The 102,219-nt window shown below is 37.0% G+C and overlaps 9 protein-coding genes across 19 annotated transcripts; 5 read left to right on the top strand and 4 right to left on the bottom strand.

Moving 5' to 3' along the window:
- Positions 1 to 8,768: 8,768 nt before the first annotated feature.
- On the top strand, positions 8,769 to 9,658 carry LOC138138948 (UPF0193 protein EVG1 homolog). The gene is made up of 3 exons (XM_069059090.1): positions 8,769 to 8,939; positions 9,027 to 9,389; positions 9,436 to 9,658. The coding sequence occupies exons 1-3, from the start codon at positions 8,849 to 8,851 to the stop codon at positions 9,591 to 9,593; spliced, it is 612 nt and encodes a 203-aa protein (XP_068915191.1). The 5' UTR covers positions 8,769 to 8,848; the 3' UTR covers positions 9,594 to 9,658.
- Positions 9,659 to 10,458: 800 nt separating this feature from the next.
- Positions 10,459 to 13,839, top strand: LOC138138944 (sorting nexin-8-like). 5 transcript variants are annotated; one of them, XM_069059084.1, is made up of 8 exons: positions 10,459 to 10,580; positions 11,297 to 11,414; positions 11,468 to 11,725; positions 11,774 to 12,047; positions 12,498 to 12,977; positions 13,042 to 13,258; positions 13,310 to 13,498; positions 13,552 to 13,839. In XM_069059084.1, exons 2-8 carry the CDS (start codon positions 11,393 to 11,395, stop codon positions 13,657 to 13,659), a joined length of 1,548 nt encoding a protein of 515 aa, XP_068915185.1. In that variant the 5' UTR covers positions 10,459 to 10,580; positions 11,297 to 11,392; the 3' UTR covers positions 13,660 to 13,839. The 5 variants fall into 5 exon arrangements, with proteins under 5 accessions (XP_068915185.1, XP_068915183.1, XP_068915184.1 ...); XM_069059082.1 differs by lacking the exon at positions 10,459 to 10,580 and adding an exon at positions 10,745 to 10,904 and having other exon boundaries at positions 11,285 to 11,414; XM_069059083.1 differs by lacking the exon at positions 10,459 to 10,580 and adding an exon at positions 10,748 to 10,904.
- Positions 13,830 to 14,473, bottom strand: RpS20 (ribosomal protein S20). 2 transcript variants are annotated; one of them, XM_069059093.1, is made up of 2 exons: positions 14,377 to 14,473; positions 13,830 to 14,245 (listed from the first exon to the last, which is right to left on the bottom strand). In XM_069059093.1, exons 1-2 carry the CDS (start codon positions 14,377 to 14,379, stop codon positions 13,871 to 13,873), a joined length of 378 nt encoding a protein of 125 aa, XP_068915194.1. In that variant the 5' UTR covers positions 14,380 to 14,473; the 3' UTR covers positions 13,830 to 13,870. The 2 variants fall into 2 exon arrangements, with proteins under 2 accessions (XP_068915194.1, XP_068915195.1); XM_069059094.1 differs by having other exon boundaries at positions 13,830 to 14,236.
- A 94-nt stretch (positions 14,474 to 14,567) lies between these two features.
- Positions 14,568 to 20,382, bottom strand: TBC1D16 (TBC1 domain family member 16). 4 transcript variants are annotated; one of them, XM_069059078.1, is made up of 7 exons: positions 20,146 to 20,382; positions 16,885 to 17,311; positions 16,295 to 16,834; positions 15,952 to 16,241; positions 15,447 to 15,901; positions 15,213 to 15,394; positions 14,568 to 15,158 (listed from the first exon to the last, which is right to left on the bottom strand). In XM_069059078.1, the coding sequence occupies exons 2-7, from the start codon at positions 17,246 to 17,248 to the stop codon at positions 14,959 to 14,961; spliced, it is 2,031 nt and encodes a 676-aa protein (XP_068915179.1). In that variant the 5' UTR covers positions 17,249 to 17,311; positions 20,146 to 20,382; the 3' UTR covers positions 14,568 to 14,958. The 4 variants fall into 4 exon arrangements, with proteins under 4 accessions (XP_068915179.1, XP_068915180.1, XP_068915178.1 ...); XM_069059079.1 differs by having other exon boundaries at positions 16,885 to 17,256; XM_069059077.1 differs by lacking the exon at positions 20,146 to 20,382 and adding an exon at positions 19,249 to 20,105.
- A 401-nt stretch (positions 20,383 to 20,783) lies between these two features.
- Positions 20,784 to 69,414, bottom strand: LOC138138949 (uncharacterized). 2 transcript variants are annotated; one of them, XM_069059092.1, is made up of 5 exons: positions 69,242 to 69,414; positions 21,600 to 21,685; positions 21,386 to 21,547; positions 21,181 to 21,334; positions 20,784 to 21,128 (listed from the first exon to the last, which is right to left on the bottom strand). In XM_069059092.1, exons 2-5 carry the CDS (start codon positions 21,681 to 21,683, stop codon positions 21,022 to 21,024), a joined length of 507 nt encoding a protein of 168 aa, XP_068915193.1. In that variant the 5' UTR covers positions 21,684 to 21,685; positions 69,242 to 69,414; the 3' UTR covers positions 20,784 to 21,021. The 2 variants fall into 2 exon arrangements, with proteins under 2 accessions (XP_068915193.1, XP_068915192.1); XM_069059091.1 differs by lacking the exon at positions 69,242 to 69,414 and adding an exon at positions 29,545 to 29,771.
- Positions 59,120 to 62,555, top strand: Shmt (serine hydroxymethyl transferase). Of its 2 annotated transcripts, none has more exons than XM_069059086.1 (6): positions 59,120 to 59,287; positions 59,697 to 59,926; positions 59,981 to 60,126; positions 60,173 to 60,303; positions 61,211 to 61,898; positions 61,954 to 62,555. In XM_069059086.1, the coding sequence occupies exons 1-6, from the start codon at positions 59,240 to 59,242 to the stop codon at positions 62,190 to 62,192; spliced, it is 1,482 nt and encodes a 493-aa protein (XP_068915187.1). In that variant the 5' UTR covers positions 59,120 to 59,239; the 3' UTR covers positions 62,193 to 62,555. The 2 variants fall into 2 exon arrangements, with proteins under 2 accessions (XP_068915187.1, XP_068915188.1); XM_069059087.1 differs by lacking the exon at positions 59,120 to 59,287 and adding an exon at positions 59,438 to 59,594.
- A 138-nt stretch (positions 69,415 to 69,552) lies between the features above and the next one.
- Positions 69,553 to 71,210, bottom strand: LOC138138947 (Golgi to ER traffic protein 4 homolog). The gene is made up of 5 exons (XM_069059089.1): positions 71,048 to 71,210; positions 70,898 to 70,976; positions 70,643 to 70,846; positions 70,281 to 70,588; positions 69,553 to 70,226 (listed from the first exon to the last, which is right to left on the bottom strand). The coding sequence occupies exons 1-5, from the start codon at positions 71,158 to 71,160 to the stop codon at positions 69,971 to 69,973; spliced, it is 960 nt and encodes a 319-aa protein (XP_068915190.1). The 5' UTR covers positions 71,161 to 71,210; the 3' UTR covers positions 69,553 to 69,970.
- A 131-nt stretch (positions 71,211 to 71,341) lies between these two features.
- On the top strand, positions 71,342 to 75,760 carry LOC138138942 (uncharacterized protein CG5098). The gene is made up of 3 exons (XM_069059076.1): positions 71,342 to 72,059; positions 72,518 to 72,736; positions 72,786 to 75,760. Exons 2-3 carry the CDS (start codon positions 72,662 to 72,664, stop codon positions 75,051 to 75,053), a joined length of 2,343 nt encoding a protein of 780 aa, XP_068915177.1. The 5' UTR covers positions 71,342 to 72,059; positions 72,518 to 72,661; the 3' UTR covers positions 75,054 to 75,760.
- Positions 75,761 to 82,488: 6,728 nt separating this feature from the next.
- T48 (FU domain-containing protein T48) lies at positions 82,489 to 101,255 on the top strand. Its single transcript, XM_069058244.1, has 3 exons — positions 82,489 to 82,759; positions 99,916 to 100,369; positions 100,456 to 101,255. Exons 1-3 carry the CDS (start codon positions 82,690 to 82,692, stop codon positions 100,973 to 100,975), a joined length of 1,044 nt encoding a protein of 347 aa, XP_068914345.1. The 5' UTR covers positions 82,489 to 82,689; the 3' UTR covers positions 100,976 to 101,255.
- The last annotated feature ends 964 nt before the right edge of the window (positions 101,256 to 102,219 follow it).

Below are 102,219 nucleotides of genomic sequence, written 5' to 3'. Positions count from 1 at the left end.
GTAGTTCTTGCGTCGTTTTACTTCGAAATGTACAAGTTCCACGACGAAATTCAGATTCGCACTTAGTTTTTCGTGATCCTACACAGTTGCGAGCGAAAAAACGTATTTAGAGGAAAGTTAGCGTCTTGGAACCTGGAATTCTGTAGTTCTTGCGTCGTTTTACTTCGAAATGTACAAGTTCCACGACGAAATTCCGATTCGCACTTAGTTTTTCGTGATCCTACACAGTTGCGAGCGAAAAAACGTATTTAGAGGAAAGTTAGCGTCTTGGAACCTGGAATTCTGTAGTTCTTGCGTCGTTTTACTTCGAAATGTACAAGTTCCACCACGAAATTCCGATTCGCACTTAGTTTTTCGTGATCCTACACAGTTGCGAGCGAAAAAACGTATTTAGAAGAAAGTTAGCGTCTTGGAACCTGGAATTCTGTAGTTCTTGCGTCGTTTTACTTCGAAATGTACAAGTTCCACGACGAAATTCCGATTCGCACTTAGTTTTTCGTGATCCTACACAGTTACGAGCGAAAAAACGTATTTAGAGGAAAGTTAGCGTTAACTTGTACATTTCGAAGTAAAACGACGCAAGAACTACAGAATTCCAGGTTCCAAGACGCTAACTTTCCTCTAAATACGTTTTTTCGCTCGCAACTGTGTAGGATCACGAAAAACTAAGTGCGAATCGGAATTTCGTCGTGGAACTTGTAGATTTCGAAGTAAAACGACGCAAGAATTACAGAATTCCAGGTTCCAAGACGCTAACTTTCCTCTAAATACGTTTTTTCGCTCGCAACTGTGTAGGATCAAGAAAAACTAAGTGCGAATCGGAGTTTCGTCGTGGAACTTGTACTATTCGAAGTAAAACGACGCAAGAATTACAGAATTCCAGGTTCCAAGACGCTAACCTTCCTCTAAATACGTTTTTTCGCTCGCAACTGTGTAGGATCACGAAAAACTAAGTGCGAATCGGAATTTCGTCGTGGAAATTGTACATTTCGAAGTAAAACGACGCAAGAAACTTCGAAATGTACAAGTTCCACGACGAAATTCCGATTCGCACTTAGTTTTTTGTGATCCTACACAGTTGCGAGCGAAAAAACATATTTAGAGGAAATTTAGCGTCTTGGAACCTTGAATTCTGTAGTTCTCGCGTCGTTTTACTTCGAAATGTTCAAGTTCACGACGAAATTCCGATTCGCACTTAGTTTTTCGTGATCCTACAGAGTTGCGAGCGAAAAAACGTATTTAGAGTTAAGTTAGCGTCTTGGAACCTGGAATTCTGTAATTCTTGCGTCGTTTTACTTCGAAATGTACAAGTTCCACGACGAAAGTCCGATTCGCACTTAGTTCTTCGTGATCCTAAACAGTTGCGAGCGAAAAAACGTATTTAGAGGAAAGTTAGCGTCTTGGAACCTGTAATTCTGTAATTCTTGCGTCGTTTTACTTCGAAATGTACAAGTTCCACGACGAAATTCCGATTCACATTTAGTTTTTCGTGATCCTATACACTTGCGAGCGAAAAAACGTATTTAGAGGAAATTTAGCGTCTTGGAACCTGGAATTCTGTAATTTTTGCGTCGTTTTACTTCGAAATGTACAAGTTCCACGACGAAATTCCGATTCGCACTTAGTTTTTCGTGATCCTTCACACTTGCGCGCGAAAAAACGTATTTAGAGAAAAGTTAGAGTCTTGGAACCTGTAATTCTGTAATTCTTGCGTCGTTTTACTTCGAAATGTACAAGTTCCACGACGAAATTCCGATTCGCACTTAGTTTTTCGTGATCCTTCACACTTGCGAGCGAAAAACATATTTAGAGGAAAGTTAGAGTCTTGGAACCTTGAATTCTTTAATTCTTGCGTCGTTTTAATTCGAAATGTACAAGTTCCACAACGAAATTCCGATTCGCACTTAGTTTTTCGTGATCCTTCACACATGCCCGCGAAAAAACGTATTTAGAGGAAAGTTAGCGGCTTGGAACCTGGAATTCTGTAATTCCTCTGTCGTTTTACTTCGAAACGTACAAGTTCCACGACGAAATTTCGATTCGCACTTAGTTTTTCGTGATCCTTCACGCTTGCGAGCGAAAAAATGTATTTGGAGGAAAGTTAGCGTCTTGGAACCTGTAATTCTGTAATTCTTGCGTCGTTTTACTTCGAAACGTACAAGTTCCACTACGAAATTCCGATTCGCACTTAGTTTTTCGTGATCCTACACACTTGCGAGCGAAAAAACGTATTTAGAAGAAAGTTAGCGTCTTGGAACCTGTAATTCTGTAATTCTTGGGTCGTTTTACTTCGAAACGTACAAGTTCCACGACGAAATTCCGATTCACACTTAGTTTTTCGTGATCCTTCACACTTGCGAGCGAAAAAAACATATTTAGAGGAAAGTTAGTGTCTTGGAACCTTGAATTCTTTAATTCTTGCGTCGTTTTACTTCGAGATGTACAAATTCCACGACGAAATTCCGATTCGCACTTAGTTTTTCGTGATCCTTCACACATGCCAGCGAAAAAACGTATTTAGAGGAAAGTTAGCGGCTTGGAACCTGGAATTCTGTAATTCTTGCGTCGTTTTAATTCGAAATGTACAAGTTCCACGACGAAATTCCGATTCGCACTTAGTTTTTCGTGATCCTTCACACATGCCAGCGAAAAAACGTATTTAGAGGAAAGTTAGCGGCTTGGAATCTGGAATTCTGTAATTCCTCTGTCGTTTTACTTCGAAACGTACAAGTTCCACGACGAAATTTCGATTCGCACTTAGTTTTTCGTGATCCTTCACGCTTGCGAGCGAAAAAATGTATTTGGAGGAAAGTTAGCGTCTTGGAACCTGTAATTCTGTAATTCTTGCGTCGTTTTACTTCGAAACGTACAAGTTCCACGACGAAATTCCGATTCGCACTTAGTTTTTCGTGATCCTACACACTTGCGAGCGAAAAAACGTATTTAGAGAAAAGTTAGCGTCTTGGAACCTGTAATTCTGTAATTCTTGCGTCGTTTTACTTCGAAATGTACAAGTTCCACGACGATATTCCGATTCGCACTTAGTTTTTCGTGATCCTACACACTTGCGAGCGAAAAAACGTATTTAGAGGAAAGTTAGCGTCTTGGAACCTGGAATTCTGTAATTCTTGCGTCGTTTTACTTCGAAATGTACAAGTTCCACAACGAAATTCCGATTCGCACTTAGTTTTTCGTGATGCTTCACACTTGCGAGCGAAAAAAACGTATTTAGAGGAAAGTTAGCGGCTTGGAACCTGGAATTCTGTAATTCTTGCGTCGTTTTACTTCGAAATGTACAAGTTCCACGACGAAATTCGGATTCGCACTTAGTTTTTCGTGATCCTTCAACATTTCGAAGTAAAACGACGCAAAAATTACAGAATTCCAGGTTCCAAGACTCTAACTTTCCTCTAAATACGTTTTTTCGCTCGCAAGTGTGAGTCATAGCCTTTACATTTGTATTAATCATTGTCCGTTATTTTATTCAAAAGAATTTTCTGCAAGTAAGAGATTCAACCACTAAAGTGCACAGATAAATACGTCCAAACTACAAGAAATAAGGAAATCTAAAATTTGCCAACAAATTTGTTCACAATACGAAGATTTAATGCTCTTGTAAAATGCTAATTTTATGACTGACGGGTCTCGAAAGGGTACCTGCTGCAGTGTTAGATTGATCCAAGGATTCTGAATACCTACTTCTGCAACTTTAACTACACCTCGCCCAAAAGTTTTATTGCTATACAACAGCCTTAACATTTTAACTCGTCAATCACTTGTTTAACTGGTTGTCTAGCTACTAACGATATATCTACTATGGCGGACAAAAAATTTAAGCTGGCCTGTCATTCGCTTGACATCAAAATGTGAAGCTGGCCTTAGTCCAACTAACCCCATTTTAGATTTTTGTCATTGTTGTCATCGTGACAGCAATAATCAAAATTAAAACTGGGGAAAGAAGCGTGCACCAGAGAAAAGTGCGTACCACAAATCAGTTATGGTGGTGCGTCATGATCTGTAAGTTACGAAAAGCGCCAAGAAAACGCCAAACAGCTTGAAAACCTTCAGTTTGACCAACTAACCGATGCCTCTTTAATGCCATTAAAAAGATACTCATTGTAAACATTATATCTGGAAATTATTGAATGCTGTAGCCTTGCCTCAAAAGTGCCAAGCAGTTCCTGGAAATCTCTACAAGTGCTTTACAAGCATCACATGGATGTTTTGTATTGAACCAACGAGAAGTTTAAGTTTCTCTGATACTCTTCAGCAACAAAATGAAAAATGAGAATGTTTTGCCTTAACGTCAATAGTAATTACAACAAATAAATAATTATTATTGAACTTGTAATGTATCGCTATAGTTCAGCGCAAATGAACAAATGGCCAAATCGTGATCGTCGTAGAAACGGTAAAAACCCTAGGGAACCCTACGTTGTGTTTGATATAAAATGGCGGAAGTCTAGCTCGAGATGCAAATGGCGGACCTGCAGGGTGGACAAACTTCGAAATAAGAATACATAAATCGGTGGAAGAACGCCATTTAATTTGCAAATATACGAATAAATACGTACTCGTTTTCATTTACAGCGGTGTTTGATGTAAAACAGACAAACAAATACATAACAACTCAATTTATGGATCCTAGACTCCTAGACATGAGATTAAACAAAACACAACAAATACGACAAATAAATGAACAACACAACATCGCGAGACTAAAACATGAAAATAATAACAACCACTGTAAATGGGATGAGTAAAACCTCCAAAACTCATCCACAAACGATGGCACACCATAATCTTCTCTAATCTTTTCATTTTGATACAAACATGACATACGAATGAATAAACAAAACTCAAATTGACAATAATTAAGGCCCTAACTGAATACTACGCTCTCGCTCTCTCTCTCAGCCCTCGTCTTCCCCGGTAACACGCGGCACCTCCCCAGAACGTGATGTTATGCTAGTTGCCGCCCCCCGGTCTCTTACTTCTAAACTCCCGAGACATGCACCCCACATCCCTACGTCCCCCAGCCTAGCCCCCAAATTGGTTGAAAACGACACTTTTAAAAATGTAAATTAATAACGCAAAACAAAGTGGAAACGACTGTCATAGTATCGATGATAGTCGGGTTTTCTGTGGATTGGTGAGGTTTAATTCTGTGTATACCCTCCACGAGTACGAATCACTTCCTCACACCTGCGTGGCATGCTTCGCACTAGTCTGCGAAGAGAGTCTTGGGGTATGCTTTCCCATTCCTCAATCAGGTGTTGTGTCAGTTCCTGTATGGTTAGTGGTGGATTATGGCGCTTGCGAAGACGTCAGTCAAGCTCATCCCACATGTATTCAATAGGATTTAAGTCAGGACTTAACGCCGGCCATTCCATGACCTGAATTCCACGTTCTTGTAAAAAGTATCTGGTGATGCCGGCGGTATGTGGCTTTGCATTGTCCTGCATTGGGATGAAATTTTGGCCGACGCCATATGCAGCAGGCACCACATGGTCCTCCAAGATATTTTCGATGTAATTCATGGCATTTAGTCTACTAGGAACCACAACAAGATCAGTTCTGTTGTCTATACTGATTCCAGCCCAAACCATCACAGATCCACAACCAAATCTATCCACTTCCTATACAGTAGCGGCTGTGTAGCGTTCACCAGGACGTCTATATACACGTACTCGACCGTCGCAACGAGTTAAACGAAATCTGGGCTCGTCTGTAAAGAGTACAGGCGTCCAGTGACGAAGTTGCCAATCTCTGTGATCCAGAGCAAACCTCATTCGCGCTGCTTTGTGATGCTGCGTAAGGCGTGGTGCGCGGACAGGTCTTGTTGGTTTCAAATTCGCTTCTTTTAATCTGTTTCTAACAGTTTGATCAGAAATTTCTATTCCATGTGCTCGTCTTAGGTCCTTTAGGAGGTCTCGTGCTGTGGCAGTACGCTTACGTAGAGAGGAAAGGACAAGAAATCGGTCTTGATTTTGAGTAGTTTTTCGATTTCGATCTTGTCCAGCTCTTCTAACATATTGGCCAGTCTCCCCAAACCGATTCCATAAACGCTGAATAACAGAAAGGGAAACTCGAAGGTCCCTGCTAACATGTCGACTAGAGTGGCCACGCTGAATAAGGGCGACAGCAGGAGCAACTTGCACTTCACTAAGATACCTCATTTTACTTCTAATGAGTTAATCACGCTTCTAATCAACCTTTAGTAGGCTTTCATACGTAAATTCAAAGCATAATTGACATTTTTTTCATTTTGTTTTGTGTTATTAATTTACATTTTTAAGTGTAACTTAGAAGTAACTAAGAGTTGTAAAATTGTTTTTGAATTTTTTTTTAGTTAAATATATGCCCTTAAAGCATACCAAATTTGATTTGCCTAGAACTATTATTTAAAAAGTTACAGGTTTTGAAAAAAGTGTTCCCCTAATTTTTTTGAGCAGTGTATTATTATTTGCCCCGTGTCTACAACCTACTTCCGGCCAAACACGTGCACACGTTTTTCCTTATGCTTATGGCAAATGGATGGCCATTCGGAAATGGACCCCAGTTAATTTCGCCCCACACGGTCCCACGTGTTACCGGACGCACGAGTTTTTTTCGCTCCCCACAAATACCTTATCGTGCATGATCGAAATATATAAATAAACAGAACATACTCGTACCTGTGGACACGTACTGAAACTACAATTACACTACCGGAATTTGTCTTGACAAACCAACAAATTAACAACCCAAAGAATCGCAATAACAAACACTCTATAAACAAACGAAACAAGCTAGTAGCAGAGAGCGAGCAACCCCTTTTCAAAAAGCCACCCCCAATAAAATGACTCCCCGCGGTCGCATCTTCTCGGTCGTCTTCGGACGTCCCTCGACTTCTCCGGGTCTCCATTGGCGGCGGCAATTTAAATTCAAACTGGGATATTACAAACTATAATAAAAAAATAAGAAACAAAACAAAACAGAACTGGAAAAACTAGTATTTGGTCATTGCACCGTTAGATTGAATGACTTGGCCTATTCAGCTTGGCATGGAGAGGCATTGATTTCGGTGGTAGCTCGATGGTAATGCCTGCCATGCTTCGGTAATCGCAGTCAGAATTGCTTCCCTATTTCTAAATATTACCCGTCGATGTCTTATACGGGGTAATTATAAATGATTGTACCATCGTAGGTGGCTGTGCGCTATGCTTTAGGTGCGCCGCTACGCCCACTAATTGTTACAAACATTTATAATGACCTCGTATGTTTCACCAACCAACCCCACATGTTCTCTATCGGATTTAAATCCAGACTGCGACTGGGCCAATCAAGGACGTTTATATTATGATATTGAAACCAGGCTGCTCCCTGTGTGCTGTGTGAACCCGTAGAAGGATATGGAGGGAGCACTGCCTATGCTGGCAATGTAAAGGAAGCGGCACGTCGCGAGACCTGTGCGGAGACCTTTTATGACGCCTTTTAAAATGACCGCCTGTACTTCGTGAAATTTCGTGACGAGGGTCGTTGGGCATCAGATGCTTCGATTTTTTACACGTGAACCGGTTGGTGAATTGTCTTTGTATTTTTTCAGTTGTATAACTCTGATCTGTTTTTATTTTGAACTAAATATTTACGGTCATCTTCCTACAATTCCTACAAAAATTGTCCCCAGAAAAAAGTTAAAGGGACGCCACTGGAAAGATGAAATATCTGCGTTAACTTCAGTTTCGCTCGGCTCATCTGGAGACCTTTTATTAGGTCTACAGAAAAGCGCGGTCGTATCCACTTTTTTGAAGAGTGCTCCCTCCATATTCCTCTACGTGTGAACCGAACAATTATCTTGTTGAAAAATAAAATTATTATTTGGAGAATGTGGTTCCACAGAAGGGGTAGCATCACATTTTCAAGTATCCTAATATAAACGTCACTAGTTGGCCTCTCCTCTGCATATAGTATTACCCCAGGACTGTCTACCGAAATCCATGCCCATATGTTGACCGAAAAACGTCCACTACATTCAACCGAATCAACATATCTTTGATGATAACGGACCGTTGGGGCACGACTGGAAAGTCTTTTCATCGGAGAAGATTATACGACGCCAAAAGGCATCCTCTCACGCCAAGTGTAGTAATGCGAAACCAAACCTTGCTTCTCGGTGCAGAGGCGTTAATTTAATTTTTCTTGCTGCCACATGATTACGCAAGTCACTCGTCTTTATTCGTCCCCGAGCAGTTCTAACGGACCCTGGAAAATTTATAACGCCGACAGCTTCAACGGCAACAGTCAAAGGGCTATCCCGAACTACATTTATTACTGCTTCGTCCTGTTCATCGGAAGATATTCGGGGCCATCCAGAATATGGACGCCGATCCACAGTACCAAATTGCGTCCAATTGCGAAGAATTGCTTGTACGCCGGTTTTTGAAATACGCAAATGTGCTGCAATTTGTCTACCAGACATGCCACTGTGGGCAAGAGTTACAATTCTCACTCTCACTTTGTTAAAATAAGAAACGGCTCGCATTGTCAATAATAATGTGTCAAATTGAAAAAAAAATCAAATTTAATTGGCACAGCAGTCATAATGACAATAAATGGTCGCTTGCATTGACTTTTCTGAAATGTCAGAAATTTGCAGGCCTAAATTTATTATCCACCACTGTACCTTTTCAAAATACGACCGACGCATGCGATAATCCAGTTGGAATTCATCCTAGAGGATGCAGTTTAGTGCACACGAAGGGTTGTCATATTGTTACCAACACAACTGAAATCGATTCAGCACGCATCCAAGGCAACACTTGACGTTTACTTTTTACGGTGTCGTTTTAAATTCTGATTCTGTTAAATGGAATGGTCGAGCAAAAACGTGCCCCCGGGGGGCATCTTACACCCTGCCAAGGCGACGTACAGCCCCGAGACCCACCAATTTTTACGTGGTACGTGCAAGAAAAAAAAATCGTTGCAGTCGTTCATCTCGCTCTCTCCCAAGCATTATCTAATACTTTTTTTTATTTATTGTTCAGTTTTGATGAACGAAAGCAAACTAACCATGCTGCAGCGGAAGAAAGTCGACTATTGCCTCCGCAACGGAGAACCTTTGCCGTTGCCGACGTCCCGCAGTTGCAGCGAAATGAGCGCAAGAAAGAAACTTCCGAGAGTCGTGATCCGACCAGGCAGCTCCAAGAGGCGCACCAGAGAGACGATTCTTAATTCGGGGGCTTACGAAAGGGAGAGGTTCATTCCCCGCCAGCCTCGTCCTGACAGGGACAAAGAAAAGAATCGCCTACAGAATAGGATGGCATTTGGAAAGGACGTCGAACCTAAACCACCTAAATTTACGCCAAAAAAAAATGAAACGGAACAAGAAGTTAACAGATTCGATCAACGTAAGTGGGAATTTGTTATTTTTCGTTAGTGACAACATGATTTCAGTTGTGAGCGAAATTAAAGAGAGGGAAGAATGGTTCCATCAAATGGAGGAGTTGGGAGAAGGTGATAAATACAAGTTGGTGATACAACAACAGATCCAGGCCAGGGTGAGGGAAATGGAAAAGTTGAAACTCGAAGATTCGTACCGTGGAGGATCATAACTTTTACCAATTGTTTATTTTCTTACATTTATACTAATCGTCTACCAAATAATATTTTAAACGAATTTTGTATCCCTTTACTTTCACCTTTTTTTCTCTGCGTGTCCCATTCGTCCAGGAAGAATAGTAAACAAAATAAAGATATATTAAATCTACCACCATCTTTTATTAATTCAATTACGTAAATTAGATAATGGACTGTTACACTATAAACGGAAACTCAACGCTGTACCATCCAACAATGATGATTCAGATACTCCTACTCATCGTCACTGCAAGCGTCTCTTTTTCGTGCAAATCTCACAACTGGTAAACCATAAACCATTTCTTTTAGACATTGTCCCGTAATCCCCTTTACATTTGTAGGAGTCCTTCGAGTGGCAGACACGTAGCCGCTCTGATCCTGGCTCGAGGTGGTTCCAAAAGCATCCCGCTGAAAAATCTTGCGCTAGTTGGCGGCCGATCTCTTTTAACCAGCAGTTTGAGTGTCGTCCAGCGTGTGGATTTTTCGTCCGTGTGGGTGTCCACTGATCACGAACGCATATTAGAAGAAGCCGGCCCTGTCAACGTCCATTGGAGGTCGACAGAATCCGCCACTGACGACGCCTCTTCCGTTTTGGGAATTTTAGACTTCGTCGAGTCTCACCCCGAGGTTGACGTGATCGCCCTAGTGCAATGCACGTCGCCTTTCGTGCGATCCCGCTATCTGGAACAAGCTTTGGAATGGGTCAAACGTGGACGAGAGTGCGTCTTTTCTGCTAGCAGGCAAAATATTCGACTCTGTTTCAACGACATACATAGTTGCGTTTTGTACAGATCGCACAGCTTGAGGTGGTTCCAAGAAGCAGACGGACGGGTGCGCCCCATAAATTTTGACATTAAAAAACGACCCCGGAGACAAGACTGGAGTGGTGAATTCGTTGAAAATGGAATGTTTTATTTTGTCGAGAGGAAACTAGTGAAACGGGGATTTTTACAAAGTGCCAGGTACAGTGTACCATCTGTCAGTAACTAAATTCCCTATCGATTCACTCATTCAGATGATTACCAAACGAGAAAACGAGTTTTTCGCTTATTAACATTTAACATTACGTTTTAAATCCTTCAAAATATAGATATAAATAGAACGTGATGATAATGTGTCCGAGATTCGTTTAATGTTGTTTTATCAATAATTCATTAACGGGGTCAGCTCTTTCTGTTTATTTGTAATCAGAATAATCAGATACATCCAGATGCTCGCACACATTCAGTACATTATAGCAATAACATAAGTAGCAGTTTAATTCCAAGAGAATTGAGCAGTTCCGGGTAGGTACATTTGCAAGAAAAGGTAACAATGCACGGTGACCTTTTCATAACAAAGTGAAAGTGTGTGATTTTTCCCGACTTGAACTGCGACCAATTGAATTCCTTTCAGTACTGTGTAAATCACTTTCCGACCGGTTCACACATTTCTTCCTGAAGCAACTTTCTTCGCGATTTTTGTTTTGTTTACCATTGCGCAACCTGTCAAAATTGACGTGTGTCAAGCAAATGCCAAGTTGGCAACAATCGAGGTTATGTTTATTGTAAATGTTGACACATACATAGCCTGGTTCACGTTCCCATCGGGACAATTAATAAATTATATTTATCCGGTGCCGCGTCCACCCACAAATGACGCACAACTATAATCTCACAAGTGTCAGAGGTGATTTTAGGTGTGCAATCGTGGAAATCCCCCAAAGAGACAGCTTGGAGATTGACAGCGAGTCCGATTTGGATGTCGCACGAGCACTCGACAAATACTCGACGAAATGACGACGGATTTCAGCGCAGGTGAGTCGCCCCGAAACTTGACGCCCCCGACGACAGTCCCTCGTCAATTGCAGGAACAGTCCCGCCGCTATACAGGGAAGTGTTTGACGTGTGCTCCCACAACGGAGAGCCCGTTCACCGCGATGTCTACCAGTGTTTGTTGTCCCAATGCAACCTCAGTACTGGCCAGTTGAAAGTGATCTGGGATCTGGCAGGGCCCTCACAGGGACTCATCACTAGAACCAACCTGTACAAGACTCTGGCGTTGGTGGCGTGGGCTCAGCAAGGCAAGACTCTGTCGGAGAAGCTTTTCAACAGCTCGGCGGGAAAGGGTGAGTTTTTTTGCGAGTTTTGTCACAATCTGATTGGAGCTATTGTAGAATATCCGACGCCAAGTATTGGTGATTTAACTCCAGTCAAAAATCTAGTTTTGCAACTTAATTTGAAAGCAAATCCGGCCGTTTTGGGTCTTACTTACACAGAAATTACTCAGTTAGACACAATCAGTGTTGAACTAGTTCCGGAGAAGAAAGGACTGTTCCTGAAGCATTCAGAATATTTGGTGTCGTCGCGACGTTTTAATTCTAAAGTAACCAGGAGATATAACGATTTCTTAGCCTTGCAGGAGTTGCTCCTTAACCGCTTTCCTTACAGGTAAGGATAATTATGATCCCTCACTGTGATATGTAAGCATTTATAGTATGTAATAATAACACCAATTTTTTTAAATTATCTATTTAAATTGAAATCCGGTAGATTATCTAATTATTGAATTGAAACGATATTATTGAATTTTTTTTACAAACAATTGTGAAAACGTCATGTTAGTATGAGCCAAACAGTGATTTTCATGATAATACCAATACGATTGGTCACACTGAGTGTCAAAATTTTTTTTTATGTTATCCAGCCTGCGCCCTGACGAGTGAGTTTATTTCAAATTTGAAAAAGATTTCTCTTGATCCTGCATTAAATTTGTTTTAAAAATCAATTCACGGAAGAAAGGTACAGTAAGTTTAAAAAATTATCTCGTTCATGATGTGTCATATAAGACCTTTTCCGAAGATTTAAGGAGTCGAGTTTAGTCGCTTTATTTTTCGGAAGGGTGGTGCCACGCTTGCCGCCCAAGAAGATCGTTTCGGACGCCCACTTCCTCGAATCGAGGCGTCGCGGCCTCCACCGGTGGCTGACGCTGGTCTGCCGCCACCCCACGATATGCCACGACGCCCTCGTCGCTTTCTTCCTCACCGACCACGGCCCAGACATCCAGCACAGGATTCGCGACATCTTCAGGAGGGCCCCGGACGAGTTCATGACGTCAGATCTAGCGGCGACGGCCAAGAATCTGCTTCCTGCCGACCACGGCGAAATAGCGTCGAGCCGCGAACAAATCCGGTCGCTGGTGCAGGTCGTCGGGAAGCTGAAGCTGCTAGCCGAGGCGGCGATCGAGAGACAGAATTCATACGCCAGGGATTCAGAGGACTTTGCCGCACAGTTGAAAATCTTGAGCGCGGCGTCCAATATTGGGCAAGTGTTCGGAAGTCAGTGGGGGAGCATGCAGAAGGGGTTCACGGCACTGTCCAGGTAAAAATATAAAGAACGCCAGGAGTCCGCAGAGGTTCTATTATTTAATCTGTCACCTTTTAAGGGAACTCTACTCGCTTTCCAATAAATCGCAACAGAATGCCAACGTGGAGCAGATAACCGTTTGTGAACGTCTCGCTCTGCTCTTGGACGTTCTGATCTCTCACAAAGATTTATGCGAACGACTGGAGAAAGGGCTGGCTCATGACCACCAACAAGCTCTCTCAAAAATGCTTTCTTTGAAGAAGCGCAAAATCCAAGGGGTCATCAGAGGAACAGACGTGAGTTGACTCACTACAGCGCTGATTTTTTTTCATAAACTGTTGGTTTAGGCTGAAAGTGTGGAACAGCTTGAAGCGAAAATGTTAACCCAGGAGAGCGTCATTTCCAACATGGAGCTGAGATCAGATTTCAGTTTGTATTGTGTCCACATGGAGACGCAACTGGTTTACGCTTATCTTGAAACTTTGTCTTCCATTTTGAATAGTTTAGTCTCTCTAAGAATTAGATCGCATTCTGAAGTAAGTAAAAAAACTAGAGCCAAACTGGACGTGAATTTTTTTATAGTTGGCAGATATATGGAAACAGGTGCAACCAGTGGTCCAGGAGTATCTTCCAATCGATTACGGTATTGTTAACGGTAACGCCTAGTTTACACTTGTCTAGCAAGCTGCCTTATTAGTCTTAGGTATGGGTTAAAGGGGCCCAGTGCGCGATATAATAAATGTCAATTAATAGTCTGCAAGACTTCCTAAACAAAACATTCCACTTATACTAAAATTCCGTAATAAAATTGTGATAAAAATTGTAAATATTTTATATACTTTTACTCTGATAAATAAAGCAACTCTCAATCTTTCAATTTTTATTTTATAAAAGCGTATTTACACGACTTATGCGTCGGCGATGGTAACTTCAACCTCCACACCTGGTTCGATATTGATAGAAGTGATCTGTTTGACGATCTCAGATGGAGAGTGCAAGTCGATCACTCTCTTGTGGATTCTCATTTGAAACCTGTCCCACGTCTTTGACCCCTCACCGCACGGCGTCTTCCTTGTGGTTATTCGCAGAATTTTCGTGGGCATTCGCACTGGTCCCTTCACTCGCAACTTTTGTTTTTTTGCAGCATCGATCAAATCTGAACAGACTTTCTCCAAAGAGCGAACATTACGAGATGTCAGGGTTATTCTGATGTGGTGGACTGGAGGAGAATCTTGCCCCGGTTTCTCGGGGTTGCCTTCTTTCGTAATTAACGTCTGAAACAACTACTCGTTAGTGAATTTTTTCTTCAACCGAAAATTTAGTAGTCGTACGACCTAACCTAAAAAAACATGTAACACAAGTTGACATAACTTTAGGGCACCAGTCGCTGTTCAAACCCTAAAACAATTCTTACCATTGCGAGAACTTAAAGAATTATCACTCTCGTGGACTCAACAGTTCTGTTAATAAATAACCCTTTACCACAAATGCACTCCGCACTCCGGCACAACGTGATAAAAAATGAAACAGTAATTTTGGTTTTGCGTTTTAGACAATTTTAGGGAATTATGTTGGTATGACCGTGGTAAATTTAAAACTTCCTGGTTAAATGTTTCTTTTTTGGCGAATTTAATCAGCAGTCTTGTCAACAGTTCACATGCCAAGCTTTTATTTCTAATAAGTAAGTACAGTTCTGCAATTAGATTATAACAGTTTAATTATTATACAGTTCCACACAACCGTGTCATAATAATTTTGATATGACGATTATTATCAAATCAAAATGCTAAATGTATGTACAGTATTTATAAAATGATACATCTTATAACAATGACGATAAGAGAAAGAAAAAGGATAACCATAGTCTGAAAGATTATTTTGACACTGTACGATTATCTATCTGGTCTTGATTTGACTGTTCTTTGTGCCCCACACAAGGAAGAACCAAGTCGAGACGTAAAAATTGCAGTGCATTAAGGGCACGATAAAAACCGGATTAGTTGATACAGTTATTACAGTGTCCAGGTAGATCGTGTCCTGTACAGTAGATCCTGGGACTGTGCGAGCTATCCCAGATTCCAGGTCCGCACCTCGTACACAATCCCGAAAGGGAACAGGGAATTTCTCTCAATTGCCTAAACTGGTGCAGCAGACCTCTAGCTTTTCGCGCAATAACTTGACCATCCATGTACATGGCTGCAACAGAGTCAAGCTAAATTCAAGAAAGATTTCTTTTGTTTCGATCAGCACCTAACGAACTAAAATGCAGCAGCATTTCGTCGGCTCTCAAGTCTTGAGCAATGACGTCATCGGCATAAACGCAAATAATAGCAAGACACAGAAACAAATGGAAATAGTCCGTCAAGTAGTTCGCCCAGCAGGCCTCCCACATGCGTAAGGCCACAGCTTCAGTGAATTCCCGCTTGAAACATCTGGAAATTGTCATTATTAGCACCATCAACAATAACAAGCGGAGGCGCATACAGTAGAATCCACCGGTGACAGAAGAGTAGCTCAGTGGCGTCCTTGTGCTTCTCCAGGTGTTCGTAAAAACGAGGCACCATCAGCTTGACCAACTCGCGAAGATAACGCAGCGACCTGTCCATATCCCGATCCGTCGGCGTGGCCACGAAAACCGCTCTTTGCATCAGTCCGACGAAGCACCAGAACGCCGCCACCTCGTCTTTGAGTTCGCAAAGAACGGGTGCGAGAAGATCGCTCATCCCTTGTGTGTAGCCCAGACCGGAGTTGTAAACGGCGTAGTTCAGCAAAATGTTCTTCATTATGTCCAGATTAGGATTGTCATCGCCGGCGAAGAAAGGGTTGCCTCTGTCTGTTCTGACGACGTCTTTCTCGATCACGCTCTGAACTTTTCGCCGGAAGTGGTTGAGCTGGGTGCCGGTTAGGTCTAGTCGGCGCCTCGTGATTTCGTCGAACTCCTGCAAAGATATTTTTAAAAGTGAAAACGCAAAGAACGAGAGGATGGTACTTGGCGTCTAATTTCCGCGATCTGACTACGCTCTGCGTAGGTGCTCTGGTAGGGATACACGTGTAGGAGGAAAGGCCACACTTCTTTTCGAAGATTCCGTTCCATTCCTGAGAAGAATATAGATTTGCGCAAAGTTAAATCGTCTTCGAGTTGTCCGACTTCATTGAATAAACTCCTGAAAGTTTCTTCGGTGAGTTTGGGAACTTGGCCTTCTTCTGGGTGGAGTTCCAAGTCGGAGACTTCGGGTCGGCACACCATGAAGTGACGATAAGGGAGATTCTCTTCGTAACCTGAAAAAGTATCAACAAATTCGCAAGAAACTTCTTAAATTCCTTTAACTTACCTTTGGCGTGCTTGATGTTGTGCAGTAGCGAATGCCACTGATGCAAAACCTGAGCCAAATGGTCCAATCCGCCGTGATGAAAGTGTAAGATCTTGTACTGAGACTCTCTAGAGGCTACAACCAGTTGGCCACAAGTGCAACTGTTGTCGTTAAAGAATAATCTCAAAGACCGCATCTGACTGAGATCGACGCTGAACCTTCTACATTTGTGTGGTTGCTTGGTTGGCAGTACTGGCGAACAGTTGTTGCTGTCGGGAAACGTCAAATTATGCTTTTGAGCTAGAAATTCCGGTGTTGTGATCCAATTTAGCTGACTGTCGTTCGAAGTCACGCTTTCCGATCTGGAGAAATCAAATTTTTCAGTGGGGTCTTTAACACTGTCGGGTGTTGTGACGATCTCGATCTTGGGATTGGCGATGTCCACATTGATGTTGATAATTGTACCTTGTTTGTCGCTGTCTTCTGAGCTAAGGGAGTCAGCGGTGCTGTCGTAATTCAGGAAGGGGTTGGTGCTTTTCAGCTCGATGCTGGAGGGGCGCTCTGAAAAAATGGGTGTCTGGATTATACAGCCTCACATTACAAACTATTACCGGGGAAGCTTCCAGTGGAGTCGTTTGAATTCAAGCTTTCCATGCTAGTCTGCTTGTTGCAATTGTAGGAGTTTTGCAAGGCGCTGGGACACTTTGTCAGGGTCGTGTTAGGAATCCAGGTGAGGAACAGAGTGGGTCTTTTGCTGTCATTGTATTGGTCAATGAAGACTTTCGAGGTGATGGTGAGGTAGCCGGGGTGGTGGAGAATGTCGGTATCTTGACGAACCATCGCCGGTGGATGCACACACACGTTATTCTTGCAGAAGAGGACTTCGTTATCCTCGTACTGCGCCATTTTCGACAAGTCCTCGTCCGTCCCCAGGATGTACGTCGAAGCCCGGCGGATTATGTCTGCCAGAGACATTTTTTAATCTGCAAGAATTGGGCGAGGTTGATTAAGCCCGGCGCCTCCACCAAATATGCGAATCTAAACAAATTAACCGTTACAATACATTACATAACGAGCGTGTGGAAAGAATCAGTGCGTATGTTAATGCACGAACAACCAACCGAATGCAGAGATTACACAAATACATGAAAAATATTTTCCGGGGAGCTATGTACGTTATTTTTCCTGGGAGTATAAAAAGAAGCACTGATTTTAAGCATAATGATTCTTTTACTTCTATTGTTGTAACTAAATGTCAAAATTGACAGGTGGATGAAATTGACAAATTTTTTGTCTATTTCATTGTATGGACGGTGTCGTTTTCTTAAGGGGTTGTAGGGAAAGAATTTTTTTTTTCCAACCGTCTTAAAAATGGTCATTTTTAATACCGTTTTTGGTCACTAAAGTTGATGTTTTCGTAACTGTAGAAAAAAGTTATGTGTTACTAAGGCAACACTTTTGCCTCCTAGTAGTAATAGTATATTACACTATAAGTGATGAAAGTGCCTGATTTTTCAACGAGCAATAAATGATATACTCTTGAGCGCCAGCGAGTGAGGATAGTATTGTGAGTTGAAAAATCGCACTTTGATCACGAATTGTGTATACCTACTATTTTTTCCAACATCGCTTATGAAAATGAGTCTCAATTTTAAATTTCTTAATAATTATTTTACTCCCCTATTTTTTGAATTTTCCGGATCTGGAGTTTCAATTAATGCAAATAACAGTGTTTTAAATTTTTGTATTAATAAGCTGTTCCAAATTCACATAATATAACACAGACATATAACACAAAAATTAATAAATATTTAGAGCTGTCCGTTGCTATGAGAAATCTTTGGTGTTTAGAAAAAATTTCGATTTTACCACTTGTAATTTCAGCAACGGGAATAGTAACGCAATCTCTTTTTAAAAATTTAAAAATTCTGGATTTAGATAACACATTGGTAGTTGAAATTCAAAAAGGTATATTATTATACTCATGTCACATCGTGAGGAAGTTCCTTAACATTGACACAGAACATAATACACAACAAAGTCATAATGCGGAGGCGAGACGCCGGTAATTATATTGATAAGCACTGCACTATTACTTGATAGTAATATCCGTAATAGTGTATGTACTCCGGCAAAATTGCCGTGCCGCCGGGTGGAGGTGGGATAGTGCATAGTAGGTAGTAGATTGTTAATGTAGTACTTAGATTGTTAAATAAATTTTCCTCACTAGTGAGTTTACTTTCTCCATTTTCCTCACTAGTGATGCAAACGCCTATTTTCCTCACTAAATTGAGTGATGAAAGTATCATTTTCATAATCGATGTTGGAGAAAAGTACTTTTAATACTAGACTAAATTATAAAATGAACCAACTAAAATTACTAATTTTTAATATTAATATGAAAAGTACAGTTCGAACAACTTTGTAAAAAATTAATCAAACCCGATTTGTCCTTTACTTGGTTGGAGAAAAAATAGTATGTGTCATTCGTATTAAAAGTGACTTTTTTGACTTGTAATTATTACAGTGGCTCGGCTACGCTTCGCTTCGCCTCGCTATACAAACAAATTGCTCGTCAAAAAAAGTATCACTTTTAATACTAATAACACAATATACTATTCCTATTTCGGTAACACAATGAGCATTTTGTCTTTGTGACACTGAAAACAGTTATACGAAGATCAATTTTATACTATTGTTTCTAGTGATTATTGAATATGGAGTTGGTATTGATAATAGTAAATGTCAGTATTAAATGTGATGTCATTTGAATCTGAATCGGTAGATTATTATTGTAACATATAATTATTTTTTACTTCAAACAAATTAAATTAATGAAGCCGAAATAGAAAAAATAGCACGTTACACTCGTTTCACAAGACATTTTGTCGAACTCGTTCCTTTCGTTCGACAACAGTCTTGTGCTCTTGTGCAACTCGCATAACAATAATACTATAATGATAGAGAATACTTACCTATTTTAAAAATTACAGGTCTCATTCGGAGCGAAAGAAAAAGTCAACAACAGTAAAAATAAATACAAACAATTTTTCATTCCGGTTTATTCACGTTAATCTGTCGTTATCTATTATCATTGACAAAGTAGATATCGATTCAATTGTTTTATTAAAGATAAATCAATATTTTGCTACTCCTACTTTGGTCGTTTTCTTTTTCGTTTATTCTTGTTACTTCTATTTTCTTTCTTATTGTAAAAATTGCCTAGATAAAAATTACTTAAAATCAATGTATATTGAAATTTCTAGCAGCTCATAATGGATATTAAGCAAATTTTAAGCGAACGTAAATATTATGATACTAAAACCATATGCTTCAAAACAGCTCAAACGGCAAAGAACAGATTTGGACGCAATTAAAAGCTTCAGAACGGATCATATTCCCGAAAATGTAAGTCTCGTGAAAACTTTACCGATTTAAATTTTACAGCTAGGTTTGACGTCACTTTGCCAAAAAAAAAATTAATCCAAACAAAAAGATAGAATGGGTTGCGATATAAAATGCTTCCCACTGTTTTGCAGACAAATCTCATAAAAGGTCTCGCTTTTCTATTCGTCCGTTCATAAACTTTTAAACGACTCCGATCAAAACATTTTCCATTGATTTAAGTGTCAGTGAAATAATTTGATTGCTCCATAAACGCCTGACTAAATTGGCATGCAGCTCGAATTTATACATTTGACGCTTCGTCACAGCTAATATGACACAAACCACCAACAAAAATGAAGTATCGATTCGTCACGAATATCTTTTATCAATTTATCATCCACAAAAACACAAAAAATATTTAGAGGGAAAGGAGAGTGAGCCAAATTAAAATGTATTTTCGCAGATATGCACGACCAAACCCTTACCATTCACCGCACTGAGACGACGATTGCACCAAACCATCGTTTTAGCTGCGTCTTCACTCAGTATTCAACCAACAAAACTCGTTTTATAAAGAAATATTTGACCCGATGGCACCATGTTGAACGTTATGCCGCCCCCATGCCCTACTGTTTTTATTGATCCGAATATCTGACACGTCGTGCTTGCCAGGAAAAATGCGCGCTATTGTACAAAATTATTGAACGAGTTATCAGAAAAACAGCAATTACCAATTCGCTACAATTGGTGTTATCGGTACGGTAATGGTGTCACTTCTTCCTGTCCTTAATTTATTCCGAAAGGAATTTTTGGCGCCACTTATTACAGGAAACTGTAAAGAGTCGGCGCTAACTTCAAACCATCGATGTGTGTAGAGCCGACCAATTCGGGCGTGTCACAACGATAAGAAGATTGACTATGTTCAACTGTATTGTAATATCTTTGTGTGGCAAGAACTTCAATAAAATATAACTCGTCGTGACACAAGAATACAAAAATGGGTGGTGGTAACGGCTTTGAAGTCAATTAGCGAACTAGTATCAAATAAGAAGAAAATTTTATACTGATTTGAATAAACGTATAATGATAATGGTCAGTGTTTTAAATAAATAATTCAAGAGAATAAACATCTAGTGATATATTAGTATATTAATTAAACTATAATAAATAGGTTCTTAGGGGCTACGTCATAAAAAATTAAAATCTCTTACGATAATATCAGAAAATTATATACAGGTTCTTTGTAAAAAATTATGTTATAAAATTTAATTCGAGCTCTCAAGACTAGGTTGCTTAATTATAACGAGTAGAATAGAAAAAGTCATCTTGTCTTTGGTTGAAACAAAAATTGTATTTGCGTCTTAATAGTGTCTCCTGAAAGGATCCTTGATGTATGCCCCTCGTTTCGTTTCTTCCCTAATATGTGAAAAGTAACTAAACACGACAAGCCACACATAGATGTAGACAACTGTAAAAAATTAATTCAATATCGAAGAGTATAAATATTTTTAGAAACTTACTGACTGAAATAAGTCCCAAGACAAGCCATAAACTACCTTCCAGGTCTCTGTCGTTGCTGAAACACTGGATGCTGTTGTACAGAACGGACACTAACAACCCTACTGCCAGCATAATCGCCAAGACGACCCAAGGCAGCATCAGAAACATGTTTCTCTGCAAGAAGTGCAGATTAGTAGAAATATTCTAGACATTTTGAAAATTTACTTTCAAAGTTCCCGCAATAAGCAGAATCGAAATGAGAATCGCCATAGCGAAATTGATCACGATGATGATGCGCACCACGTCCTGGTCGAGCCAATCCAAGACTATCGTTTTGAATTCCACGCGTATCGTGTACACGACAATTATTCCAATAATTGCCAGCACCTGAAATCAAAGGATATATTAATTTGTCGTAGTGGATACTGCGAAAACGTACGATTCCTGCGAAACCTGCAAACAGGGTCCCGGTCCTGAGGCTGGCGCACAGGCAGCAGGTCTTCAAGGGTTTCATTTGTGCCATGTCTGAAACATGACAAAGCGTGACTAATGTTGTAATATATTGTAATTAATTTGTCGACAATATTCAACACTGTATAAAATTAATTTGGGTCAGGAATGTTTATTTGGGAGATAACGGAGGTGATGAAACTTAATGCCGACAATTATTATCCAGAAAATGTGTAGTACCTACACGTTAATAGGTATTATAAGAATTTTTTAAGTATGCTTTAAATATAAATAATCGCCATTAATTTATTTGATAAATTGTCCACAATTACTTAATTACTTAATAGCACGCTAAGCAATTATTTGAAAATGAGATAATGAACGTGAATGACCTTTTTAATCTTTACCTACCCGTCCTCGTCTGAAATTTGTTGCATTACATTCCTTTATTTTTTTTTTAATTGACGTTTGAATCAATAACATAATCGAATTTCAAATTGTTCTTTCATAATTTGTATTTAGATATCTAAGACAAAACCACTTTTCGGAAACAGTAAGATGGATTAAGCAAATTCTCAGCAAATGTTAAATAACAATTCTCTCCAATTATGTCATTTTGTCTTGTCTTCTTTTCTGTAAAACCATAACAGAACATAAAAAATTTACAAAACTAAGTAACCTGTGCAGTAACATTGAATTTGTGAGGAGTAAAGGAACAGGGCGGTGCTAAGACCGCTCTTGTGTAAGAATTTATTTTGCTGCCTTATGCTGCTGCTTTTTCAAATGAGTCAAAAGGCTGTTTTTTTTTTTGGAGGAAAAAGCTTCTTTCCAAATCATTTTAACCATGCGTTAACTCAAATAAAATTTGTTTATTACGAAAGGATTAGATTATCACTGAGGACAGTCCAGAATACAGTATTTGTCAAAGTTTTAAGTAAGGGTAGGTAATATTTTCTTTCCAGTTCCAGGTTAATTTTACTTTTTTAAAAGAAACGCTTCCCGATAATTTTCATTTTTCTATTCCTTCCTGCTTACGCGCATTTCATTAAATGGCAACATTTTTTGCAAATTTAGATAGATTATCAAATTCTGATTTACGTAAGTTACAATTCTGTGCAATAAAATTAAGCACAAGTCTTATTACTATTTTTCACAATATTTTAGTTGTATAATACGGGTTTATAGTAACTGAAATTGAAAACATTTTCAATTGTTGTCTAAATTATGCGTCATTTTGACATTGCTAAAAAATTTACTTAACTGATTTATAATCGTCTCAAAAATAAATTACTCCCTAGAATTTAGGGATATTTGTTACTAGGTTGCCATAAATTTGGTTAGGTTGGAGACTATGTGGTTTCTGGTGACTAACAAAAGATATCGTAACCATTTCAAAAATGTAAGGCAGCGAATTCCTTGTAACAATTGCATTGGCTCTATTTCTCGCTAAGTGATGGATATTTTTTCGTTTCACAATCAATTTTGGTTTCTGGCGGCAAATTTAGTTGGACTTAATCTCTCAATTGATAATAACCAACCTTAGGCATTCAAAATTACTTTTGAAAATTCTAGTTACACACAACATTATTATTTCCCTAAAAGTTCGAATTCTAGGTAGTAATATATTTTTGACACGATTATGCATAAATATTTTTTTGTTCAACACTGTCAGAATTTGAGAATTTTCTCCTGTGTGAACGGATTTTGATAAATGTCACAACTTGTCAAAGCGAAACGTCAAACAAATTTTAAAGATTTTAAGCGATTTGGAGCCTTTAAGTTGTATTCAACTCGTTCCTGTGTAAATTAAGCTTTTTTTAACATTCGTGGGCCTTTAAAACAACCAGTTTACACACGAACTAGTTAAATAAGCTATTATTGATGCTAGGAATTTCGTCATGTCCCGTTTAAACTATAAAATATTTGATGTGCTTAACTTTATTCCACAAAAGTGTACCATATAATTTTGGGTTGATGGTTTCTCGGATATCGATTTTTAATGATGAAATTATCCCAAAAAATTGTTCATGAAGAAAATGGTACCTACTCACATGGTTGAATTTAGATATTTTCATTTCAACAAAGTGATTCTCATAAACTAAAAAAGAAAACGCTTTTATGCATATTTTTGAAGCTAAAAAAATCTTCGTTCAACAAAAGTAATCAAGTAAATTCAAACTGACTTATCATTTTCTTCTTGATAAATTTTTGCAACTCAGAACGAACAAAATTTGTATTAGTTATGAACGTTTTTCAATTTGTTGAAGCTGAAAAAAATCATGATAATAGAAGTTTCGAAAAAAAGAGAAAACAGAGATAATGAGATCACAAAGTCCTCATGAGAAAAAAAGCAAAAATGCTTGAAATTCAATAGGTTTATGAAAGTACGACGAAGTGCACCTACAGTGCTGTGACACGTGAAAACTGCGTGTTTTGTTCGTTGCATACTAAAATTACAGAATTTTCGCGAGTTTCTGAGCCCGATGCCGCTAAGCGATAAAACGACTGAAGCACTGGCAGATTCCAGTGCATCCAAAACGTTTCATGAATAATTAATTATAAGCAACCTAGGCCACTCTACTGGTATTAAAATGTTACAATTCAACTTTTTGGATTTCCTGCTCTAAAGTACTCTCCCTTACCTGGCATCTTCCAAACATCATGTTTTCTCACTCTTACGCCCGCACACAGCTTTCAGAACGAGGATGGCCAATTTGTTAACGTGAGCCGAGCGCAAGTAACTTCCCGATAAAAGAAATTTGCATGTGCGTGTGTTAAGTGGCGATTATTATTGATTTATGACAACCCAGTTTTACGACTTACCGGCATCGAACTCAGAAACGGAGTATAATAAGCTCGATAGCAACCCACAATTCATTTACAAAGTTAACGTGGATATTGTTTTTTTGGTAAATGTCAGTTCTGACAAATAAAAATATTGGAAGCAAAATCATAATGTATTCATAATTTGACAATACGATACCTAAACTTTGTAAGTTTATTGTGGGTTGCATTTTCAATTCCGTCGGGCACCTTATCACTCGTGAAATACCCTGTATTTTTATTTTGAACGTAGTTATGCTTACTTACTTTACTTATGTTAATTGGAAGTTGTTGAATTGAATTGAATTGTTATTTACTTTGAATACGTGCTACGGTTTAGGTAAATCAGACAGCACCACTTGATACATTTTATTTATTTTTTCTTACAATTGTTATAATCAACACTCAATTTGTCAGGATTCAAAAAACAAACTCAGACCTCTTAATAATTCACTATATTAAGGACTCTTGCAAATCAGTACAAGTTACCAGATCTTAGGTCAAAACAAGAGTGTCTAAAAACTAACTAAAATCGCATTTATACATCCCCTTTCTTACATCTGGCATCCATCTATCACCTCACTCACCCAACGCCCACACCAAATACACAAACCACATGCACCCGCAAAAGACCACAACGGTCATATCAGTCCCAGCAAATTTACACACTAACCATAAAACATGTCAACTGTTTCTAACACCCATGGGAAACGCAGAGGGCTGTCTCAGATCTGTCGACAAGTGTGACTAATGGACATTTGCCCTCGTTTCGCATAAGTGAAAACTACCACGGTCCTAACAAAACAAAAAAAGGAACTTATGTCTAATTAATCTGTAACATTCGGCCTTTCCTGACCAGTTCTCGTCCTCGAGAACAAAGGACCATCCACACTACACAACACACACGCAATAGACATAGTACATTCAATATTCTATACCAAATACAAGTTATTATCTAAATCTAACACCCAATATCAACGACTCTATGAATTAATTATCCTAGGTCGGTAACACAACTTACCTAACTTAAAACATAACTAAAAGAAAGAACTCTCATATAACTAACCTATACAATTACATCCTACAAACAGTTTACAATCTTGAACACGATCCACAACACAGATTGTTTTATGAGACCGAACACTTTGTTGCGCCACTGGCCCTCCCCTAGAGAGCGCACCATCCTGTCCTCGACCTGGTCTACCTCGTTGCCGTCTAGGACGACGGGGACGTCGCCGATTCCGTCTTTGATGCTGCTCAATCGAAGTCTTCACTTGTCGTAGTTGACCAGGAGCTTGAGGCGGTACCGCCCGTCGAATGAGAACCTCTTCCTCTTCGCGATGAACCCGACAACCATTGTCCACTTCACTAACGATGACCGGAACCGTATTCACTTTTCTGCATAAAGTGCCGTCGACACAAGTCTCGCCACGTGCCATTTCACTATCTTCTTTCACAGTTACGTCTTTTCCACTTATATTTAACTCCGGAAGTACGGCTTCACCAATTTCATCGGTCTTCACAACACACCTCGAAACCAGACCACAGTCCATACTAGCAATTTGACGCACCCCGCCTTCTCCACATGGGTCGGTGTTGATCTTATTTGATCTTACGACCACATGGCCTAGAAAATTCTCAGGGATTACGGAAGCGTCCTTGGCCCATAAAACTACCTTCTCTGGAGTAGAGTTCACGGTCGCTGTTGTGTCCTTTTCTACTCTGATTTCATCTTTCGTTTTGATTATCCTTATGTGCGGCTGTTCGGTGAACGGATGACCAACAAGTAAAGGGATCTTTTGCGTCTCCCTAGGTACCACATAAAAATTAACGTCAGCACCAACTCCATCTACCTCGAGGTGCACATTAGTTGTACCCAGGGTCATAGTGACCGCACCACCGTACCCGACTATTTTACGCTTATCGGACCAATCGCACATCAAATTAAGTTTTGGCACCAAGTCGTCCCTCATGACACACACCGTACTGCCAAGATCAAGGTAACTCTTCACGACTTCACCATTGACAACAGCGTCTTTATAATACTTCAAATTGGTGTTGTTGGTGCTATCTACATGCTGCACCACGGGTGGTTGTCTTCTCTGTGGACACTCTGGTGATTTATGTCCCGGCTGCTTACACGTAAAACACGTAATCTGTGGTCTTGACGGACACGAATTTGCAAAGTGGCCCACTTCTTTGCAACGAAAACATGTCTTCGCCGACTGGAGTTGAGACGACGGCGACGGCGACGGCGACGGCTTCGTCTCACGCTTTGGGTTCCCGGGATTTTCGGATCGATTTTTCACACCACGTTCACGCTCGCGATCACGTCTGTCTCGGTCACCGGCACTACATAGTCTTTCAAAATCCATAATGTCATGCAACAAATCGTCACTGTCCACATGAAACTTCGCGAAAAGTCCTTGCACAATACTTCTATTAGCCAGTCCCGTAATAATTTGCTCTTTCGTTTCAGAAAATGACAAATTTAACTTTTTGCACAACTTGTACTTTTCATGGAAGTACGCACTCACTGACTCGCCATTTTTCTGCTGCCGTTTTTCCATTGCGCGCCAACAGTCCGTTAAACTCGCACTTACACCGAAAGTCTTACTAAACTTGGTCACAAAGTCGTCCCAAGTCTTAATGTCTCCGCGATGAGCAACATACCAATTTTTAGCTGCACCCACCAGGTGACTTCTTGCTGTTTCCAGCCTAAACTCCTCTGGCCACAAATGTAACTCCGCCATGGAGATAATTTGATCTAGCCATCCCGTACCGTCTTCGATCTCGGCTTCTCCTTTATAGTACCCAATAGACTTTGTCAAATCCGGCATGATTTGATATTGAGTATGCCGTACCCTCGTTTCTTCACTGCTGTCTCTTCTGGAATTACTCTCACTTCTGTTCGTTATAATTTGCAACATTTGAGCATTTTGTTGCATCAGCTGATTCATCGTGTTCAGCATTGCTCCAATCTCTATTCCTGCAACACCTTGTCCTCCGGCACGATGTTCAGGTTCTCCATTCGGAGAATCTAGTCGTTCCATCCGCTGAATAAGGGGCTGATCATCATCACTATCGGACTCGTGATATCTTCTCGACATGACGATTCGAAAATTCGTACGCACAACTCGCACTCGACTTACCCGACTCAGTAAACGAACTACTTCGCTCACAACTCGGGACGCGAAATCACTTCACGCGACCCCACACAAGAAAATATGGTTGTGAAATCACTTCACACAACCACCACAATTAAACTGTGCCGATTACCCCACTGTAATCGTATACGCACCACTCAGATCGCGAAATCACTTCACACGACCCTACAGACTTCACTATACCTCAGAGTTCACTCAGGCAGAATCACACATACCTGAGTATCCCACTTCTGATAATAAAATTAATTGTTATAATCAACACTCAATTTGTCAGGATTCAAAAAACAAACTCAGACCTCTTAATAATTCACTATATTAAGGACTCTTGCAAATCAGTACAAGTTACCAGATCTTAGGTCAAAACAAGAGTGTCTAAAAACTAACTAAAATCGCATTTATACATCCCCTTTCTTACATCTGGCATCCATCTATCACCTCACTCACCCAACGCCCACACCAAATACACAAACCACATGCACCCGCAAAAGACCACAACGGTCATATCAGTCCCAGCAAATTTACACACTAACCATAAAACATGTCAACTGTTTCTAACACCCATGGGAAACGCAGAGGGCTGTCTCAGATCTGTCGACAAGTGTGACTAATGGACATTTGCCCTCGTTTCGCATAAGTGAAAACTACCACGGTCCTAACAAAACAAAAAAAGGAACTTATGTCTAATTAATCTGTAACACAATGTAATGACTTAATAATTCAAGATTTCTTATTAGTCTTCTTTGAAGAAGGCAAGTGATAAAAACTGTTAAAACCAGATTCCATTTACAACAAGATTCAAGATACCAGTAATACTTGAAGATACGCACATGGATACGGTGGTACGTAGGAAAACCGTTTTACACTGAAATCGTAGACAGGAAATTGTTTCCTTGTTTTGAAATAGGTATGAGTACAGTACACTAGATTTATCAAATTTATAACTTCTTTCGTATAGTAACTTCTGGTGATGAACATGAAAAATAAAGGATTAGCCTGCACTACTTCAGTCAATAGAAAAATAAAACAGATTTAGCTGATTGCAATACATTCGTGATCGACAGTGACCGACTTGTGTGCACAATTTGCTTGAAAATATGTGTTAACCTCCGCTTTTTTTGAATTATTTTTAGCGTCACCGTGCAACAGAAGGTTCTCCCATCAAGGTTAACAGTCCAGAAAGTAATTCAGTGAAAAACTGCATGTGGAGGAAGCAGATCTCCTTGTTAAGAGTTGACGTCACCTCTTAAGCTAGGTCGTCTTGCACAAAGTGTCGCGAAATGGGACTGAAAATAGCCAACACGTGACCCCGAGAAAGAAAACATTGGCCCAAATCCAGGTCTGGCTCGGGTCCAAGATGAATCAACAATTAGTGATGCTTAATCCGAGCGATTTGTTAATGCAAGAACGGATCGAACTTGACCCAGATCCCCAAGATTTAACGACTCAATCGGAAGGAAATTAACCTGGCTGATGGAAGAAGCGCCGCACCTTTAATAGTGTTGACCCAATATCCGGACTATTTTCAGAAGTGGGAGTTTCGCCCAAATGTCAGTGAAATATCACGGAAAGAATCTTTTCAGCTGCACAATTAACATTCCCCAATTGAGTGCAATTACTGCACTCGAGTCTTCGCTGAAAAAGTGCCACTTTTCAGGAAGTCCACTGAAGCGAGGTTTACGCATCTCGTAATCGCAGATTAGACGATCAAACCGACTCCGTTGCGCCAAAACCAAACAGATAAACATAGATTGTGGCATCTTGTGTTATGAATTGTTACAATAACAGTTTCGCTGCGTTTCCGATGGAAAAATAGAGCTGATTAGTAAATTGTTGCAAAATTGTTTACGACGCGGGTCGTTTGCCAATTAAACCACACGTTCGACTTGTGCTGCGTAGGTGAAAGTTTTAGATCATGCCTCTAAAAATACTCTAATAGCTAATTACCTGGTCTAATTGTCAAAATCACTCCACTAATCCACCAGTCAGCACTCTTTCAGGCGAAAAATGTATCTCGGAAGAGGTCCGCGCTCAACTTTTGAACGCACTTTTGCAAAATTGGAACTGATCCCGCGCACCGCTCAACGCTCGTTCGCCTCTGATCGCGCACAATCGACTTGTACCATGACCATCGCGGGATGACCATCGCGACTGACCATGGCTGGAAAATGAGATGTGGAAGGGAAAATGATTTGATCTGTGACGTATCGGTCTGTTTTTTGTACATATTTGTTCAGCGGAGTCGAGGTGAAGGAGGTCTAGGTCGAGTTTCTTACGAAAACAAGAGATTACTTTATGGAGACTGGAATTTTTGACGAGGTTTGGAGATAAAATTGATGTTTAATAAAGTCGATTGGAGCGATCTTACCGATTTAACGATCTGTTGATGTTTATCTCTTCGGTCAAGGCCGTTCGTAAAAATAATTTTGCACGTAGTAAATTATAGGAAAATCTGGAGAGCAGAAAATTTTATTGGCGGAAACGGGCTGCGCAAACGACAACGATCTGTTCATTATTTTCATGATTATTTTCTTTGCAGATTTTTTTTAGATTCTCTAAAATAGAGTGATGACGCTACACAGTTTTTCAGTAAACGATAAATTCCAAACAATTCAAGTTCACTGTTACAATCACTTATCTTGAAAAAAAATTCTTCTGTTATTTTTAGATTCAGTTGTCACAACAATTTTATTAATTTTGAGAAATTAATAAAGTTCTTCAATTATTATAACAAAAAGATAAAAATTGCTAGAGCTACCCTTCAGCTACTTTATAGGTACTTTACGTGGTTGCCAACTTAGAAGTAAATTGTACTTTAAATATGATAAACAATTACATTTATGTACTTTAATTAGGTGTAGTTGCGTTTTAAGTATATTAAAAAATACTTCTAATTTCGTCTTTACACATACTCTCATTTGACATTTTGACATTTGATACAATTTGACAGTGTTTAAGCTCAATTAGATTTTCTTCCAAAACACAACTTACGCCACACAATTTCTGACAATTTACACTACAAAATAATATACAGTGTGGAAACTACTTATGGAATAAATTCAGTAATTTCAAAACTACTGACATTTGTCGAAAACGGTGAAACAGGTCAATTTTTATTTCTCATAATGCTTATTTTAAGTAGCTTCACTTGTTATCCATTTTTGAGCTAAGACGTCACATTCATTTTTTTTAAATGACAACCCCTACTTTTTTCTTCTCTTTCTGATAGACCTTCATACTAGCTAAACGATGAATGAAAAAAATTGGTACCTTACATATCAATTTTTTTGAGAAAATGACAAATGACAGAGTGATCAACAAGAAAACAAATTAAGAGTGCTGCCTCATGTTTTGTTTCATCGAAACATCTGTCTTAGCTTAATCGTACACATATGTGTACTTGCTAAACACAGTCTTTTTATTGGTTGCCTACCTCTCGAAAAATCTATTATTAATGCTTTATCTTCAATGGTAAAACTCATTTTACCACTTATTCTGGAATAATTGTTGCTTACAGTTACTGGAAACATCCGTAAACTTTGCCGAAATTGAAAAAAAAATTCAAGATTAACATCAACACCGTTGCTTTAAAACTGACGTTTCTTTGACATTTCACCGAAAATCTGCTTACTAGTGGCGTTGTGTTTGCCAATAAAACTGGTAAAATATCCATTCATATGTTGCTCTTGTTTATTTTGTTTGTTTTCTCTATGTCCATGCATGACCGACAATTTGTTGTGATAATCTGTTTGTCTTCTTTTTGATCACTTTGCATGGGCAGCTGACGTAGAAACTAAAGTTCCCTTTACAATAGAAAGTAGTGCAATTGGAGTGCAGTTGGTAACGTTGGTGTAGAAGTTTGCGAAACAAAACTTTATTGTTAACTTAAATGTTATCTACCATACTCATCTTACGTCCTGGTCACGGTTCTTTGTGATTTTTTCTTTGTTACTAAACCAATAATAAAAAAAATCCGGCATGGAATGAAAATTTTTAGAAATGAGGCAATATCGATAAGCGAAGCCATTGCTCCTAAGAATGATTATGTTAAAAAATAAACCCAATGCGAAGTAAAAATCATCTAAAACCTTGTTTGAAATGTTCGTAGAGCAAGTATTAATACACAACGCACAAAACGTATTGATAAGTTGATAAAAATGGTAGCGTAGACAAAAAATGTGAATTTTTCAAATGAAATGTAAACTTCGTCAGTTGTTTCCAAGCATTCTTTACTTCTTTCTAATTCAACAGTGTCATTTCACGTTTTTGAATCAGAAGACTGTGAAAACTAACAAATTTATCCCTTCTTTGAATTCATTTTTAACAAGATTAGATAAATACCTTGAGCAATAATTTCGCTGAAATTGACAAAAGCATTACTTCGAGACCAAATTATTTTAGAGAACATTCTTGTATCAATCAAGCTAATTTTTTTGGCGGGACTAAATCCACTTCCTAGTAATTACTCTAGTTGTACTTGAACTAATTACATCTCGTTGTCTCCATCCTCCATCTCTCGTGGTACCACTGATCAGTCTTTTACATATTAGGGTCTAGGGTGGCTCATCATTTATTCTCCTTGGTGTCTAACAAAACTTAAACAAATGTGTTTCGCAAGATCATCACCTAAAACTCTAATACATCACTTCTGTTGCACCAGGACAATGAGTTCGACATGCTCTTTTAATTTATAAAAAGGGTTTTGTACAGCTGACTAGATCAGGCGAATGAGGAGTGGTTGTAAAATTTTGAAAGGGGAAATATAAACAACTTGTTCTTCTTTTGAGGTTGTTTTAATCACATTTTAGAAAGAATTTACTGTGTAAGATTTAAATATTCCTTTTAATACCTAATTCGATCTTATTTTTCACAATTACGAGTACATATTGGGCAATAGAAACAAAATCAATCAAATTTGAAAGACATTTAAATCTAATTGTTATGAGGTTATGACAATGATTTATTACTATCACTTTTATTATCATGATCCCAAAATATGAAGATACATTGATATTTTGTAATTAATTATAAAAGACATAATATCTGATATTTTGCAATTACAGCGGAAGTTCTTATCAAGTAGGTACATCATATCAAAGGTACATTATAAAAAAGTATGACAATATTATCATAAAGAGTATTGATTTCATAAATAGCATTAAATCAGTCACTTAAATTTCCTGATATAAATCAAGCTAACAAAAATAAAAATGAAAAAAAAACCTACTTACAAAATACAGGTAACGAGGTAAACACTTATCGCCAGCAGAATAATTGATGATAAATATGAAGATATTTTATTAAAAATTAAATATACATACATACAGGATGATAAATGTTGATACTTTTCGAGAAAACGGGCCGAAAAGTTTTTCAAAAAAAGTTTGGGAGCCACTGAATTTTATGAAAACACATAATCTCCAATGACAGAAACAGTTGACATTTTAGGTTGGTCATACGCAAAACTGACTGCCAAATTTGAAATTTTTAAGCGGTTCCCAAACAAATTGATTCCTTTGATTGTCTTGTAATATGATGTTAGGAAAAAAGGTCAAAATTTTAAAAATGGTCGAAAGAACAAAAAGTCGAAAATGTTGAAACTACTATTGAAAAAATAGAAAATCTAAAGATCGAAAACAAAAGAAATAATATAATATATAACAACAACATAATCAAAATCATAATCATATACAGTGAGCGGAAAAAGTATGGAATAATAGTAGTTTATTTAACGAGTTTGTGTGTAAATTGGACCCACTCATGCCAAAAAAGGCCCAATTACACACGAACGAGTTGAATACAAAGTTTTTTTGTTCGACGAGCCCCTTAAAGGCTCCAAATGGCTTAAAATCTTTAAAATTAGCTTGACGTTTCGTTTTGACAAGTTGTGATATTTATCAAAATCCGTTCACAGTTCACACAGGAGAAAATTCTCAAATTCTGACAGTGTCGAACAAAAAATTCCTTTATTTGTTCCCTACTTGTAAACATCAGTTTATCAAGTCACTGTATTCACCTTGAAAATGTCTCTTAACTGGCTAGCATGTAAAATTATACAGTGTGGAAACTACTTATGGAATAAATTCAATAATTTCAAAACCAATGACATTTATCAAAAACACTGAAAAAGGTCAGTTTTTATTTCTCATAATGCTTATTTTAAGGTCCTTCATTTGTTCATGACGTTATTCATTTTTGAGCTATGACGTTATCCTCAATTTTTTTAAATGACAACCCCAACTTTTTTCTTCTCTCTCTGATAGATCTTCCCACTACCTAAACGTTGGATAAAAAAAATTGGTACTCTACATAACAATTTTTTTGAGAAAATGACAAATTTTACTTCAAAAATTTAATTTAATTTTTAATGTAAAAATTTTAATTGAGCTCAAACAATAACAAACAGACATCTAAGATTAACAGTAAAATTTAATGTGAATGTTGAAATTGTCTCGCGCCAAACATTTGGCACTCACAGACACTTTGTACACAGCGCTCACTAATGTCAGAGCTTATTTGCTCCATTTCAGCGCATATTCTCTGCCTTAAATCTTCTAAATTATTTGGTCTATTAAAATAAATCTTCTATTTTAAATAAACCCATACAAAACAATTTTTACGTTAAAAATTAAATTAAATTTTTGAAATAAAATTTGTCATTATTATGTAAGCAGGGCTATTGGAAAGCGAAGAAAAAAGTGGGGGTTGTCATTTCAAAAAATTGATGATGACGTCATTGCTCAAAAATGAATGACGTCATGGACAAATGAAGCAACTTAAAATAAGCACTATAAGAAATAAAAATTTACCTGTTTCAGCGTTTTCAACAAGTGTCATTAGTTTTGAAATTACTGAATTTATTCCATAAGTAGTTTCCACACTGTATGTACTAGCAAGCATGTAAAATTTTACTGGCTAGCCAGTAAAATTTTACACCCGTGCTCATATGAGTGATGTGCGTTTCCAAAGCAATACGTGTAAAGCTCATAGAATTTTTTTTTTCAAATACCGGAATTTTTAAAGTTTGTATGATGACTATTTACAAGTGAGGAACAAATAAAATATTCAACAATACACGCATGGTAACGGGTTTTACTGGCTTCAGAAGGTGACTGACTTGCCTTCGGCTCTCCAGTCATATCCTTCTGTCGCCAGTAAAAACCCTTTTTACCATGCTAGTAATGTTAAATACTATTACCGGTTTCAGTATAGTAAGCCTTGGTTTACATTCACAAAAGTTGGATGGTAGGTGAGTCATAACTGTACTAGTACAGTTATGCTGTAGGGTAATATTGTCATGGTGACATGTCAACAACAATCAACAAATGAAGACAATATCTAACTTTATTCATAATTAATTCAAACAGACGAAAACTAAAAACAACAATAATTACTTACATATATTATTTTTCCGATAAATCTCTTTTTTAATTTTTATTGACTAATAAATAATCGTAATCATAATAGGGAAAATATAACCTATCGGGTTGGCAGCTCTGTATGTCAAAAAGTTTGACATTTGTTATTTTATAAAAATCTGTAAAACATTTGGTCAGTCGAAAAGTCTAATACAAATGTCGATAGGTACTTTGCAGCGCTCTAACTAATCAAGTCAGGTCAGGTCACGCTTGAGAATAATTTATAGTCTGATTTTGAAAGTTGTGCAAATATGTTAAGAAAAAAAATCGAAATCAAAATGGTTGAAAAACAATAAATCGAAAGATCAAAAAGTCGAAAAATAAAAGGTCGAAAAACAAAAAGTCAAAAGATCAAAAGGTCGAAAAATCAACAGGTCGAAAAACAATAAGTCGAAAGAACAATAATAATGATCGATGGAATCGACATAATTTCAAAAATTAAAATTAATAAAAAGTAATAATCCAAATTTGTCATAATAATGTGTCATTTTGCACAACAATATTATATTTTGTTTAATATAGCAACTCAACAACTTGAGTGTTATTAAAACTTTACTGTCAAACAAAGTGAAGAATTTTCTAAAATGGATAAAATATACAAATACGAATATATTGCCGGGCAGAAGGGCAAAAATAAATTGTTCGCCGACGGTACAACATACTGGAAGTGTGAACAATACAAAAAAAAGTGCAAGAGTCGAGTTATTGATAAACTAGGAGACCTATGTGTGAAGCAGACACACAATCACGAAAGTAATTCCCAAAACTTTGAAGTAACAAAAATGATGAACACCATCAAACAACAAGCGAAAGCTAGCAAGATCCTCCGCGTTTGTTACTTTCCAGAGCGTCCACTAGCTTCAGCAAAGGACCCAGTATGTCATGTTCGTCGCTCAGTAATATAAGCTTAGAACACGTTGGCCCTTCAATGCCGAAATGTTTAGAAGACGTCATAGTTACGGAAAAGTATCAAAAACAGATAAGGCAGAACAATTTCTACTCTTCGATTCGAAAGATATAGACAAAATATTGATGTTTGCTACAAGGCGGAATTTAGATTTCCTGATCAAAAGCCAAGAAGGGTTATGGAAGGCACATTCAAAATCGTTCCTAAACTATTCTACAAACTTTGCACCATCCACGGCAACATTAATGGTGCATACCGGACAAACGAGAAAAAGTACTTATGTGAAAATATTTGAACACATTAGAAAGATAATGGAAAAGATCGAGGTAATCAACGTCGGTCATGGCGACGGGCGGTGCTATAGACCTGTGCTCCGTGTGTGAAAACAGCCTAGAAGAAGAAAAATCAATATTAAAATGTAGTGGTGTGTGTGAATTTACGTGCCATTTAGAATGTTCCACCTTAAAAAAAGCCGAGCATAAAGTTTTAGAAAACACAAACTTCGCTTGGTTCTGCGACAAATGCAAAATCATCGGGCCTAACATAAATCGCCTGATCATATCGCTAGAACATGCAGTTATCAGCTGCCAGAATGAGATCTTAAAACAAAGTACAACAATCAACAACCAAAATCGGGAAATTAAAAAATTAACAGATGAGGTAAAAGGACTTAAAGAACATTTAAAAATAAAACAAGCTCAAAGCAACATGCAGGGAATGACTCCAATGTCATTACTGAAAAATTACAACCAGAAAAAAGATGAAGAAAATCAGTCTCTGGATGATGAATCGATAAATTCCAGTCAAAATAATCAAGGGAGTCTAAACAAAACAACATACTCGCAGGCAGTTAAAAAACCAACAAAAGAAATCGAAGAGAGAGATAGCGGTGATTCGGGACAAAAGAACAAAAAGAAACCAGTAAATAACATCCAAAAAAACTTGATGACAACAAACGAAAAAAATACGTTCAACGGTAACAAGCAGCCGCAAATTACCGGTGAAACAGACCACTTGCACAACAAGAAAAACCATTACCGAAAACAAACCGTTATAGGTCAGAAATCCATCGAAAACAACGATTTTAAGGGAGCAGATAAAAAAGTATGGCTTTTTATTTCCAAAACATCGCCAAATACCACCGAAGAAATTGTCCTCCAATATCTGCAAAAGGAGATACCAAACACCAAGTTCAGCTGCGAAAAAATACCTACAACAAATAGCACTTTTCCGTGTTTTAAAGTCGGAGCTCCGTTCAAATTCAAAGAAGAGCTGAATGATCCATCTTTCTGGCCTACAGGGGTTGCAGTCCGTAGATACATATTCAAGAAACAAACATCTTTTTTAGAGAAGCCTCCACAAAACATCAAAGTTCAAGGTTAATGCACATAAATATTCAATGCTTAAAAAACAAATGTAACGAATTAATTTTATTTCTTAGAGATAACAATAATATTGATATTATTACGGTAAATGAACATTGGCTAAAACCCGATGAACTCGCATATACACATATAGACAATTTTTTTATTGCCTCTAGTTACTGTAGACCTCATACAAAACATGGTGGTGTATTAATCCTTTTAAAAAAAGGAATTAAATCTGTACCAAGACAAGACATTAACAAATTATCAAAAGAAGTAGACTGTGAACTATGTGCTATTGAAATTCCATCGTGGATAATTGTTACCCTATATAGATCCCCTCTTGGAAATTTCGAAGACTTCATAACAATTTTCACCGCGGTGTGCGAACTATTGGCTAAAAATAAAAATAAAAATGTTATCATTACGGGCGATTTCAATATTGACATCAACAAAGACAACGCAAAGAAGAATTCCTTCATAGACTTACTTAATAGTTATGCTTTACATCTCAATGTCAAGGACAATACGCGAGTATGTTCGACATCTTCATCATGCATAGACAACATAATCACCAGCATTTATAACAAAGTGGACGTAGATGTCTTAGATCCTCATCTTTCCGATCACTATGCGATTTTTCTCGACATGCAATACATTGAAAAAATCAAAGTGGATAGTGTAACTTGGACAAGACAAATGACAATCAATAACATTAAAAATTTCTGCGAAAACCTCGATAGGGTGGACTGGGAGTTTGTGAATAGTCTGTATACAGCCAAAGAAAAATTTGAGTGGTTTTTCGAAAATTTTCTAAAAATTTTCTACCAATGTTTCCCTAAAAAGCGGCAAAAAATTAATAATAATACTGAAAATCAATTGTGGTTTGGTAAAGAACTTGAAAGAAAACGAAACGTACTTGAAGCGTTAGATGTCGTTAGAAAATGTACAGGTTCGCCACAAACTAAAAATCTGTATAACAAACTCAGGATTGCATATAAAGCAAGCATCAACCAGGCAAAGAAAAACTACTACAGCAATTTAATAGAAAAGTCTAACAACAAATCTTCAACGATATGGAAAATAGTTAAAAGCTTAAATGCAGTAAACTACCATGAAACTGTGCCGCATTTGACAGCAGATAGTTTTCAACAATTTTTTGGCGAGTCAGTTAAGCACATAGCTGAAAGATTCTCGGATGAAAATGACAACTCTCCAATGACATATCTAAAGAAATTTATAACATCAAATAAAAATTCTTTTTTCCTAAGACCAACCACTCCACAAGAAGTGCATAGTTTAATACTGCAACTGGCAAACTCTAATACCAAAGACATCTATGATATATCTAGTAAGGTTCTGAAGATCAGTATCGATTTCATCTCTTATCCATTACACATTATAATCAATTCGTGTTTTGAGGAAGGGTATTTTCCCGAGCAACTGAAGAAAAGTAAAATCGTGCCAATTTTCAAAAAAGGAAATCAGGAAGAAGTGCAGAACTACAGGCCAATAGCAATTGTACCTGCATTGTCAAAAATCTTCGAATTAGCAATTAAAATTAGATTAACAGATTATTTCGATAAACAGGGTTTCTTCTCGGAAAGACAATATGGATACAGAAAAAGTAGATCCACCATAACAGCTCTACTGGAAGTAGTCAACAGGATAATACAAACATATGAAGATGGAAGCATTTTATCGGCTACATTTCTAGATTTGTCCAAAGCATTCGATTGCATAAATCATGAAATACTTTTAGAGAAACTTCAACATTACGGTGTAAGAAGTCAAGCTTTACAGCTCATCAGTAATTACCTACATGACCGCTCACAAGAAGTATTCTATAACTCCCAGACCTCTGGCAGTGTTATGCTTAATATCGGAGTTCCACAGGGGTCAATACTGGGTCCTCTACTATTCATCATCTATGCAAACGACTTTGAATCAAACATAACAACAGCAACTCCATATCTTTATGCAGATGATACCACCTTGGTATCTGTAAATTCCAATCCTGCCGCTGTAGAGACTCAATCTCAGCAAAGTTACAGTGAAGCAAAACAGTGGTTCTTAATGAATAAAATGACATTAAATGAAGAAAAAACTGCACAACTACATTTCACGTTGAAATCTTTCACATGCAACGATGCGACTAATCATGAAAAGTTTCTGGGCGTCGTCATAGATTCAAAATTAACATGGAATGAACACATAAGTGAAGTTGCAAATAAGCTCTCCAGACAAATATATTTATTCAGAAGTTTCAATCAAATCGTGTCAAATGAAACTTTAAAGTGTGTGTATTACGCTCACTTTCAGTCAATCATGAACTACGGTATCATTCTGTGGGGACATAGTAGTCGGTGTCAACGACTTTTTCGACTCCAAAAGAAAGTCATCCGGTTACTAGCCAGGGCAAAGAAAAGGGATTCCTGCAAACCGCTGTTCATACAACTGAAGATACTCTCTCTGTCTTCCTTGTACGTGTATAGGTGTCCAGAATATGTAGTGCAAAAAAGGTCGTCTGTTGATAGGGCACAGGATGTTCATCAGCATGATACCCGTCACAAAACAAACTTATACTTACCATGTCACAGACTTACAAAATCCATAAAGCACTTTGAGTATCTATCACCTAAATTTTATAACGCCATCGAAAGAACAGTAAGAGAGCAGCCAACCAAAGTATTTTTAGCGATTGTTAAAAATTTTCTAATAAACAACCCATTATATAATTACAATGAATTTTTTAGCATTAGTAAACATTTAACTTTATAAGTATGTAGTTAACAAAAATTAGTATTTTTATGGACGAAGTTAAACCTGTGTATTTATGGGTATTTTCTGAATAAAAATTATTATTATTATTATTATTATTAAATTAAATAATGACCGATTTTGAGAAAGCTGTAATTAACGCGTGCCAACTACTTTTCCCCAAAGCTATCAAACAGGAATGCAACTTTCATTATCGCCAATGTATTTATCGATGCATCCAACTAGTTGTAATGAAAACACAATATGATTCTGACCCAGATTTTCAACATAAAATTAGGCTAGTCATCGCCCTAGCTCTTGTTCTTGTTGAATATGTCACGAATGCCTTCGACATCCTAGATATTAGATAACGAAGATTTGTGTTAGTGTTATACTGACATTAAACCTCCAATAGAGTATTTCGAGCAAACGTGGATAGGAAAGATGGAAAGAAAAGAAAGACGGCCGCCAATGTATGAGCATTCCTTACTACTAGTACAGTTATGCTGTAGGGTAATATTTTCATGGTGACATGTCAACAACAATCAACAAATGAAGACAATATCTAACTTTATTCATAATTAATTCAAACAGACCGAACTAAAAACAACAATAATTACTTAAATAGACGGAACTCTGCCATAGTAAAAATGAACTGCACTTCGGAGCATCGGGCATCGGGTATTCGGGTATTCGGGTAGTACCAGTACGTCCGTAATGATGAGGGATGCGGGGCTATATTTCTTTGGCTCTGTAAACAAAAAGATAAATACGTTACGGAACTAATGTAGGTATCTGTCACAATAGTGTTAATGGTAATGTTAATGTTAGTGTTAGCCAGAATGTTAATCTTCAGAACATTGGTGAAACGTTCAACCGTTCACAATAATGGTGATGGTGATGTTAATGTTAGAAACGATGTTAAGAGATCCAGAAAATGTCTGGTTCTTTAACATCTTCGTTAACATCTACCAATCACCATCGAGAATTTCACGCACGCGCAGACGCAGTGACAGTTCACACCACGTTGACAGCTGTAAGAAAAACATTCCGTTAACATTATTGTGAACACTGGACTACTAACATCACCATTGCCGTCTCCATTAACATTATAACATTACCACTAACATTAACACTATTGTGACAGACCCATAACACTATGAGCACTTACCAGTTCATGGAAATACGCTAGCATCACTTTCATTTACAGTTGTAACCTTATTTAGATCCTGCCGTTGTTTGAATGTCTCTATGATTTCAGATACTTAAGTACCTGTCTTTTGATTTTTCCGGTATTAAGCTACAGGTCGACCAGAACAGCTTGGCTAGTGACGCAGTGGACTGAAATACTGAAATCTCTCCCACTAGCGGAGCGCATTTGTCTGTTGGGTCTCGAAGTGTTTAGATCGTGTACAAACGGGCGAAAATCAGCTTCAAGCTTCAAGTGAACAGCATGTCCGGGCTGTTTTGAGCAGATTTGCTTTGTTGAGTGTACCGTACCTACAACCATAGCCATATCCTTGTCTTACAGAGACTCGCTCGTTTCCTCTTGTGCGCATCTCACTCGCCAAGCTATTCTGCTCAAGCTGTAACTATTTAAAGTTTGTTCTGCTTCATTTAAGATGTTTTCCGGTAAAACACTATCATTCAAACTCATATTGCGAAATGTCTGTTTGTATAAACAACCAAATGTAACTATGACATCTGAACATATCATGCAAAGGCGATCAACTCAGGCTCGGTTGTAGAAAGCTTAGTTAACAGCTAACAACGCGTCAAGTCGGAAATCCACCCATTTGATTGGCTGATTCAAATCCAAATTTAAATATCCCCCAATCAGATCGCTTGACATTATGTTAACTTTAACAAGAACTTGACATCGCTTTATACAACCGGGCCTTAAATCTATTTTAAAACGAGTTTTTGGATTTAATTGTTTTAAATTCTCTCTAATTATTATTCTGAAACCGGTAAACTTTTGAACAAACCACGGATGTTATGATAGTCATAACATCGCTAGGTATGTTAATATGTATTTATAAAAATTAAACAAAAGTTTTTTCAAAAAAATCTTTAGTATCAAAGAAAATTCCAAGCAGTCATTTGTTTTCGAGTGATGACGTTATCGATACTTTTTTTAAATGTAAACCCCTATTTTTTTTCTTGATTCTGATAGCCGTTTTAATTGTCTAAATGACAGTATAAAAATGTTGTTATCTTACATAAGGAAATTTTTGAGAAAAAAAAATAATAAAGTTGGAAAAAATAAATTTTATAACGAACAAAAACAAGTCAAAAAACCAAGTAGGTAAATCAAACAGTTAAATGTTACTGTCAATTTCATTCGTACTATGGCGGCCAAAAAGTTTTAGCCGTCACTATCTTGACATTCACGTAAAGCTTGTTTGACACGATGCTAAATTTTGTAGAAAATTTGTTAGAAAATGAGAGAGACCCTCGATCAGGACCAATGACCGATCAGGATCATAGTCTGTCTTTGTCAGATCCTGTTGGTCCTCTCTCATTTTCTAACAAATTTTCTACAAAATTTAGCATCGTGTCATACAGCCTTAAAGTGTAAATAAACCTTTAGGACCCGTAACCCGACTTTCGATTCTTGTCATTTTAACACGCATATTGTTATTCTGCCAATCAATTTAAACTGTTTAAAGCTCAGATATTCCAAAAATCCGACATGAATGAACAAAATTAGAGCAGTCGTACATAGATACCGTGAGGTAAACGTTCTGTGTACAGAAAATGCCAAAATAATTTCGAGTTTTGAAATTTATCACCCAAAACAATTTTTATTTTTGAAATGACAGAAAATGACGGTTAAAATTTTTTGGCCGGCATAGTATGTGTTATTTGTTTTACAAAATGTTTTCGAAAATGACTCATTTAACAGAAACACAACGTATAGAAATTTTAATTTTGATTAGATGGTGGGATAATTTCTTCATAAACTTGCTTATTGTCAATAAGCTGGGGGATGGCAATTCGAACATTTAATTCCATAATTTTAAGTACTTACTAACACAGTTTTTGACTTGTTTTTGTTCGTTAAAAAATTTATTTTTTCCAACTTTATTTTTTTTTCTCAAAAATTTCCTTATGTAAAGTAACAAAATTTTTATATTGGCGTTTAGACAATTAAAAGGGCTATGAAAATCAAGAAAAAAAAATAGGGGGTTTCCATTTAAAAAACTATCGATGACGTCATAACTCGAAAAAGAAATGACTGCTTCTTGGAATTTTATTTTCTATTAAAATATGAATTTTTATTAAAATTGACCTGTCCAAAGATTTTTTTTTGAAAAAAAATTTGTTTAATTTTTAATGAATTTATTCTATACTTTTGCCGCTCACTGTATTATAAGCAACTTGCTCCAAATAATTAAATATACAGGGTGTTTGGTGTTTAAGGTAACAAACTTTTCTGACATGCACAGCAAGGTTAAATGAACAATTTTTTTTAGTGACATTTTTTTCAATTTGCTTTTTTATTATGCTGAACTAAACTGACTAAACTCTGTTTCCACTATTTGAGAGCCACTGTTCGTATCTGTAATTATTAATACCAAGCTAATAAAGATTTGTAAAGGAAAATGCCTTAGCTGCCGCCTTTATAATTTAGAAATCCGGTGGATCTCACACAGTAGTTCTTCAAATTGAAAAAATAATTACTAGAAAATTATAACACATACTAAACAATGTTACTAGAATAAAAGTTTTATTTTGTCTATTTCTTTATATACCCCCAAACACCCTGCATATTGAGCCGAATCTTCGAAATTATCCGCAAAACGTTCTATAAGTCTTGCATTTTATTCTTGTACTTCTTTTTATTATTATTTTGCTCATTATATCCTGCAAGCTCTTGATTAATCTTCATCTCTTGCAAGCTTTGCTCCTTAACAATAAAGGCCCAAAGAGATGGTTGTTTTGCTTGAAACTTGAAACTGTTTTCCCATGCTGCTGTGCCATCCCTCAACCACGTTGTTTGTCCATGGATGGTTCGTTCATAAAAATTCCATTAGGAATGCTCATACATTGGCGGCCGTCTTTCTTTTCTTTCCATCTTTCCTATCCACGTTTGCTCGAAATACTCTATTAGAGGTTTAATGTCAGTATAACACTAACACAAATCTTCGTTATCTAATATCTAGGATGTCGAAGGCATTCGTGACATATTCAACAATAACAAGAGCTAGGGCGATGAGTAGCCTAATTTTATGTTGAAAATCTGGGTCAGAATCATATTGTGTTTTCATTCCAACTGTAGTTGGATGCATCGATAAATACATTGGATCTACGTCAACTGGACGCGGTAAACTAGTCGCGCGAAAACTGGACGCCGCAACCTGGACGCGCGACAATTGGACGCATGCGACAATTGGACGCGACGAAAATTGGACTCGAGAGAATTATTATAATATGTAATAATTATAATAATTAATTAAAAATTATTATATCTGTGGAGCCCAGCAAGGAGATCCCTGCGGTCCCATGATTTTTAGTCTTGCCATTCAACCAATTATTTTATCTTTGGATTCTCAAATGAATATATGGTATTTAGATGATGGAACCTTAGCTGATTACCCAGAAGTAGTTTTATCCGACTTTAAGAAAGTTATAAATTTATCTCAGGAAATTGGCCTTGAATTAAACTTTAACAATTGCGAGATCTTTTGCTGTTCTGAAGACACAGATTTAAAAGTCATAAAGGAATTTCAAAATTTAGCACCAGGCATTAAAATCTGTGACCGAGAAAGTTTATCTCTTTTAGGCTCTCCAATCTTTGACCAAGGTTTCAAAAACACCGTCGAAAAAACTATAATTACAGTTGAAAATCTTTTAAACAAAGCTGAACTCCTTAACAGACACGTGGCTTATACTTTAATCAAAAACTGTCTTTTCATACCAAAATTTAATTTTTTATTAAGAACAACTCCATTTTGGAAATTTTCTAATTATGTTAATTCAATTGATTCTTCTTTAAAGTCTTGTTTAGAGAGAATACTTAATTTACGTTTAACTGATTTACAATGGCGTCAGTCCACTTTACCGATTAGATTTGGTGGTCTGGGAATTCGTCGCACTTCCGATATTTGCCTCCCTGCTTTCCTATCTTCAATTAATGGGGTTAAAAAGCTTGTTTCTTTATTACTAAACTCAAAGGATAATGAGCTTAATATTCACCATTATGATGAAGCTTTAGCAGTCTGGGGTGTAGCAAATGAGAACGAAATACCAACAATTCCACAATTTCAGAAGAATTGGGATAATATTAATATCAAAGGAATAATTGCCAATGACTTAATCTTTAATTCACCTAGAGACTTGGCTCGTTTTAAAGCTTTGCAATGCAGAGAATCAGGATCTTGGTTACATGCAATACCTTCTCCTAATATTGGTACTCTTTTAGATAACACTTCCTTCCAAGTTTGTATTGGTTTAAGATTGGGTTGTAATCTTTGTACACCTCATATTTGCAAATGCAATGCGAAAGTTGACGAAATTGGCGCCCACGGTCTAAGTTGTTTCAAAAGCAGTGGTAGATTTTCAAGACACACTGAAATTAATTCCATTATCAACCGGTCTTTAACTTCAATTCATGTGAATTCAACTTTAGAACCAAACGGACTGTCTCGGGATGACGGAAAACGCCCAGATGGGATGACTTTAGTACCTTGGATTAAAGGTCAACCTTTGGTTTGGGACGTTACTGTTGTAGATACACTTGCAGACAGTTACGTATTGAAATCATCTGAAGTCTCAGGTTGTGCCGCTGAAATGGCTTGCAAACGCAAACATAGCAAATATAGTTCAATCATTTCGTCAAACTACGTGTTTAAAGGATTAGCATTTGAAACCTTAGGCCCTTGGTGCAAAGAAGCCATCGATTTCATTAATGTCATCGGAAACCGACTTATCGCGGAATCAGGCGATTCAAAATCAAAGAAATTCCTTTTCGAGAGGATTTCCCTTGCAACGTGGAAACGCTGCAAGCATTCGGGGCACTTTTCCAGATTCCGCAATATTATCGGAAATTTTTGTATTATAAAACAAAAATGTTTATGTAATTATGTTATTAATATAAGCTCTTTTTATATAGAAAATAAAGTGAAACAAAAAATTAATTGTGCTATTACATATTAAAAATGTTCACACCCGTCAACAAAAGAAATGAAATAAAATAGAATAATAAGTAAATTTAAGTAATAAACCGAAATATTTACAAAGTACCGAAAGCCGAAAACCTGTAATTTTGTAGTATTTGAGCACCGGCTTAAATAATCTTACCGGCAACTGTTTTCTTATTTCCCTAATTGTTTCTTAAGAAAGGAACCACCCCACTGATAAGAATAATACCTACTCTGGACGGAAGGGTTAGATAGGTAAATATTACATCCCTAACAAGTATTATAAAATTCTAAAGAAAAAGAGAATGTTTCCTAAAAGCTGTAACATACCTAATATTATTGATACCCTTAATAAGGAATTTATGAAGTTAATTACTTCAAATAGTGTGAAATAATTTCAAAGCATGCCGCATGCGTCCACCGTCCAATTGTCGCACGCGTCCAACTGTCGCATGCGTCCAATTGTCGCGCGTCCAGGTTGCGGCGACCAGTTTTCGCGCGTCCTGTTTTCGGCGTCCAATTGACGTGACACGCCAATGTATTTATTGGCGATAATGAAAGTTGCATCCCTGTTTGATAGCTTTGGGGAAAAGTAGTTGGCACGCGTTAATTACAGCTTTCTCAAAATCGGTCATTATCAAATTTAAAGTAACGCTTAAGGTATAAGATTATATGGCCCTTTAAAAGTATTTGACCGGAGATAAACGTCCCTTTTGTCGCAATTGCAATAGGCGGTCAGCCCAACCATAAATCATGCTTCAAGCAATTCTCTGTTGTGAATTCCAGAGCCGGCCTCAAAACAAATGCGTACCGATAAAATTATATTTATTTATTAAATATACAATACTATTACAAATCATCTTTACTGTTTTCAAGACACAAAGTACTAAAGGGAATTTCGTTACAATCACAAAATTTACAATAAACATCAAAAACATGTTCTATCACAAATTTTTAATCCCTGCCCTGAACGAAGGAAAAGGGATGCAGCTGCACGAGCCGAGACAACCATCTCAACGCCAATATTGGTTTCCATTATTGGGATAATTTTAGTGCTGCCATATAATCTTATACCTTAAGCGTTACTTTACCTCGATCTTTTCCATTATCTTTCTAATGTGTTCAAATATTTTCACATAAGTACTTTTTCTCGTTTGTCCGGTATGTACCATTAATGTTGCCGTGGATGGTGCAAAGTTTGTAGAATAGTTTAGGAACGATTTTGAATGTGCCTTCCATAACCCTTCTTGGCTTTTGATCAGGAAATCTAAATTCCGCCTTGTAGCAAACATCAATATTTTGTCTATATCTTTCGAATCGAAGAGTAGACATTGTTCTGCTTTATCTGTTTTTGATACTTTTCCGTAACTATGACGTCTTCTAAACATTTCGGGATTGAAGGGCCAACGTGTTCTAAGCTTATATTACTGAGCGACGAACATGACATACTGGGTCCTTTGCTGAAGCTAGTGGACGCTCTGGAAAGCAACAAACGCGGAGGATCTTTGCTAGCTTTCGCTTGTTGTTTGATGGTGTTCATCATTTTTGTTACTTCAAAGTTTTGGGAATTACTTTCGTGATTGTGTGTCTGCTTCACACATAGGTCTCCTAGTTTATCAATAACTCGACTCTTGCACTTTTTTTTGTATTGTTCACACTTCCAGTATGTTGTACCGTCGGCGAACAATTTATTTTTGCCCTTCTGCCCGGCAATATATTCGTATTTGTATATTTTATCCATTTTAGAAAATTCTTCACTTTGTTTGACAGTAAAGTTTTAATAACACTCAAGTTGTTGAGTTGCTATATTAAACAAAATATAATATTGTTGTGCAAAATGACACATTATTATGACAAATTTGGATTATTACTTTTTATTAATTTTAATTTTTGAAATTATGTCGATTCCATCGATCATTATTATTGTTCTTTCGACTTATTGTTTTTCGACCTGTTGATTTTTCGACCTTTTGATCTTTTGACTTTTTGTTTTTCGACCTTTTATTTTTCGACTTTTTGATCTTTCGATTTATTGTTTTTCAACCATTTTGATTTCGATTTTTTTTTCTTAACATCATATTTGCACAACTTTCAAAATCAGACTATAAATTATTCTCAAGCGTGACCTGACCTGACTTGATTAGTTAGAGCGCTGCAAAGTACCTATCGACATTTGTATTAGACTTTTCGACTGACCAAATGTTTTACAGATTTTTATAAAATAACAAATGTCAAACTTTTTGACATACAGAGCTGCCAACCCGATAGGTTATATTTTCCCTATTATGATTACGATTATTTATTAGTCAATAAAAATTAAAAAAGAGATTTATCGGAAAAATAATATATGTAAGTAATTATTGTTGTTTTTAGTTTTCGTCTGTTTGAATTAATTATGAATAAAGTTAGATATTGTCTTCATTTGTTGATTGTTGTTGACATGACACCATGACAATATTACCCTACAGCATAACTGTACTAGTACAGTTATGACTCACCTACCATCCAACTTTTGTGAATGTAAACCAAGGCTTACTATACTGAGATTTATCGGAAAAATAATATATGTAGGAAATGTTTTTTTTACACTAAATTAAGGTAACTTTTTTTTTAAGCCTTTCTCCTTTCACCACTTGGCCTATCAGGTACCTTAGCGGTCGGCTTGTTTTTCTCTTTTCCTTATGTGGTGCGGCGGGGCTCCGGGATAAAAAAACGGGAATTGAAATTTGTGAATTGGAAATTTAATTTGGCAATTTATGTCAATTTGTGTCCGTTTGACAGTAGTATTTCTGACGCATAAGTGCAGTTTTTTAACCTAAACTCTAAAAGGCCGTTTCAAACTATAAAAATTTAATAAAATCTGACAGAACTTTTTCTGACAGTTCCCGTTTTTTTTTAAGCCAACCGTACTAAAATTTAACTGAAAAACTGACATATCTCATTATTGACGTTAGTAGTCGTGTGAAATCGAGAACATTAAATTATTTATCGAAAAGAAACTATTGACTGATAATGACATGAAATCTTTGTCGTTTTGTTCACTCGACACTCTCCCTCTGAGTCCAACCCTTGTGACAAATAACTGAACAATCGCCTTTTATTTTGGAAATACAACGTCGATCCTACACTCGACAACAACCGTCAGATTTAAATTGATTCTGGCGCCATTCAACGTTTTAAATTTTGTTTTACTACTCAAAATATTTCAGACGGGAAAATTGGGTTATTATACAGGGTGTCTCAAAATTCACCAATTCCGAATTCAGAGCGTGGCAGGGAAGGACCCAGTGGAGCTCGAAAAATACTTAGAAAAAAAAATTCGCTCTTCCTGAAGAAGATATAATATAAGCACTCTAATTTTGTTCAATACATAGCAGCCTTCATTTCCACAGTGACAGAATACTGTTCTAGTTATGTTTTTTACTCCAAAGTAAAGCTATTCTTCAAAAAATTATTTTACGATATTAATTTCCACAATCATCTACACCATAAAAGTAGTCTCATATGTGTAACTTTTTAACTCAGATTATTATGCCTAGTTTTCTTAGTCATTTTTCTATTTTCTATGCATTTTTTTTCAACAAAAACCACAGATTCAGTTGTTACGTCTGGCTCACATTTTTTAAGAAATCATGAAAAAAAAGTAGTTTTCCTTATTTTTGGCATAAAAATCTGGCTCACATTTTTAAAAAGGGCTATAAAAAAAGGTTGTTTCCATAAAAAATGATGTTTTAATAGATAAAATGGGACTAAAAACAGGTCATTTTCTTAATTTTTTGTGTTTTTGAAAAGACCTCAACGGGCTGTTTTTCAAACTCAACAAACTTCAACGACTAAAACTTGAAAATCGACTCATTTTTCTAAAAAATTTATGTTTTTGGGAAAATCTGAGTTAGAAAAAGGGCTTAAAAATAAGGGTGAAAAGTCAAATTCAACGTTGTTTTTGATGTTTTGATAAAAGTACCGGTTTTTGTTGAAAAAAATGCATAGAAAATAGGAAAATAACTAAGAAAACTAGGCATAATAATCTGAGTTAAAAAGTTACACATATTAGACTACTCATAAATAACAATAAACACTGAACTTTTCAGCCCATATTTGAAGAAAACGCAGTTCAAAGAGTGCACCTTCAGACCAATGTATTTTTAATTGTCGGGGGAGTGACGATTTTTTTTTAATTTCCATATTTGGACTACTGAAGTGATCCCCTACAACGCTCTGAATTCGGATTTCGCGAATTTTGAGACACCCTGTATGGTTCATTGTTGATGTCAGGATTGTTAAAAACCTACGTTAAAAACACATTTTTTTTTTGTTTCTTTTCGGAGAAGTCCTGCTATCAACGACACACATCAGTTGCAGGGTTTCAGGATATTTCTCAATTTTAAAGTTTGTGCAACATAACATACCTACACAAATCTGTAATAAACCGATTTAATCAACGATCATTATCGATAACGAAATGTGCAAGGCATTATCACACTTCCGTCCATGTACTCGTACCTGTGATATTAGCACACATCGTATAGAGGTGTCCCAAAATCACCTATAAATTTAATAAACCGCTATCCTCGCATAGGAGAACTTTTTTTGCGCCGAGTTGAAAACCATTGGAGTCTCGACATTACTGTATTCACATTTTCCTCTTAGATTGTTGTAAAAAATCCGCCATTACGAACTCTTCCGATGATTTTGGGACACCTGTATACGCAATATTTATTTATCTCTTTGATTTTATCAGCATGCACTTTACACACAGGTACTTTAAACTTTGATTAATTTATTTTGCATCGAAAACGGGATTATGAAATACGAGTAGCATATGATAAAAAAAATTTCGTCAAAATTGTCAATAAAAACAAAACTCACTATCTTAGGCAAATTCGTGCAATTTTTATGCAAATACCTGTTATCACTTGTCCATCACAAAGTGCGATTTAAGCATATAACGGGTAATTATTAAAATTTTCACTTAAGAGTTGGCTATGGATCATTCTTTGTTTTCCGTTGCACCTTAGACACTGACAAGTTTGACATTTCAATAAATGTTTTTTCTCTTAATTTGGTTATGTTTCAATTGTACTGACTGACATTTGTCGTTCGTTCTTGCGTGTGCGTAAAGTAACAGAAAAAATAAAAACTCGTTCAAAGCCAACTCCAAGTGAAAATTTTAATAGTCACCCGTTATTTTTATGGTCTAAAGTAAAAATCATCTTGACAAAATTGTAAAATTGTAAAACACACATTGTTACAATTTAGTATTTGATAAAATTCCTACTCAATGACAGTCTAATAACATTTTAAATAAGAAATGTTTTGACTGGATGGCATTTTTATTTGATCATTTATGGTAATAGTCCAGTCAATATAAACATTCGACCTTGCAAAAGGTCATGTAGTTCTGATTTTTTAATATGTTCTTTGGACCTCAGCCAAGAGTAAAAAACCAAATTTGCAACTTCGAAAGACTTGTGCGCGCTGCGTGGTAGCCGAAGAACAGCAAAATTTTCGCACTATTCTCAGTTTTTGCTCAATATCTCGTAAGATATGAGTCTAACAGAAAAAGTTGAAGTTATCTTTTTTAAATTAGATTAAATTCACTTCAGTTTGAGGCCTAATCAAACTTTGTGCGTCCAGCAGTTTCCGAGATACAGCTCTTCAAAAATTGGGTATTTTTTCCAAGAAGTGAATTTTTTTTGTTTATTTCTCTTTTTTTATTAAATATCGTAAAAAATACTCGCCCCATTAGAAAAATCAAGGGCAATGAACTTGAAGCGTATTTATTTAGCTTTAAACTGAGATCTGATGGGCAGCTGCAGGTCCAATGCTTCTCTAAAAAGTGGCATATAACCAAAAACCTCGAAAAAGGGAATTTGGGAAAAATAAATGAAAACAAGTTTTCAGCGCATCAAACATCACGTATAGAGCCTAAACCGATAAAATAAGTTATTTTAACGTAATTTAGTATGTGTGGTTAACAACTTGAAGGGAGCTTGTGAAGTCGGTAGAGAAATACTGCCCTCAGCGCCAGACTTGTTCTGGTTCTGATTGTATGGAAAATCATCGAACACCCCAAGTATGCTCGTTTGGAACGGGTTCATGGAGCAGGTGACAAGTGGTCTTGATTTTGATCGACCAAGAATTATCTTGCTCTCATTCATTGGCGCGCTTTAATTTGAGCTCCGGCGGGTAGGTACATGTCCTGGCATATACAAATATGTTTATCATGAACTTGTTTTCATTTATTTTTCCCAAATTCCATCTTTCGAGGTTTTCGGTTATATGCCACTTTTTAGAGAAGCATTGGACCTGCAGCTGCCCGTCAGATCGCAATTTAAAGCTAAATAAATACACTTCAAGTTCATTGCCCATGACTTTTCTCATGGGGCGAGTATTTTTGACGATATTTAATAAAATAAGAGACGTAAATTAAAAAAATTCACTTCTTGGAAAAAATACCCAATTTTTGAAGAGCTCTATCTCGGAAACTGCTGCATGCACAAAGTTCGCTTGGGCCTCAAACTGTAGTTTAAAAAAGGTAACTTCAACTTTTTCTGTGAGACTCATATCTTAGGAGATATTGAGCAAAAACTGAAAGTAGTGCAAAAATTTTGCTGTTCTTTGGCTACCACGCAGCGCGCACAAGTCTTTCGAAGTTGCAAATTTGGTGTTTTACTCTTGGCTGAGATCCAAACAACATATTAAAAAATCAGAACTACATGACCTTTTGCAAGGTCGGACCCTTTTTTATGTTTATATTGACTGGACTATAATGGATGATTCAAAATGATTGTGGATAAGTGTGGGGGTGGAGTACAGTTGACATTTGTATGACATTTCATAAGCGTGCATTTGATTTTTTTTATACCATTGCATATTGATTTGACAATTTTTAAAATTACGCGACTATGAATTGTCAAAGAAATGTCAACTCTATCCTACCCACACAGTTGCCACATAAATTTTCGTACATAGATGCCATACTTATCCACAATGATTTTGATTTGATTTACTACGATACAATTTTGATTGGAAATTTAAAAAGAAGCTGAAAGTACATTAATCATTAAATAAAAATTCTTACCAAAATACAGGTCAACGATCAATAATGGATGCAGGTTCCTCAATGAGTTTTCTATTGTGTTGTCACCGTTAGAAATCAGAATAATAAATCAAATACTTGGAACGTGCTTTGCCAAAATTAATTTTGGAGGTTGCCCATTTAGGATTCAGAAAAATTTACCTAATTACGTGATTAATTAGAATAAAATAAAAAATTAATCAAAATGTATCTTTGGAATATTCTGACGAAACGTCCAATGCTTTCATTTAAAAAAAAAGGTTGAATTTTTGTTGAAGTATATGTATTAACTATTAATGTTAGCAAATTTCAGACTAAGAGAACTGAAGTTTTTGTCAAGTTGAAAGTCAAAATTAGAAACAAATTTTTCATCGTATAAAATAAAAAATTGATCACCCGTATAGTTAGAAAAGTAACAAAATAAAGTAGAAGAGGAAATGGTAGAAACACAAAATAGTAACGGTAACATAATTTAGTTTTTTAGAAAAAAAATGTGCAAGTGAGAGGGAAAGAAGATTTCAAACTTCATTAGAAAGGTTTTGGAAAATTCAAAGGAAAGTAGAACAATTCTTAGATTTAGAAAATCAACAGAATTGCAGGTGCATGGCACAACATGCAACAACAAAAAATTATGTACATTCGGTCTGGTCCTAACAAAAAGCTAATCTTAAACATTCAAAATTATTGTGGAAAACAAAAACAGTAAAGTACGAGTACATAAAAGAAATTCGAGAAAATTTGAAAAGCTATCGCGATTGGCTAAAGTAACCAATTTAGAATCTTACAGGCTGAATGGTCCTTTTGGTCAAGTAGGGGGTGCTAAAGTGGGGTGTTCGGAAAAAATCAAAACGAACGCGGAGGCGGAACGATTCTATAACGGAACTCTTTCGGGGTTTGATCTCCAAAGTAGCTGGAGGTACCGACAGCAGTCTTTTTTGCATCTAATGCCCGGCCCAATAACTAAAAGTCCAGATCAATCAAGCTAGAAAGTAACCAATCACATTACATGATTTTTGTATTAATCGGAGAGTTAACCCAATAAAATTGTTTTCAGAAACCGGGCCTAAATGTTATAAAATTACAAGGAAAATTATTTCTCCAATTCTTCTACTTTATTTATAGTCAAGATTTAATTATTCAATCAGTATTAGGTACATTCTTTTCTTGCACCAAAGTAAAGTAAATTATTATAACAAAAACTATTGTTATCAAAATCTTTCACTTAATTGGTTTTAAATTCTTTATCGCGGATTTTCTTGCATTTATCTATATGGGGAAACGCATCCCCGCCAAGGCAACTTATTCTAAAATAGTTTTAAAACATTTTCATTCATTATTCATTCCTTGGAGCCCTCGCTGTCGGGGAGATTCCGTCAGTGTCCACCGCTCTCTCAATTACCTGTGGTCCGACGCAGTGCACAAAATGAAGCCACGCCACATATTAGGTGGATATGGGCCGTTGACAAAACAACCGGCACGTGAAAAGAGATCCTTACAAGTCTGATGACCTTTCCTTTCCTTTTTACAATTCATTATACAATACCAGCGTGACCGAGAGGTTTCATGGATATCGCGTGGGGTTCAATTGATCAGGAGAGACAATTCAAATCTTAACAGAATCACATAGTTCGCATCTCAAATTCTTATATTGTTGTTCATGTTCAAATGCATTTATTTATTCAGCTTAGTCACTTTGCTATTAGTCAGAATTCAATTCACGGGCCGCAAGTCAATTGTCATTCACTCAAAACTTTAATCCACTTCCACCAAAAGCCACCTAGGTATTAAATTCACTCATTCATTTATTCTTTTTGTTGGGATCAAACACCACCAAACACGATTACTTATTAAATAAAGTTTAAGTGAGGTGTATTCAATCGTTTTAACTCTTCCAACGGTACGGTCTCTCGTAGAATTAGATAAAGCATAAGTAATACAACATAACGTAGGATCAATAAATATTTCTTCTCTCATAATTTTTTGTTTCGTATTTTTCCGCCAAAATATAATTCGAGGGAAAGTCCATGACCTGAATTGATCAAAAATGAGAAACATTGTGACCAGGATGACCCCGGAAAGTCGAAACATTGCAATATTTGGACGGAAAATGATCGTTGACAAATAGATATACAGTGTGGAAACTTTAACTGGAATAAAATTCATAACTTGGACATTGGCGGTTTTTGTAAAAAATCCCGAAACAGGTCGATTTTTGTTTTTCCTTGCCCACATTTTGGTGCATATGGTTTTTGCATATCAACTCCCGGAAGTGCGCAACCACCCCAAACTTTTTTTTTCAAATGGAAGGGTACGCAAGTGACACTTTGTTTGAAAGCTCACTTTACAAGGAATGCAACGCACTATTTGTTCCCTGAATATTTTCAAAGCCTACGTGCTAAAATAGTTATTTTTATATTAAGTGCGCAAAGCAAAGGTTTTTTGAGCTTGAGAATGTTAGGTTTTTTGTCGAGACCGTTAGGTCGAGACAAAAAATACATTCGAAAGCTCAAAAAACCGACTTTGCGTACGTAATATAAACAACTTTTTTTCTACAATTGCACAGCTTTAAACAGCAACTTTATTATTAAAAAATATTGAATTCATAAAAAAGGCAGCATTTTAAGTTATCGTTGCACGGGTTTTCGTTCCCGTAGTTACTAATGTAAATAAAAATTGAAAATAAATCTGTCATCTGAATAAGTGTCGCTCTCCAAGTGTTTTCTATAAATTCTGTGAAAATGAACGTTAGCAGACTCATGGAAGACTCCAGTGATTCTGAATATGATGTAGAAGCAGTAGCTAATGAAGCGATTGCGAATATTTTGCCGAAGAAGTCAAGACCGCAGTATGAAAAAGCTTACACGATTTCCGGGTTGGGTGTGACTCTAAAAAAATTAGTAACACAACAGAAAACGTTCTGTTAGCATATTTAGAGAAAAAGTCGAAGATTTTGGAGCCGTCAACATTGTGGTCCCTTTTTTTGATGTTAAAGGCAACTCTAAATATGAAAGAAAATATTGATGTTCACTCGAATCGGAAATTATAGCGGGAAGTAATTTTTCTGCTTGTAACTTTAATTTTCATATATCAAAATAAAGTATGTTGACTTGTAATTGCCTGTTATAATTGTTTCAATAAAATTATCTTCTTAGTTTATTCTGAATTTTAGAAATCTCAGAAATTTTTCGCAGTGCGCAAAAATTTTTTTTAACGGTGAAAAAAAAATTTTTCTCCCTACCGGTTAGAAATGTAAGCTGTGGATACCTCATTTGAGGTGAGAAAATTCAACTTTCTCGCTAAGGTAAGAAAGTTAATCATGAAATGTTTATGGTAAAACTGTATCAAAATACAAATGTCAAAAGTGTCAAAAGTGAAATAAGTTATTGATAAATGAAAGCCAATTCAATGAAGTAAGTTGGTAGGTCAATCATATAATCTGGAAAATAAACAGATAAGCTAGGTAGGTAGATTACTTTACCCTGTTTATATCAAATTTTCGAACAAACCTCAAATCTTCAAATGCGATGACAAGTTAATTAAACAAATAACACAGCCTACTATTCAATTCTCAAAATTTTCGTTTTAATCACGAATATAACCATCTTTTTTGACTTTTTTCAACAAAGTTGTGCCGGTAGGGAAAAAAATTGTATTCAAACCTTGTTAAGAAAGTGTCCTTGCAGACCTTAGGCACTTACAAACCTCGTCTACGACTCGGTTTATAATCTTTGCCTGCGGTCTGCAAGAAACCACTTTCTTACCTTGGTTTGAAATATACTATTTTTTAACGGTGAAAAAGACGCATGTTTTGCGCACTGAAATTAATGCGTAAACACCCGTTTTTTGATCAATTGTAGAAAAAATAAAAACCAGTTTTATAAGTTGAATTCTATTTAATGCAACAAATGCTCAAAATGGGCAACGTTTTTTTCTTGGCAAATTGCAAATCGATAGTAACATGCATCCCTTACGTTTCGTAACATTTCCGGTGTGATTTGCCTAATTCCATGTCAAATACATTGCTTACGGTCTTCAATACCGTTCGGTTTTAGGCATGAAATTAGGCAAATCACACCGGAAATGCTGTAAAACGTAAGGGATGCATGTTACTATCGATTTGCAATTGGCCAAGAAACAAACGGTGTCCATTTTCAACGTTTGTTGCATTTTTTTTTATTTTTAGGATGTAGGATTTGAAAATATTCAAGAAACAAATAGGGCGTTGTATTCTTTGCGAAGTGTGCTTTCAAACGAGGTGTCACTTGGCATACCCGTCCATTTGAAAAAAAAAAGTTAGAGCTGGTTGCGAACTTCCGGGAGCAGATATGGAAAAACCATATGCGCCAAAATATAGGCAGGAAGAAAAAAAAATCGACCTGTTTCGGGATTTTTTACAAAAATCATCTATGTCCAAGTTATGAATTTTATTCCAGTTAAAGTTTCCACACTGTATCTATAACACGTGAATCGTTTCATAAGTCTGACGACACTGTTCCTTTTTTTTTTTCACTTCTCTGTGTTACTCTGAACCAAGAGGTTCTATGAGGATATTTCCGAAGGGATAAATTTAAAAAAGGTAGACAATTCAAATCGCATCTCTAAATTTAGTTTAAATTTGTTTGCTGTTTAAGGATTTATTTAGTTCATTTATTCGTTTATTTATCAGTCAAATTTCATTTGACTTAGGGCCGGTTGCACCAACGCCAGTTAAAGTTAACTGTGGATTAAAATGCTTCATTACTTTAGTTACCTATTCTTATAACAATGTTTTCGTATATTTTAATCTGTAGTTAAATTTAACTCACGTTGGTGCAACCGGCCCTTACATAAAAAATCCGCCAAAAATTATTTATTAAATTCGCTGTTATTTTATTTTTAAATAAACCAAACTTCACCAAGACACTTTTTCTGGTTAAAACAAATTTAAGTGAAGTGTGTTCAATCATTTCATTTAAAAAACCCTTCCAACGGTGCAGCCTCTCGAAGAACCTGAATTAAACAACAGAAAAAAACAACGTAGGATCAATAGGTTTTTATTTTTTCGCAAGTTTTGTTTGGTTTTTTCGTATCATCCGAGGAGAGGACCACAGGCGCAACATTACAATATCAAATTCATAGAACAAAGAAATTTGATGAATTTCGGAACTTGATTAATCTTGTGTAGTCACTAATGCTGACAAATAATGAAAATTCTCGTTTATCTATTGTCAACAGTTTTATAAAATATATGGTTAAATTCTAGAGCAAAGAGTTTCTACAATGATTGAAAACCCGACATTTGTTATACATATCTACTGTAAATATGTTCTAGCTCGATGTTTATCAAAAGGACTCACTTATAATTAAACAACAAAAGTATCATTTTCTTCCTAAGTATGAACCTTCTCGACATACCTACTGAAAGCATGACTCGATAAACACTTTTACCGAAATTATTTATGTATAAAGAAACAAAACAAGTAGGTACACTTAACTATGTATTTGATAATTCCTAATTAATTAAGGTAGAATATCTTCGACGAGTTTTTTGCATCGTGTCACTAACCATGCCAATAAACTTCATAGTTTGCACAAATCGTTACCACCATAAAAGGTATGCGCTAAGAAATACCTGCCGGATTTATGTCATTACTGAGCAATAACGCAGCAATACAGCATTGCAGTATTAATCATTCTGTTTTCTCAGAAAATCACGTTTCGCGAATACTCGAATGAAATAAAATTATTGCACATGAAATATTTTAAGTATGGCAATTTCGTCACGAAAGATTCAGATCGGCTCTGATTAACATTGAGTAATTAGTGATAAAATCGGGCGAATTCTAATATATCAGCGGCCTCTTGCCATTATCTTCACCCTGAGGTCGTCTAGCGATCAGAATAGTAAACTGAATCTTTCTTTTTTCTTGTCTTCGCGGAGTCGTAAAGACCGAATCTTAGTTCTTGTGCACCGGTTCAAATCCACAATGTTTTCCCGCGCTTTTATAACCGCCAACCACCTGTTGAACAGCCGGGTATGTTTTACATTATTTTGCAATTCTATTTAAAAATACGTCTTCAAATTGGTCAAGAACGGACAAACAAGAGTGTTTTTGTATTAAGCAACCAATAGCGTCACAAAATTGGTCTCTACGTGGTCATGATGACCCCAAACGTACTCTCGATAAAAAAAGGTTATCTTGGTCCTTTTTTTGAAAGTAGTCAGTCAAGACTGTTAAGAGACTCACGATCAATTGTTACCATTCATTTCAAGAAGTGTACTTGTTTGGTGCTGACCAATTTAACAGAGTATAACACAATCAATTTCCATTCGCTTTTTGTGTACGTGTGGAGGTTATAAATTCATAACCTTTCTTTTAAGTGCTTTAAAAATTGTCAACAATTTAAAATATGCGTGTTTTGGCTAAAATTATCAATTTACAGAATCTCCAACGGGTCTCGTTTTCGCAACTGAAAAAAATGAGTCAAAAGGTCATCCACTCAAATTTGTGGGAGTCTGATCCTGAACTATTTTGCCTCATTAAAGATGAAAAAAAGAGACAGTTGACAGGACTGGAAATGATAGCCTCGGAAAACTTTACATCTCTACCAGTATTACAATGTTTGAGTACTTGCTTGCACAATAAGTATTCTGAAGGGTTGCCAGGTCAAAGGTATGTCACCTTCTAAGAACATCTGTTCAGGTCTCACCTTCGTCAAACATGCAGGTATTATGGAGGTAATCAATTCATCGACAAAATAGAACGTTTGGCACAGAAACGGGCCCTAGAAGCTTACAACCTCAAACCAGAAGAATGGGGCGTCAATGTCCAACCATACTCCGGCTCGCCAGCAAATTTCGCCGTTTACACGGGTGAGTACCAAAAAGTTGTCAGATTGTTTAATGAGTGTCTGAGCAGCTCTGGTAGAGCCCCACGGGCGCATCATGGGTCTGGACTTGCCAGATGGGGGCCACTTGACACACGGATTCTTCACTGGTGCCAAGAAAATATCAGCAACGTCGATGTTTTTCGAGTCCATGCCATACAAGGTAACCATAAAAATACTCGTCTTATTTCGTTACAAGAAAAAATATTTACAAATAAATTGGTATAATGAAAAATTATTATTTTACACTTATATAATTTTTCCATTGAAGCTGTGGTATCCAGGAATAACTAGACAAAAAATTAACCAAAAACGATTATCAGATATTAATCTAGGTCTAGATTAAATGCATCATGTTTTTATTAAAACATGTGCCGACAGATAATGGCCACTGCAAGATAATCACAATTTGTTCTAAAAATATCACAAGTGGTGTAATCTTTTCTAGTTCTAATGTTGTCACATAATGCAGGCTAATAAATAATAAACGTGATAACATCTATTTACTCAAGATCGATACTGAAGAGCAAATATTAGTTTTTAAATACTGCAATTTGAGCAGTTTTTAAAATTAAAAACAGCACTTTCAATTGTCTATATATAGTACACCGAACTCAACTGGTAATGTCACAAAAGTTGAGTTTGATGTACTTTCTAATAATTCACACATATTACGAAAAAATGTTTACATAATATCAGATAAGCATTAATCTTAAATACTGCTACAAGAAAATGAAAATACTTGAACGTTTGTTTGCAGTTTTTTGAGAAAGAGATACCTAACATAAATTTTTTTTAATTAATTGTGTGCAAACATCGAATGTATGTTTTTGGCAGTTGCGCTTACAAAGAGTTTTGAAAACAGAAAATCTAAGTAACCTATTTTACGCTGTTAGATGGTAAATGACGCTTGACTGTTGGACCCTCAAAGATAAAATTTTCTGCTATAATTCATTTGACTGGTGGAATAGAGAGGTCCGAGAGATTCCTGGAGGTATTTTAATCGTTCGTGCGTCTGACGGGTACTTAGAAATCAAAGAAAAAAAAACATATAAAAACACTTTTATTAGGTCAACCCCGAGAGCGGCCTCATCGATTACGAGCAACTAGCCAAGACGGCGCGCCTCTTCCGCCCCAAGGTGATAATAGCCGGCGTTAGCTGCTACTCCAGAGCCCTCGACTACAAGCGCTTCCGGGAGATATGCGACGACGTCGGGGCTTACCTCATGTCGGACATGGCCCACATCTCCGGCCTGGTGTCGGCGGGAGTGACTCCGAGTCCGTTCGAACACAGCGACGTAGTCACCACCACGACGCACAAGAGCCTCCGCGGCCCCAGAGCCGGGGTCATCTTCTTCCGGAAAGGGGTGCGTTCTTGCAACGCCAAGGGTGAACCGGTCATGTACGACCTCGAGTCGAAAATAAACCAGGCGGTCTTCCCCGGCCTCCAGGGGGGTCCGCACAATAACGCCATCGCTGCGATCGCCACCACCATGAAGCAAGCCAAAACGCCAGAGTTCGTCGAGTACCAGAAGCAGATCGTGGCGAATGCGAGGCAGTTGTGCAAGGGGTTGCAAGAGAAAGGGTACAAAATCGCTACAGGGGGCACGGACGTGCATATGCTATTGGTAGATCTGAGGAACGTACAAATCACGGGAGCCAAGGCGGAGTACATATTAGAGGAGATTTCGATTGCGTGCAACAAGAATACGGTCCCGGGGGATAAGAGCGCGTTAAATCCGTCGGGAATTAGATTAGGTAAGATTGAGTTGCGAGTTGTGAGGGACTGTTTTAATTGATCTTGGACGTGAAGGTACTCCGGCGTTGACCACGAGAGGACTGGTGGAGAAAGATATGGACGTCGTTGTCGATTTTATCGATAAGGCTTTGAAGTTGTCGAAGGAAATTAGCACCAAATCTGGGCCCAAACTTTTGGATTACAAGAACACAATAACATCGGATTCGGAAATTAAGAAAAAAGTTGCCGACTTAAGAGCCGAAGTGGAAGCCTTCAGCTGCAACTTCCCACTACCGGGATATCCGGACTATTAATCGATTGTTTTTCTGTTTTTATTGGAACTTACAAAATTACGTTGTACGTGTACATATTTTAAACTGATTTTTTATACAAATTATTATCAAACCTTTTATAATAAAGGATCAACGACAGAATTAAAAGTCGATCAAAAATTTTACCTGCATTCAGAGAAAATGTCGTTCCTCTAACGTCTAACTAGTCATAAATGACTTAGCGCCACAAAAAGAAACATTTTGTCATAAATGATAATAACATCCTGTTGGTTTTACAATTATATGAACTGATTATTTAAACCAAGCTTTATACGGTATTATTGCATAATAAATGTGGAAATTGACTTCATTTCTAAGTGCACGAAAGTTACTTTCCAATCAGTTAATACCTATTTTTATTACGACCCAAAAAAAAAACCTCCAAGTAGGAACATTTGCCATAGCAACAGCGGTCTCGATAGACGTGCTTGAAAGCAAATCAAGGTGTCGTTGCGCGTACCTATAATAGTACATATTCGTTGATTCAAAATGATTGTGTCCAAGTATGGCAACTATGTACGAAAATTTATGTGGCAACGGTGTGGATGAGGTAGAGTTGTCATTTGTATGACATTTCATAAGCGTGCATTTAATTTTTTTGATATCATTACACATTGATTTGACAGTTTTCAAAATTGCGCGACTATGAACTGTCAAAGAAATATCAACTCTACCCTACCCACACAGTTTCCACATAAATTTTCGTACATAGTTGCCATACTTGGCCACAATCATTTTGAATCACCCAATACTTCCTACTATTCCAAAGTACGTGTATCAAATATGGTCATGACATTACGCGCAGTTCTTTACATCATAATATGGTCAAATACCGAGCAATCAACAATTATTTAGATCCAAGAAGGTTATGGCCCTTGGTTATGACATTCTGGCCGTATGTCTGAAATCCATAGAAGTATTTCTGGTTGCATATACCCGTTTCAATGTAAATTTAGAAATTTTTGCCGAAACTCGGCCAAACAGGCAACAACATTCTTCGGTATTGAAAACACCATTATGAATCTTTTATGTTCTAAAGTAAAAACCATTTTTGCTTTAAAATTAGATTCATGGTGACAGTTGTTTGAAGTTTATTAGCTGAGATACGACAAATCTGACACTGTCAAAGTCATAGCCGCCCCTTATCTAAGTAATTTATTGTTGATCGCACCGTATAACCTGCACTAGCCCACGAAATAATCCCGTTTTAAATATTTTTCTGATTCAATCTTGCATCACAATAATTTTTCCTATGACAAACAGGTGTGTGTCTGAAGACAACAAACTGTTACTCGTCTTGTTCTCATCTTTTTATGATACGTGAGACCACAGAAGTCTTTTACAGTGAAGTACCCTGCTCTTCACTTTACAGTCACAAATCTTGCTTTAAATTTTGTATAAAGTTAAAAGTGTTCAGCACGATTCTAACTTTTTTCAGTGTAGTGTCAAAAGAAGTAACATGACTGGTTCCGTAGGGTGACATTACTAAGAGTACGTTTATGTTGGAGCTGCGATAAGAGCGAAGTATACTCCGTACTCTGATAGATTGCACGTTTTTTGACAGAAGACAGACACAGAAACAAGCATGGCGGGAATTAATTTGCAAGGTTGCAACGGTTTTCTACATAACGTGAAACAATTGAGATGGAGAGTTTAGTATTTTTCACTACGTTATGTTTTGGAACTAGAATTTAAAAACGTGCAATCTATCACCGTACGGAGTATATCATTGTTTTCAAATGCCAGCTTCGCTCTTATCGCTTATCGCAACTCCAACATAATCGTACCCTTAGTCGCAGGACAAAACTCACTTCTTGACCTACGCGTCGATAAAATCATATTAACAGTCCAAAGAACGGTTTGTGGTTAAAAATTTAAGAATCAGGATTATACAACGTGTCTCAGAAATAAGTACATTAATTTTAACCAGTGACAGTTCTCGTCAAGAACAACAAAATTTTTATGTAAATACCTACCTATCATTTTTTCGAAAAGTAATTTTCATTTTAGTATTTTTCCCCCCCATATATTAACGAGCTGTCTATTTACTCGCATTTTCTAAGTATTTGACCCAATGACAGTGACCGTGAAATAATACTTTTTGTAAAATCAACGCAAAACATTGTGTTTTTAGAATACAGTTTTTCCGCTCTGCGGCCGAGGTGTAGTTTTTAGTTAGTTTTGTCCGACTCCACAAGGCAGATGTTTACGTGTTGATTATGTGTGATTTTATGAAAATGGCGAGTTTATTTTCGAGTAGTGAATACATAGATAGTGTGTTGGTGTGTGGTGAAGCGTCGGGGTGCTCCGCGAGTTTAGAGAGTCTAGTCGTACTTCTTGTGGGGTTACATGAAGGACTTGGTATATTCGATCCTAAGTGACACAATTGAAGTTTTAAGAAAACGGGTGGAAAATGCTGTCACAACAATTTGCAATAACAGAAGATTGCTGGAAAATGTGGAAGAATCATTTCGTTGGCGCCTTCATTATTGTATTGACAATAACGACGGTCACTTTGAATACTTCTTATAATGGTTAGTGATTACTGGTTACTCTAATTACTTCATGAGAACTTTTACGGATTAATACACTAATTTCAGGAGACATTTTGTCATTATTTGGGTATGGGCACTTCATTAGGGTCATAAAATAGTTTAAAACATTTATTATTAAATTGTTTTCATTTAATATCTACCAGATGATTCTCTTTTTTCTCTTCCACCCTCCACCCCTAGGTTACAGCAACGGGCGCAGCAATTAGCCGCTGTAGGTACTTAAGTTCGCAAGAAACAAGTGAAAGTTTTCTTGCATTTGTTTTGTTTTTCGCTTATCGGCAACGGCGAAGCAAGTAATCCTCATAGGCGGGGAACGAAATTTGTGCCAAATCTTTCAATAATTTTAATTGGATAACTATAAAGTTTAGAAAAAAAATATTTAAATATATTGTTGCTATTAATGAGTTCTATTACCAGTTAAAATTAATGTACTTATTTCTGAGACACGTTGTATGTATGCAGGTATTTCACTCGACGGAATTGAAAATGCAATCCACAATACATTTCCAAAGTTAATGTATATAGCTATTTTAAATATCATATTCACTGTCTATGGTACACCATAGAGATCAGTGATCATATTGTTTTAAAATAAAATTATGAATCCATGACGTTTACGAAACAGTTGTTGACGTAGTTGAATGTGCCGGAAGCCTCATAACATGAGTGAGACTAGTATCGCCGATAAGTGGCGCTACTGGCGGTAGTGGAAATCTGTCTACTAGTTTGTCTAACGTTGCGAGGCTGCTGACGGCACATCCAAAATTTGTGTGGGTTTTCAACGCCAACTGCGATGAGGCAATCATTTATAATAACCCCCTGTACAGAAAAAATAATGTAAGAAGTCCCGCGGCAAAAAAGCGAACTAATGAATGTTTCTATGGTAGTGAGCAAAAATTTTGAAAGTATGTATGTTACTTTTTTGTCATCCACTCGTCCAGGACACGAAAGTTTTTCATACCTAGCAATCGATCACCTAGCATGTTTTACTTTCGCTTTCTAATTGCCTTATCAACATAGAAAGTTACAATTTCGTAGGGGGGAGAATGAAAAATTTATATGTTCAACATAGACATTATTTAATGTGCAAAAAACAGCCATACAATTTACTATAAAATTAAATTTTTTGTTTTGAATGTACTGACAGAAATATTAGCGCCACTGTTAAATTTGACATGGGACTTGTTACATTATTTTTTCTATAGTTTTGACGATTGTTGATACATTTTTCTAATAAATGTGATTTTTTTTTTGTTCGGGAATGCTCTTAAGCCTGGTGCCCAATTCTTGAAATGGATGGCACTAATTCTCATTGGAAAAATAGCAAATTTTCTCATGAGAAATGCAAAAGTGTGTTCTGGACTTATGTCAGACGGATTATTCTACTGGTAACCCGGAGAATTATTTCATCTACTGCTTGTCAAATCTTAGATGGCCGCTAAGGATGCGCAGAAGAGGGAGTGCGATGCAAGATGTGGAACCGAGATGCGACAAGGTGAAGCGGTAAAGTGGGGTATAATTCTGAAAAGTACACTCAGATACAGAAATCGACTTGTTCTAACTCCGCGTTGTCGACGAGATTTTAATCCGTAGCTGTAATCTACTGACGTATTGCGAGTCTTCAACGTATTTGTGATCTGCAATTTTTATTACCTAAATTATAATAAATAGGTACCTTTCCCACTAAATTTCCGACGGCATTGTAATTTTTACATTTCTCCTTTTTAGAAAATGATACACCCATAAAGTTGCTCTTATTGTTAACACAAGTTGTACATTTTGATAATTACGTCCCCTTAAATTTCAAAATCATAAACCACTGTAAATTTTATTGAAGTACCTGTTCTTGCTATTTTGTCGGTGAACGAGTCGATTGGACCGTTCGCTTAAATTACAATTACAAACAGATGTTCGTTATTCGCAGCGCTTCAGCCACTTTTACATATTGCCGTAAATAATTTCCCAGAATTCGAATACGGTAAGATGAGGCACAAAGAATTATTCATTATTTTAGTAAACTGTTATGTATTACGAAATCAAAGACATTATTCCATATACCTAATTCATAATGTCAAATTAATCGTTTAAATTTATTCGTATCCCACCTCCACCCGGCGGCACGGCAATTTTGCCGGAGTACATACACTATTACGGATAATACTATCAAGTAATAGTGCAGTGCTTATCAACATAATTACCGGCGTCTCGCCTCCGCATTTTGACTTTTTTGTGTTTTATGTTCTGTGTCAATGTTAAGGAATTTCCTCACGATGTGACATGAGTATAATAATATACCTTTTTGAATTTCAACCACCAATGTGTTCTCTAAGTCCAAAATTTTTAAATTTTTAAAAAGAGATTGGGGTACTATTCCTGTTGCTGAAATTATAAATGGTAAAATCGAAATTTTTTCTAAACACCAAAGATTTCTCATAGCAACGGAGAGTTCTAAATATTTATTAATTTTTGTATTATATGTCTGTGTTATATTGTGTGAATTTGGAACAGCTATATCTAAAAGATATGCTTGCTTTTGTTGTTTATTTAAAATAATAATGTCTGGTCTGTTATGCTGAATGTGAATGTCAGTTAAAACTGTCCGATCAAAATATAATTTGTAATTGTCATTTTCTAAACAACTTTCTGGTTTATAAATGTAATGTGGTTGTGTATCCTTTAATAAATTGAATTTAACTGCTAAATTCATGTGTATAATTTTTGCGAATATATCATGACGTTTTTTATATTCGCTTTGAGCCAAAACGGTGCAAGAAGAAATGATATGTTATATTAATAACATAATTACATAACATTTTTGTTTTACCGGGTGATCAAGAAGGACTGTTTAAGTTGGCAGTACAATTGAGAAAATTTTTTAATTCGGTTATTTATAACACTGCAACCGGATATGTTTTGTTGGTTTATTTGACAAATATCTGATGTAGGTATAGCATTAACAAGGACAAGCCATCAACAACCGAAAGTTACTCCTGTTATACGATTTAAAATACAATTCAGTGTTACCAACTTAAACAGTCCTTCTTGATCACCCCGTATATTTAATACAAAAATTTCCGATAATATTGCGGAATCTGGAAAAGTGCCCCGAATGCTTGCAGCGTTTCCACGTTGAATGGCAAGGGAAATCCTCTCGAAAAGGAATTTCTTTGATTTTGAATCGCCTGATTACGCGATAAATATGTTTCACTGTGCTTTTAAAAGCCATGGTCCCATGGTTTGGAGTGTACCAGTGTTTCCACTGCTGCGACGCTCGAACAAGTGACGTCCCCACTCCTACCGTCACCATTGCGCATCCGAATGTCAGCGGCCATCTAACATTTGACTAGGCATTTGACGAGCAGTAGTGTTTATCATGGGAAAACAATTTTTTCGCGAGAAATTTAAAAAATTCGACTGATAAATCTGACATTTTTGTTAATAATAATTGAATCGCTGATTGCAGAAAGGGTACAAGTCAGTAAACTGAAGTTTTGAGAGAAACGCAAAAACCGCTTAAGATGTGGTGATCTAGAAAACATGACTTGTACCTCTGCAATCAGCGATTCAATTGTGTTTGTGAAAGAAAAAAAATGGAAGAATTCATTGCAATCTAAGCTATCGAAAATGAAAACTTGGCTCAAATTATGGTTGTCCAAGCACAAATTAAATTTAAACACAAAATTAAATTTTCCTTGCAGCAAAATGTCATCATGTTCCATCAGCTGAATAAGTTTTCTTTTTTGTAGGTCTGAGAGATGTCCACAACGCTTGGCATCATTTTTGTTCGACATACTATTGTCTATTCTTAATAAATGAACAAAATCCATAACGGCTATATTTATGAGGTGACAAATGTGACACAGACATAAGACCACTAGACGCCACCGCCGATTTTTAAATTAAAATTTTTGAAGTCTCCCATTGGTTGGAAAGTCAAATCATGTGGATTAATTGTCGACATATTGCATTTCTAAATTCTAATGTGAAATCATTTTCCAAATGGTTCAAGAATACAGGTATGAGAACATTTTAAATTTCACTGAGAATATTTTTCAGTGATTTCAAGAATTGGACCCCTGATTGGAGGAATGTTTTCCGCTCATGAGGAAAATATCTACTTTACGCTTGTTGTCGGGGTAACATTAAAAAAAAAATGAGCGCGATGAAAACTTCGCACACTGACACTAGTGCGCAAACTTCATCTTTTTTGAGTTGTAGAAAAAAAATTCCGTCAATCAAGTGGTGTGACTAACACGATTCTTGATTAAACATGTTTTGATAATTGAAACAAGCCTTGGGAGATTAAATAACACCAATTTTTGTAACTTCAGTCATACGGAATATGTGGCCGATTTACTCGTTTATTTTTATCTTTGCTGGAAAAACCGTGCACGTATGTCATTTTTATCATACAATAAAAAAATTGGCTTTACCAAAAGCGAACGATTTAACCTTATATGGGGTAAAATTACTCACAATAATTTTAAAGCTGGGCAGGCTTCATTCACTACAAAATAAAACGAGATACTTGGTCTTTTAACAAAACCAGCTTGCTCAACTCCAATAAATGTTATTCTTTACAATTAACGTCTCCGTTCGAGGTCACTTAAGTCAAACAAACAAAAGCTGACATGCATAAAAAAATGTAAAATTGATTTCTGGTTTGTGAAACCGCAAATTATTTTCAAATTTTAAGCTGTCGGTCGCACCCCTGATCTAAACACAGTTTGCTCCAATTCAGCTCTTCAAGAATCCAGTTAAGGTGATCCAAGTAATCACAACTGGTATTTCAATGATAAAATTTATTTTTACAAGCATTTAAATGATTAAAAAAAAAGTATAACGTTGATGTCAATGCGAGCAAGATACCTCGAATAAAAAGACCTTCATGATCGACATCAATCTGGAGATTAAAGTTTGTAGTTCACTTCAAGATATCCTGCCCCGCCTCGTGTTTTGAAATCTTCTCGGTTGGATATATTGTGATAGTTATAATAATATAATATAGACCCTTTTACAAAGTGATTTTTTTAAATAATGTAGAAACTTAAAAAGTTAAACAAATACAATTTGATTGTAAGTAGTAGTCCGATACTCTACAACATAATTTAAATAACTTACCAAATAATTACATTTATGTGTTCCATCATATAAAAACACTTAAAAAAATATCCCCGGAAAAACAACTGTTTAAATCAACCATTACTAGTCTAGTTCCGTGTGCAACATTTCTTGTTGATTTGATGTGGACGCCTGAGGTGGCGCCTCATCGTCGCTGTCATCCAACCCTCTCAAGAACGATTCGAAGAAATTCCCAAACAAACCGCCCTGTTTTTGTTGGGGGGGCTTCAAACCGAAGAATATTTGTCCTATTTTATCGAGATAACCGATATAGCAAGGATCTCTCTTAATGGACGGTTCGTACTGTTCACATAAGACAACGAACGTTGGTAATTTGCGACTACGAAAAAACAGAAATATTCAGATGTTCTATTCACAATTACAAAAAAAATACCTTTCAATAGCTTGCAATAAAAAGAAAATGAAATTGAGTAAAGGCAGTAGGTAAGGAGGACCTGATCTTTTTATCCGAGGATGCTGCTCGGTGTAGCTTGTAAAAGTCTGATACGCGGTTATTTTATTACTTAGGCATAAATACTGGAACACAGCTTGTGCAATGAACAGATCGGCCTCGCACTGGAAGCCTTGGGTGCTTTGAAATTCGATTAACAACTTTGCACAACCTTGTCCATCTTTAGAATAAATGTAGTGGTGCCGAGCTTGAAAATAATTTTTCTCGTCCCAGTAAACTTGTGCTATGCACTGAAATATAAAACGTTCTAATAAACTCTTAGCATTATACTACTTTGAATTAACTTGGTGCAAGAAAGGGTGTCCAAAACTTCGATGATTCGAGGACCACCGTAAAGCCTGAGCTAAGAAGGTTTCTCTCTCTGGAGTGGTAGGACTAATGCTTGAAAAAATTTTACACAATTTAGGTGTCCATCCGTCATAGTCTTTCTCCTCAGATTTGACTAGAACATCGACTAATAATATTGCTAAGTCTGCACCACTGATTTGCTACAAATGCCAACATGACTCGTATGATGTGGTTTAACCAAAAAAATTCACCTGATCGTGTTCTAAAAACAACAGTGAACCATTGTAGAGCATGTCTAAAGTTTCCTTATATTTTTTCTGAGCCAAGTACCTGAAAAGTTGAGGTTAGGTACGGAACGTTCTAGAATTTGGCCCGAGCGAGTCGAAAACCGCCAAAATTACCTAAAATACAGAGTCCTATACATTTGATGGGCTTCGTAATAATTCCCATTTTTGACTGAATTTTCTAATTTTTCTAAAACTCTAGAAACTCCACGAACACTGGAGGCCGCCATGTTTATTTGGAAAATGTCACGCAGGCCTCTATGGTGATTTTCACATTGTTATGTTGGCGATTCTTCCACAAAAATAACATAACGTGAAAAAGTTTTCCTAATTACGACAGAAAAAATAATAGATCGAGTACATTTTACGAGAATGATTTAGTTGATTGGAAAACGAAATGACTCTGTATTTTTAGCGCAAACTTTGAATGTGGGTGTTCCGTTTTACGCGATCTATTTTCATATAATTCTGTGAGGGACACTTTAATTTTATTTTTCTCGAAATTAACGCAGACGAGTTAGAATGTTGAGAATTGGGGTATAGGAGCCGACGATAAGAAGGAATTGGCGATTCGTCGTGAATCAGATTAGAGGGGTAATTATTAATCAATTAATTCATAACTGACAGAGAGTTGGCCGTCAGATGGCGCCGCCGTTCCAAAAATGTAGAAAACCGGGTCCGCCATTGTTAGAAGTCGGCTGTTTTCTGGCCGTGCCTTTACCCAAATCGTTAAAAAATCTCGCGCAAAGAGCCCCCTCCGTTTAACCTGAGGAGTGTTCGGAATGATTTAAGGCCCCCCCGGGTCAAGAGCGGCCATCACGACGCCCATAACGGTGTGCCAAAAGTTTAACAGTCGACGTTGTAACAGTGTGTTATTTTCCAAACATCGATTCAAGCTTTAGAAATCGTGCGGTCCTCTAATCGCCCCTCATCATTACTCGATGGCCCCATCATAAAACACCGTAAAAACCCTCTTTCGACTGCCGCAGCCGCGATCAACGACCAGGAGGGAAAGGGACGGAACGACCGAACCAAAGAATCGCAACAACCATCAATTGTGATTTATTAATTACTAATAATTGTGACAGCTACGACCGCGGACCAGCATTGTGCGCCCCGAAACGCCCAGGTAAGTGGCCGAGTTATCGTCGGAAAAATTTAAATAGTGCCCTGGATCGATTCACAACAAGAGATAGTTTGTACAGTCACTTTTTTCATGACATTGGCCCGAATTGTCATGTTGTCGAAACACCATGTGGCGAAATTTTCGCGTCGATTCAAATTCACCCATTTAAAGGGAACCATACACCATCGCGTCCGTTGTGTCAGTATTTGACATACAATCAGTGACGTCATCACTGTTTTCAAACGCGACGGCTTGATTCGCCGAGGAGTCTAGTGACATACAGGGAAAGGTAAACGTCAAATCTGCAGACGTGTAAGACTTTCCCGGTCTAGTCAGGTCACAGTTTCGAAGGTTACTGTTGTATTTTGTTACGGTCGGCAGTTTCCTTGAAAAGGAAGGAATTTGTTTGTGAAAATCAAAGCTTGCGCGCATTGCTGTCAGGAGAATTTTTTTTGTTTCAGATTTTATGAAGAAGTCATCGCCTGGGAGACGGGCCGTTTGATCCATTTTTTCTGAATAAAATTTGTCTATGTTTAAGTAGAAAATCCGAATGACTGCTACTATGCCACCAGACTGAGACAGCCCTCATTCGTGCAACTGTCAAAATGTCTGGAGGTCCCCCTCATCATCCCCACAGTCGGCAAGCGCCTCCAACGAACGCCGCTTGGAATCACCTGCAGGTAAGATGGCCGAGAGACAGATCCGATTAATCCAAAAAATATTTTGAAGGTACCGAATTATTTTCCGACGAGACAACCCCAGCACGCTCACATGTCAAACGAACATTCCCTGTTACACCAGCCAACTTGGCACACGCCCACCACTGAACCGATGAAAACCATCCCCCACTCGCACATCTTCAGCCTGGAGCAGATGCTGTCCGATAGACAGTTCCCCCGGAACGCCCCGGGCGTCGATCTGTCAGTGACGCGTAACGGCAGTCAAAATGGCGAAATATTTACCAGTCCCATCAGTTTAAGTGTGCGCGACACCAACAAAATAAACAGTTTACCGGTCAGTGCTCTGGACATCCAACCGGTGGAGGTGGGTCCCACCGCAATCAAACCCGTCAGCCCGGGCCTGAAGTCGATAAGTCCAGGTCTGAGCGCCGATTCGAAGAGCAAACGGTCAAGTAAACGCGTCGACTCGATCCTGGAAAGACTCAATCCGAATCTCGAGAAACCGAGCGAAACGGTCGAAAAGGACAATAACGACGAGAAACCAACCAATCGGAGCGTGATCGTCCAAGCGGCGAGTTCGCACGACGAAAACAGCAATTCGAGCAGTATCCTTAACGTCCCGACGCCCACCAACTTAAGAGACGACGATGTCGTCTCGCCGTACAGCAACGAAGACAGCTTGGACAGCAACAAGTCTCGGAGGAAACGGAAACCGAGCAAAACGGTACGCGTGCCCAAAGAAGAAGACAAACCGATCCTACCAGACCAAAGCACGAATCCCCCCGAAGTGAAAAAGGACGACAATAAAACGAACGAAGAAGTGATCGAGGAGAAGAAGATACCGGAGAGGCGGAGATCTTCGGACGACGCAATCGAAGAAGTCCCCGCCAAAACCCGCAGGAAAACGTCGTCGGAATCGGAGACGATCGACAACATAGCTGCGATGGTACAAGAAGGCTTGAAGGTGAAACCTGGAGAAGCGGCGGCCACGCCGGAAGACAAAGAAGACTCGAAAGCCATCTCGGTCAGCGTGATCAAGACTAAGGACAACCTCCAAGAGGCGCTCATCAGCGAGACCAGCGACCTGAGCAACAGTTCGAACAACGTGACGACGACGGCGCAGAAAAAAGCGACCAACACCCAATTCGTCGAAGTCGAGAACAAACTGGAAGAGATGTTCGCCGGAATTGAAGACAACAGCGATCCCCTCAAAACGGACAACGAGGCCAAAGTGGACGACCTCCCGAAACTCGAGGAGAACGCGGCAGCGACCAACCAAGACAACGTCACCTCGACCTCGAACGACCTCACCGTCGCGAAGAAGTCGCCGAAGAAAGGCAAACGGAAACAGAGACGGACGCAGTCGAGGCGAAACAGCGAAAACTCGACAGAGTCCACTCCCAAAAAGAGGACCGGCAAGAAAGCCGCCAAAGCCGCTTTCAAGACTGGCAAAACGAAGAAGAACTCAAAAATCGAAGCCATGAAGGACGTGTACGCCTACGACTCGGGCAGCAACGCCAGTTCGAGCAAGTCGCGCGGTCCCTTCATCCAGATCAGGGGCCCGCGGGATTCGCCTCTCTCCGTCAGCGTGATCAACACACCGACGAACGACGACGATCCCGAAAAGAAGACGCACAAAAACAAGAAATTCCACGACGACAGCGAGTACAGACACAAAGTCAGGTCTAAAGGCCTCCACTGCAGCACTCTGAGCAACCAGTACGACGCCCAGACCAAAGACGCATCGTGGATCTGCGCCTTCTGCAAAAGGGGGCCGCACGCGACCGAGACCACGGGACCGACGCTCAACACCAACATTCCCGCTCCCGGGGACCTCTTCGGTCCGTATTTCATCACGACAAACTCTCCGGAATTCGAACGGCGACTCGACGATCCCTACGACAAACAGTTCAAAAGTAAAAAGATCGCGAGGACTCTGGACAATAACGCGATCGGCGCCAAAATTATCGGGAAAAAGTTCAAAAGAAAGCACTCGCTCGATCTGAAAGGGGACGAGGACGTCTATCTGGGCATCACGGATACGGGAAACGGAACGTACGAGATCTGGGCCCACGAGGACTGTATCGTCTGGGCGGCGGGTGTGTATCTAGTGGGGCCGAAAATCATCGGCCTGGAGGAGGCCGTGTGGACGAGTTGTAACGTGATGTGCATAAAGTGTCATATCAAAGGAGCCAACATATGTTGTCTGAAGAGGGGGTGCGTGAAGGTGGCGCACGTGTGCTGTGCGCGATTAACTAACTGGCAGTTCGACGAAGAAAACTACAAGACTTACTGTCCCGAACACAGGGTCCTGTAACATACCACTTGTGATCTATTTTATATGGGTTAGATTTGACTTTTTTACTATATCTTTCGGTTTCTCTCTTTATATGGTTGCTATTTTGTAAAGTTGCCGGTTCCCTATTGAACACATGACACTTTATACTGTTCGAGTCGTTATCACTTAAACAGATGTTGATTGTTCAATGCGCGGCCTATTAGTTTTATTTATTCAGGCGACTTAAGCTGGAAAATTTACAAGAGACGTGCGCGGACTGGTTTCGCCACGAAAATTCGCAAACATCCATGTAAGATATTATTCGTAGTAAGTTTTCCAATATTGTATTTTTTATTTTATATAGTTTTTTTTTTATATAAAGGCGATTGGACGTAATTACAAAATAGCAATGAAGCATTACTTAAATTCAATCTGTACCTATTACTTGTATAAAGATGGATGTTCCACATAGAAAAGTTTGATTTGAACGATTACATTTAGTGACTAGTTGTTTATAGAACAATAGTATAAATGAAAGAAGAAAGTGTAAAATATGTCTTAAAATACGCTTATTTTTTGTATAAAATGAAAAAAATTTAAAAATACTCTCATTTTTAAATGTATACCCTGTATCATGTTAATGATAATCGTAGTTATAATTATTTACCGGAAAATGTGTACATTGTGTAAATAGCAAAATTTATGTTTTGGGCAAAAGTATTTAATAAAATTAATTAAACCTTCCAGTTAACAGAATTCATTTTGGAAGTACAAAGAAGTTTCTTACTGGTATTGTTTATTTATTAACCCAACCGTCATAGAAACTTGTTTTCAATTGAAACATCCTCGGAGTACTTTGCTGACGGTTTTATACTGCACTACACCTATCATAATGGAGGACGAGTGGTCTAAGGTCCAAGTTGATTTATTCAGATAACTTTGAACACAGTACTGCAGATGATTGGTCTTTTGATAATTTCTTAACAAAAGTACCTAAATAATTGCACAACGGACAAAATCTCGAATAGAAATGTGAAAAAGTAAAGGCAATAATTTTGTTGCTAAATAAACAACGTCGGTATACTGCTTAAATTTAAAAAATCACAGCAGGTCGATGTTTGTTAGTGGAAATTCTAAAACAGAAAACTTCAAGTAACCAATTTGGGTCTTAAGTATAGTATTTTTACCCCGAATAGAAATATTGACTAAAATCATAAATCACACCAACAAAGAAACAGATCTGAAAGCACCCCATCCGGTAATTTATGGTGGGGTAGGTATTAAAATAAATAACCTCAGCCAAATATTTGGTATAGTTTTCCCATTTATAATTTGGTTTTATGGCAGTGCAATTGTAATTATTAGGGGCTGGGGTTGCGGTTTTGGCAATAGACGTGAAGATATTGTAGCCTAGTCAGACAACAGACAACGGACCTTCTTTTACAGTCCTAGGATTTATGGCGGTAGTTGCCTATTGTGGTATTTAACTCCCTGACAAGAGGGCTGGTAGTAAAACCAAATTATAAATGGGAAAACTATAACAACCAACGGGCAAAAATGACCAGTTTCTTACCTGTAAGTGGATTGTAAACTGTATCTTTGTTGGTGTGATTTATGATTTTAGCCAATACATATTTCTGTTAGGGGTAAAAATACATTACGTGTAGTTCTACATTAAGCAATAACACATCCCTCAATTCTGTTAATGTCAAGAGAAAAGTTTTACAGATTTGTGAATACTTACCAGGACATATCTTTGACAAATCGACCAGAATAGAGTACCGAAAATATTTTTCATCAAGTTACAAAACTTACGGACGAAAATTTAAATAAAAGCTCGCTATTGAATACTACTTCTAGGAAAAAATTGTTATTGGACATTTAGAAATTAATTGAACAGTTCAGTAATCGTCGAGCAAATAATGCACGCAGCATGGTACATGTATAAAACCAACACTTGATTTTTTTTTACTTTTATATTTTGTGCTTTTATAAGATTAGGTAAGGTAGGTATTTGGAACGTACGGTCGGTGGACAAATAAAACTGGGACACTTAAAATTTAATCTATATAAATCAGACCATTGAATTGTCAATATATTTGTCAGTGTCTATATAATATGTCATACCAAAGTTAACCTATTTGTGATAAAGGCGTAATTAAACGATGCAAATTTGTACATTTTGACTTATGTGATTGTCATTTTTGTCCCAGTTTTATTTGTCCATCGACTGTACCTTGTAGGTGTGAAATGAGTAGAATTATATACTGGGTAATTCCGAAATAAGTTTGGAAAAAAATGTAGAGTATCCGTGACACAAAATAATTCTGTATAGCTAAATGGCTTTTGGGGGTGAAATCAAAAGGATGAAAATTACCCCATATCCTTGTATTTTCGACGCCTATGAATAGGGAAAATTTCTCCAAGTTTGTTTACTTTGTTAACAACCATTGTTAGGTACATTTCAACTCCACAATAAAGTCGTAGGTGCAAGCACACTGCTTTGTAAATGTTTCTATGGAAATGATCGAAAGGAGTAATATCACGTTTGTGACTGACTGGCATCTTTTACCTTTGATTATTATTGTTGCTAAATTACCAGGATAATTAATGAATCACCTTTAACTCAGCAGCGTACTAGCAATTTTGACCAAATTTTCAATCATTTGTATCTCGAAAACGAAAAAACTTCTATAACAAAAATGTTTTGTCTATGACTTCTTCTCATCATCGCCAATTACCGTTTTTTTTTCAAACTTATTTCAGAATCACCTAGGACACGACCGTCATGTTTAACACTCTTTATTCACAACGACAGAAACCGTCGTGTAACGGTCTGCCTACATTTACTCGTTGCAAATGATAGATCAATGCTCTCGGTACCTACTGGAAAGGAAAGGTAAAGTATGTACTATGATGTAAAGATCACTTTTTCATTCCCTCCCGAGGGAGGGCAGGTTGCTGACGCTTGTCTAGCCTCTTCAGCCACGACAACGGGAAATTTCAGGATGGGTGCCGAAGGAAGGTGATACCGCACCACACTTTCTTCTGTTTTTCTTACATACAGTATGAAACCCAGTCGCAGGCGGCTAGGTTTATTATTATTATTTGGACAAGTTGACCAACAGGATGTCGCAATTACAGGTCAACCAAGTAAAAGACAAAGCAAAAAAAAAGAAACAAAACAATCAAACCACAAACAGTCATTAAGAATCAATAGAACTATTCCAACCCACACCAAGCAACTGACATCCTATTGCAGGTCTCTAATGAGAGGGTTGAAATGGCACCTCTTAATAGTTCTGATAATTGATCATCATCCGGACGACCGGCGACGAGAGTCCAGTATTTGTAGGTAGGTATGTCTAGTCGGAAGAAAGATAGTGTTTTTCGTGCGACAAAGCTGGACGATTTACCTTAAAAGTAACTTGCGACAACAAATCTGAACAGTCGACAAGGCCTTGGATCAATTTGAACAGGAAAACCACTGAGTGCTCAGCACGTCTCGACAATAGTGATGACATTCCGAGTCATTAGGATAGCCTCTGGGTGGGTAACTACCAGTTAACATATGTACCCCGTTCTTCAAGAATCTGCGCTGAACGCGCTCTAGAGAGGATATGTGAATACTATACATAGGTGACCAAACTATAGAAGCGTCCTACTCCAAGCGAGATCGAGGCGAGTATCCCAAAAGATGCACCTCATCAAGTCCTACGACTGTCAATTTTCTACTTCTTCAAGTTACGAAAATATCAGAGTGTCTTCATCTTAAGTGAGACACATTTTTTGGCACTGCTACTGATACAGCCCGTTCGTTGCGAGTTTGAAAAGAAAACACAAAATAACTATTCAGACAGAGATGCACTCTGGGGATGGTTTCAAAAAGGGTGGTGGTGGCTTCTGTAACCTATTTACACGCACGCTATAGGATATTTATCTGACTCTGGAGTCCCGACGCCCGACTAATAAACCGATAATATTGAATTTTTCACCGAAGGGATACCTGATGAAAATGGTAGTATACTGACCGTTTCATTGTAATTTTACCTTAAAAATATTTTACTATATGATGAAGCTTTAGCAGTCTGGGGTGTAGCAAATGAGAACGAAATAAGTACCAACAATCCCACAATTTCAGAAAAATTGGGATAATATTAATATCAAAGGAATAATTGCCAATGACTTAATCTTTAATTCACCTAGAGACTTGGCTCGTTAAAGCTTTGCAATGCAGAGAATCAGGATCTTGGTTACATGCAATACCTTCTCCTAATATTGGTACTCTTTTAGATAACACTTCCTTCCAAGTTTGTATTGGTTTAAGATTGGGTTGTAATCTTTGTACACCTCATATTTGCAAATGCAATGCGAAAGTTGACGAAATTGGCACCCACGGTCTAAGTTGTTTCAAAAGCAGTGGTAGATTTTCAAGACACACGGAAATTAATTCCATTATCAACCGGTCTTTAACTTCTATTCATGTAAATTCAACTTTAGAACCAAACGGACTGTCTCGGGATGACGGAAAACGCCCAGATGGGATGACTTTAGTACCGTGGATTAAAGGTCAACCTTTGGTTTGGGACGTTACTGTTGTAGATACACTTGCAGACAGTTACGTATTGAAATCATCTGAAGTCTCAGGTTCTGCCGCTGAAATGGCTTGCAAACGCAAACATAGCAAATATAGTTCAATCATTTCGTCAAACTACGTGTTTAAAGGTTTAGCATTTGAAACCTTAGGCCCTTGGTGCAAAGAAGCCATCGATTTCATTAATGTCATCGGAAACCGACTTATCGCGGAATCAGGCGATTCAAAATCAAAGAAATTCCTTTTCGAGAGGATTTCCCTTGCCATTCAACGTGGAAACGCTGCAAGCATTCGGGGCACTTTTCCAGATTCCGCAATATTATCGGAAATTTTTGTATTATAAAAAAAATGTTTATGTAATTATGTTATTAATATAGATCTTTCGATTTTTACTATAAGGGTAATTTTTTTCTTATTCATAATTCTTGTCAAATCAGGTTGCAACTCCGAACGAATATTCATTCCCTCATCTGCAGGGAGTGTTCTTAGTAAATTCAAAATTTATTGTAATATTTTGGGAAATACAACTATACAATGCCGCTCCCTGTATTTGGTGAATTTTATAGTTTTATTAGTCGGGCCTTCAGAATCCTATAGCCAGCACTGCCAGCAGCCAGTGGCGTGCTGCTGTTGGTGCCGAAAGCTGTACCTATTTCTATCACAATTATGCGCCCAAGTCACGCGTATTGTCTAGAACGTGTAGTTTACAGAAATTATGTGTCCATAAATTATTCCACCAAGGATTTTCGACTAGTTTTAAAACACTCTAAGTAGAGATCCTTCACAGAACACGTTGTCTTATGTTCTTATTTACGTTTCGTTGCTTCTTCAACATCATAACCAAGTCTAAAAAAATAAACGACATCCTTTTATTTTATTGATTAGGTTGTTTGTTTGAATGAGTTTACGACAAGTTTAATTATCAAGAAATTAATTGAGCTAAACAGATTAGGTATCTTGCAGAGATGTGAACGGAATCACCGATTCATTATATCGCCTAAAGGCGTTGATGGTCACCTTGAAATCAGAATACACGTTCTTTTTTTCGCTTTTAGTAGAACACTCTGTACAGGGTGAGTCAAGTTTTACCTCCCGCACAGTAAACCCTATTAAACAATTAGTAAAAATTACGAAGTGTTAGGGTTACATTCCCTTAATATAAAGTTTCAAACGTGCGCAATCAATTTTCCCGTATCATAAAATTTTAAAAAATCGATTTTGAAAAAAAAAAATTTTTCGTACACGCTCATAATTCACAATTAATTCAAAGAACACATTTATGAAGTTCGCATCGAAGAAAACGTTTATTTTTATTACATTCGCCATAAATCAGGATCGTGTCTGTTTTCTTATCGGATTCATAATTTCATTTAAAAACAATACAATATTTAAAATAGCCACGTTAACTTTGGAAATGTATTGTGGGTTGCATTTTCAATTCCGCCGAGCTCATTATCACTCATGAAATTTGGTTGTAGGTCGTAAGATATTATTGCATATTATGAGCGATTAACGGGCACAATGTTTGGGTTTCAAAAGGTTGGGAAGCGGCGCGTGCCATTTGCCGTACAATGCAAATATACAAAATGTACAATACAATAAACTAGGATTTATAAGCCCCCCAAGATCTTTAACTGAAAGTACCATAAAATTTTACGACCTACAATCAAATTGAGAAAACAGTATAGTACTTCTAGAAATAAGTGAGAACAGAGTCAATCGCTTTATGGATGTAATTATCCTTTGTGAAATGGTTAGGGATTGATCCTAACGGACGCAATAAAGTAATTAACTCTGTTCTCACTTATTTCTAGAAGCTCTTTACATAGGTACGGGATATGGTAAATTGCGCACACTGGTCACACTTAACATTCAGGAACCCAAAGGGTCCTTTAAAATACAGGTAAATTGCGCACCAGTAGTGACGACGGGCGTTCAGTCAACATACGTTGGAAATGGGACCAACACTTGAACGATGCTAATCCCTTGGTTGTAGCTACCTGGTCAAAACCCCTGAACAATTTTAACCATGTGCATAATTTACCTGCGTCCATAGGTACATATTTGTTTTGAAATTGTAGAGTTTGCTAATTAAAAAAAAACTGACCTCATAAAGTTGTCACATCGGTGTAGAGTCTCTAATGGACAAGTTATACATTTATTTCTGGTGAATTGATAATAAAGGATCGTTGACAGCAAATTAAATACATACATACTAACGAGAAAAATTATTAATCATCGTTGGGTCATTTATTATTGTTTCGGTTAAGCTTGTTTTCAAATAAGTAAGAAGTGATGAAAAGTAGAATCTTATTAATAGGTACTACTTAATTTATACAAATTCTTTGTTAAAGGTAGGAACAAAGAGGCGTTCACTAATTCGCATGTCAGGCATTCTCTATCACTAAAGGTGCGTGTTACCTCCTCGGATTAGATTTTTTTTAGCATTTCCATAGTGTTTTCAATTATTTAAAAAATATATTCAATTGTTAATCGCCCCTGATATCAGGTGAATGAAATTTGATTTGTTTTAATTTAATTTCCATAATTTAGTAAATGCCAAAATATCTACCTGTGTCGACTTTTATCCTAGGAGTGTAGATACATGAGCATAAAAAAAAATAAATTTTGTCTTTTGAAACCATTGTGTAGATTTATTTATCGCTCACCAAAATGGCTGGTATGTGCCGGTGCTTTTCAAGCATTTTTGCAATTAATTTTAATTGTGTGTTGGTAAAGGGGTCCTAGGTCATGGTCAACTCGCCTATTTCACCCAATCCTGCTGGCTACGAAGCGCAAAAAACACCAATTACGTCGATAATCCGAGCAATCATGGCACAAATCCGGCAAAAGACCGGCCGAGCAACAGGTTCTTTTGTTTTGTTCACGTGATCGGAGGTACTCCTTCCTCTGTGCGAGCGACTCTTGGCAGTTGTAATGTGGAGTGGCCGAGTTACTGAGTTAGTATTTGTGGGGCTGTCGGTGTGTGTGGTGCGGTTGGCATCGTCCGGTAGTACCGTGCGAGGCGATGTTGTCGTAATAAATGAGTGCGGAATCGTGCAGCAGTGGTACTGCTGAAGCATGTTGGGGTTGTTGTTGATTTTCGTTGTGTTCCAGTGGACGGACGGCGCGGGGAACGGCAGTGGTCCAGGTGAGATGCGACTTTTCTTTCAGCGTATTTGGGCCATCGGTACCGCCAAACGGAACCGAATTGTCTAGTTCGCTTGTGCAATGCACGCCACGTGCACACGCTGATGATGCCGTTTAAATCTAGTTGTGGTACTGGAAGCGGTACCGCTCCCCTCGATCTAGGTTATTCAGTCAGTCGGGGATTCGGTGCGTAAAGAACGTAAAAATAAATAAACTGGCCGCATCGAGGAGCGAACAACCAACAACCATTAGGTCCGCCGAGTGGGTCACGCCAGGGTACTACGCCTAGTACTATTACGTGGGAATTGACCGGATTCTTCGACAAACATTACCGAACCCAACACCTGTGTTTGCGTCGGCTTTAACGGAGTTAACAGTTGGAGAGGTTCTTTAGCTGGACGTACCAGATGCACTGATTGTTAAAACTAGCCCATACATCGAAGGGTCCGATTCTAGGAACGGACATTTACCTGGTTTTCGGCGAACTTACCTGATTTTTACCTTTTGTAGTTGTGCAAAAGTTGAAGGAGATAATTAACGTGAAAGGTCGGGCCCTTACTTAACCCATGTTAGTGATGTCAGGCCTGTCCAGTGTGGGTCGGTGGATTGGGAGAACACTGCTGACAGTCACGACTAATTATTATTCATTCTGTGCTCGACTCCAGACTTGTTCTTTTGAGGAATAAAAGAACCAAATCGATTCCTAATGTTTCTACTGGTCCTCTTATCATTGAAAACGTGTAACCACTTGGACAATTAAATTAATCTTAATAACAATACAGAATTCAGATATTGCTTATTTTATTTTTGATGGTGATTCCACATGGATCAACCGAGATGTTGATCATTTTGTATGAAATATGAATCTAATCAGAAAGGAGGGAGAACAGATTTACAATTTTTAGATATTGTCTTAATGCTTTTTGCATTTGAAGAATCACTTCCGGGTTGACAAACACAATAACATTATTGAATCGAATTGGAACAATCCATGCTCAAAGACTCGTTAATTAAGTTACGAGTAGATCCATGAGGAAATACGTTGGATCGACTGTAATAGAATTGTGGTCGATTCGGAACAGTTTCTTTAGATATTTGTTGAAAAACTTATTTGATATTTTTCTTTGGGATAAAAACATTTTTCAGTGGTTAATTTCAAAATAAAAGAATTTAGATCACGTACTTTAACATAATCAATCGCACCACCTTACATCTTTTGGAACAACATTTGTGTAACGAAAACTAAAAAGGCCATGACAGCTGTTAAAAATCCGATTCACCTTTTCTTTTTATTCAAACAATCACTTTCTTTTACCTTTGTGAAATTTTAATGCAAACCGGTTGTTTACTGGAAATCGATGCAATAATTACTTTGTGTGTAGCATGTCTTCATTATTTCATTTGTATCTTCTATCCTGTATTGTTTGTCTTTTTTTATAAATACAAGCTCAACTTGCCTGCACTATGGATTGTCAGTTTTGTATTCTTACTTCAATACGAACGAGTCCTGAAAAGGAACATTTTCCCACTGACCGCAGTCGTAAACTGTTAGCACAATGAAATGTAAATACATTTGTCCCAAAAGTAGTCGCAACTCAATTCATTGAGAGATTTCTTGAGTATTAGAAATATTGGTTATATTCAAATGTTAGGCTTGTTGTAAATTGATTGTGTCATTTAGGTCAGGCTTATTTCACCGACCTTGTCCAGGTGAAAATAGTACGGCAAAGCGTGACATTGGCGATAGCGTGAAATTGGCATTTGATCCGACAATTTCATCGACAATTTCCTTTCAAAAACAAGACACTTACCACTTAGCACTAATATCCGAAGAGGATAATGAATGAAATTTCTTCACTCTTTGGTCATACTGATCAATATTGGAAAGCAAAACCGGGTTCTACATTTTTCTGTTCGGAAGAGTAGGTGTGTTCACTGTGTTCTATGTAATTCCGGTACACAAGAACACAAGGACTCGTTTCCAACATCAGAAAAGGCAAACATCCCCGTCGTCGTCGATGGTTGCACCTATACCTTATACAAAATGTTCCAAAATGATTGTGGTATCGTAGTAGGTTTTGACAATTTGAGTGTTTTTAATTTTGACGCATACTTGAAAAGTGCTACCAACTATCAAGAACCGTCAAAATGACAGGTAGAAAAGAGGTTAGGTTTATCAACCAAATAATATTAACCCTTTCGCCCCCAAATTAAATTTTCAGTTGACAATTTAATTCATACACTAAAAATCCCATAAGCAGCGGTGTTTTTGTCACTATGACAGCGAAAAAAGTTTGCCCTAACTTTTACAGCGACAAAACGGAACCTAACTTTTAAAAGCGTCTGATTCTAGTAGGTCTGCATCATAGTGATAAAATAAAATTACATATACTTATACTCTGAATCCTGGTTATGAATTTGTATGTACAATCTGCACCAACATATTAAAAATGACACTGACAGCACGGATGTCGTTGAAAACGACTATATATTTATTTTTTTGAAAAGCTGTTTTTCAAAATTGGGCGGTCACTTTCACAAAAGAGGTTGACATGGTTTGTTTATGGTATCCTGTAGGGACTTAAGAATTACTAGAAAATATATCAGCAGACGTTTGTTCGCTATTTACCAATAATGAGGTACATATTTATTTATTACACTGTACAAGTCGCAAAACGTAGTTTGATACTTGGAAAATGAATACGCAGTGAAATTGTGGGAAGTAGTGAGGAGAGACCCACTGTAAACGAAGTCCGCGGATTTTCGATTTTTCTTGCAAGTCGGATTTCTCATTCTATCTGCGCATCTCAAGTAGGTATCAAGGTACTGTAAAAGGTGCAAAGTAGAAAAAGCTTTAGGTGCGCTGCTACGCCAACTAGATATTAGAAACATTTATAATAACCCTGTATACCTATGTACCTATTTTACAGTGAACGTGTTCAGTACGACTAGTGTGACAAATACGCATTAAAGATTAAAGTGCATGTTGTGAAAAAGTTAATTACGACTAGAAAATGGTCATTCCAAACGATTTCGTCGTTAGTGAGATCAGCACAAACTCTTCCAGTACATACAGCATTTTGGAGAGATATTTAAACACTTTTTTGACCTTTTTTAAATTCCAAATAATATGCTAGTAAAGCCACCCTAATTCGTTCTCAATATTTTGAACTTTACATTTTATTATTTCAAACTTTGGCGCTCACTGTGTATGACAAATATTGTTTAAAATGATGCTTTTGCGTTTAGATATTTGAATTGCAAGCCCCCCTGTTTCTCTACTTCCTTTTGTAAAGTTTTTGTTGTAAAGATTTTAGAATATGTATTGAAATTAAGGAAAGACTTGCTAATTTATTTTATTTGTAACTTCTTCATTGACGAGCAACTCGGAAGAAACTGGAATTTTTATAATGTATTCATGCCGTAACAAATTGATTATATCTACTTTTTGTTAAATTAATTCAAATAAATATGATGTTGATATCTTTACCAAGAAAACAGTCAACCAGATGCTTAGTTCTTGTGTTGTCATTCTAAGGGATAATGTTGTATTTAGTATCTAGAAACAAAGCAACTGCTATGGACCAGGGTGTAAACTTCCAGGATTTAAATACCTAACGATAAAGACAATCAAGGTACAATTCGAAAATGTGAAATTTCGTATGAGTTCATCACCAGTGAGATTTTCAGCACAAGTTCGTCATTGTAATTCAACGACAATGCAAGAATGAAAATTAGAATCTCATAGAGAACTGATTCGGAACAATGCGTTACAGAAGAGTGAAAACAAAATGTATCGACAGTATATCACGTTATTATGACGTCACCAATTCACTTTTCATTCTTGTTTTATTGTTGACTATAAAAGTGTTGAGTAATATCGCAGAGATTTCACGAGCGAATTTTTTGGAATTCCAAACTACCGACGACGAGGTTTGGAGTCTTCATCGCAAGTTTTCCACTCCAGTTTGTCAAATTGTGGATCCCGTTAAGGTCTTCCGCATCTCGTACAGTTACACTCTTGTTCACACATGTCGGTTCTTGTTCCGAAACGATTCCAACGCCGCGAAAAAAGTGAAAATGAAATTGTACAACGGAGCTCGTTTTCGTGGCAACTGTTCTATTGTGTTTGGTCTTGACGGCGACCTTTTCCCGAGATCAACGCCCTCTCTTCATCACGTTGCGGTTAACCATAGTGAAAATGCATCTTCGACAAACACTTTCTAATTTGTTTGAGGAATTTATATTTGAACGGCACGGAGGACGGAGCACACGCCACCCGACTCGGAAGGTACTAACAAGATCGGGCGACGGCTTCCTGTTTGTTCTTTCGCAATTGCTTTGTGTGTTCAAGCTGGCGCCCAAAGCTTATGGGAATCTGGGGTGGATGGTGACGAGGAGGACCGGTTATGTAATTAAATTGTTTTGTTTCGTTAGCGTGAGTCTAAAAATTGAATAATTGGCGGTAGACGGTACGACTTGATTGGATCTGCACATCCGAAATTTGAAGAGGAAACCTTGGTGAAACCGAGACCTCTTTGTATAATTTCAGTGAAATATGATTAAAAATCTAAAACACCAGCAAAATCTCCAAGCAATATAGATATTTCCTTCAACGATACTTTCATTATTGTTAAATTTCAGTGATCATTAAATACCATTGGTTTCAAAAATTATCGGAAATATGTAATAGATAAAAATTATTTTTATAAAACTGGTAAAAACAGCATACCTAAATAAATTACAATCACAGGAACTTTGTGTTGCAAGAGCAGAAACAGATAAAACGAACGAAGGGTCAGGAAAACTCTTGGAAGATTGCAGCAAAAGCAGTGGGAAGAAGTACTTTTGTCTCAACATTGGAATTGATGCCTTAATGCAATTGATAACAAGTTTTTCAAAATGAATTATTTAACACACAACAAACATTTCAATTTGTGCTAAGTGGCAAATTTCCTGACTATGAGTTTAAGTGAAAAGCAGCTTTGAATTAGTGCGAGCAGACAGATTTGTTTCATATTTTTCAGCAAGAAAGCCGACAACAACAAATTCATCTTTTATTCTAAAGATACTGATTTATATTGATACTTCTTTCTAAAATTGTAGGTAAGGGTAAAAAAAATAATTAAATTTGTGGAGATAATTTTTGCAAACAACCTTTTTATGACATTCCCCAAAAACATTAAGAGCAACTTTCCGTTTGTTAACTTTTATAATATGTAAAAGTTGTGTGTCGAGTTCATTTAAACATTAATGGAAATTATGTATGTATTAACTAATTCTTGCCTGCGTCTTCATCAATAATTGCAGTTACATATATGGGGTGTTCATTTAAATTTATCTTCAAAGTAGGCGTTGAAGAGTGCAGAATGGTGCGTTCACAATCGACTCTTCAACGCCAACTTTGAGGATAAATTTAAATGAACATCCAATACAAGTTACATTAAATAACTTCGTCAATGTTTCAGGTAGCTTAATTATTTTTTATTTGTAACAGCCAGCTAACTAATACGTAATTATAGCCCCGTGATAACAGCAACCTAGGTACTATCTTATGGCCATTCACACAATCACATGTATATGACTAAATGGCCGTGTAGTTGTTAATGTGTAGTTGTGTTCATTGTAGCTCTGACATGTTTTCTATTTATAGTCCAATTTTTACCCTTTTGCGATGACGTCATTATCTAGTAACTTTACGTATGTTTGAGCTAGGATCAGAAACAAATTTGAATTGATCATAAATAACTATAAATGTGTCAAATTTGTTGACAATTGCTTCGAAAGGTTATGTTTGTAATCAATGTAATAAGTGAAAGAAATTGACAGGAGCATAAAATAACCTCAAAGTGACCATCAATAAATAAACGTGCCTTTTTTTTGTTTTTTTCTGTTTCTGTCGTTTCACTAAAGAGAAAGCGAGGAAGGAAATCGTGACGTCACCTCAAAAGGGTAAAAATTGGACTATACGTGTCTTGAGTGGACCTACATTTTTATAATATCATTTATAATAATTTACAATAATACAAAAGAAGTCAGCTCACCGATTATTGGACGAAATCTTGTTAGTTGTAAATTTAGAAAAACTTATATTTAAAGGAAATATTGTCCATAGTCTTATTTAAAATCATTCCACATTTTCCTCAAGATCTAGCCATCTTAAGCAGATGCGGCTACAAAAAGGAAAATGCTTTGTATAGGATTTTGTCTATGCATGAGACATGTTCAAATGTCGGCTCCAAAAAAAATATATTGTTGAAGAAAGTATTTATACAGACTGATTCACATAACTTTCCGACCCTAACGAATTTTAAATGCAGCTAGAAATACTATTGGGGACAAATTATTTTGGTCGTCAAAGTCAGTTGAGTGATAAAATTGGAAAGCAAGCATTGGGATGGTTAATCTTATTTTTTACTACTGTCAACCATTGTTACTGACTGTCACTGTTAGACTTATCATTGCAAAATATTAAATACCGAAAAAGGACCACCGAATGAGAAATTTCAAGGAGGAAAAATTTAAAAGATTTCCACAAGGCAATTTGGCCCATGGGCAATCCCTCAAAAGCAAGGCAGACGATTCTAAATTTTTGAACGGTGGAAGGTGCCACATTTTTGACAAGAGAAAAGTCAATAATTTGAAATTGTCATCAATGTTGACTTGACGTTAATTGTTTACATTATTTTTTTGAAATGATGACCAATGTATCGAGCGATCAAATTAATTTGTAATCGAGTCATCATGGATTTGAATCTGTATGTCTTTTGCGATTGATATGTAGAGATCTAACCTGTGTTTCAAGCTGTGTTTATTGGTGCGTGGAGTTCAAGTAACGACATACGATTTCGGATTCATGGATAACTCGATTACAAACTAATTTGATCGCTCTTTATTTTGTCCCCAATAGTACGTTATTCAGTTGTCACTTCACACCTTTATTTATTGTCAAATCTGGACACTCCTGGCATTATTGACAATCACTTGACAATTCTTTTTTGTATCATTCTGAAATATTTTTTGTTAATTCAAATGTGCCCCAATGACGAAAGGGTCGATATGATATTGATATATCAGTTTCTTAAATAAAAAAATATTGTCGATTACTGCCATTTTTGAATTTTTATGATTGAGGCTTTTGTGAGGGATGTCCAAACCATACAAAAGTTTTAAATTATTCGTCTTTTTGGATCAAGTTATGAATGAAAAACTATTAAGTATTGGCTGCATTTAAATTTCGTCAGGGTCGGAAAGTAATGTGAATCAGTCTGTATACAAGAAAAGAGGGGTGAAATTATTCATGAATTATAATGATTATGATACATGACGGGGCACCACCTCATTTCAGTCGCAATGTGCAAGGTATTTTGAATCGAATGTATCCTGATCGTTGGATCGGACGAGGTGGTCCACGCCACTGGCCTGCACGATCTCCGGATCTCAATCCTGTGGATTTTTTCTTATGGGGGTACGTGAAAAACGTTTACAACCGACCCATTCGTAACGAGGAGGATCTTCGAAACAGATTACAAAAAGCTTTTGCAACAATTACACCTGAAATGGTCAGAGCCTCTAAATTAAACTTACTACGGCGTGCACAACTGTGTCTCGAAATGAATGGTGGACATTTTGAGAATCTCCTTTAATTCTTTCTTTGAGTTTTGTTTGTGTTTTGCTTTGTTATTATTTGCTTTCCTTCTATTAAACTCGGTTCTTTTTAGAACCACCATTTGTTGTTTGCTTTACGACTTCCGCCCAATAATAAATTTGTATTAATAGTTGCGGGCTATACGATGACAACTTTTATTAAATTTATTGACATTATTTTTAACCTAAATTTTTTGACAGTGCAATAATGTGCTAAATTTGACAATAAAATACAGTCGACCAGATATTTTGAGTAGAATGATAATATTTTTGGAAACCAAACAACGCTCTCATTCATTCTGTTCTTCCCTAGTTTTTCCGCGCTTGACTAACGGGATTGGTGGAGCGTGAGTTGTGCCACACCCTGTATAATTATACAGCCTGTCCAAGAACTACCTCCCCATAGAAAACAGGCATGTGCCGACAGCGAAAGAGACTCTAAGATGACTAAAATAAATTTTCCTGTAGCTCACAACCGAGTTGTAAAGTTTTCAATTCCACCAATCCCAGAAGTTCGTCCCCAGGTATTGCTAAAAAATCGGATAGGTTGCTACACAGCAATAGTTACGGCGTGATCAAGAATGACTGAATCTGTTGGTAATAATGAAATTTGGCAAATTTGAAATTTACTATCAAAGGTTCATTTTTGTAATAGCATAACCATAACCGACATAATCAAAAAATGTTTTTAATGTGTCAAGTTAAAACATCCGTTCAGTGCCAATTGACTCAGTCATTGTTGATCACGCTACAAGTGTTGAAAACAATCCATTGCTTTACGAAAGGTAATATGCTGTATGTGAGTGAGCAATGGAGTTTTCATAAGTAATACAACGAGTGGGTACGAAATTGCCGGAAATTTTCTATCTCAAGTACGAGTATTTGTTTCGGCGACAATTTTCACGAGTGAGCGAAGTTCAGAAACAAATACGAGTGGTCTGAAGACAAAAATTTCCTCCAATTTTGTACTCACGCGTTTGTATTCGGCATGACAATTCACCGAGCGAAGATTGAAAAATTCTATGAAAGAAATACTTGAATAGTAGTTTGTAATTTAAAAAAGGTTGTTATAGCAATTCGTCAATAAATAGTGAAAATTTCCGCGGCAATTTTTTTAAAACAAGCGTGATTGGTCGAGAGAATGTGAGTTGAATTGTCACAAGAGTACCATACAATATTTTAGGCTGCCTTTTGTAATAAAAAATATGTTTTAGTCATTAAAATAATAAATATTACTTAAACAAAATTGTTGGTATTCAATTTATGAGTATTTATGTCAAATGTCAATCTGTCAGTGCTCGAAATTCAAATTCAAACTCGTATTTAAAAAGTGGAAATTCCCTCACATATCAAAAAATTTGCAGATAAAAGCCACTGCAGAGCTTTCAGCCTTACCAACCGAAATTTCATCTTAGTTCGATGGTGCTCAACTCTGATTGGTCAATTTTAGGATGGACTTTTTTTCAGATTATCACATTTACCCAAATACTCCCTTTTTTCTCTGGGGAGACATTTCTGGGACACCTGTATGTAATTTCTCAGTTTCAATATAACTTCACTTTGCGATAGTTAATAATACACAAAAAAATATACACATTTTTAACAAATCTCATTTAAACTAAGGAATGCTTGCATAACAACAAAAACTTACTAAAGTTACCAGATTTACTCAAAAAACATGTATTATAGGTACTATCACAAAAAAAAACCTGGTTCAGTATGTTACTGTAGACACTTCCCAACTGAATGAGCTTGAATGACTTTTGGAAGTGTCTAAAGTAACATACTGTACCAGTTTTTTTTTTGCTATCCGATAGTACCATAACAATCATTGGTACCAGTGAAATCAGTAAATTTACAATTCACCAATCTTGTAGCGCAGCTTTTTTTTTCAAATAATATTCTAATAGACCGGTCCAGGCCTTTTAGATTTGTGAATGTACTTAGCCTGAAAAAAGTAGGCTTTTGTGTATTATCATTATGTTAGTGGTTGTTAGTTATAAATCTGTTTCAAAATCAAAAATCCACCACCTGTTGAATTATGTTGGCAGAAAAAAAGAAATCCCTATAAAAAGTTTAATTTTTTTGGGTTGGCTCAATCTCCCGCCAAAATTTGACATTGAACTGTTGAGTTTATTTACGAAACACAAAATAATTATTATGTACAAAAAGGTTTTAGCTACCATATCATACTTTTTGAATGAAATAATAAAATGAGAATAAAAAACACGATGAACTACGACAAAAACGATTGTCCAACAGTTTTCTTTCATAACCCCACTTTTTTCTGACAGTTGCAGACACACTAAAAACAAAAGTCGGCTGGTGGATTTTTTATTTTGAAACAGATTATATGTCAGTTTATTGCAAATTGTTTATAACTGACTTCTAACTTCATGGAGAATGTAGTTTTATCAACGCTGAAATGACAAATTTTGAAAGCTCAACAGTGCGGTTGTGAAACCTGGAATCACAACTCACAACATCTGAGGAAAACCATCAATTTCCTCAACTCTTTCTAACTTTAACTATCATTGTAACGACGGAATAAATTATTTCACCAGACGTACTTTCCATCGGAGGATGCGCTTGACAGTGACCGTGTTTGTTCTGTTATGTCACCGAAGAAAAACAAGATTCCGCATGAATTTCCTTTCATTCCGCAGAAACTCAGCCAATCCAGTTTTTCCTCATCACTGTGACTCATTATTATCCACTCGTCAACCTTGAATGGTGACGGCATCATCTGCATCTCTCACATTTCCCAACGCCCATATTTGGGGTCTTCGCCACGGGCGTGTTCCCTTCCACGATGAATAGCGGAAGTGGAAGCAAAAATTTCCGTTTTTTGGTACGGCGACGGAACGACGTACCACACCACAGGAAGACGTGCAGCCACATCCTCAGAGTAAACATTTTTTCGTCGTTCGTTTCACAAGCGACTAATTAATTAACCTCGGTTGGAGTTAAGGTTGTGCCATTGTACTTTTGACGAGCGACTCGCGGCCAACGAGGTCGACACATCAAATGTCACCTGTTGCTTTTACTTAGATGTTTTCTAGTCATTGCGTAAACCTCAACCGTCGCTGAATTAAGTGCAGCATAAAAATGTTATTAATCGAAGCCGTTCGAATATGTCAACACGCCTTTTTTGCCGCACTTTCGACTAATTAATTGTGCAAGCATGATTTCATCCGCACCGAGTGCCTAAGATCAACAAATGCGTTTTCAACAGGACGGAGCTTCATCGCATGGCGGTGCAACACAAAAACGGCATGTTTGTTGACTTGTCAATTTCCTTAATGGTGAAGAAGGCTGTTGTTTTAAAGAATAATAGTCAAGAATTCATAATTGCGGCGACAGTGGACACTAACGCGATGCGATAATGCCACGGAGGAGGTCGAAATGTCGCGATAAAATTACAATGGCTGAAAGAGAAATTAAAATTGATAATAACTAACAAACTTTCTCTGTTACGCAAGGCGCGAAGATAAAAATGGATAATTTAGATGAGATTTTGGTTCGGATTTGCATATTATAACCAGGAAGACGTTAAGATATTTGTTGGGAAATGCAAGGTCTCTGGTCGGAGTTGGACGTCCGTAAGAGGTGGAGTTTGTGAACTTTTCGTGACATATGCTGTGAAATACTGCCTAGAAATTATTTTTGGTGCAAAGGTTATACGAGTCAGTGGTGTCTCGTGATGAGAATAAAATAAACTTTCAGATTTTTCTTTTTCTTTTATTCAAATTATAAAAGCTTCATTCTCCTCCGTCTTATTATTGAATGTAAAAAATGTAAAGAATACTTTCAAATGTATTTTTGATATCCCGGTACCATGCGATTGAAAATTAAAAAAATCGAGAAGATCGTGATTAATACGCTTCAGTTGGCAGCACGTAAAAATTTAATTCACATATCATTACAATAGTAATTGTCATTATTAATTAATTCAACGTTCTCAAAATCACTAAACTAACTTTTAAGACTGACAACTGATAATTGAAATCTTAACGAATTGCGCCAACTGAAATTATTGTAAAACGTCAGTTTCAGTTTGTCCAATACTGAAACTTATTTATCAATTTCTCTTCATAGTCGTAGAAAAAGTATAGTATTCTACTCGGGGGTAATGGCTATTACTTACTCGGATAAATTATGTCACTCGACTTCACCTCGTGACATAAAATCATGAGTAATAGCCATTATTACCCGCTCATTGAAGAATATGTATACTACATATAAAGTGACACTTCATACTTTTTGTATGTAATTTTTGCATGTAGGTACAGTCGCGGACAGAAAAAAGTGGGACAAGTCTTAAGATTTTTAAAACTGAGTGGAGTAAACCGGGCTTACTATGGTAAATAAATAAATATTTTAATAGTAACCATAAAAAGAATAAACCGATTTACATTAACGAAAAAACATTGTCCTACTTTTTTCTGTCCGCGACGGTACACATAATAGTAATAAGTATTTACGTAAGGATTTTACGTTTTACCTGTCCACTCCCTATTGTAAATTTTCCAAAATTGCATGGTGTGCGTTGTGCTTTGACGACAAATCTGTGCATGTGTCAGATGTTGCAAACGCCAATTTTTTAATTAATACGTAACAATACCTAATTAAAAATGTAACTATAATTGCTGTGACTCTCAAACATGTAAAAATTGGTCGAATGTGACAGACAAAGATCAAAGCTACCAGCTGCCTACCTACCGTATAAAACAGAATGTATGTACAAGAATCTGACAGTCTTACTTTTTATCTAGTAATAAACTCGATTTAAAGAATTTTGAACACCAACAGTTGAGACTAAATATCAATCTTACCACGCGATAAATCTAAATTATTCCTTGAACAAAGTGCAGTACATATTACCACTTAATTAACCACTAGTTTGATAAAGATCATAATTGACTCTGACATAATTGAAACAAGCATAATTAAAAACAACACTAGAAATAGTGACAGTTCTCACATTTACAAAATGATTTCTACAACCATCCTAAAAGTTTAAACACACGTAATGTAAGATGAAGAATGTTCCCAACAGAGATTTCTATAAGTAATTTTTAAGTGGATAAGACTCGTACAAGATCAATCTTGTATTTTATATAAATGTTTACAGACATTTTTCTCCTATTTCTTTTTTGGAATGTCTAAATTGTCGATAAAAATACGCTTGTTGCTTCTAAACATCATTAATACGATGTAGATGATTTTATATGAAAAATATTAATTTTTTTTTGCCATACTCCCGTTCAACTTTCACGTATTCTTGTACTAGAATACGGTATATTTTTTTGCAATATGTTTGATGAAACTAGAATTCGTTTTTTTTTTTAGTTTGTGTGTTCCACTTCCAAATTGTTTACTAAGTCGATGGTTTAATCGACTTAAGATGCGAATATGTATTGGTCTCAATGTTAGATTATTGTTGTTGATTTAGTATGTATTTTGATTACCAGGCGGGCAACTGTCCGGTACCCGACTCTATACATGGAGGGAAAATATGGTGTATGGGCCCTATAGTCTGTCTCAATTCTAAATTTCCACTGCACTCTACGTTAGAAATACAACCGGCAACACAGTTTGGTGAAAAATGCGTTGTATTTGTGAGGTAATCATTCTTTGTGTCTGTCAATTTCCGTTTTTACAATTCAAGAGTTTAGAATAAAGAAAAAAAGGTGCTAAACTTTTTATCTCTTCCAAACATTTTACTAGAGCATTTTTCATTTTAGCGTAAATTATGTTGTCTTCGAATGATGTTTATAAAATATGTAATTAAATTGCCAACTTTAGTTATAACAATCCTCAATTTAGAAATACATATTTTTATTTTGCTAACATAATTCAACAGGTGGTGGAAATTTAGAATTGAGACGGGCAATATGTAATCACATTTTTAACTAGGGGTACGAGTATTTATATGCCATTCTGAAAATATTTAGCTGTATCCATACTTCTTAGTGACCCTGTATGTATTTTAATTCGCTGTCAATGCAAAATTTCTATGTAAAGTAAATTGTTAATGTAATTTAGTTTTAAATAAGTTTAAATAAATTAAGTTCAATAGGTATTTTGTTCACCTAAATGTATTGCTCCAACTAGTTTAACTCATTCGTACACAGCAAAATAATAAATTAAAAATAATACAAAAACAACTAATTATGTACTTTAAACAAATAATAATTAATGTTTACTCTGTCTTATTGGTTCATTATTTTAACGCACATTGCAGTTTTTCTAACTGTCATAGTTACGTTGAGTATTATGTATTCTGTTTTTATTACATAGAAAGTCACACAGGTTTAGATCTGGAAACCGTGCAGGCCACTCGAGGAATCTCTTTGATGCAAATTAGCTCAGTAGGCTGAATTTTCTTCAGCCTAGTCAGGGTAACGTTTGTAATGGAAAAGAAGAATTCTTTTAATTTCAAAATAAACATTTGTAGCAAAGGCTTTACAACAATTAATTTGGAAATCGTTTCAATTTTTCAATAACACCATTAACATCATACGTCAGAGAGCATTTGTGTCATGTTTCTCATTTTAGTTTTCATGCTTCTACATTTATTAAACACCGAGTATAAGTAGAGTGTGGTTATCGTTGTATAAATTAAAAAGTATCCACATCAGGTGCTAAATTAATGTTTTAATTATACATAGTTGCAAAGTACAATTAAACCGTACAATAATACCTAGCCGCTCTAATTACTACTTCATTAAATCTGCTTGAAAGACTAGAGATCCTATATTTTCCTAGAATGTTTGATAAAACATATTTTGATCAGCTTAAAAGTAGTAAATAAATTACATTTCTTTACTTCACATTTTTCTCAGTTGTAGAGAAAAACTTAATAAACACTTTTTTGCAACAAATAAGTCTTAGAAACTGTAAATTAGTGAGAACATTATTTATTTTATGCACGATTATATTATAATTTGACAATTATGCACAAATTTTCTTGACATAATAGTATATTATATATTGAGGGAGAGAAATGCATGATTTTTCCTAAGGTGCAGTTTGTAGCCAGAGGGCGAAGCCCGAGGGCTACAAAGCACCGAGGGAAAAATGAGCATTCTCTCCAGAAGTATATATACTATTTTTTTCACGGTAGGGAGTAGAAACAGCACAAAAATCTCAAATTTTAAGAATAAAAAAATGATGACAAATGAGTTGTCATCTTTCGATGAATTTAATGGAATTAGTAGTTGCCTTGACAACACAATTAGATTTTTGTCACAACAGTCAAAAAAAATGAAAACTCCCATTAGATTTTTGTCACAACTGTCAAAAAAATGAAAACTCCCTAGGGAGCAAATATTTGCAAATATTTGCTCCCTAGGGAGAAAATGCTCTACTTCTGTCACGATGTTGACATCCGAAAAGTTGATTTCTACTCCCGATCGTGAAAAAACGTCTCTTTATGGCCCACGGATCACTTTATGCCCGTGGGCCATAAAGATATGTCAAATAAAAGTCAAAAACATTTTTGGTGAAATTAGGAAAAAAAATGCCACTTAACTTAAATGACCTAATCCCGAATGGGGATTACTCGATACTGGACACTCATTTCTGCCGCTTTCTCATCCTCGTTTATCATTTCTTTAATGAATTTATAACCGAAAATTGCAATTGGCATAATGGCTACGGGTGTTTTCACTGTTCCCAAGGTTACGCGCAAAACTAAAAATTTGACGGGAGCACGCGATGCAAACATCCCGTGGTGTGGGCAGACATTTATTTATTAATTTTTGGTAAATGTTAGGGTTTTAGGTCTTAATCGTGCATAAAATAGTGTATGTACTGCGGGCGTGAACTTGCTTTTATGGCCTTCAGCGTGTTTTTAGCCCTCGTTATCACTCGGGCTCAAAATCACACCTCAGGCCATAAAAGCCCTCTTACGCCCTTAATACATAAATAACTATTATGTTTGTGTTGCAATTTTGAACATGTTCTCCTTCTGTAATGCCATCGTGTACAGTCTTGCTTAAATATTCATTCAATCACATAAAACGGTTTGTTTGTTTGAGTCGTAAAAAATCAATCAGCGCCTTTTCATTTTTAACACAGACAGCGCTCCGTGATGCACTTCCTGGTAATTCCGCGCGGTTTGTCATCTGGTCCAGCAGAACCATCAGAATGAACCACTAGGAGTTATGCAATACGAGCTGCCGGGTGTTCCTCGAAGCCACACCAAAAAAAATCACCAATCGGTGCGTTTCTTATCGATTATAAAATGAAACGTCACCGAAGTGTAAAAAACGGGCCATAATTTCAATTTCAGTTTTCTTTCGAAATTACGATTCCACGTTTTAACGAGAGGAAAGAATTTCTAAATTGGAAACGACTCGCTCCACTGGCACTTCCTTGAGATAGAGACATTCTCAAAAGTGGACCATGAGAAAGAAGTTCTGTCGCGATTTGCGACCTTGAAAGATCATCGATTTGTGATACTTTTCGTGTATCTGACGACGAAAACGTTCTCGTTCGAAGAGATTTCATTCGAATTAGTCGAACTAAAATTAGATGGAATAAGTGCCAAAAGACATAAATATTTTTTGCTTCACCTCTGGCAACAGTTAACATGGCGTTTCCGGCCGTTTATCCCTTATTGTTTACGTTTCCAGAGACGAAGTCCATCAATGGGGGCCTCAATAGCACCGGCGGCTTTGATAAGCCAAAAATAAAGTGTTCTGGTTCCTGATTCCTTATAACCAGAACACTAAAGCGATCCAATTAAGCGCAATCTAAACATTTTAGGCCGGTCTGGTATGTAAAGAACTCGTAACCAGTACATCATAGTGTCCCAAATAATTTACTTAAACAACTGAAATTTGTTATTGTTATGAAATGTCCCAAGTTACCTACATGCACCTGACATTGATGTGCGAAAATCTTCGTGGAAAATTATAACACGACCATACCGAAAGCGATAAATAACAGGAAGCGCTGGAGAGGGATCGTAATGGATTGGGTAAATAAGAAAAGAACAAAGCAGAGAACCGAGAATACATGTATAATATAATTTCATTGTATTAATTTTGTAACGAAGAAATCTTAAAAAAAAAAAGAATCAAGAATCAATTACATGAATCTTTATTATTTGAGCTTCGTTTATGTGGAAACATATTATTTACTTTTGTCCTCTTAATAACTCAACCCTAGGTAGGTTTTACCAACCCTTAAACTGCTACTTAGTTGCAAAAAGTAATTGATTATTAACATTAAGGTTGAATCTGATCTAATTATCGCACAATTGCTTGTTTTATTTTCTTTGGAAGAAAGTCACGTTCTTTTGCACTTATTATGAGAATGAAAACAAAGGAAAAATGTTGAAAAAGTATTGCGAAAGTTGTTTCAGGATAACACGTTATACACGTCGAGTTCTCTGCAATTGAAAATATTAGTTTTTTACGGGACAAAGAAAAAGAAAGAAAGCTTTAAGTTTTAAGTGGTGATGTTTAACAGTAGTGGCTAACAATGTTCTTGTTGCAGGATGTCTGTCGGAGCCCTCTTGCCTGAAGTGCGGCCCCAAAGGATGTATCAAATGCCCTAATTTGATAGTGCACCCGAGCCGCCGTTGTGTCACCACGTGTCCCTACGGCCACAAGTTGAGATGGAGCACCCGTCTTGATTATATGGGTCGCATATGCGTCCACAACGGCAATTTCCTGGGTCTAGGATCGGAAACCGCCACCGCTCTGACCGGAGTCATAGCCGGAACAGTATTATGCATCATCCTGATCGGTTCAGCTGTGATCTACCTCAGAATTCGACGGAAAAACTTGACACCGAACGTCGAGACCAGTTCGGATCTGGACGATTCCCCCGAAAGACGGGACTTCCTCAAGCAGCTGGAAACGCTGAGACCCTACGCCCAGACCTACCTCGACATGCTGAACGATACCCGGCGACAGCTGCGGGAGCTGTATAGGACCGGTGACACACAGTAAGCATAATAATATGTCTTGTACTAGAACCAAAACGATTATGCAACCAACTATTCGCCAACTGTCACATTTTCGTTGATTTTAGCGCTCTGGCGGCGTACAAACCCGTGTTGCGCGACTTGGCCAAGATCCTCCTCCTTCTGAATAGGAAGATCGAGAGGATCGCCGTCCCCGACGACTGGGAGCACCTCTTCAACTGGGCCGAAAAGGCTCTCAAGCGGTACAAGCGAATGAGCGACATATCCCAACCTCAAGTCGCTCAACTGATCAACTTCCTTCAGGGATCCGTGTTGCCCGTGCAAGAGTCCGAAGTCAGAAACAGCACGACGATGTCGACGTTCAAGCCTGATCAGGTGTTCGGGTCGTCTTTGAGTCTGCAGAACGCCGCTATCAAGAACTTCAACTGCAATTACGATTCGACGCTGCACGCGACTCTCAATCCTCAATGGAAGTTCGAGTATTCGCTAGTTAATCCGCCGACGTCGGAGTTCAATCCGGCCGTGTGGAAGAACAGTAAAGAGTACCTCAACAGTTCGTTGTTTCTCGACGACGACTTCTGCCAGCTGGGTTTCAGACCCCAGGATGAGATCACGACAGAATTGTGACGACGGTTTTGTCGTTTTTAAACCAAATTCTATTGCTAGTCATGTATTTTTACCTTGTATTGTGTAAATCCTAGGTGTAACGTGTAGTAGTTATAAAAGAAACCAGTGTATATTTTTTTAAATATAGATAATTATTAACACTTATTATTTTGTTCCAGGACAACATTTTGCGCAGTTTGTACAAATTATACCCAAATGTAAACTATGTTTCGGAATCACAAAAACTATGTCAGGAAGCAAAATAATTGATTATTTAAATAAAATTATTTAAGCGAGAAAATGACATTTCACTTCACATTTCATCAAACCAACAACACTACGATTTATCATTTTTAATACCAAAGAATTAATACTGACCGCGCATGTGTACCAAGCTATTCAAAAGATCAACAAAAAAAATGTAAACAAGAATTGAGTAGACATGCTCGGTCAGTGTCAATTCCTGGTAGTTTGGTATTATAACTGAATCACAGAGAAACCTAAATTTATATTATGTACGTTCTGTTATTAGTTATTACCTCTCTCATGGACGCAATATGTTTGGTACATACAGGGTATTTCACGAGTGATAATTAGACAGACGGAATTGAAAATGCAACCCACAATACATTTGTAAAGTAACGTGGAAATTGTTTTTTGGTTTAAAAAACAAAACATGGTTAGCTGTGCAGTTTCGTAAATTTTGACATATACGTCATTCGCTTTGTTAAATGAAATTGTGAAAAAACTAAGGGCCAGTTTACAGAAGCGAAATTAAGTTAATCGTAATCAAATGCGAGATTAACTGAACACGTGATCAGATTGAACCAATCGAAATTTCGGATTCATGGGTTAATCGCGCATTAAAAGTTAATTCGAATTAAATATTTAATTCTCGTTCTATAAACTGGCCCTAAGAGTTTGTAATAACCAGAGACCGGCGAAAAATGGTTAAACGCTAGCCAATAACACCCACCACAAGACCCTCAGTGTCGGCGCGCTCGATTAGTGGATTAAAATCGGACTGCAATTGCGACTCAAAGGTATAACTAAATGAGACCTACCCTATCTTGTAGAGGACATTTTGGGGCATAAGGAATGGTCATCTACAACTTTTTTTAATAGGACCGAACTTGAGGTGTAGTCCGAAAAACTACGTTTCTCGTAACATTTAACGCTATGTTAATTCAACTATTGAAGCTATAATTTTGATTTTCTGTATATTTATACTAAAAAGTACAACGCTTTCAAGAGTGAATTGAAAA

The sequence above is a fragment of the Tenebrio molitor genome, chromosome 9 (genome assembly GCF_963966145.1).
Source record: "Tenebrio molitor chromosome 9, icTenMoli1.1, whole genome shotgun sequence".
Classification (NCBI taxonomy): domain Eukaryota; kingdom Metazoa; phylum Arthropoda; class Insecta; order Coleoptera; family Tenebrionidae; genus Tenebrio; species Tenebrio molitor.
Note: the sequence above shows the minus strand (reverse complement) of the source record. Positions and strands in the feature narration are given on the sequence as shown.

Bases quoted from the DNA above. Each gene is read 5' to 3' on its own strand.
- LOC138138949 (XM_069059092.1), bottom strand. From the start codon at position 21,683: ATGGCACAAATGAAACCCTTGAAGACCTGCTGCCTGTGCGCCAGCCTC. The intron at 21,335-21,385 runs GTAAATTTTCAA...CACTTCTTGCAG, and splicing joins TTATTGCGGGAACTTTGAAA to AGAAACATGTTTCTGATGCT. The intron at 21,129-21,180 runs GTAAGTTTCTAA...AATTTTTTACAG, and splicing joins CTTGGGACTTATTTCAGTCA to TTGTCTACATCTATGTGTGG.
- Shmt (XM_069059086.1), top strand. From the start codon at position 59,240: ATGTTTTCCCGCGCTTTTATAACCGCCAACCACCTGTTGAACAGCCGG. The intron at 59,927-59,980 runs GTATGTCACCTT...TCAAACATGCAG, and splicing joins GAAGGGTTGCCAGGTCAAAG to GTATTATGGAGGTAATCAAT. The intron at 61,899-61,953 runs GTAAGATTGAGT...TTGGACGTGAAG, and splicing joins TCCGTCGGGAATTAGATTAG to GTACTCCGGCGTTGACCACG.
- TBC1D16 (XM_069059078.1), bottom strand. From the start codon at position 17,248: ATGTCTCTGGCAGACATAATCCGCCGGGCTTCGACGTACATCCTGGGG. The intron at 15,395-15,446 runs GTATGCGCCTCC...GACAATTTCCAG, and splicing joins TGTCACCGGTGGATTCTACT to ATGTTTCAAGCGGGAATTCA. The intron at 15,159-15,212 runs GTGCTGATCGAA...ACTCTGTTGCAG, and splicing joins GCTGCATTTTAGTTCGTTAG to CCATGTACATGGATGGTCAA.
- LOC138138942 (XM_069059076.1), top strand. From the start codon at position 72,662: ATGTCTGGAGGTCCCCCTCATCATCCCCACAGTCGGCAAGCGCCTCCA. The intron at 72,737-72,785 runs GTAAGATGGCCG...AATATTTTGAAG, and splicing joins CCGCTTGGAATCACCTGCAG to GTACCGAATTATTTTCCGAC.
- LOC138138944 (XM_069059084.1), top strand. From the start codon at position 11,393: ATGACGACGGATTTCAGCGCAG. The intron at 11,415-11,467 runs GTGAGTCGCCCC...CGTCAATTGCAG, and splicing joins GACGACGGATTTCAGCGCAG to GAACAGTCCCGCCGCTATAC. The intron at 13,259-13,309 runs GTGAGTTGACTC...CTGTTGGTTTAG, and splicing joins GGGTCATCAGAGGAACAGAC to GCTGAAAGTGTGGAACAGCT.
- T48 (XM_069058244.1), top strand. From the start codon at position 82,690: ATGTTGGGGTTGTTGTTGATTTTCGTTGTGTTCCAGTGGACGGACGGC. The intron at 82,760-99,915 runs GTGAGATGCGAC...TTCTTGTTGCAG, and splicing joins GGGGAACGGCAGTGGTCCAG to GATGTCTGTCGGAGCCCTCT. The intron at 100,370-100,455 runs GTAAGCATAATA...CGTTGATTTTAG, and splicing joins TATAGGACCGGTGACACACA to CGCTCTGGCGGCGTACAAAC.
- LOC138138948 (XM_069059090.1), top strand. From the start codon at position 8,849: ATGGAATGGTCGAGCAAAAACGTGCCCCCGGGGGGCATCTTACACCCT. The intron at 8,940-9,026 runs GTACGTGCAAGA...TTTATTGTTCAG, and splicing joins GACCCACCAATTTTTACGTG to TTTTGATGAACGAAAGCAAA. The intron at 9,390-9,435 runs GTAAGTGGGAAT...ACATGATTTCAG, and splicing joins AGTTAACAGATTCGATCAAC to TTGTGAGCGAAATTAAAGAG.
- LOC138138947 (XM_069059089.1), bottom strand. From the start codon at position 71,160: ATGGCGGCCTCCAGTGTTCGTGGAGTTTCTAGAGTTTTAGAAAAATTA. The intron at 70,977-71,047 runs GTAATTTTGGCG...TCAACTTTTCAG, and splicing joins TATAGGACTCTGTATTTTAG to GTACTTGGCTCAGAAAAAAT. The intron at 70,227-70,280 runs GTATTTTTTTTG...GTTTTTTCGTAG, and splicing joins TTATTGCAAGCTATTGAAAG to TCGCAAATTACCAACGTTCG.